At 37.0% G+C, this 144,179-nt stretch overlaps 1 protein-coding gene across 2 annotated transcripts; it reads left to right on the top strand.

The window, feature by feature from the left end:
- Positions 1–60,478: 60,478 nt before the first annotated feature.
- LOC131164440 (uncharacterized) lies at positions 60,479–136,443 on the top strand. Of its 2 annotated transcripts, none has more exons than XM_058121617.1 (12): positions 60,479–60,663; positions 68,486–68,632; positions 68,731–68,913; positions 74,177–74,259; positions 74,388–74,586; positions 104,968–105,089; positions 108,173–108,239; positions 109,192–109,242; positions 120,562–120,614; positions 120,825–121,035; positions 122,411–122,581; positions 136,219–136,443. In XM_058121617.1, exons 1-12 carry the CDS (start codon positions 60,568–60,570, stop codon positions 136,276–136,278), a joined length of 1,443 nt encoding a protein of 480 aa, XP_057977600.1. In that variant the 5' UTR covers positions 60,479–60,567; the 3' UTR covers positions 136,279–136,443. The 2 variants fall into 2 exon arrangements, with proteins under 2 accessions (XP_057977600.1, XP_057977601.1); XM_058121618.1 differs by having other exon boundaries at positions 60,521–60,663; positions 104,974–105,089.
- The last annotated feature ends 7,736 nt before the right edge of the window (positions 136,444–144,179 follow it).

The following is a 144,179-nucleotide window of genomic DNA, read 5'->3' as shown; positions in this document are numbered from 1 at the left end:
AGATAGCCATAACTTCTTAGCTCTTCTGTCACATGAGATTCTCATGCCAAGAATCTGTTTCGCTAGTCCCAAGCCTTTCATGGCAAAAGACTTGCTCAACACATGCTTTAACCTATCAATTCTATAAGCATTGTGACCAATAATGAGTATGTCATCAATATAAAGCAACAAAATAATGATTTCTTACATATCATATATAGTCACGACATCAGTGCCGACATAATTCATAACATAAAATCATGACATTTACACTGGTATAATTCATAACGTAAAATCACGGCATTTACGCCAGTATAATTCATAACGTAAGATTCACGTCATTCATGCCGGTATAATTCATAACGTGAATACGCCGGCATATTTCATAATATAATAATCATAAATTCTTGCATTATTTAACATAATCTTTAAAAATATAGTTCCCATACTGTTTTAGGATTTTCTTGAAAACTGTCATAACATACTTATCTGGGAAAAATCTTAATATTTCAACATAGCATAATTTTCATGAAAATATTGTAATCATGCCACATAAATATACATAACCTTATAAACTCATAATAAATTCTGAAATCATGTTTCCATATAAAACGTATTAAAATAATTTCCTTGTTTAACAACAGTATTCCCAAACATAATTCTATATCATACATATTTTCCTGAAAATAAATGTTGTTTAATCATAATAATTACATGGAAAATACTGCCTTTATTTATCCCCTTACCTGACTTACTGTGAAACCCACAAAATACTCCAAATCTACACCTGTGTGTTCCCCAGCTCAACACTCTAAAATTACATTTTCCCCAACCAAACTTCAGTATAATACTATCCAAAGCATTTTCCCTAGTCCAATAACACCAAATAACTTATAAAGCCTAAAATAACTAACTTACCCAGATTTTGAGATGGTGCCCAAGTTGGCCTAACCAACGAACTACTTCAGTAGATTTGAAGAGAATCTTCTCAAGAGTAGCGTGCTGGCTTCTGATCATCGAATTGGCAAATAATGGAGCCGAAATTGAAAATAGAAGGTGAGAGAGATGTAGGAGAGAGAGAGAGGGAGGGTTTCCTGAATTTTTTCTCGCAGAAAATCCGGAGTTGGTATATTTATAAAATTTAGATTCATCGACGAGACACGTCACCTCATCGACGAGCTCATGAAGAGAGTTCGTCGATGAATACTTATTCGTCGTCAACGAGTTTCAAGCCCTGAAAGTAGCCCTTTCAGTAATTTCTCATCGACGAGACACACGTCCCTATCGACGAGTCCAAGAGGCCTGCTTGTCGACGAGCACTCTGCACTCATCGACGAGACCCTGTTGAAATCCCTTTTAAAATTCATTTTCTCTCCTTTATTTTATTATTTAATTACTATAATTCTTCAGGTATCTGCAGAGAATTTTTGAACAAATACTCAATGGTCTGAAATCGTCTTCCTGTAGCCTTGTTGAACCATGACAGACTCAAACTTCTTATACCATTGTCTATGAGCTTGTTTCAGGCCATACAAGCTCTTCTTCAATCTGCAAACATAATTTTCCTTACCTTTCACCACAAAACCCTCAGGATGGTTCATATAAATTTCTTCCTCGAGATCGCCTTGGAGGAAAGCAGTCTTCACATTCATCTGCTCAACTTCCAAATCAAGACTAGCAGCCAAACCCAAAACAACACAGATTGAAGACATTTTCACTACCAGTGAGAAAATCTCCCCAAAATCAATCCCCTTCTTCTGACTGAAGCCTTTGATAACTAATCTAACTTTGTACCATGGGAATGAAGAATTATCTTCTTGTTTTAATCTATAGTCCCACCGATTTTTCAAAGCTCTCTTATCTTTAGGTAATTTTACCAGCTCAAAAGTGTGGTTGTCATGCAAAGATTTTATTTCATCTTCCATTGCACTTAACCATTGTTGCTTTTGCTCACTTTTAATGGCTTCTTTGTAAAACTCTGGTTCTCCTTCATCAGTTAGAAGAACATACTCATCTATAGGATATCTCATGAAGGGTTGTCGGTCTCTAGTAGACCTCTTGAGTGAAGTTGTAGGTGGTTCAATAGTCGAAGTACCTTCCTTATCAATAGTTTCATGATCTTCCACCACATGATCATTCTGAACATCTGCCTCTGTATCGTACTGATTGCCAATCTCAACTATATCAGGAAAATTTTCAGAAGTAATCGGATCCAAGTCAATTGAGCCATCACTATCCTGGAATTGAGAATTTTTTGTCTTACCAATGTCTTCAATGGTTTGATCCTCCATGAAGACTACATCATGGCTTCTCACAAGTTTCTTTTCCACTGGATCATAAAACATCTAGCCAAACTCATCCTGACCATACCCAATAAAAATGCACTACCTTGCCTTGACATCTAACTTGGACCTTTCATCTTTAGGCACATAAATAAAGGCTTTGTAGCCAAACACATGTAAATGGTCATAGGAAACATCCTTCCTATACAAGATTCTGTCAGGGACATCAATATGCAGCGCAATAGTAAGAGACAAGTTAATTTCATGAACAATAGTACATAATGCCTCGCTCCAAAATGATCCAAGTAGTTTTACTTCTGAAAGCAAACATCTAACTCTCTCTACTAGTGTTCTGTTCATCCTTTCTGCCAAACCATTCAATGGAGGAGTCTTAGGAGGTGTCTTCTGATGTCGGATGCCCTGTTTTCTACAGTACACATCAAATGGACCACAATACTTGCCACCATTATCAGTGGAAATATATTTATCTTCTTTTTTATTTCTCTCTCAACTAAAGCCTAAAAATCTTTAAACATATCAAGCACCTGATCTTTGGATTTCAAAGTATAAACTCAAAGCTTTCTTGAATGATCATCAATAAAATTAACAAAATAAAGTGCACCACGAAGTGTCCTTACCTTCATTGGGCCACAAACATCTGAATGAATCAACTCAAGTAACTCTGTTTTTCTTGAAGTAGGATGACTCTTAAAATGAAACCCTTTTCTGCTTCCCAACCAAATAGTGAACACATCTTTTTAGTTTTGCACCATTTAAGCCTGACGACAAATTCTTCTTGGCCAAGCAAACGAGTCTTTTCTCACTTATGTGACTGAGTCACTTGCACGATAACTCTGATGTGATGTCGCTATCAATTGCATTCACAGAATTCAAGCAAATAAAAGCATTCATAAAATATGAATTAGAAAATTTGTTACCTTGGGCAACAATTAAATTTCATTTGGTAAGTCTCCATTGTCCATTACCAAAGAAGTTGCAATATCCATCATCATCGAGTCTTCCAACAGAGATCAAGTGCAGATGAACACTAGGAGTATGCCTGACATTATTGAGTACCAATTATGTTCCATTGTTAGTCTTTAAGCAAACAGTTCCAGTTCCAGCTATCGGTACCACAACATCGTTTCCCATCTTCAAAACTCCAAAGTCACTTGAAGTATATGAACTGAAGAAATCCTTCCTTGATGTCATGTGAAAAGAAGCACCGCTGTCAACCACCCAACTAATTTCATTACAGACAACACTAATTACATCATCATAATAAGCAAGAACCAAATCATCTCCAACAGTAGCAGCAACACAATCATTATTATCCTGATCCTTCTTTTCTTGCTTGTCACTGTTACTTTTATTTTCCCTCTTCCACTTGTAACAGCACTCCTTGATATGACAATTTTTACCACAATAATGACACTCAAGATTTTTAAATATTGACTTTTGACTCTATGAGGCTAATCCCATTTTGATTATAACAAAACCAATGTTTCTCACATGTGCACTAAGTCTCTTGAACAGGTTCATCCTAAGCATGCACTGTTGGTAGGAACTCAAGGAAGTCATACGGACCATAAAGTTCAAGCTTTATATGGCTTTTGAAGAAGCAAAGAGAATGAAGACTCTTTTATTGTCGTAATAGCATTCAATTCATTTGAGTTTGTAATATAATATGGTATGTAATAACTGCATAACATGCATGATAAGTTTAATGCTCAATACCATTGAGTGACCTTAGGGTTCACCCTTCGGTCGACCGACGCCAGGTTTTTGGGACTAACTCAAAAGGCCTTAGAAAAGACCCTAGGTCCCTGCACTTATACTTAAATTAGTCCTCAAAATCACATATACTATTAAGGGAAACAATTGAATTAAAATAGGACTGAAAGGACAAAAATTGTGAGAGGTCGGGCTACCGAACTCTTGATGTTCAAAACACCTTGGGTGCTCGAGTCGATGAGAAGTTAGCGGTTTGACCTGGTTTCGGGTGACCGAACCTAAATGAACATGTCTTCCTTGAGCGACCAAACCTGTTTCAGGGTACTTTTCACCAACCCGGGTGATAGAAGTTTATAGTTCAAAATGACCTCGGGCGACCGAACTTGTGAGTTCGGTTAACCGAATGTTGGACCGAGCACCCGAACCGCGGACAGAAAGTTTTTTTTTTTGTTCAGCCAATTGACCTTGACTTTGGGCACCCGAACCTTTAAAAACTGATTTTTTGACTGGGTCTATTCGGGCACCCAAACCTCAGATCGGGCACCCGAATCTCTTGGGTTAAATTAATTTTTACTGAAAATTAAAAGGGGTAAACTAGGTTCATTTTTTTGAACTTGTTTTAAACTTTTTTAATTATCTCCATTGAGTCCCCAATGGTCAAAAATTCCACTTTGCCTATATATATCTTCTCATTTGCAAAATTAAGGAAGGATGAGCAAGATCATTAAGGAAAAAACTCTCAAATTTTCAAATCCCATTTAGCTTATACTACTTCCATACACTCTCTATTGTGTTATTCCCTTGATAGATCAAGTTCCCAAGAGTGTTATTGAATGTTTTACATTGCTAAAACTCTCCTTGTTTGTTGATTGATTACTTTCATTGAGAGTTCTTAGGTAGAGTTTTCCCCCAATTTAAACAATAAATCTTCGAGCGGGAATATCCTTATTGCTAGTGAGTCTTTGCATCTTGATTGCAAGACTCATCAAGCTTGTGGATTTTGATTTGCAAAAATATTATTTTACACAAGTTTGCATATTATCTTTGATATTGTTTTTGCCATCTTCAATCCAAAAATATATATTGTGTTTTACATTTAGAATATCCTTGAGATATTTGATTTGGACTGTGTTAAACTTCCTTTGATCATTTGTGTGTTGAATATTTTATCTTGAATCAAAGGTTGAACTCTCATATATACATATACTCACACATCTTAGAGAGTTTACATATTGGATCTCACCTGAGCAATAAATCCATATCATCCGTGAGTGCATATTTATCTAGACTGTATTGTAGTACATATATGCTTGTGTAGAAGCGCTTAAACTTGTACGCAAAATTTCATATTCATTGATTGTATTCCAGGCATGGCCTGAGGGAGTGGTAATGTAACACCCCTAACCCACCACGCAGGGCCCGGTGCGTTAAGAGACCGACACGCGTCTCTGATACCATTCACACAGCGGAAATAATAAATATCTTCAACAGAAATTACCAGAGTGCTATATTTACATACATTGATCCATAATAATTACAACCTAATCCCTCATATTATAAATCCAGAACTAACTCATATGAAACATAAACTAAATACATATCCAATCTACTATATTTTACTCACAAAACTACCCCGCCCTGGAGCTACCTAAGCTCGATCACCGGGATAACCTAAAAATATTTAACATATGTCAAGGTGAGACACCTCTCATTAAGGAAGAAATAGTTTATAACAGTGTGTGGTTGAAGTGTTTAATATGCAATACAAAAATATCTATCTAAATGCACTCACAATCCACAAGCAGCCCAAAATATCATACTCAAAGCCATATCAGGGTCAATGTCTTTATCATCCAAACTCATGCCAACAATTAAACATATTTTACGGATAATTCCCGAGAATAGGGAATTCTACCCGCCCATACAAGTAGATTCCCTCTGCTTTAGTGCTAACACCAGGGCACTCACCTTCTTCAGTAAGCCCTCAGGTTATGTATCTAGGTAAAGTCATTGAGAATAGGGAAGGTCACCCGCCCATACAAGTGGCTTCCCTCTACTCTGGTATCCATAAATAATTACCAGAGTACTCGCCTTTCTCAACAAGCCCTCGGGTGGAGTAATTTACTTCACCAAAAATACTTAATTTAAGTCACACCCAAATCAACACCAAACATATCACAAAGTCCCACAGCGGATAATCAACGTAGTTGTCAACCATACCCACGGAGGGTCCACAATCATGCAGAAAGCAACGTCCACACAGGACTAATCAAACACACAGTATCAGTGTCCACACAAGACTGGTCCACACAGGACTAATGAAACACACAATATCAGTGTCCACATAGGACTGGTCCACACAGGACAAACTAGCCAAATTGTTCATGATAAATAGGTAAACAAACTCCTTATACCACTGCCAATGTTTACCTCCTAGTATAAACGCCCATATAACGACCTTCTTATACCACTACCAACGTTATATGACGGTTATACCAGGTACGATATAACAACCTCCTCATACCACTGCCAACGTTATATCGTCATTTACATGAACCACACCACAGATCAATAACACACTTGACTAATCAACCATGTCCATGCAATTACCACAGTATACTCAACCATCCAGTATTTTCAGCCAAACAAAGTTCACAATCCAGCCAATATATTCAACCAAACAAGATTTATAGCCAAATAACATTCACAATCTCAATGAATTCATCATTCCACTATGCTCATATTCATTTAATTGTCAAAATGGTCTCAACCACACAATTTTTCCCAATTTAATACATATATAATTAAAACAGAATTTTCAATATCAGTTTGATTCAGAAAAATTATACCTGTGTATGTAGGATTTTTACCCAAAATTAGTCATTTTAACAATTACTAAAAGCTATTATAAAATATTTCCCCTTACCTAATTCTCGAAAAACCCCTTAAAATGACCAGTCTTGCACTCGCAAGGTTCCCCGTTCAACACCCTAAAATCCACATCCCCCAGAACAAAACTTCAGTATTTCTTCGCATACTACATTTCCTTCAACTAGGGTAAAGCCATATTTTACATAAAAAGCCTTACCTTAAATCTAGGATGAATCCCCAACTAGTTCCATCGACGATCCACTCTAGTAGATTTGTAGAGAACTCTTCCAGAAGCGTCGTGGTGGCTTCAGATCATTGAATTGAGATAAATCCGGCCCGAAATCAAAGAAAGAAGGTGGTAGGGCTGAATTTCTAGTGAGAGAGAGAAAACATGCAGGAATTTTCACGCAGAATGAAAGATTTCAGTATTTATACTATGGCCTTCATCGACGAGCCACATCACCTTCTCGACAAGGTCATGTAGAAGAATCGTCGATGAACTATCCCTTCATTGACGAAATTCAGAGATGCTTAAATCATCCTATCGGTATTTCCTCGTTAACGAGACATGTCACCTCGTCGACGAGCCCAATTGTAACTTCGTTGATGAACATGAAGCGTTCGTCAACCAGGCCTGCAGCCTCTTTTCCTTTAAATTTTATTTCCTCCCTCTCTCCTATTATTTAAATATTATAATTATTCGGATCACTATAGGTAATCCAGTTCGGAAGGATTGTTTGTAAAAGTTGAGGTCAGCCCTGTGCTAATTGACCTGGTTGTATAGGTGCTGCTACACTCGTTAAGTAAGCCTTATAGTGTAATCCTTGTGTGGGAATGCCAAGGTGGGGACGTAGGCAAGATTGGCCGAACCCCGATATCATATTTGGTGTCACATTTACATTTCCTGCATTATATTCTACTTTGTGTTTGATTTAATTTTCCAGCTGAATATACTGCGTATCTGATTGACACGGTATTGTATCTTATTGAGAAATACTAAAATTTTAATGCATGTACTGAATTTGGTTAATATATCATATCTGCAATTTCATACATACTTAGATTGCCCCTAGGCTTGTGTAATACTGCTGTTAATGGATTGACCTAGGGGATAAAATTTTTAAATACTAATTCATCCCCTCTCTTGGGATTGCACCAAAGCTAACATTGACCTTGACTTGCTTCTACCCCTTTCATTTTTGTATCAACTTCTCCCCCTATCTTCTGTAACAAGTACCTGGGTATTATATGTACCCATTTCTTCGTTCTGGTCTCTTCATTAAACAAGCTATCTTTAACAAACAACAGGGTTAACACACCGTTTGGGGTTGAGTTTCTACGAGATACTACAAGAGTCTCCCAACTATATGGCAAAGAACTTAATAGCAACAAAGCTTGTAGTTCATCGTCTAAAATTATCTTCATGTTGGTTAATTGGTTTACCAAATTTTGGAAATCGCTCAAATGCTTAGTAACCAATTTTCCTTCTCTAAGCTTCAAATTTACAAGCTTTCTAATTGCAAAAACTTTGTTGTGAGCAGTCTTTCTCTCATAAAGACTCTCCAACTTCTTCCTAAGTATTTAGGCATCTGTCTCTTGAGCCATATAATGAAAAACACTATTATCCACCCACTGTCTGATTTTGCCATTTGCTTTCCTATGCATTTTCTTCCAGTCAATTTCAGTTTGTTTTTCCAGCTTATCGCTACCCGACTCAATTGGATCAAATAAATCCCTACAATAAAGAATATCCTCCATCCATGGTTTCCAAATTGAATAATTCAAAGTTGTGAGCTTTCACATAGTACCTACGTTGTCTTCCATATTTTATATGAACCAAGCTCTCATACCACTTGTTAGAAAAGTAACAAGATAACTAGCACAACGAATAAATCTCTCCCAAAAATTAATTATATGACGAGCAAAAAATAACCAACCAACAATAATAATAAATCACACACCTCAATTTTTAACGTGGAAAACCCCTCAAATGAGAAGGGTAAAAAATCACGGGCCCTATGAGACCCAATAAAATTTTCACTGTAATAGAGGCAAAAATTACAACAGTACAATCACAAAAAAAAAAAAATGCTCACAAACTTAGAGCAAAAATGATTCCCCAAAGAATCGCGATAAAATAAGGATGAGCAAAAAGAAGTCACTCGAATATAATTACTATCAGTACTACAAAATCAGGTCCTCCAAAGCCCTGAAATAGAGCTCCACCGTCCAGATTGAAGGTCGATAAATCGTGATCATGCTATCCGAATTTTAGCAAAATCGGATCATAAAAGACCTTCCGATCGTTGAGCTGATAAAAACTGCACAACACACTACTGTTGTCACACACACTGCCACTCACATTCTTTTTCACTATTGCGGCACTCCAATTTTTCATTTTTTTTCCTGTAGTAGCACTCCACACTGTTGCCTCCTTTTAATTGCCCTAATGGGCTTCAAGCACATGGGCTTCGTTTTTTCTTTTTTTTTTTTTACTTATGTGGGCTGGAACCAACAAAAAGATACTTACCTCTCATTAGGCTTGTCAAAAAGACAGAGACCTCCCATGAAATTTCGCGAACCCCAACTTGCTGTCATTTGTTACGGCGACAGCACCTCCCTATGTTGTCCTCACCTTTCACCAATTAAACATCGACTATTTCTGCACCATATATTATCTCCGAAACCCCCACAATCGTTGGAGAACCAACAAAGAGTCAAAGGACTTCACAAACCTAGCAACCACAACATTGTTGTTGTTGGCCAAACTAGACAAAGCTCAAATCGGCACGCTCTATATTCTCTCTCTCTCTCCCTCTCATTCTTTCTCTTCTCTTCCTTTCTCTTTTTTAAAGATACCCCCTATTGTCAACTTATACAATGAAGAATCTTTATCAAACTAATATACAAGATTAAGTCCAAGATAAAGTACATAAACATTACAAACTTTAAAGTAACAAAACAAGACAAATTGTTCATGCTTATTCATACTATTCATACATCCTTAAAGGAGATACGAGCAAAGAAGGATTGCCTCACCTGAAAGATAGATTTGCATTGAGAATTTAAGAAAGAATCCTCTTAGAATTTGATAATGAATTCCTTGATTCTACTAATTCAAGGTTCTCCGTATCAAGGACGTTTGACTATTACATTTTGAGAAAAGCCTAATGAATACATATCATAAATAGTATGGGTCATTATAATAAAAATTAGTATAAGATGTGTGAGACACAATTGTAATAAATGTGTATTTAAGAAATATGTGGGCTATTATAATAATATATTATTTGTTATTTATTATTCAATTGTTTAAAGAGGTCTTCATTGATTCTTAAAATTTTATTTTATTTTAAATTCTTACTTAGGATTGGAGTTTTGAAGGTATGTAGAGACCCTTATTCTTTTTTTTTTTTCTATAAATAACTAGTAGTTTTTTTTTTTTGTAAAATGGTATAATATGAGTAGTTTTTGGGGTAAATTGCATGCTATTCCCTAAAATTTGACTCAGTTCACATTGATCTACTAAATTTTATTTCATGGCATTTAACTTCCTAAAGATTTTAATAGAAGTGTAATGTCATCCTTATGGCCATTTTGACATTCTAATGACTTAACTTGCCTCTTTAGTCTCTTAAGCCTTTCCTTATAACACCGATTGGCTCAAGCATACGAGGGTTTCCTCGTCGGCTCTAATAACTTTGAGAGCCCCTAACCCTCATCTATCACCTTTACCAAAAGATTGCAAACTTGATGTTGGAAACCTAGCCAAATTTTTGCACAAAGAATATGAAAATAATTTTAAAATGGTTGGATAACATTGCTTCATAGGGAATATTTTAAGTATCAACGAGAATACAAATAAAAGTCTATAAGGTACATGATAGAATCAACACAAAAACAAAATAGTTACCCTACCTTTGAGAGCATATAATTCAAAATGCATAGGCATTGATAAAATATAGTACAAAATTATATTGAATTTCTTTCATTTACCCACAAATTCAAATCTATGTTTCGAATCCATGCTTTTGAAAACAATAAATACATGTTTAGATCCTCGATCTCCAATTCTCGCTTTTGTCAAAAGAGGTGGAGAACTAAGGTATTGTTTGAGTTGTTCAAAAACTTTACCCTGCTCTTATTCCCATTCAAACCTTTATGCCTTTCGGAACAGCTTGAAGAACGGCAGACACTTATCCCCTTAACAGGAGACAAACCTGCTTAGCGAGGCAATTCTTCCCGTTAACACTTGAACTTCCTTCTTCGTCTGAGGAGCCCGAATCTACATAAAGGCTTGTATCTTATCAAGGTTTGCTTTTATTCCTTAGTGGGTTATCATAAACCCTAAAAACTTCCTTGTAGACATGTCGAATACACATTTGGTTGGATTCAGCCTCATTTTGTACCTATGTAACAATTCCACCAAAATCCTTGCCATGATCATCCAATTTTAGGCTCTTTACTAAGATGTCATCCACATAAGCTTCTATGGCATTCCCTAAGAGATTTTTGAATATTTTGTTCACCAACCTCTGGTAAGTCGCTCATGCATATTTTAATGCAAACAGTATTACTCTATAGCAATAGAGCCCTCTTTCAGTGATGAACACATTGTTAGGCTTTGTGGAGCCTAGTTGAGTTTGATCCGGATGATGACCCGACCCAACCCGAAATAATGTTGTGTGGTTTTTTAATGGGAGATTTTTCTAAGGCTTAGTCCATGGAACGAATGTAGCCCATTGTGAATCTTGTGCGCAGGATATATAGAAACCATTTTTTTGGTGATTAGGGTTTTTTTATGCATTTTTTTAGAGAGAGGAAAAATCGTACTACTGCACTTTGTATTTTTTCCTACTAATAGTGAAAACCCTACAACTCTGTGGACGTAGGCATATTACCGAACCACGTAAATACTATCTTGTGTGTGTAATAATAATAATAATAATAATAATAATAATAATAATAATAATAATAATAATAAATTATTATTATTATTATTATTTATTTGGCATGTGTTTTTCTCTATTTTGTTTCTCATAAGCTTTTTGGGAATTTCGTTGATAATTTCCCTACAATTGATATCAGAGCTTAGGGTTAGGTTTGAGTGGGAGCAATGACAAAGGAAGTAGGAAAGGCGCCCGGAATAGAAAAGTTTGATGGCATAGACTTTGGATTCTAGAGGATGCAAATCAAGGATTATCTTTATGGGAAGAAATTGCATCTATCGCTTTTAGGGGAAAAACCTACAACTATGAAGGATGAGGAATGAACTCTTCTTGATAGACAGGTACTGGGAGTTATTAGGTTAACTCTGTCTAAGTTTGTTGTACATGATGTTGTAAAGGAGAAGACCACAAGAGATCTAATGAAGGCTTTGTCTGATATGTATGAAAGTCGTCAACAAACGACAAGGTGCATCTCATGAAGTAACTGTTCAATTTGAAGATGGCGGAGAATGCATCAGTAGCACAACATCTGAACGAGTTTAACACTATCACAAATCAATTGTAGTCTATAGAAATTGATTTTGATGATGAGATCCGTGCACTGATTGTTTTGGCTTCCTTACCAAACAGTTCGAAGGCAGTGAGGATGGCAGTAAGCAATTTTACAAGAAAAGAAAAACTGAAGTACAATGACATACGAGATTTAATTCTGGCTAAGGAGATTCACAGAAAAGATGCAGGTGAAACCTTAGGATCTAGTTCTACCCTAAACCTTGAGACAAGATGTAGAGGTAATGACTTAAATTCAAATCGAGGCAAATCAAAATCCAAAAATTCTAATCGGAACAAATCTAGATTGGGCCAACAAGTGCAATGCGGGATGTAACGCCTCGGACCTGCTATGCAAGGCCCAGTGCGTTAAGAGACGGACACAAGTCTCTAATACCATTCACGCAGTGAAAATAATAAATAATCTCAAAGGAAAATACTAGAGTGTTATATTTACATACGTTGGTCCATAATAATTACAACCTAATCCTTCTTATTACAAAACCAGAATATATATATATATTAATATAAACTAAAAAAAAAAAAAACATATCTGATCTGCTATATTTAACTCACAAAACAACCCTCGCCATGGAGCTATCTAAGCTCGATCACCTGGATAACCTAAAAAGATTTAGCATATGTCTGGGTGAGACACCTCTTAGTAAGGAAGAAATAGTTTATAATAGTGTGTGGCTAAAGTATTTATAATACAATTAAAATATCCTTCTAAAATGTACACACAGTCTACAAGTAACCCAGATGTCATACCCATAATCACACAAAATCAACGTCATTATCGTCCTTTCGCATATTCACAACCATCAGTATTTTATTGTTAATCTTCGAGAATAGGGAAATCTACCCGCCCATACAAGTAGGTTCCCTCTATTCTAGTGCTAACACCAGGGTACTCACCTTTCTCAGTAAGCCCTCGGGTTATGTATTCAGGTAAAGACATTGAGAATAGGGAAGATCGCCCGCCCATACAAGTGGCTTCCCCCTACCTTAGTATCCATGTATAACTACTAGAGTACCCGCCTTCCTCAGCAAGCTCTCGGGTGGAATAATCTACTTTACCCAAAATACTTAATTTATTAACATTCGTACAAAGCCAACACAATCGCTTCACAAAATTTCCTACATACGCTCATATCACAATCAATCCACACAGGATCCAATCACACAGCATTAGTGTCCACACAGGACTAATCAACACACAACATCAGTATCCACATAGGACCAATCATCACACAGCATCCGTGTCCACACAGGACTGGTCCACACAAGACAAACTAATCAACATGTTCATGGTAAATAGGTAAACAACTTCCTCATACCACTGTCAATGTTTACCTCCCAGTATAAACGCTCATATAATGACCTCCTCATACCACTGCAACCGTTATATGACGGTTATACCAGGTATGATATAACCACCTCCTAATACCAATGCCAACCTTATATCATCATTTACATGAACCACACCACAGATCAATAACACACCTAACTAATCAACTATGTCTACGCAATTACCACAGTATACTCAACCATCCAGTATTTTCAGCCAAACAAAGTTCACAATCTAGCCAGTATATTCAACCAAACAAAATTTATAGCCAAATAACATTCACAACCTCAATGAATTTATCATTCCACTATGCTCATAATCATTTAATTGTCAAAATGGTCTCAATCACACAAATTTTCCCAATTTAATTCATATATAATTAAAATAGTATTTTCAATATCAGTTTGGTTCAAAAAAATTATACCTATATATATAGGATTTTTACCCAAAATTAGCCATTTTAACAATTACTAAAAGCTATTATAAAATATTTCCCCTTACCTTATTCTTAAAAAGTCTCTTAAAATGATTAGTCCTGCACCCGCAGGGTTCCCCGCTCAACACCCTGAAATCCACATCCCCCAGAATAAAACTTCAGTATTTCTTCGCATATAATATTTCCTACAACTAGGGTAAAGCCAAATTTTATATAAAAAGTCTTACCTTAAATCTGGGATGAATCCCCAACTAGCTCCACTGACGATCCACTCCAGTAGATTTGTAGAGAACTCTTCCAGGAGCGTCGTGGTACCTTCAGATTGTCGAACCGGAAAAAATCTGGTCCGAAACGAAGAGAGAAGGGAGAATGGCCGAATTTCTAGAGAGAGAAGGTGAGCATGCAAGAATTCTGCGCTAAAATGATAGAAAATTCCTTTTTATACCCAAGGATTCATCAACGAGACACATCGATTCGTTGACGACTCCTGTACACAGTTCGTCGACAAGACAACCAACTCGTCGACGAATTTCAGTCTATAAAAACCCCTCTCGGTTATTCCTTGTCAACGAGACACGTAACCTCGTGGACGAGCTAAGTAGAACATTCGTCGATGAAACTAATTCATTCGTCAACGAATGCTTGCTGCCACACTCTTTTTCCAACTTATTCCTCCTCCCCTTTTATCTTCTTATAATTTTAAATTATTTAAAATTTTTTGGGTTGTTACACTGGAATTATAGGAAAATGGGTCACTTTAGGAGACAATGCAAAACTCTTAAGAAGAAAAATGAAGATGAATATGCTAATGCTATAACAGAAGAGGTATAGGATGCATTACTTCTTGCAGTAGACAATCTGCTTGATGATTGAATTTTGGACTTAAGAGCTTCGTTTCATATCACTCTACACCAAGAAATCATACAAAACTATCTTGCAGGTGATTTTGGTAAGGTGTATTTTGTCACGCCCCGAACCCGGCACTTGGACCCAGGGTGTGATGTAGTAACATAACCTGTCCATGTATCAAACAAAACACAAATGATACTATAAGGAATGAGGGTCCGACCCCATGGGATTCCCGTACACACTATACCATTCACATATACGACATATATGCAGCGGAAAAGTTCATTCCATACATATATAGTACCATACCAGAGTCTACACAGATAGAGTCTAAACTCCATAATACAAAACATAACCCAAGGTGCCAGCAAATACCCAAAACGACAATCCTGTTACAGTCCAAGTACTTACACTAGTACCCTACGTAGTAAACCAACCACCACGCTCCCCACACAAGGACGCTACTTTCAGTTACTCAAAGGACCTGAAAACATGTACGTACGATAGGGGTGAGACACCTCTCAGTAAGGATGAATCAGGTTATATCGGTGTGTGGCATATGAGTGTTATCATGACATAAAGCATACACAATTCAATGTAGTTCTAGTCTTTCTTAAAAAATAGTTCTAATATAATTCTCAACACACACATGATTAAGCAAATCGATGTCGCCAAACCCTTCGGCACGAAGCCATCTCGCATTACACAGCATCCCTAGAACATGGCGTAGCCCAAGGCTCCCATGGCATCGTACTGGTACATTTGGTGGATCCACACCCTTCAGTGATCAGCCAGTAAGAGGCGATATCTCACGCCCTCAGATATAGTGTTGGACACTCTTGGCACTGGCAGGTGGTATTTCACACCCTCGGATTTAGAGCTAGACACTCTTTCACAACCTGGAATAATTTGGAACACACGTTCCTGTATTCTTATTTTAGCAAATCACAACTTGTGCATATTCATATAACAGTACATTCCACACTTATTTGGTAATCACAAAATCATGATTCGCAAATAAGGCATGACCATCTCCATAACACGATATATAACATAATATATCTATGATTTTTCAACGAAACCAGAGATGCAACCCAATGCCCCCTTTTTCCCAAAATTGTAATATTAAAACCCTGTAATTTTTACCTGTTAGATTTCCCCAAATAAGTAGCCAAAACATACATAGGATCGTGATCCACAGTTCTACCGAATCCGATTTAAAAATAATCGATATAAACAGAATCCCCTTACCTTTCCCCAAAAATCCAACTCGAACTCTACGACTCCTAAATAGTGAATCAAGTTCCCAAAACCTATAAACCATAGTACAATAATTACTCACAATCTTACTCCCTACAGTTCTACTAAAACAAAAATGAAAATCGAACCCTACCTTGATTTTTGGATCAAAACCCGAAGACCTCAAAACGAAGATTTGTTCCACAGAACACATAGAGATTTCTTCCCTGATCCTTGCAGTAACATTGGTTTGTCGATTCTAACAACGAATGACGAAAAAATCTAGAGAGAATGTGGGATGCTCGAATTCTAGAGAGAGAGAGAGAGAGAGAATTTTGATAACTTAGCTTCTAACTAACCCAAAAATATATTTATAGCACCTTTGACTCGGCCAACTTCGTTAACGAGGTGGCGTCTTCGTCAACAAGCTAGATAAGGAAATTCTTCGACGTAGTGGTGGTCTCGTCAACGAGTCTGAGATTTTAGGATTTCCTAAAATCTCTCGGCTTTTCCTGGTCGATGAACTATTGAATTTCGTCACCCAACAATTGAAGGGCCTTCATCGACAAAACTCTGGCTTTGTTGACGAAGCCTGCTCAAATTACTATTTTACTCTTTTTGTATTTATTTATTTCATATATTATGGGTCGGGTTCTTACAACCTCCTCTCCTTACAAAAATGTCATCCTCGAAATTTGTAATCTCTCTTTTACGAACTCATCCACCTAACCAAATACACATACTCGACTCTACGAAGAGTCAGCGACCACTTACAACGCAATCCTGTAACAATACATACATACCCTCACTTATGGCGGAGGAATACTATGGCTACATACATACACTGTCTCAGGAGTCACAATACACATACTCCCAAAGACTAACTACATATCACAATACAATATAATAGCCGCATCATTCACACATACTCAACTATCTCTACTTTCCAAATTACCACTTAGAACAACTGTGGATACTTTCGGTATATCTCCGCTTCCAATTCCCAAGAAGCTTCCTCAATCTCATGATTCTGCCACAATACCTCTACTGACAGTATATCCTTGGTACGAGCTTCTGAACTTTATGTTCCAGAACTTGAACAGGTACCTCCTTATATGCTAAAGTATCCCCAATTTCCAAGTTCTCGTAACTGATAACATGTGATGGATCTGATGGATCAGACACGTACCTCCTCAACATGGATACGTGAAACACATCGTGGATCCTCAAGAGCATTGGGGGTAGTGCAATCCTGTAGGCTACCAGACCCACTCGCTCAAAACCTCGAATGGTCCGATATACCTCGGTCTCAATTTGTCCTTCTTCCCGAATCTCATCATCACTTTCATCGGAGCGATTTTTAGAAATATCCTACCCCCCACCTTGAATTCAAACTCACGGCGGCGAACATCTGCGTAACATTTTTGGCAACTCTGATTCGATTTAATCCTATCTCGGATCAAACCCACCTTCTCAGACGCCTGCTGCACGAGTTCAGGTCCTAAAACCCAACATTCACCAGCCTCATCCCAATACATAGGAGACCGACACCTCCGACCATACAGGGCCTCGAACGCTGCCATCCTGATACTAGCTTGGAAGTTATTGTTATAGGCAAACTCTAATAGTGGCAGAAACTGGATCCAACCACCACCGAAATCTAACATGCATGCCCATAACATATCCTCCAATATCTGTATTATTTTCTCCGATTGTCCATCAGTCTGTGGGTGAAACACTGTACTAAAGGTAAGCTTCGTCCCTAGTGCTTCCTGCAAGCTCTTCCAGAATCGATAGGTAAGCCTTGGGTCTCGATCTAACACAATGGACACTGGTACCCTGTGCATTCTGACTATCTTATGCACGTACAAGTCTGCTAGCCTACTCAAAGGGTAGCTAAACTTCATCTGTAAAAAATGAACATATTTCGTCAACCTGTCCACAATTACCCAAATGGCATTCTACTCATAAAGCGCTGGAGGCAATCTGGTAACAAAGTCCATGGAAATATGCTCTCATTTTCATTTCGGAATAGCTAAGGGTTGTAACGGCCCTACCGGCCTCTAATGTGTAGCTTTCACCTACTGACACGTCAAAAACTACTCCACGAACCGAGAAATCTCCCTTTTTATCCCACTCCACCAGAAGGTCTCGCACAAATCCCGATACATCTTCGTGCTACCTGGATGTACCGTATACAAAGAATGATTCGCTTTCTCCAGAATCGTCCTTCTGATCTCATCATCGCTTGGAACACATAGCCTGGTTCCAAACCTCAACACACCTCCCTCAGAGACATTAAAATCCAAAGTCAACCCCTGTTGCACTTTCTCCACAGTCTTAACCAACTCCGCATCACTAGCCTGTGCGGTTTTAATACACTCAAACAAAGTTGGTTGGATCACCAAGCTAGCAATGAAAGCCTGATGATCACCAGCCACCAACTCTATGTCAAGGCTTTCCATATCCTGTCTGATATGATGCTGAGCTACAACTGCAGATGCCCCCACATGCTCTGACTTCCGACTCAATGGATCAGCTACTACGTTAGCTTTCCCCGAGTAATAACTGATGGTGCAATCGTAGTCTTTGATAAGCTCAAGCCACCTCCACTGCCTCATATTCAACTCCTTTTGTGTGAAAAAGTACCTCAAGCTTTTATGGTCAGTGAAAATCTCACACTAAACAACATACAGGGAGTGTCGCCAGATCTTCAGTACATAAACTACAACAGCCAATTCCATATCATGCGTAGGGTAATTCTTCTTGTATTCCTTAAGTTGTCAAGAATCATAAGCTATTACCTTACCCTGTTGCATAAGCACACATCCCAAACCCTTCAAAGATGTGTCTCTATAGATTACAAAACCGCCATCGCCAGAAGGAGTATTCAAGATCGAAGCAGTAACCAATCGCTGTTTCAACTCCTAGAAACACCGCTCGCAATCTTCAGTCCAATCAAACTTCACACCCTTTTGAGTTAATCATGTCAGAGGCCTAGACAACTTAGAGAATCCCTCCATGAACCAACGATAATAACCCGCCAGTCCTAGGAAACTCCGAACCTCATGCACACTCTTTGGTCCCACCCAATCGACCACAACTTCAATCTTACTAGGATCAATTGAGATACTACCCTTAGACACCACATGGCCAAAAAATGCTACCTGATTCAACTTAAACCCACATTTCTTCAGCTTGGCATACAAGTTTCTCTCTCACAGAATCTGTAGCACCAACCTCAGATGGCTTTCATGCTCTTTTGGACTCCTCAAGTATACCAGAATATCATCGATAAACACCACTACAAACTGGTCTAGGTATTCATGAAGAACCCTGTTCATCAAATCCATGAACACTGTTAGAGCATTCGTTAACCCAAAAGACATGACTAAGAACTCGTAGTGGTCATATTTAGTTCAGAAAGCAGTTTTCACAACATCCTCAGATCTAACTCTTACCTGATGATACCCTAATCGTAGGTCGATCTTCAAAAAGACCTGCATCCCCTGTAGCTAGTTAAAGAGATCATTGACACGAGGCAACAAGTAACTGTTCTTCATAGTCACCTTGTTGATCTCACGGTAATCAATGCACATACGCATTGACCTGTCCTTCTTCTTCACAAACAAAACTGGAGCTCCCCTGGGCGAAACACTGGTCAAATAAAGCCCTTGCCCAGTAATTCCTACAACTGCTCCTTCAACTCCTGAAGTTCTGCTGGAGCCATCTAGTATAGAGCTTTAGAGATCAGTGCCTTGCCAGGCAGCAACTCTATCGCAAACTCCACCTCACGATCCAGAGGTAAACCGGGTAAGTCTTCTAGAAACACATCCGAGAACTCAATAACCACTCGAATATCCTCAAGTTTCAACTCATCCCGCGGTGGTTCCTTCACGCAACTTAGGTACCCCTTACATCCGTCTAAGAGTAACCTCTTCACCTGTAATGCTGATAGAATTTGTGGCATCGAACGCACACACGATCCTACAAACTCGTACTTCTGCCCCCCAGGAGGTCTGAACACTACCACCTTTGTACGACAGTCGATCACAGCATAACTGGAGGATAACCAATCCATCCCCAGTATGATGTCAAAACCACACATATCATACACCACAAGATTCACTAGTAACAGCCTTCCTTGAATTTCCACTAGGCAGTCTCCTAACATCCTCCCACAGTACATTACACCCCTAGACGGTGTAGCTATAGATAGTCCCCTATTCATAACTTGGGTCTCAACCCCACACAACTTTACGAAGTTCACAGATACAAAAGAATGGGTTGTCCTCGAATTAAATAAAACAATAGCTCTATTTGAAAGCAATAACAAGGTACTTGTCACTACATTTTCTGCATGGTCACCATCCGCTGGAGTAAGAGAATATACCCTTGTCGGAGCTGTGTTTTCCTGAACGATTCCTTGAGGTATCTTATTTCTACCTCAATTCATACTAGATACCGGCGTGTCTCTCTTTGGTGTGCGGCAGTCATAAGCCTTGTTGCCTGATTTGTCGCAGTTGTAATAGTTAACCCAAATGATTGGCACTCACCCTCATGCCATCTGTGGCCCTACCACAACGATCACGCACTGATGCATTTGAGGACCCTGACGCTCAGTATTATGGTGGTAACCCGAGCCCTTGTTCTTCTTCTTCCATGATCCCTAATGAGAACCAGATGGAATTGGCCTCTTCTTTGGTTCTTGATCCACCTCATCCTCCTGAAAGTCGGTCTCGATCACAGTGGCCTTATCCATGAAAACCGAAAACCTATGGATCTACAGTATATCCACTAATCTGCGAATGTCTTTCCTTAGTTCCTTCTCGAACCTCCAATTCTTCTCGTACTCGTTCAAGACCAAGCACGATTCAAACGAGATAGTTATATATATCGAGCAGCTTACCCCTGCACTATCATATCTCCCTGTGTCAAAATAGAGAACTCATCTACCTTAGCATCGTGTGTGGAGACCGGGAAGTATCTCTTAAAGAACACTTCCTTGAAACGACTCCACGTTATCTCTGTAAGACCAGCTCTCTGCTTCTCTAGAAGAATCATCGCAGTCCACCATTGCCCAGCCTCCCTAGACAACTAGAAGGTAGTGTATTATCTGTGCAGTGCAGGACCTCTAGATTCATTTCGGTCTTCTCAACCTAGTCCTCCGCTATCATCGGGTCAGGTCCTGTTGAAAACGTCGAAGGATGCATATGGAATGACACGAAGAATAATGGTATTTAAATAATAAAAAGGGAGGGAAATGGAAACAAAAATAGAAGGAGGCATCCGACTTCGTCGATGAACGCAAAGCATTCGTCGACAACGTTGCACTTTGGGATGCAATGAACCAAGAAAATTTATCAGGTCCTTGTTGACGAACACAGAGGATTTTTCGATGAGGGAACAAGAGGGCCTCGTCGACAAAGACAAGTTTTTTCGACAAGAAGATATCAAGAGAGGATTTTTGATAATTTTGAATTTCTTCGACGATGGGTGAAGGTTTGTTGACGAAACTCTTTAGGGACTCATCGACGAGGTGACATGTCACGTCGACGAATCTGGCTCTATAAATAGCCTAAAACTTGGATTTGAAAGTAGCAAAATTAGAAAATCACTTCCTCTCTCTCTCTCTCTCTTCAATTTCAGCTCTGTCGTTCACCGGATTGACGACCTGAGGCCACCACGACACTCCTGGGGAAGTTCTCTCCAAATCTGCCAGAGCGGATCATTGGTGAAAGCAAGTTGAAGTTCATCCCTGAGTTGAGGTAAGGCTTTTTATGTCAAATTTGATATTTTCACAATCATAGGAAATGATACTCACGTGAAAATACTGAAGTTTGGTTCTGGGAGTTACTGTTTTTATGGAGTTGAATGGGGAACCCTACGAGTGCAGGACCAGAATTTTTAGGGGGTTTCTCTCCAGTGTCAGGTAAGGGAATAAACTAAAGCAGTTAATTTTCCATGTAAATTAGTATTACTTATTAGCAAATTAATTTTTAGGAAAGCATGTGATATATTTGAATATTATTGAGAATATGCATATTTGGTAAAATACTTCTGTTATATAGGAAATGATATTCTAGAATGAAATGAATGATTTTACTCAGTATTGTGTGGCATGAACATTATTTTATGTGACAAATATTATGCTATAGCAATTTTACGAGTAAAGCATGTTTTCAGGAATTATGAAATAATACAGTACATTCTAATTTTGAAAATATATGATAATTGATTTATTTATTCAGAATGGTTTATGAAATGATTGACGCGAGGCTGTTTTTATGAAATGTTTGGCGTGAAGTCGTATTTACAAAATGATCGACGCAAGGCCGTATTTATGAAATGAACGGCACGAGGCCGTATTTATGAAATGTTCGGTGAGAGGCCGTATTTATGAAATTATAGAAAAAGCTATCGATTCCTTTTAGTTAAACGCTATATTATCATGTTTTATATGTTATTAGAACCTGGACGTTAATTTAGTTCAGTTCCAGGAGCACTGTACCATAGCTATATAGATCAGATATCAATGTTCAAATTGGCGTTAACCACCCCACGAGGGGATGGAAGATGGATAGTTGATGTGGCTCAGTGTAGAGGTATAGACGTCCACCTGGCAGTCCGGACCAGGGTGTGGCGGCCCATCGTACTTATAGACATTTTTTACTCGGAAGTAGTCGGCCAGTCATTGTCAGGTCCCGCCTTCGAGCTGCACACCCCGTCATAAGGGGTATTACATGACATCAGCTAGCTATTCATCCTAAGTATGTTTTCAATATTATTAACTATAAGAGACATTTAATGAACAGAATGATTTATTAGAAAATATGAAAGTATATGATTATTCAGTATGTTATGATAAATGTTTACATATTTATGAAATGTATTGTATATGTATAATTGCATTAAATGTTCATGTTGCCACACAGCTGTATTTAGTTTATTTTTCCTTACTGATAAGTGTCTCACCCCCTACCTTAAATAATTTTCAGGAAACCCAGGAGGACCGGCGGATCGAGGCCGCCGTTGAGATAGTGTAGTTCTACGCTGCTAGAAGGGTAAGTTAGGAGCCATAGATTGGTGAGGTGGGTTCCTAGATATGAATATATTTTGTATTTTTTGAGATTGTATATAAACACAGATATTTGGGAATGTAGTTAACTCTGGTATATAGATTTTATGGTTGCGAAAAAGTGATTTAAATTTACTGCTGTTTAGGTTTCCGCTGTGTGTGACAGGTGTCCCCGATACCCATGGGTTCAGGTTGACTTTGTTATGAATTATGCTTTATTATATGAATATTTAAGCAGGTCGTTACAGCATAGGTGTGAACCTCTCGATGGTACACCTAGCAGCAGTAGGAGAACGTTCACTTCTCCTCACACTCCACCCGATCTCCCGCATTTCTCATATCCTATACTCTGGTATGTACGCATAGCTACACCTAACCAAGTCTGCAAGACCTAGCAACCTGGTTAGCTCCGATACCAAACTGTCATGCCCCGAACCCGGCACTAGGATCAAGGGTGTGATGTAGTACCCTAACATGTCCCTATATCATACAAAGCATAAATGATACTATAATGAAGAAGGGTCTAACCTCGTGGGGTTCTTGTACACCCTATACACATTCGCATACATGACATATACGCAGCAAAAAAGTTCATTCCATACATACATAGTACTATACTAGAGTCTATACAGATAGAGTCTAAACTCTATAATACAAAACATAACCCGGGGTGCTAGCAAATACCCCAAACGACAACCCTGTTACAGTCCAAGTACTTACACTAGTACCCTACGTAGTAAACCGACCACCATGCTCCCCACACAAGAACGCTACTTCTGGTTACTCGAAGGACCTGAAAACATGTATGTAGGATAGGGGTGAGACACCTATCAGTAAGGAAGAATCAGGTTATATCAGTGTGTGGCATATGAGTGTTATCATGATATAAAGCATACACAGTTCAATGCAGTTCTAGTATTTCTCACAAAATAGTTCCAATATAGTTCTTAACACACACATGACCAAGCAATCCGGTGTCATCACACCCTCCAGCACGAAGTCGGCCCGCATTATACGACGTCCGCGACCCATGGTGTAGCCCCAGGCTCCCATGGCATCGTACTGTTACATCTAGTGGATCCACACCCATTGGTGGTTGGCCGGTAAGAGGCGATATTTCAAACCCTCGGATATACAGCCGGACACTCTTGCCACTAGCATGTGGTATTTCACACCCTCAGATAGAGAGTTGGACACTCTTTCACAACCTAGAACAATTCGAAACACACGTTCCTATATTCTTATTTCAGCAAATCACAACTCATGCATATTTATATAACAGTACATTCCACACTTATTTCGTAATCACAAAATCATGATTTTCACAAATACAGTTTAAAAAAACTCAAGGCATGACCATCTCTATAACACAATATATTCTCGATTTTCCAACGAAACCAGATATGCAACCCAATGCCCCTTTTTTCCCAAAACTGTAATATGAAAACCCCGTAATTTTTACTTGTTAGATTTCTCCAAAATAAGTAGCCAAAACATGCACAGGATCGTGAACCACAATTCTACCAAATCCAATTTTAAAAATAATCGATATAAACAAAATCCCCTTACCTTTCCCTGAAAATCAAACCCGAACTCTACAGCTCCTAAACAGCGAACCGAGTTCCCAAAACCTATAAATTACAGTACAATAATTACACACAATCTTACTCCCTTAAGTTCTACTGAAACGAAAATGAAAACCAAACCCTACCTCGATTTTTGGGTTAAAACCCAAAGACCTCAGAACGAAGACCCATTCCACAAAACATAAAGAGATTTCTTCCCTGATCCTCACAGTAACGTTGGTTTGTTGATCCTAACAACGAACGGTGAAGAAATCTAGAGAGAAGGTGAGATGCTCCGAATTCTAGAGAGAGAGAGAGAGAGAGGATTTTGATAAGTTAGCTTCTAAGCAACCCAAAAATATATTTATAGCACCTTTGACTCGGCCAACTTCGTCGATGAGACGGCGTCTTCATCGACAAACCAGATAAGGATATTCGTTGACGTAGCAGTGGTCTCATCGACGAGCCTAAGATTTCAAGATTTCCTCAAATGTCTCGGCCTCTCCTCATCGATGAACTGCTGAATTTCATCGCCGAACAATAGAAGGGCTTTCGTCGACGAAGCTTGCTCAAATTACTGTTTTACCCTTTTCATATTTATTTATTCCATATCTTATGGGTTGGGTTCTTATATATTTGGCTGATAATACGGCCTTGGATATTGTGGGTATAGGAAACGTCCAGATGTTGTTGCCTAATGGGTATGTTTGGTTAATGGAGAAGGTTCGACATATTCCTAACCTAAGGAGGAATCTAATTTCTGTTTGACAACTTGATGAAGAAGGGCGTGCAATGTTGTTTGTTGGTGGTACTTGGAAGGTTACAAAGGGAGCCATAGTATTGGCTCATGGAAAAAAGACCAGTACTCTATATATGACCTCAAGTCCAAGAGACACAATTGCAATTAATGAAACAAGTGTTGATACAAGCTTATGGCACCATAGACTTGGTCACATGAGTGAGAAAAGGATGAAGATGCTGATGTCAAAAGGGAAACTACCTGAATTGAAGTCCATTGATTTTGACATATGTGAAAGTTGCATCTTAGGAAAGCAAAAAATGTGAGCTTCTTGAAAATTGACAGGACACCGAAGGCTAAAAAATTGGAGTTAGTACACACTAATTTACGGGGGTCTTCTCTAATTGCATCCCTTGGAGGTTTAAAGCATTACATCACTTTCATTGATGGCTAAAGTAGAAAGGTATGAGTTTATTTTATGAAAAATAAATCTAATGTATTTGATACTTTTAAGAAGTGGAAGGCTATGGTTGGCACAGAAACAAGTTTGAAAGTAAAATGTTTGAGGTCAGACAATGGAGGACAGTACATAGATGGAGGGTTCAGTGAGTACGGGCACAAGGAATCAGGATGGAGAAGACCAATCCTGTGATACCACAGCAAAATGGTGTGGCTAAGCACATGAATAGAACTCTCAATGAGCGTGCTAGGAGTATGAAGTTGCATGTTGAACTACAAAAAACTATATGGGTTGATGTTGTTAGTACTGTAGCTTACCTGATAAATCGAGGACCTTCAGTTCTAATGAAGTTCAGACTTCATAAAGAGGTTTTAAGCAATAAAGAAGTAAAGTTTTCCCATTGTAATGTTTTTGGTTGTGTTTCTTATGTTCATATTGATTTTGATGCTCATAGTAAACTTGATGCAAAGTTTAAACTGTGTTTTTACATTGGCTATGGTGATGAAAAATTTGGCTATCATTTTTTGGACGAACTAATGGGGATCGACATGCGTTACCCCTTCCTTTTGCCGATGTTCTGACATGTGGATGACCTATAGATGTCTACATTCTTCACCGACATGATGACCACCTTTCGTTTGCCAACCCCCAAATGTCCGCTATGATTACAAACCATTGAAGCAACTTATGGAGACACTTGAATATCCTATGAATACACTTAAACACTTTAGGCCCCACATAGCTTGGGCCTCCCTTTTGACTTTATTTTATTTAATTAATTGCATTATGAGTTTTTAGGTATTTAATTTATGAGAGGATTGAGTGATTAATAAGTTTTAATTGTGAACATTAAAGTGAGTCATCCCCCACGCCTGATGGGGACATTTCGGTCATTTATTGTTTAGGTCTTTACTATTGTAAGCGCTGGAAAAGGCAACAAAGTATTATTATTGAATGAAAAAGGTTCTTATTTTTTGAAACTCTTGAAGCTTTGTTCCGATCCTTGCGATTGAGTGGCGAGAGGCTACGACGACCTCCTCGGAGATCAGTCGATGTGAGACCAACAACCTATCCAACATCTATTTGTCACAATCCACCCATCACATCTACACCATCTTAGATCATCTCACACCATCCCCACATAACGAACAAAAAGCAACAACCTTTACACCAGTTCACTACGATCTTGACGGATTCCTTGGTGTGATTCATATTCGTTGACCATTGGTAAGTTATTCAGAGGATCCACACGGTAAAACTCATCCCTACCCATCCATAACTTTGTTTATCATCTTTCTTTTAGATTACATAAACCTTAGTTTTGCAAAACCCCATAAAAATCTCATTTTTAAGCCGACCCTTCGCTGTCTAATCGCCTGATAGTGTCCGTATTCCGACTTGATGAAAGAATTTTCACTATCAAACCCTTCCCATCTTCAAAAACCTTAAAAACAAAAGTTGTGTGAAATTTTATTAGCTTTCTTTTGACACCAAGATCACCTTATTTGGAGTTCTTTAGCGAATGTTATCCCCCAAATACAAAAAATGTGTTTGCAGCTGAAAATCCATTAGCTGCTCTTGGGATTGCCCAAATTTCTTAGTTTAAACATATATTTGAATGTCAACCATGGGAATATGATTGTGGTAGCTTAGAATTATCTCCTTGAATGATTGAAGAGCATGTTCATGGCATATAACTTTATTATCTTGTGAAAGAACCACCTGAAACTGAATTTGAATCCAATTATGTATCTTTTAAAATCCTTGACTGCATGATAAAGCATGATTTATTTTGTTTATGTTGGTTGATTAAATTCTAAGTTTAAAGTTTTTATCATGTGTGTGTTGTTTGAGGGTTGAATACAAGTAGGACCAGGTCACCCTACCCCGCCCTACATCATCTGAGCAAAAACAACTAGGGTGTACTATCTTGTCCTGCACCATCTTGGTATCAGAACCTAGGTTAGAGCATAAGTTTAGTCAGGATGAACCCTCAAACCTCATCCTCCTTTGGCTGAATTGACCTTCCCAAATTTATGTTGTGAGAAGCCACCTTTGTGGTTATGATTTAATGGCAACTGAAGTTAGTAACCATTACCTAGGTCGTAGGATGTGTGAAGAAAGAGAGTTTTCTATGCCCCATAGAGAAAGACCTCCCCTCCTTCCGCAAAGGTTAGTGAATCGTCAAGATTACCTTGCTAGGAGACCATTGTGTCATAAGCCCTATGTCTGACATTGGGATAATGAGGACTATGACGTTGATGACCTTCATATTAGGAGACCTTGCCATAAGGACTGTCGTGATCCTTACAATGATGAAATGAGGATAGATGCCACCACCTTTGATGGAAAAAAGGATCCTAAAGTCTTCCAAGATTGGTTGACTGGAATGGATGCCTATTTTGAGTGGTCTAAGATGAATGAATCACACCGAGTGAGGTTTGCAAAAATGAGAATAACTTGGCATGCCAAACTCCATTGGATAAATGTTGAGAGGCAAGAAGCGAGGTTAAACCATAGACCCATTGAGCATTGGGATCTAATGAAGGATAGATTAAGGGAGAAGTATGAACCCTTTTGTTATAGAGGGCACCTTATAGGTCAACTTTATAGTTTGCGTCAAGGTAGCAAAACTATTTCAGAATACATGAATCAATTCGATAAGTTGACTATAAGATGTGGTGTCCATCAGACTAATAGTTAACAAACCTCCCGATTTTTCCTAGGACTAAATACTGAACTGAGGAGAAAATTGTTCCCATATCACATTGAGTCCCTTGAACATGCTCATAGTTTAGCTTATAACTTTGAGCAAAGGACTAAAGAGTCCATGGGAAAACCGTTTGATACCTCTTCCAATGAATCATACTCTCACAAGATTCAAAGTTATGATAAGTCTCGACCAGTGCAATCAGGTCTAGTCACCTCCCGAGAGAGTAATTCCACAATCCAACAACCTATGGACAAAGGAAAAGCACCCATGAACTTGGCGCTTGATAGGGAAGATGGTGATAAAAATAATAAGGAAAAGAAAAGGAGGTGAAACCTTGAACACCATAAGTAAAAAGTTGTGTGAGCAGGAGAGTCAAGATACCAAAGTAGTGTCGATGGATGTTGCTAAGGAGACTGAAATACCCCTTCCTGAGAAAGAAACACCCTTAGAAGTATCCTCCCTACCTTCTGAGTTTGATGATGTCATTCCCGAGCCACCTAGTGAGCTACCTCCCGTGACAAGGCTTCCACATGTCACAAATCTTGTTCCTTGTTCATCTTTGCCTCATTTATCACATCATAGTGTGAACCCAATAGAAATTGAGGAGCTGAAAATACAAATGAATGAATTAAAGGAACATGATTTTGTTCACAAAAGCTTAAGAGTTGAAGTAGTGAATAGGAAGCTTGTAGATCTTATTCCACTACCACGTAAGTATCGAGTGAGTGAGCTGATGGATGCCTTTGCAAAGCACATACATGAGCTACACTCTTAAATTAGAAGGAAGATCAATCTGAAAAATGAACATAATAAATCTATTGTTGATATTCATTGCCAGTTACAAGAATTTTCAAAGGGTGATATGGTTCTGATCAGTATTCGTCCCGAACATATTTGGGTAGGAAAGGTAAGAAAGTTATATGCTAAGAAAATGGGTCCTTTCAAGAGTTTAAAGTAAATCAACTCTAATGCTTATCTGATTGATATTCCCATTGAATTTTACATTTGTAATGTGTTTAATGTTGAGAACTTAACCCCATTTCTTGCAGCATCTACTTTCATAGAGCCTTCTATTTCTAACCCTACAGGTAATCCCACTCCGTTCTCCATTCATCATGCACTCGAATCACATAAATTGCCTCTGTCGCCATCATTGCCAATATCCAAAAACCGTGATGAAATTGAGGAAATATTTGATGACAAAACCATGATCACACGAGTTAGATCCTATCAGAAATTATGGATCAAGTGGAGAGATAAATCGATTTCAGAGCGCAGCTGGATTTTGAAGGAAGATCTAATTTGTCTCAACCCGGAATGTTACTCCCAGCACTTCTTCTTTAATTCCTCGGAGAAGAATTCTTTCAGGCCCGAGACAGATGATGGGGATCGACATGCATCACCCCTTCCTTTTGCAGATGTTATAACATGTAGACGACCTCCATATGTCTACATTCTTCACCGTCATGATGACCACCTTTTGTTCGCCGACATGGTGACACGTGGACTGCCCCCGGATGTCCACAATGCTTACGAACCATTCAAGGAACTTATGGAGACACTTAAAGACCTTATGGAGACACTTTATGACCCTATGGAAACACTTGAAAAATTTTCAGAATAAAGAAGCCCGAGTGTGATTTTTGCAATTCTGAGCTAAATACCCTTGTGGGCCCCACATGGACCTATTAGGCCCCACACGGCTACTCTAGGCCCCACATAGCTTGGGTCTCCCTTTTGACTTTATTTTATTTAATTAATTGCATTATGAGTTGTTAGGTATTTAATTTATGAGAGGATTGAGTGATTAATAAGTTTTAATTGTGAACATTAAAGTGAGTCATCCCCCATGCCTTTATGGGGACGTTTCAGTCATTTATCGTTTAGCTCTTTGTTTTTCCTATATATGTTATTATTGTAGACGTTGGAAGAGGCAACCAAGTATTATTATTGAATGAAAAAGGTTCTTCTTTTTTGAAACTCTTGAAGCTTTGTTCTGATCCTTGCGATTGAGTGGCGAGAGGCTACGATGTTCTCCTCAGAGATTAGTCGGTGTGAGACCAACAACCTATCCAACATCTATATATCACAATCCACCCATCACATCTACACCATCTTAGATCATCTCACACCATCCCCACATGATGAACAACAAGCAACAACCTTTACACTGGTTCATCGCAACCTTGACAGATTCCTTGGTATGATTCATATTCGTTAATCATTGATGAGTTATTCAGAGGATCCACATGGTAAAACTCATCCCTACCCATCCATAACTTTGTTTATTATCTTTTTTTTTTTTTAGATTACATAAACCTTAGTTTTGCAAAACCCCATAATAATCTCTTTTTTAAGCCAACCCTTCGCTGCCTAATTGCCTGATAGTGTCCGTCTTCCGACTTGATGTAAGAATTTTCACTACCAAACCCTTCCCATCCTCAAAAACCTTAAAAACAAAAGTTGTGAAAAATTTACTTAGCTTTCTTTTGACACCAAAGGCTGAGAGGTCCGACTTTTACTGAGAGTGTGAAATACCACTTATGAGGTCCAGTTTTTGCCAAGGTGTGAAATACCACCATATAGGCCAGTTTATACTGAAGGGTGTGAGTTCACCAGGTTTGCATCGGACGATACTGTGGATCAGAAATGGCATGCCGGTTTGCCAGGTTACCCTGATGTTTGTGGAATAATCTGGAACTATTTGTGAAAATACTGAAATTGTGAAATGTTATGTGTTACTGTTGAAATAACACTCATGTGCCCACATACTGATATAACCTGATTCTCCTTTACTGAGAAGTGTCTCACCCCAATCATACAAATGTGTGTCAGGTCCTTCTGGTAGACGAAATTGGCGTGCTAGCGTTTCGGGAACGTGGTTTTTGGTTAGCGCTGCATAACTACTTGTGTAAGTACTAAACTGTAGTCGAAGAGTCTTTTTGGGTTATGTAAAGACCTGGGGGTTATGTTTTGTATTGAGGAACTTAGACTCTGATATGGTATGGTATGGTATGGTGGTATGGTATTATGACTGTAATAGGTTGAATTATTTTGTTGCGTATATTATGTGTATATGAATGTGTATATGAATGTGTATAGGGTATTCGCGAGCTCTACGAGGTCAAACCCTCATTTGTGTATTATCATGGATGGTTGTATGATACAAGGACATGTTAGGTTACTAAATCACACTCTGGGGCCCATATGTGGGTTCGGGGAGTGATAACTTGGTGTCAGAGTTAGCCAGGTTGTTAGGTCTTGTAGACTTTGTTAGGCATGATTATGTGAATATACCAGAGTATAGGAATGTAGGGAATGGGTAGAGTAGGTTGAGGGTTGTCTTGTAGCTAGATAGAGATTCATTGATGGTGTTCTGTGTTTTTTGTAGAATGACGATTTCAGTAAAACCACGACAAACCATTGATGGTTCCGTATCTGTGCGGTGAGGCAGACTTGGACCTGAGAGTTTAGAAGTTAACATGATTATTCTACAATGACTGTGTTAATTATGCTATGATATATGAATACTAACCTATTCTTATCCTATTTTCAAAATGGAGCCCAAGGATAGCAACTGGGATTATAGCCCGGAGGGGACTTCGAGTGATGGGTCTGCTTCTGTGCCTCGGGGTTTGACCAGGTAGGTTATACGAGAGATCGGGCGAAGTGTTAGGAGATGAGAGCATTCACTTACTACTATTGGTTGTACCATTGAGAAGTTCACCTGCATGCATCCTCCGACGTTTACCGGAAGATCCAATTCGATTGTGGCAGACAACTAGGTGTAGAAGACGGAAAAGATACTGAAGGTTCTACACTGCACCGAAGAGTAGAAGGGTCTCTATGCTACATTTCAGCTGCCAAGAGAAGCTGAGAGATGGTGGATGGCTTTGAGTCTGCTTGAGGGGCAGAGGGCCAATCCATCAAGGATGACATGGAGCAGTTTTAAGGAGGTATTCTTCGAGAGATACTTTCTGACTTCCACCCGTGATGCAAAGGCATATGAGTTCTCGAGTTTGACCCAACGGACCCTGACGGTGCAGAGATACGCAGTTAGATATATCGAGTTGTCTTGATTTGTGTCCTGTTTGATATCGAATGAGTTAAAAAAGACTCGGAGGTTCAAGAAGGGTCTGAAGAAAGATATTCGTAAACTGGTGTCAATGCTGCAAATTCGAGAGTTCCTTGTTCTGACGAAAAAAGCCGCCCTAATTGGGGCTAGTCTCCAGGAGGATGAGATGGTGTAGGAATAGAAGAAGAGGCCAGCACCTTCTAGTTCTGAAACTGGTTCTCGTCAAGGGTAGTGAAAGAAAAGGAACTACGGTACGGATAATCGTCAGGATGTAGAACCGCGGGATCCACAGGGGTATCCACCCCGCGAGCGTTGTATCAGGTGCACAGAAGGTATGATGGTGAATGCCGACCGTTCGTGGGTGACTGTTACCGCTATGGCTAATCGGGCCACATGTTCCGAGACTGTCGTACGCAGATAAATGATGTGCCTGTACCGAGTCAAAATTGGGGAAATAAACAGGTGCCCCGGGGAAACTTTCAGAGAAATACAGCTCAGGCGAGGGTGTACTCACTTACTCCAACTGATGCAGAGCATACTGGCAACGCGGTATTAGGTACCACGTTACTACTTTCAAATAAAGTTGTTGTCTTATTTGATTCAAGAGCAACTCACTCCTTTATATCTGCAAATTTTATGAAACTAAGTGGGGTTGAAACCCAAGTAATGGATGAGAGGTTGTCGGTGGCTATATCGTCTGGGAGTATGGTGATCTGTAAAAAGGTGTTAAGGAACTGCCTAGTGGTAATTAAGGGAAGGCTGCTACTGTTGAATATGGTAGTATACGATATGTTCGAATTTGACGTCATACTGGGGATGGATTGGTTATCCTCCAACTTTGCTGTGATTGACTGTCATTAGAAAGTGGTGGTGTTCAAACCTCCTGGGGAATAGGAGTATGAGTTCGTAGGATTGTGTGTGCGTTCGACACCACAAATTCTGTCGGCAAGACAGGTGAGAAGGTTATTCTTAAACGGGTGTCAAGGGTACCTAGCTTGTGTGAAGGAACCACCTCGGGATGATCTGAAGCTTTAGGATATTCGAGTGGTTAACGAATTTTTGGATGTATTCCTATAAGATTTACCGAGTTTACCACATGATTGGGAAGTGGAGTTTGCCATTGAATTGCTGCTGGGTTAGGCATAAATTTCTAAAGCTTCATACCGGATGGCTCTGACAGAATTTAAAAAATTGAAGAAGCAGTTGTAAAAACTACTAGATAAGGGCTTTATCATATTGTTTCGCCCTGGGGAGCTCCAGTATTGTTCGTGAAGAAAAAGGACGGGTCAATGAGGATGTGCATTGATTACCATGAGATTAATAAGGTAACAATGAAGAACAGATACCCATTGTCACGTATAGATTATCTGTTTGACTAGCTGCAGGGAACGCAGGTCATCTCTAAGATCAATCTACAGTCGGGTTATCATCAAGTGAAAGTTAAATCTGAGGATGTGGTAAAGACTATTTTCCGAACCAGATATGACCACTATGAGTTTCTAATTATGCCATTCGGGTTGACTGATGCTTCGACGGTATTTATGGACCTAATGAACATGGTTTTTCATGAATACCTTGACCAGTTCATAGTGGTGTTCTTGATGATATTCTGGTGTATTCTAGGAGTTCGAAAGAGCATGAAAACCATTTGAGGTTGGTACTTCAGGTACTGTGGGAAAGGAAGTTGTGTGCTAAGCTGAAGAAATGCGAGTTCTAGTTGAAACAGGTTGAATTTCTAGGCTATGTTGTGTTGAGAGGTGGTATCTCAATTGATCCAAGTAATATTGAAGCAGTGGTTGACTGGGTGAAACCAAAGAGTGTGCAAGAGGTTCGGAGTTTCCTAAGACTAGTAGTGTATTATCGTTGGTTCATAGAGGGATTCTCTAAGTTATCTAGGCCTCTGACATGGTTAACTAGGAAGGATGTAAAATTTTATTGGACCGATGAGTGCGAGTAGAGCTTCCAGGAGTTGAAATATCGACTGGTTACTGCTCTGGTGTTGACCATCCCATCTGGAGACGGTGGTTTTGTGATATATAGCGACGCATCTCTAAAGAGTTTGGGATGTGTGCTGATGCAACATGGGAAAGTGATTGCTTATGCTTCTCGGAAACTCAAGGAGTACGAGAAGAATTACCCCACACATGATCTGGAGTTGGTGGCAGTGGTGTATGCGCTGAAGATTTGGAAACACTACTTGTATGGCGAAAAGCGTGAGATCTTCACAGACCACAAAAGTCTCAAATACTTTTTCACGTAGAAGGAGTTAAACACAAGGCAGAGGAGGTAGCTTGAATTGATCAAGGACTACGATTGCACCATCAATTATCACTCGAGGAAGGCTAACGTGGTAGCTGATGCGTTGAGTCGAAAGTTAGAGCATGCGTCAGTATGTGCAGTGGTAGATCAACATCATATTAAAATGGATTTGGGAAATCTCGACGTGGAATTGGTGGATGGCAATCACCAGGCTTTCATTGCTAGCTTGGTGATCTCGCCGACATTATTTAAGAGGATTAAAGTTGTGCAGGCTAATGATGAAGAGTTAGTCAAGGTTGTAGAGAAAGTAAAGCAAGGGTTGGCTGTAGATTTTAACATCTCCAAGGGTAGTGTATTGAGGTCTGGAATCAGGCTGTGTGTTCCAAACGACGAGGAGATAAAGAGGACGATTATGGAATAGTTGCATCGTTTTTTGGAACGGTACATCCGAGTAGCACGAAGATGTATCAGGATCTGCGTGAATCCTTCTGGTGGAGCACATGAAAAAAGAGATTGCTCGGTTCGTGGAGAAATGCCTGAAGGGTCAGCAGGTAAAGGCTGAACATCAGAGGCTAGTAGGGCCATTGCAGCCATTGAGCATTTTAGAGTGGAAATGGGAACACATCTCCATGGACTTTGTCAATGGGTTGGAACTGACCTATACGTACAGGAGATAGTCAGAATGCATGGGGTACCTATGTCTATTGTTTCAAATCAAGACCCAAGATTCACTTCTCGTTTCTAGAAAAGCTTACAAGAAACACTGAGGATGAAGCTTACTTTCAGTACAACGTTCACCCCCGCACTGATCGACAGTCAGAGAGAATGATTCAGATCTTGGAAGATATGTTACAGGTTTGTGTGTTAGACTTCGGCGGTAGTTGGATTCAGTTTCTATCAATGGTGGAGTTTGACTATAACAATAGCTTCTAAGCTAGTATCAGGATGGCACCATTCGAGGCATTGTATGGTCAGAGGTGTCGAACTCCTCTATACTGGGATGAGGTTGGTGAACGGCAGATATTGGGACTTGAACTCATACAGCAGGCTTCTAAGAAGGTTAAATTGATCAGGGATAGAATTAAATCAGCTTAGAGTCGGCAGAAGAGTTATGCAAATGTTCACCGACAAGAGTTGGAATTCAAGGTGCGGGTTAAGATATTCCTGAGGATCGCTCCGATGAAAGAAGTGATGAGATTTGGGAAGAAGGGCAAGCTGAGCCCGAGGTATATCAGACCATTCGAGGTACTTGAACGAGTGGGTTCGGTAGCCTACATGATTGCACTACCCCCAGCGCTTTCAGAGATCCACGATGTGTTTCACGTATCTATATTGAGGAGGGACATTCTGGATCTATCACATGTGATTAGTTACAAATCTTTAGAGATTAGGGATGCTTTGGTGTATGAGGACACACCCGTTCAGATTTTGAACTAGAAAGTTCAAAAGTTGCGTACCAAGGAGATACTGTTGTGAAAGTGCTATGGCAGAATCACGCGGTTGAGGAAGCTCCTTGGGAACTGGAGACGGAAATATGCCGGAAATATCGATAATTGTTTTAAGGAATAGAGTTGCAGAGTCGATTAGGTAGATATGTAATGTTTCTGTTAATTAGAGTAATGATGTGTGGTTGATCTTTGGGAAAGCTTTGTGATATTGTGAGCTCCTGAGACACTGTGTATGTAACCATGGTATTCCTCTGCCATAAGTGAGGGTATGTAATAAATTTGGAGCATGGCTGCTATATGGGTGGCCACTGGCTCTTCCTAGAGTCGAGTATGCGTTTGGGTATATTGATGAGTTAGCAAGTGAGACATTACAAATTTCGTGGACAAAAGTTTTGTAAGGAGGGGAGGTTGTGAGAACCTAACCCGAGAATGTGGATTAAATAAATAAGAATAGGAGAAGGGAATTTAAAAAGGTAGAAATAGCAAGGTTCTTCGATGAGGCTCCTTCTCTCGTCGACGAAGTCCCTTATGTGGATCATCGATGAAACTCAGCGGCTCGTCGACGAAAATGTATCGACGGAATTTTGGAATTTGAGGCTCGTCAACGAGGCAACTCCGTCGCCGACGAACGCCCTTCTTCTGCTCGTTGACTGTCAAAGGTCTATAAATATATTTTGTTGCATAATGGTTAAGAAAACTCAAAAATCCATTCTCTCTAAGATCTCGGGCCATCTATTACCTGAATCAACGATATGATGTCGCTATGTGGATTAGGGGGAGAATCTCTACGATTACAGCGGATCAAATCTTCGTTTTGAGAATTTCTTAGTTTTACCCTAAGATTGAGGTAAGGGTCTAAATTTGTTTTCGATTTGGTAGATCTGTAATAGATAGGATGGTATTAAAGTATTGTTCTTTGGTTTTTAGGTTTTGGGAATCCCATGTTGCCGTTATGAACCATTTAGGTTCGTGTTTCCGAATTCATGGAAAGGTAAGGGGATTGTGTTTACATCAATTATTTTTGAAATATGAATCGGTAAAACTGTGGTTTACGATGATACATACGTTTTGGTTACTTATTTGGGAAATTCTACCAGGTTAAATCTCAAGATTTTTGGTTTTACGATTTTGGGAAAATTTGGGGTTTCGGGTATCATCTCAGTTTCTGTTACAAAACCGTTTATTTGAATAAAACTAACGTATAGAGATGATCGCACCTTTGTTTTGAATTAAATTGTATTCCAAATTAGTTGTCATTTATGATTTTTGATTTACCCAAATGAGTGTGGCTTAAGATGGTTTATTGAAATGATTTGTGTTGTGATTGTTTAATACGAATCATAGGAACTAGAGTTCCAAACTGTTTTCAGGTATTGAGAAATGAGGCAAGCCGGATTAACACCGAGCTTGTACTATGTCAAGTTAATACTGAAGGCCGAGAGGTCCAACTTTTGCCGAGAGTGTGAAATGCCACTTATAAGGTTCGACTTTTGTCGGCATGCCGGTTGCCAGGTTACACTGATGTTTGTGGAATATTCTAGAACTTTTTTGTGAAAATACTAGAATTGTGAAATGTTATGTGTTACTTTTGAAATAACACTCATGTGCCCACACACTGATATAACCTGATTCTCCGTTACTGAGAAGTGTCTCACCCCAATCATACAAATGTGTTTCAGGTCCTTCTGGTAGCTGAAACTAGCGTGCTAGTGTTTCGGGAGCGTGGTTTTTGGTTAGTGCTACATAAGTACTTGTGTAAGTACTAAACTGTAGGTGGGGAGTCTTTTTGGGTTATGTAGAGACCCGGGGGTTATGTTTTGTATTGAGGAACTTAGACTCTGGTATGGTATGGTGGTATGGTATTATGAATGTAATAGGTTGAATTATTCCGCTGCGTATATTATGTGTATATGAATGCGTATAGGGTATCCGCGAGCTCTACGGGGTCGGACCCTCATTTATGTAGTATCATGCATCGTTGTATGGTACAGGGACAGGTTAGGTTACTAAATCACACCCTAGGGCCCATTTCCGGGTTCGAGGTGTGACAAAAGTGTTATGATGAAGTCTTGCAAGATGAAAATTCTAACAAATTGGAGTTAGCCATGAAGGATGAGATGGATTCCTTGTTGGGGAATTAGATACGGGAACTAACTGAATTGGCATTAGGGAAGAATACTTTGCACAACAAGTGGGTATACTAAATAAAGAATGAGCATGATGGTAGCAAGCGCTATAAGGCCATATTAGTTGTCAAAGGGTTCTAGCAAAAGAAGGGCATTGACTACTCATAAATATTTTCTCCAATTGTGAAATTGTCAACAATTAGACTTGTACTGGGAATGGTGGCTTCAAAAACCTACATCTTGAGCAGTTAGATGTGAAGATGACATTCCTTCATGGTGACTTGGAGGAAGACATTTACATGATTTAGCCAGAAGGGTTCTTTGTTCAAGGACAAAAGAATCTAGTCTGCAAACAGAGAAAAAGCTTGTACGGCCTAAAACAAGTTCCAAGACATTGGTACAAGAAATTTGATAGTTTTATGCATAGAATTGGGTTCAAGAGATGTGAAGCTAATCACTATTGCTATGTTAAGTTATTTGGCAATTCTTAAATCATTATACTATTTTATGCAGATGATATGCTCATTGCAGGGTCTAGCATTGAGGAGATTAATAATCTAAAGAAGCAATTGTCAAAACAGTTTGTAATGAAAGATTTGGGAGCTGCAAAGCAAATCCTTGGTATGAGAATCATTAAAGACAATGCTAATGGTGCTTTAAACTTTCACAGTCAGAGTATGTGAAGAAAATTCTCAGCAGGTTAAACATGAATGAAGCTAAACCAATGAGCACACCCTTGGGTAGTCATTTCAAACTAAGCAAAGAATAGTCACTGAAGATAGAAGAAGAAATGGACCATATGAGCAAGGTACCCTATGCCTCAGCTATTGGTAGCTTGATGTATGATATGGTGTGTACAAGGTCAGACATTGCACATGCAGTGGGAGTTATGAGCAGATTTATGAGTAGGCCAGAAAAACAGCATTGAAAGGCAGTCAAGTGGATTCTGAGATATTTGAGGGGTTCATCAGATATATGTATTTGCTTCACAGGTACAAGTTTGAAATTGTAGGGTTGTGTAGACACTAATTTTGTTGGTGATATTGATAGTAGAAAGAGTACTACTAGGTTTGTATTTACTCTGGGTGGTACAACTATATCTTGGGCTTTAAATATAAAAAAGATTGTTACTTTGTCTACTACAGAAGCTGAGTATGCTACAGCAACTAAAACTGGAAAGGAGATGATTTGGGTACATGACTTCTTAGATGAATAGGGTAAGAAGCAGGAGATGGGAATTCTACACAGTGATAGTTAGAGTGCAATTTTTCTTGCTAAAAGTTCGCGTTGTTTATGGTGTGACTCTTATATTTGGAGTTTCATAAACAAGGGAAGGAAGAAGAACATGGAGGGGCTGCACAGCAAGCACTCGTCGATGAGTTCCCTGAGCTCGTCAATAAGTAAATACCGAGAGTCAGAATTTCTCAGAATTGAAGACTCATCGACGAGAGTATGGACACGTCGACGAGTGGCCTTCTTCATATCGTCGATGAATCCTTGTACTCGTCGACCAGTGTGGCCTAGGCTGCAGAAAGAAATTCAAAATTTGAATTTGGACGTTGTGGTAGTTGGGTATTTGGAGGGAAACCTCTGAGAAACTTCTATTTATGTATTTCTAAATGTATTTTGTATATAGAAAACTTGGTAAGACTAGTGTATTGTTGTTCTTCACATTATAGTGAATATTGAGTGTCATTTGCTTTATTCCTATATGATGAATTATTGTTTCTCATCCATATTGGTTGTGTGTTGTTGAGGCTTGGTGATTTGTTGCAAGTTTACATCTTCTGCTGAGTGTGTGTATCCTATACTCAATTAAAATCACAACAAATTGGTATCAGAGCAATTGCTATTATGGCATCGGGATCATCTTCTGCAAGATTTGATGTTGTTAAATTTGATGGAATCAGAAACTTTGGTTTGTGGCAGAGGAGAGTAAAGGATATTCTTGTGCAATAGGGAATGACTAAGGCTCTACTTAGCATTTAATTGGTTGGAATGGACGAGGCAACATGGAGAGAATTGGAAGCAAAGGTCGTTTCTAAAATATGCTTGTGTTTGGACAATGAAGTTCTCTATCATATGATGGAGGAGGATTCTCCTACGGCTGTCTGGCGAAAGCTTGAAAGTCGATATATGTCTAAATCTTTGTCGAACAAACTTTTTCTCAAGCAAAGATTGTATTGGCTTAAGATGGTTGAGGGTTCGGATTTGAACCAACATATCAACATTTTTAATCAAATTGTGAGTGATTTGACACATGTTGATTAACATTCGAGGAGAAAGATGAAGCATTGATGCTATTAAATTCCCTTCCTACGTCTCAAACTCATGAAAATTTGGTTACAACTCTTACATAGGGAAAAGATAATCTAAATTTGGAAGAAGTGACAAGTGCATTGCTTGGTTTTCATCAAAGAATGGTGATTAGCAATGAAATTTCATATGGTGAAGGACTTGTTGTAAAAGGTAATCAAGAACATGGGAGACGTAAGTCCCAAGCTAAATCTTGGTTGCAATCTGGGAAGAATAAGAAGGACGTGAAATGCTTTAAGTGCGGTGAAATCAGGCACATAAGGTCAGAATGTCGAGAGTGGAAGAAAGGGAATTCTGAAAATCATCAAGGTTCGTCAAAATCTGCATGTGTAGTGGAAGGAGATTCAGAATGCAGTGATGGAGATATGCTGTTTATTACATTGGGTTCGGAGTGCCTCACATAAGACTCTTGGATTCTAGATACCGGATGCTCTTATCATATGACAACAAATAGAAAATGGTTTAACACCTACACGTCAATCAATACTAGTTATGTTTTTATGGGAAATAATATTTCATGCAAAATACTTGGTATTGGAGATGTAAAAATAAAAATATAAGATGGTATTGTAAGAACTATATATGATGTAAGGCATGTAGAGGGTCTAGGAAAGAGTGTTATTTCATTGGATATTTTAGACTGTAATGAGTATAGTTACGAGTATGAAAAAGGAGAAATGAAGGTGTGTGAAGGCGATTCGATAGTGATGAAAAGGGAAAAGATAAAGGGAAATATCTATGTACTACATGGTGTTACAGTTGTAGGTGGAGATGCAGTTGTTGAATCTGAATCAGTTACTTCGTGGTATATATAGTTGAAGCATCTAGGTGACTACATATATTTAGATGTTTGGAAACTGATAATAATAGCATCAAAGGAGAGACATGTATTTTGTGAGTTTATCACAAAGGGTCTTGGTGCACTTCATGCAGTGACTGAGGTGGAAAACCAAATCGGGAGAGAAATATTTATGTTAAACATAGGGGACTGAGTATGCTAGTTTTGTTCAATAAGTTTTGTGAGCAGGGCAAGTTATATGCAGAGCTTGTAGGGTACTTTGTAGTGACCCGAATAATTATAATATTTAAATAATAGGAGAGAGGGGGGAAATAAAATTTTAAAGGAAAAGAGGCAACAGGCCTCGTCGACGAGGTGACGTGTCTCATCGACGAGGAAATACCAAGAGGATGATTTGAGCATCTTTGAATTTCGTCGACGAAGGGATAGTTCGTCGACGAGTCTTCTACATGACCTCATTGACGAGATGACGTGGCTCGTCGACGAAGGCCACAATATAAATACTGAAATCTTTCATTTCTGCACAAAAATTCCTACATGTTCTCTCTCTCTCTCACTAGAAATTTGGCCCTACTGCCTTCTTTCTTCGATTTCAGGTCGGATTTAACTCGATTCGATGATCAGAAGCCACCACGACGCTTTTGAGAGAGTTCTCTTCAAACTTGCTAGAGCTGATCGTCGGTGGGGCTGAGTTGGGAAACCATCCCAAATCCAGGGTAAGGCTTTCTACTTAGTTTTTGGCTTCTTGGCAGTTGTAGAAAATGTAGTATGCGAAGAAATACTGAAGTTTTGTTTTGGGGGATGTGGATTTCAGGGTGTTGAGCGAGGAACCCTACGAGTGCAGGACTGATCATTTTAAGAGGCTTTTTGGGAATTAGGTAAGGAGAAATATTTTATAATAGCTTTTCAATAATTTCAAATAGCAAATTTTTGGGTAAAAATTCCTACATATACAGGTATAGTTTTCTGTAACATGCTGGTATTGGAAATATTGTTTTAATTATAGTAGTATTAAATTGGGAAAAATCGTGTGGTTGAAACCATTTTGACAATTAAATGATTATGAACTCTATGGAATGATGAATTATTGAGATTGTGAATATTGTTTGGTTGTAATTCTTGTATGGTTGAACATACTGGATTTGGTTGTGAGCTATGTTTGGATGAAAATACTAAATGGTTGTGTATATTGTGGTAATGGTGTGGTCGTGGATGATTGGTTATTGATCTGTGGTGTGGTTCATGTAAATGACGATTTAACGTTAGCAGTGGTATGAGGAGGTCGTTATATCGTACCTGCTATAACCGTTATATAACGTTGGCAGTGCTATGAGGAGGTCGTTATATGGACGTTTATACTGGGAGGTAAACATTGGCAGTGGTATGAGGAGGTTGTTTACCTATTTACCACGAACGGGATGTTTGTTTGTCACCTGTGTGTTTGATTAGTCCTGTGTGGACCAGTCCTGTGTGGACATATATGAGATGTGGTTTGTTAGTCCTGTGTGGACGTCGCTTTCTGCTTGATTGTTGACCCTTCGTGGGTATGGTTGACAACTACGTTGATTATCCTATGTGGGACTTTGTGATATGTTTGGTATTGATATGGGTGTGATTTTAGGGTAAAGTAAATTACTCCACCCGAGAGCATGCTGAGAAAGGTGAGTACTCTAGTAATTATTTATGGATACCAGAGTAGAGGGAAGCCACTTGTATGGGCGGGTAACCTTCCCTATTCTCGGTGACTTTACCTAGATACATAACCTGAGGGCTTATTGAGGAAGGTGAGTGTCCTGGTGTTAACACTAGAGCAGAGGGAATCTACTTGTATGGGAGGGTAGAATTCCCTATTCTCGGGAATTATCAGTAAAATATGTTTAATTGTTGGCATGAGTTTGGATGATAAAGACGTTGACTACGATATGACTTTGCGTATGATATTTTGGGCTGCTTATGGATTGTGAGTGCATTCAGATAAATATTTTTATATTGCATATTAAACACTTCAGCCACACACTGTTATAAACTATTTCTTCCTTACTGAGAGGTGTCTCACCCCATCAATTGTTAAATCTTTTCAGGTTATCCAGTAGATCAAACTTAGATAGCTCTAGGGCAGGGTAGTTTTGTGAGTGAGACTTAACTGGTTATGTTTTACTTTTTATGTATTATTAAATCTCTGTCAGGTTTTGTATTAAAGAGAACGTGGATGTGTGAAATGAGTTTGATGATGTATAATTATAGAACTCTGGTATATTATGTTCGAGATTGCTTTATTATTTTCCACTGCGCGAATGGTATTAGAGACGCATGTCGATTTTTTAACGCACCGAACCCCACGTGGCGGGTCTGGGGCGTTACATACTTCTCGGTTAAGTCAGTGAGTATGACACGTTTCTCGAGTAATCGATAGCCAGAGGTATCGCTAGATGGGAAAGTTGCAAGTGAATTGTGGGCATGTTTTTGCGGTAGACTACTCGGTTGTGAGTGGATGTCCACTGGTGCACTATTTTAGTGATGGAGGATCTAGGCTTGGTGTTTTGTCTGGACTACAGTATTCCTCCACCATAAGTGAGGGTAATTAATAAATTGGGGTGTTTCTCTTTAAAAATGAAAAGTGATGAATAGCAAATTTCGAGGACGAAATTTTTATAAGGCGGGGAGAATGTAATAAACCCAAAAATGGTTATACAAGATTAGTGGGGTGATTCCAAAAAATAATAATAATAATAAATTAATTAATTAATTAAATTTATTAAAATAATAATAATTAAAATTTATTTTTATTTTTATTAATAAATATATTATTACTAATATTAATTAAATATTATTATTATTATAATTATTATTTACCTGAAGCTTCAAAAGAAGTTTCAGGATTTGGTTACAGAGAGGAAGCTGAAGCCCCCCCTGAATTATTTCTCTCTCTTTTCATTCTCTCTCCCTCTCTCCTAATTTTCCTGACGGATGCTCGTCCGATCAGAAATCAAGAAATACTGCTGGACTCCATTTTTTGTTGCCGTCATTTCTACCGGAGCAGATTGGTTATAGGAGCGGCGTAAGCATATCTCCTGGGATAAGTTAAATTTTCACTTTTACCTCAATTTCTTGTAAATTTTAAACCGAATTGATGAACGAATACCACCACGAGAATCTAGGGATAATTCTTTACAAGTCTAGCGGAGTGGATTTCTTGTGGGGTCGTCGTAGGCATAACCCCAAATTTGGGATAAGGAAGTTATTAGGGAGCTAATTGTTATTTAATTAGTGTTGATTTAGAAATGCTATAACATTGGACATTCTGAGGTTAAAGTAGGGTGTTTGGAATTTGGGGTCCTGTTGAGCGTCGCGGGTGCAATTTCGGGACTCGCAAGCATAGTTTAGAAAACCAAGTGAGGGTGTTTAATATTAGTTTAAATGTTAATTTGGGGTATATGGAGCATAGAGAAGGTTATATGGGTATTATTTTGAAAAATAAGTTAATTAATTTGGAAAAAACGCGAATTGCAGGATTTGAGTTTTGGGCACTAAAGGCGTAGGATTTGGGTTTTAACGAGACTCTCGGTAAGTCAGGTAAGGGGAATAAATTATAACAGTGTTTTTAGAGCTACTGTTTGAATTGATATGTGAAAATGAGCATATGGTATTTTGTCTGAAAATTATTATGATATAAATATCAGATAAATTGTATGGCATTTAAGTAATATTAAATTGTGAAATTTTGGAATATGAAATATGACTATAGAAATATTGTCTATAATAAATGGGGAAATATAAGAATATGATTTGTATTATTGAAAAGTGTGGAAATTCATGAAATGAGTAATATATATTATTATGAGAATGAAATGTGCATATTGAGACAGGGAATTATGAAATTATGAATATTGGAAATGTGAAAATTGTATCAAGCATTATGCAAGGTAATTATTGAAATGTGAAAATAGGAAATATAAATATTGTAATGTAAATGCTGCAATATGAATAGTTAGAACATGAATATTGAAATGAGTATACTGAAATGTAAATATGGCATTATGAGTATTGAGTTGAGAATGAGAAAACGAGAATATTGCAACATGAATACTACAATATAGAAATTGAAATGTGATTGATGAATTGTCAATACCGCATAATGATTGCGGGTATGTGGTAACGATAACCCTGATGGATGGTTATGGAAACCCTAATGATGGGTTGTGATATTGAGCACGGTACTGTTGCTAGTGGTGTAGTGCAACCACATGGACTCTTGGAGCGTGTGGCGTGACAGTCGCCTGAGCTATTTAGTAGAGTTGTTGTGCCCCTTAAGTTCGGATCAGAGTTAAAGGTTGGTTAGTCATACTACAGACACGAGATATGTGATATGATATTTTGATCTAACCAGGTCGGCCAACCGCAGTTAGATCCAGCCTTCGGGCCGCACAACCTTGACCATGGGGGAAGTATGGCATGGAAAAAAAGATCCTCAACGTAGCCATGAGTTACAGACGTGATGTTGGTACTAGATACCAAGGATACTCATGAGCCGAATAGTGAAATGGAAACAGAAAGTGAAAGAATGATAAAAATGAGCTAAAATGATAAATGAAAGAAATAGTGGAAATTAAGAAATAAAGAATGATAAAATTGAGAAATGGATTCGTGTGAGTTAATGACATAGATAATTGAGGTGAAGTGAAACTCTCCGCCTGAGGGCTTACTAAGTAAGGTGAGTGCTCTGATAGGTATTAGATGTGACCATACCTGGCTGCATAATGTGTTAGGGCAAAAGGAAGCTACCTATATGGGCGGGGTAGTCTTCCCTATTCTTAGGAACTTCGCGGGTAAATATGTGTTGGAAATGATTGAATTTGAGAAATGGTTTTAAAGCTTCTAAAAGCTTGTGTTGTATATCCATATGATTATGAAAATATGTTTATCAATGTATTTTTCTCAGATGAAATGTCGATTTGAAAAGTAAAGTGTGTTATAACTGAACTCATGTGGCCACACACTGTAAATAATTTATTCCTTCTTACTAAGATGTGTCTCACCCAAATTATCTAAATTTTTCAGGGAACAGAGATAGGCCAGGTGATATAGCTCTGAGACCATAGGGAGTCAAAACCCTGACACACAAGGTGAGTTCTTGGACTAGGGGGGTGTAATTCCCCTAAAGTTGAGTTGTTTTTGAGTATGGGATGGTAATGTATATATACATATATATATATATATATATATGTATGTTGATACTCTGGGTGTTGTATTCTTGTTGTTAAGTATATACAATCTTCTGCTGTTAGGTTGTATAAATGAAATGATTTTTTACCCGATACCTAATGCGAGTCGGGTCTTATGAATGGTAACAAGGTGGTTGACGTGGCCGATTGGTGAATATTGTTGGTGATGAGTGAATATTTATTATTATTTATAAAAAAAATTGTATAAAAATTGAGGCATCACAGTACTTCTTTTTTTGTTCACTAAGAAAGGAGGGTGTAAGTTGGGTGATCCTGTTGCAAATAAAGGGGTGATCGAGGACATGACTTTTTGTTGATAAAGTCATGGGGCAGCGTACTCATGTAAAGGAAAAGAAACAGAAATGCTAGAAAACTGCAGCAGCAGCAATTATGTTATTCAGGTGGAGTTAGGGACTCAGGGCAGAAATGCAGGGAGTTCTAACTCAGGTTAACAATATCACGGATTAAATGAGCTTATGATGCAGGTGGAGCAATAGACTCAGGGCAGAGATGACATTAGTCATATTGTAGGGAGTTTCAGTTCGGGAGATCTACAGAATCACAGTAAGCTCATGTGCACTATCAGACCACCACTCAGGTGTGTGAGGTGGTGAGGCTTCCAATATGGAAGAGGGTGATAAGATGCAGTGGAGAGATATGTTGTGTTGTGACATGTTATTGGCTGGAAATGCTTTAACTGAGGCTTTAATCAGTTGGGAAATTTGTTGAAAGTTTTTGACATGAATGTGTTGGGTACGATCAAGATGGGTTTTGGTTTGTTGATTCACATGGACAAAGCTGCAGGGAGATTGGTATTATCTAAGGGCGGCTTTGTGGACGAAACCATAGGGAGACTTTGTTTGACGTCTCAAGGGGGGTTCTTTGGAGAATCATTGTGTCTACTACTCGGTACCTAAGGACGGGCTGTGATGTCCAGGATATGTCAAAGGTCCTCCATGATTGTGTAAATGGGGTGTTTTAACAAGCAACATAGTGGGCCATCAGTTGTGAGATTTGTTGAAGACTATGCACGGGGCTTTGGTGATATAAGGCTTGCAGCAGCGTTTGTTTACTGTTGTTGGAAGGCTTTGTTGGAAGCCTAGGGTGAAGTTTTTGGGTGATGAATCTATAATTGCATCGGGGTTGATGGTAGAAGCTGAAGCTGCCATCGGTAAGTTCAAGCGGTATTGCTTGGACTTAGTATTTGTCTCCAAGTGTTAGAAGGGAAACATAACTCAACCGGTTGATTCAAGTTCAAGGTGGAGCAGTTCATATGTTTTTTAGTATTCTCCTAAGGGGGCGTATAATCGCCAAGGTGGAGATTGTTGGTTATGGTGTGGCTTTTATACTTGGAATTTCATAAACAAGAGAAGGAAGAAGAACATGGAGGGGCTGCATAGTAGGCACTCGTTGACGAGTGCCCTGAGCTCATCAACGAGTAAATACCAAGAGTTAGAATTTCTCAAAATTGAAGACTAGTCAACGAGAGTATGGAAACGTCGATGAGTAGTCTTCTTCGTATCGTCGACGAATCCTTATACTCGTCGATGAGTGTCACCTGGGCCGCGAAAAGAAATTCAAAATTTGAATTTGGATGTTATGGTAGTTGGGAAGGGAAACCTCCGAGAAACTTCTATTTATGTATTTCTGAATGTATTTTGTATATAGAAAACTTGGTAATACTAGTGTATTGTTGTTTTTCACATTATAGTGAATATTGAGTGCCATTTGCTTTATTCTTATGTGATAAATTATTATTTCTCATCCATACTGATTGTGTGTTGTTGAGGCTTGGTAATTTGTCGCAAGTTTACATCTTCCACTGAATGTGTATGTATCCTATACTCAATTAAAATCACAACAGTTCGAATTTTCATTCAAAGTCGAAGCATATATAGGCAAAATACCACTTTATCCATTACCTTGTTGAATATAAGCTAGTAATTGAAATTTAGAATAGCTACCAAGAGGTGGGGTCAATTGGAATATTTAGATTAAACTTATTTTATAATTCTTACTTGTTTTAATTCAACACTATAAAAGTAAATTAATCAATTTACAGTCTAACCAAATCACACCACAAACTTAATACAAAATACAATCCAATCAAAGTTCAACCAATCATTTAAGAATAATATTTTCCTTTGATGGAAGTCCTGCAGCTGTTTTGCAAAACCTATTTTTTGATGAATTTTTATTGCTTTATCTCTTAACCAATATTTTCGCAAATTAACCAACATACTCCCTTGTGGTTTTCCGCAAACGGTTAATTAAACACGTACTTTCTTAAATCAAAAGATTTTCTTGAATATGATGTATAAGCCTTGCAACCTGCACTTGATATACACAATAAATAATACGAAAAGTAAAGAGAGTGAGGAGAAGAAGAACACCGAGATTTACGAGGTTCGGCTTATCCCCAGCCTACGTCCTCGCCTTTGGTCAATTCCACCAAAGGATTCCGCTAAGTATGCTCTTTACTGGGCAGAGCGGGCCTTTACAAAAATTCCCTCCTTTTAGGTAGAGAAACCTCTCTAAGTGAACAATCCTCACTCAGTACAACGATCCAAACAAGCCTGGAACCGTCAACAAAATAACAAGATTGCTATAATGATCTGTGTACAAAAGAAACCTTCAAAACAAAGTAGAGTTGTACAAGTTAGAGCGCAATCAATACTTCAATCAAATAAACAATAAAGAAACTATGAAGCTCAAGTGTTTAGAGATCACCAAGAGTTTGTTTTGAATAATAAAATTCAGCGTATGAATCGTGGCTTTGATATTTCAGCAGAGTTTTAGAACTTTTCTCCCAAATGGAGTGTGAGCAATAGAGTGCTTTAAGAGATTAAATGCTTTAATTTCAAGAGAACCGAGTAATTACTTGGATAATAATTATTAAGTTTAAAGGAGTATTTGTAGGCATTCTTGGCTTAGTTTCCTTGTTCCCCAAGTGTCTTTGAGTAGTTTTCAAGTTTTTACAACGTTCATATTTTGAAAAACCAAATTTTGAAATTTTCCCATTGGGGTTTAAAAAATAAAACCAGTGGTGTCAGTCGGCTAGACAGGTGACTGGGTAGTTCAAAAATCACAGGATTAGTCGGCTGGACAGGCGACTGACACCATTCTGTCTCCCAAAAATTATTTCAAGAAATTGTCAGTCGGCTGGCAAAACACAGTATATTTTGGGTTAGTCGGCTGACTAGCGGTCGACTGAGTGATTTTGCCTTGGTTAAGTCAGCCGGCTAGACAAACAAAAAATTGGTTTTTCTTTTTGGTTTTTCAATTTCAATTTTACACTCATGATGTGATTTTTCATAACCAGAGATTAAAAATAAGTTTCTTAAGTCTTAAAGAGCCTCATATTCTCTAAAATTGTTATCTGATACGAAGTACTTACAACAAGCTTTTGTTAAGCACAATACTTCAAGACTTTGATAATCCTTTTGACTTCAAGTCCCCTTTTCATCTTTAAGCTTTTAAGTACTAAGGCTTCAAGTCTTTTTCTTTACTACTTGAAAAATTTGTCGAAGCTTTCTCTTGATATTCATAGCTTGTTCTCTTGATATAACTTTAATGCATAGCTTGTTCTCTTGATGATGTTTTAACTCATAGCTTCTTTCTCTTGTGTTGAGATATGTATTCCTAAAACAAGATCACTCAACATACAAGTTACACCAGCTTCACTTGTTATCATCAAAAGAAGATTGAAAAACCTAATTTGGCCAACAGTAATACTTAAGAAGATCTGTGAATCTAAGAACCTGGCAGACATGTTGACTAAGGGTGTCACTATTGAGAAGTTGAAACTGTGTGCAGCTTTAGTTGGCCTTCTAACTTGAGGACAGGAAGATGAGTTGCAGGGATGAGGGATTGTTCTTTTGGAGGATTACGATTGATGTTGGTGATTGAACTAGTCTCCAAGTGGGAGATTCGTTAGGCTTTGTGAAGCCTAGTTGAGTTTGATTCGAATGATGACCCGACCCGAAATAATGTTGCGTGGTTTTTTAATGAGAGATTTCTTTTAGGCATAGTCCATGGAGCAAATATAGCCCATTATGAATCCTATGCGCAAGATATATAGAAACCGTTGTTTTGGTGATTAGGGTTTTTTGACGCAATTTTTGGAAGAGAGGAAAAATTGTATTACTGCACTCTGTATTTTATCCGAATAATAGTGAAATCCCTGCAACTCAGTGGACGTAGGCAAATTGTCGAACCACGTAAATACTGTCTTGTGCGTATGATTATTATTATATTTTTTTCTCTAGCATGTGTTTTTCTCTACTTTGTTTCTCACAAGCTTTTTGGGAATTTCGTTGATAATTTCCTTACATGCAGTTTTCTCTTCATCATGTGGATGCATGCAAATTTAGTTGTAATCTGAGTACGCATCCATAAAACTCAATAGTTCATGTTCAGATGTGGAGTCCACCAACTGGTTAATTTTTGGAAGAGGAAAACTGTATTTAAGGCATGCCTTGTTTAAATTTGTAAAATCGATGCAGGTTTGACACTTCCCATTTGACTTATTTACTATGACTACATTGCTAAGCCACTCTCAATAATTGATCTTCATAATGAAATTAGCTTTCAAAAGCGTGTTTATTTCCTCATCAATTACCTTAACTTGTTCTAGAGCGAAACTTCTTTTATTTTGTTTCATAGGACGATGATTTGGATCTATATATGCTCAATGACTGCAAGGTTGATTACTGGCATATCATCAGCAGACCATGCAAAAATATCTGCACATTTGTTCAATAATCTTACCAGTTCCTCATTCAGTGACTCCGGTAATTGGCTTCCAATCTGAACACACCTCTTCAGGTTGCCTTTTATTGGAATGTTGATCAGATCATCGTCTAGCGCACTGATCTGGGGGTACTCACCTCTTACCTCAAAATCTTCTATTGTTAAGGTCTTTTGACCATCTATCTTCCCTTTCAAAGCCATCACATAATAGTTTCGTACCGCTGTCTTATCTCCTTTTACTACTCCAACCCCATTTGGGGTAAGTGTGATGACCCAAAAATATATATACAATTAAAGCACAATAATAATAAAATAATAAAAATGGTCTTTAAGTTAATATCAATACAAAAGTGTTTTTCCGTAGGATCCTTGATTCCATGTTTGATGCCTAAGAAAGACCTTGTCTTAGCAAGTGCTCAGAGACCATTGCGGCTCAGTTGCTCCTTGGAGGTTAGCTTGGTCAAAATGAAATTCATAGGATAAACAGGGTAGACAATGTTTATATACATAAATAAGTACATAAAATAATATTTTGACTGACACAATTTGTAAAAATATATGATAAAATAATACTAATATAAGCATCCTATGCGGGGCCCACAAGACTGTGTGGGGCCCACATGAGTCCGAAGTCGTTTGGAGGTTTACACGAGTCTCAAAGCTGTGTAGGGCTTGTAAAATCGTATAAGAATTATTGGAGTTACGTAGGATCCATTTAGGTCTCGAAGTTGTGTGGGGTCCACATGAGTTTTCAAAATTCAAATTTAATTCTTGTTCAAAAATAAATTATAAAATAAATAAATACTAAAAATAGTTTAAAAGTAATAACAATAAAAATAATAATGATCATAATGATTAAAAAATAATAAAATAATAAAATAATTAAATAATTAATTAACTAATTGATTAATTAATTAGGTAAGTAATTAATTAAAAATTTATTTAATTGGAATGGTGGCAAGTACTCCCACATGGCCTCCATCCCCATCCCATACTCAGCCCATCCCTTGCCCGTTCTTTAATTTTAAAAAATTATAATTTCACCAATTATAATACCCCACACTTTTATAAATTTCATTTCTTCCCCAAAATTTTCCTATAAATAGGAAGCTCTCAACCTTCATTTTTCACAACAATTTTTCCAATGAAGAGAATGATTAGTGAGTGAAAGAATATGTGGTGGAAAGAGAGTTTTTGAGTAAGTTCTCACTCACCCACTCTTTCCGATCTCATTTCTTAGAAATAGTTATTGTATTCGTAGCACAAGGTAATAAAAGAAGGTAAGTAAATTTGATTATGTTAGTTTCTTTTTTATTTAAAATTCATACCCGAATTTATTTTGAAAGTAAATTTCAATTATATACTTAGTTCCATAAATTCATGAATTTATTTTTACGTATATTTAATTATATCAGTTATATCTCTAATATACTTGCATTTATTTTGGGTTAAGAAATGTTCTAATCCCCTCAGGTAAATTTTCAGCATTTCTTTTAATTAAAAAAAATTATATATATTTTTTACACAAAAATTGTGTGGCATGAGTTTATTTTTACGTTACATTATTGATGAAAATATGAGTAAAGATGAAATTTTCACGAGATTATTTTAAATTGCATAAACTATAATAAGATGGTTTTAAAACCCCTTATGACAAAGTAAGTTCAAAGTTACAAATGCTCAGTACCGTAGCTTAAAGTTTAAACGGATCAGAGTGCACCCACACTGTTTACAGAGTAATTATTTATGTTAGCGGATTTATCCTGAGTGCACATCTGGTTCCGGACGAGAACTTAATGAGGAAAATCTCACTTAATGTTTACGTACGTTGATTTAGTTTGGTCGGTCAGCCAGCTAAGTCCAGTCTTCGGATCGCACAACCCAGTCATTGGGGTAAACATGACTTACGGCAAACAGACCTAAGGGTGGTTTTTACAATATATGTTTATACATATTTAATTACGTCTACAAAGTTATGAATGAGTTGAAGGAAAAGTATAAGTTTATATGAAAAATGACTGTTCTTGTGCTTAAATGACGATTTAAAGAAAACGTATAAGGAAAAGTATATGTATGTATATAGTTCAATATTTTTATAGTTTTAAAGTTAAAAGTTTAATTTAACGGTCACAGTATATGATTGTTAAATTTTACTGTTATAGTTGATGATAAAAGTTTTATGCAGAAATTTTTAGATTTATATTTATTTTAGAAGAAATTTTGAAGTTATAGTATTAAATATTATTTTACGAAATTTTTAAAAGCTCATTTTGATCACATACTAATAATAATCTTATTTACTTACTGAGCATCGTCTCACTCCAATCATATTTTTATTTCAGATAACTCTGAATGGCATATTGGAAATCAGGCTTAGCAAGCATGCGGGAAGGGATAAAAAAATAAAAATTGATTAGAAATATTAATATGATGTCAGATATTTATGCTTGTGTAATTTTCTTTTTTGAAAATAAATGATTGTAATATAGTTAATTAGCATTTTGTTTTAATAATAATTGAATTTATTTACTTTCGCTGTAAATCAATGGTAAAAAGTAAATATTCCATACCCTTTGGGGTTGGGGTATTACATTTGGTATCAGAACAATATGTTATAGGTTCTGTAGACTTTAAGAAATAATTTTACCAGAGCATAAGATATAGGTTCTGCATACTCTAATATATAGATTTTACCATAACTTAGGCATAAAACATGATTTGGGTAGTTTATAATATTTATTTTAGTTTGTTATATTATTATACGACAATAATAAATTTATGATTTTAAAATAACACTTGATCATTGTTTAAGAATGGATTCTAAAGATAGTAGTATTGGAGTAAATGAGATTAACGTGAAGGCTCCCAAGGACAGGTAATAATCATAAATTCTCTAAGAAAAATGGTTGTATTATTGAATACACGTTAATTAATTTAAATATGTTATTTATGTTTGTAAAAACACGTACCCATATTGATGATTTATAATTAATTGTCAGATACATTAATAATTTAAAATTTATATATATATATATATACAATAATAATAATATCTGAGATTTATTTATTTTCATTGTTATTATTTTCACTAAATATATAAAAAATAACACATTAGACCCTACTGAATTTAGAAGTACTACACATACAAATATATATCAACAAACGGTCTATTATGAAATCTGAATTTATTCAAAATTTAATGTATAAGTTAGATATGAATATGTATTTTTTTACATTACATATTCAGTTATCAACAGAACATTCAAGCTTAATTTAGGAACATATATTTTGACAAAATCTTTAATTTTAATTTTGTATTAGTTTATAAGGAATTAAATATAATTTAAATTTTACTTATTCAATATATATATATATATATATATATACATATATATAATCCCTTAGCATGTGCAAGTTAAATATGTATATCTATTTTTTTTTCCCATTGTATATTCAATTTCCATCAAATATCCAAGTTTTATTTAGGAGTACAAATTTTGATGAAATATTTAGTTTTGTATAAATTTGTAAAAGTTAATACAACTTAAATTTTTCTATTTAAAAAAAAAAACTTTATATAGTAAAAATTCCATTAATGAAATATAAAAATTAACTAATTTCCTTCAAATAACTAATCAATGTCAAATCATCAATCGGCTAAACATGTCCAACATATAATTGATCTAATAATAATAATGATAATAATAATAATAATAATAATAATGGAATATATATAAGGGGTGCTCTTGTAGTTTAAAAAAAAAGAAAAGTCTCATGGGTGGAAATCATTGGCTATAGCTCACTTACTTACCCCCGAAGCAAGGCCGGGGCATGAGACCACTTGGGCATCGTGGGAACTCAAACTCGCAATTACATGGATGCACGGCCGGTTCCTTATCACTAGGCCACCCACCCAAGTGGTGACCTAAGGATGAAATTAATTATAGTTAAAACATTAATAAAGATGTAGAAACATAAAAAGAACCTTGAGTCCTCAAATTTTGCAATACGTGTCGTTCGCTCGATTTCTGCAACACATATCGCTCTTCCTCGATTTTTGAAAAATGTGTCACTCGAGGCACGCATCGCTCTCTCTCGATTTTTGCAACACACATCGTTCTCCCTCGATTTTTGTAAAACGTATCGCTCGATATCCGTGACACGCGTCGCTCTCTCTCGATTCTCGCGACACACATTGTTCTCCTTCAATTTGTGCAAAATGCGTTGCTCGATATCCGTGACACGCATCGCTCTCCCTCGATTCTCACAGCACACGTCGCTCTCTCTCGATTCCCATAACACGCGGCCATTCCCTTATAAAAAGGGTCTGTCCTTCTCGAACTCTAAGCATCACAACTTTCTATCATCTTGAACAATTACATTTCGGTTTGCAGTTATTAGCTCTTCCCAAGTTGTCTCTTAGTTGTCTCATTACTCGAAAATGTTGCCAAATCACCCAACTCCCCAAGTAGCCGAGAGTAGCACTAGATCGCCGATCCAAAGATGGAAACCCAGTAAAACACAATTAGAGATTTTAGAGGAGGCCTTCCACAATAGTCAAGGGGAACTCCCTTCTGTGGAGCGGACTATCTTGCTTGCAGCACAATTCCGACGGTATGGTCCAATTGAGCGGAGAAATATACGCTTTTGGTTTGAGAACCATAGGCATAGGAGGGGATCAGTTGGAGAAACCACTATCTCAACTACTGCCCCATCAATTCTCCATCTTACCTCCTACGCTACTATCGGTCCGAGCAGTGCCCCTGCCATTATTCCAACCCTCATCCCTATCGAGAATATTCCGTCTATGAAACTTACAACTAATATCACACCAATGAGTCATACCCCTTACAATGGCAATATCGCAGTCACCACACTAAGGGTTTTGGATAATGCTAACCTAGTCCACCATTGCAAGGAGATCCAATGTGCGTTGAGAATCATATACATGCCACCAATTACTCGTCATGATCATCCCCACCAAATGCCACAAAGGGAAGAGGGTAGCTCTTCCTCCCTCGCTGAACAAATGAGCATTCTCTCCCTTTTTTCGACCCAAGCCGGCGACATTACAAGAGGTCGACTCTATTAAGAAAGAACCCAGGCGGTTAGCAGTGACACCGCTAGCACTTCAATAGATGTTGACGTTGATCTAAGGCTCTAAAAGCCAGATTTTATTTAATTTTTATACATATATTTTAATTTATAGGACATGTATAATATAAATATATATATATAATTATCCTTTTCCACATCTTCTGAATTTCTTTTCCATTTCAACCCCTATTAGATCGACGATTCACACTTCAATTCCCAAAATAAAATACTTCGCCAAATTGACCCTCGATCTATTATAAGACTTAGTTAAATCGTTAATCAATTTACTCTTTCAAATAGTGCAACCAATTATATAGTACTCATTTTAAATTAGCAAATTTCGAGAACAAAATTTTTATAAGGAGGAGAGAATGTGATGACCAAAAAATATATATATACGATTAAAACACAATAATAATAAAATAATAAAAATGGTCATTAAGTTCATATCAATACAGAAGTATTTTTCTATAGGATCATTTATTCCATATTTGATGCCTAAGAAAGACCTTGTCGTAGCAAGTGCTTAGAAACCATTGCGGCTCAGTTGCTCCCTGGAGGTTGGTTTGGTCAAAATGAAATTTTATAGGATAAACAGTGTAGACACTGTTTATATACGTAAATAAGTACATAAAATAATGTTTTGACTAACATAATTTGTAGAAATATATGATAAAATAATAATAATATAAGTATCCTATGCGGGGCCCACAAGACTGTGTCGGGCCCACATGAGTCCCGAAGTCGTGTGGAGGTTTACACGAGTCTCGAAACTGTGTAGGGCTCATAAAATCATATAAGGATTATTGGAGTTACGTAGGATCCATTTGGGTCTCGAAGTTGTGTGGGGTCCACATGAGTTTTCAAAATTCAAATTTAATTCTTTTTCAAAAATAAATAATAAAATAAATAAATACTAAAAATAGTTTAAAAGTAATAACAATGATAATAATAATAATGATCATAATGATTAAGAAAAATAATAAAATAATTAATTAATTAATTAGGTAAGTAATTAATTAAAAATTTATTTAATGAGAATGGTAGCAAGCACTCGCACATGACCTCCATCCCCATCCCATACTCAACTCATACCTTACCCATTCTTTAATTTTAAAAAATTATAATTTCACCAATCTCCCCACACTTTTATAAATTCCATTTCTTCCCAAAAATTTTACTATAAATAGGAAGCTCTCAACCTTCATTTTTCACAACAATTTTTCCAAGGAAGAGAAGGATTAGTGAGTGAAAGAATTTGTGGTGGAGAGATAATTTTTGAGTAAGTTCTCACTCACCCACTTTTTCCGATCTCATTTCTTAGAGATAGTTATTGTGTTTGTAACACAAGGTAAAAGAAGAAAGTAAGTAAATTTGATTATGTTAATTTCTTTTTTATTTAAAATTCATACCCGAGTTTATTTTATAAGTAAATTTCAATTATGTTACTTAGTTCCATAAAATTTTCATAAGTTTATTTTTACATATATTTAATTATACCAGTTTTATCTTTAATATACTTGCATTTATTTTGGGTCAAAAAATGTTCTAATCCCCTCGGATAAATTTTCAGCATTTCTTTCAATTTTTTAAAAAATTATATATATTTTTAACACAAAAATTGTGTGGCATGAGTTTATTTCTACGTTGCATTATTCATGAAAATATGAGTAAAAATGAGATTTTCACAATATTATTTTAAATTGCATAAATTATAATAAGATGGTGTTAAAACCTCTTATGACAAAGCAAGTTCAAAGTTACAGATGCTCGGTACCGCAACTTAAAGTTTAAATGGATCAGAATGCACCCACACTATTTACAGAGTGGTTATTTATGTTAGTAGATTTCTCCTAAGTGCACACCTGATTCTGGATGAGAATTTAATAAGGAAAATCTCACTTAATGTTTACGTACGTTGATTTAGTTTGGTCGGCTAGTCAGCTAAATCTAGTTTTTGGACCGCACAGCCCAGTCATGAGAGTAAACATGACTTACGGCAAACATGCATAAGGGTGGTTTTTACAATATATGTTTATACATATTTAATTACATGTACAGAGCTATTAATGAGTTGAAGGAAAAATATAAGTTTATATGAAAATGGTTGTTCTTGTGCCTAAATGACGATTTAAAAAAAACGTATGAGAAAAAGTATATGTATGTATATAATTAAATATTTTTATAGTTTTAAAGTTAAAAGTTTAATTTAACTGTCACAGCATATGGTTATTAAATTTTACTGTTATAGTTGATAGTAAAAGTTTTATGTAGAAATTTTTAGATTTACATTTCTTTTAGAATAAATTTTGAAGTTATAGAATTAAATATTATTTTATAAAATTTTCATTTTGGCCACACACTAATAATAATCTTATTTACTTACTGAGCGTCATCTCACTCCAATCATATTTTTATTTCAAATAACTCTGAAGGGCATGTCGAAAATCAGACTTAACAAGCATGCGGGTGGGGATAGAAAAATAAATATTGATTAGAAATATTAGTATGATGCCAGATATTTATGTTTGTGTAATTTTATTCTTTTAAAATAAATGATTGTAATATGGATAATTAGCGTTTTAGTTTAATAATAATTTAGTTTATTTACTTCCGCTGTAAATCAATGGTAAAAAGTAAATATTTCAGACCTTTTGGGGTTGGGGTATTATAGTAAGAGACTTGACCTTTAGGTGATAAGTGGAGGTCACAGTTGGAGCTACATTGAGTGTTGGACGACCAAATATTATGTCGTAGAGGGCGATGAACCACAAGAAAGTCTATCATAAAGATAACATGCCGTGGAGGTGTCCCCATAGCCAACGAGAGTGTAATTATACCCAAATGATGGACTACGGCTCCCCCGACCTTTTAAGGGGGTAGATATAAAATGGAAAATCATATTCCACTTATTTAACAAGCGGGTAGATTATAAGTCGGTTAAAATGGGTCGGATTTGGTTTTAATTAAGAGATTTGTATCCATTTTTTCAGGTCTACTTATAGAGTTCATTTGGATCAATAATTTTATTTGGAAAAAGGAAATAAAATAAAAATAAGAAGAAAATTTATTTTTCATTGCATTTTTTCCCTTTATGATAAATATTATCAAAAAATAAAAAATAATTCCAATCCGATAAAAAATGATGAAAATTCAAATGTTAATGATGTATGAATTTAAATTTTTATTTATAGTTTTGGTATACTTTTATCTTCGTTGTTGCTTTTCTTAATAAACCAAACATAAAAAATTAAATTTTTTAATATTTTTTTCTTTCATTTTCTTAACATTTTTTAGTTTGACTCATAATTTATTTGATACAGAATAACTTAATGGAATTTGTCTTTATTTTTATGATATAATTTGACATTCTATTTTATTCTCATTTCATGTCTTCATTGCTTATCAAACATTTGTTAAAATTTTAAACTGTTTTTTTGTTTACTTATTTATCAATACATTTTCAAATAAATATTTTTTAGGAAAATATTTTTTAATTTCCAAATGATCCCAACCGCGGTAAAAGAAAGAGAGCAAAATACATTTGGCGGTAAGATCTCCACGTGGCAGTCCCCCCCCCCCCCCCCCGCCCCCCTCTCTCTTGCACACAATCCATCACCCAGGCATTTGAGTTGTTCCACCTCAGTTCGGCATTAGCGGGCTGCACAGCGTCCTGGCCATGGCGGTGGTAGCGAGCTACTGCTGCTACTGCCCGACCCATCTCCCTTATAAGATTAAGCGCCCTCCTCTTTTAAGCCATTCCTCGTCCTTCATCGTAAGCTTCTCTCTCTCTTTCTCTGGTTAGATTTTGAACTGTATGATTTGTATATGCTTGATGATTTCTTCAGAGCGCCGAGAGCCGAGGTCTGAGCATGAGTGTATCAATTATTGATTTTGACAATCTTGAAATTAATTATTTTTTTTGGTAAACTACACAAATATTCCCCAAATTATGTGCCCATCATACTCGTCTCAAAACTTTAATTTATCTCACCACCCGTCCCAAACTTCCAAAATGTCTTCAATCTCATCACAAAGTTAGTTTTAGTTGGGGATTTTAGCTGGAAATCCAAACTATTGCACCCGTGCTCTCCAAACCATTTACTGGGTTTCGCACTCTTCCTCGAATTCTGATATTGTATGGTTTGGGGAGGGTATGGAACTTAGTCAAATAGTTTGTAGACTAATAATGCACAATCATCAATTGAGACTAACAGTGGGATTAAAATTGAAACTATTTTGGAAGTTTGGAACTGACGGTGAGACAAATTGAAGTTTGGTGTTTGGTTTATGACATCTTTCAAAATTCTGGGGAATGTGATGTTCATGGCATCTTATTCTTATGTTAATTTGCGCTTGGGAATTTGATGTGGCAGGAATATTCACATTTCTGAGATTGAAAAGATTTTCATGGAAGCATGGGTATCCTATTCCCATTCTCTCTATGTGTATGTTTTAGGGAATCCTATTCCCATGGGAATCATATTTTTTGGACCAAATTTCCCTTACTATATTGGCAAGTTGGACAAAAATGCTCCTGTAGTACAATGTTTGCAATAAATTAGACATAGCATTGGTAGAAGATAAGATAAGAGAGGGGTGACTTAGATGGTTTTGACATTTGAAATATAGGCAAAGTAGTGCATCAATGAGGAGGAGCAAGCTAGTCATTGTAAATGGTACTAGAAGAGGAAGGGGTCGACCTAGAATAACTTATAGTAAGTTTGTGAGGACGGATTTTAATAGCTCTTAAGTTAGTCGAATAAAATGCACTCGATCATGTGAATTGGCGTAAATAGATTCATATGGCCAACCTCACATAGTGGACTTAAGGTTTGTTATTGTTGTTGTTGTTGTATTATTATATTTTAAAAAAGAAATTATTAATAAACAATAAAAGTTAATATTTAGGCACTATTGCTCTCAATTATTTCTTAATTGAGTATTTAAGTATTAATATTTTTAAAATTTATGGTTTTTTAAATTTAGGATATGAATTTAATTAAGTATGCTTAAGTAGGTTTTTGTGTTGGAAAGATAATTATTCTTCATATATTGGTAACATTGTAACACAAACATCAAGGGTTTAATGGTCATTTCTTCAAATGCCTATTAGGATTCCCATGTTAAATGAAACATTAACATGGGAATCTTGTGTACATTTCGGGGAATTTTACAATACGAATAAAATAAAAATATGTCTATGTGGCAAGCATTGCATTCCCACTTATTGGGAATGTCATTCGATCATAATATATTTTATGCTGTGAATCAAACGCTCACTTTATTGGTCATAAATTTAGTGCACTAACTTTACAATTACAATTGAAATTTCTTTTTGTTTTTTATCTATCTTTTTTTGCAGGAAGTGTACATGATCTAATTTATTAATTTGCCCCATCCTTCAATTTGGCCTATAGTAAAGGACAAACACAAGGATTCTTAGTAAAAAAATAGGAATTTTTAAGAGAAATAGACTTGTGCAAAAGTCCATATCTCTCTTTATACTTGTACAATGTACTTGCATGCCATAGAAAGAGAACATGATTCTGCCCTGTCCATTTTATTGAGAGATCAATTCTACATAGGATTGTTTTACTCTTATCATCTCTGACTTCCTCCTACCCAAACAAAAGATCTCCCAATGTCATTTGTAGACTCCTCGTTGTTTTGTTGTGGAGGTCTTGGAGGCTCACTCTCATCTTGTATCCATTTTTCTACCATCAATTGGTCTAGTAAGAGACCCTTATATCTCCAATTCATATTTTTCTAACAATTCTTTGTTATCGCATCCCCAAATTTTGAGACCTCCATATGACCTATTGTGGCCCTTATAGCAGCCAATAAGGAAGACATTGCTTGTTGGTCTAGGATAGAGCTCTATATCCCTTGAATACCTGGTTGATCTCTTGTGCCATCATCATCCATAGGCTCCTTTGAACTATCATTGTCATTGAACATCTTGAATCCCCTTGAATGCTGATTCTCTCCTTCATTGAAACCGTGCTCTCCTTGCATTTCTAGTACAAAACTTTGCCTAATTTGTTCTTTATTTGCCTAGTGTCGCTTCTTTATTGGCTTCCAGAATTTTCTTGCAAAATCTTCCCTTGCTTATGCCAATTTCATATGTTTTTATAAGTATTTTTTGTAACTCCCAGACCATTTTCCATTATCACCAACCCATCTTTACCGTTCAACTCGGCTTCACTTATATTACTATTGTTTTAAAAGGTGAAGGCATAAGTGAGGCGTTTTACCCTTGATGAGGTGAGGTGTGCTACTAGGGCTGCAAATGAGTCGAGTTGCTCGTGTGCTACTTAGTGCTCGACTCGATAATGGCTCGCTCGAACTCATTTATTAACATCGAGCCGCTCGTGTGCTACTCAGTGCTTGACTCGATAATGGCTCGCTCGAACTTGTTTATTAACATAAATGAGCCAAGCTCAAGCTCAAATTTTGAACTCGTTAACTAAACGAGGCGAGCTTGAGCTGGTTCATAGTCAACTTGTTGAGCTCGCTAGCTGGCTTGTTTAACAGCTTGCGAGCTGGCTCATTTACTAGTTCATTAGTAACCCGTGAACTAACTTGATATTGAACTCATGAACTAGCTTGATATTAGGCTCGTGAAAAAACTAAATATTAATCATATTAAATATTTGACTTTAAATTTTTTACTTTAAAAATATATATTTTCAAATTATATTTATTAATTATCAATTAATTCAATTAATTAGTGGCTTGGTTCGCTTATTAGTTTGAAACGAGTTTCAGTCGAGCTGAGTTTGAGCTCGAGTTGGAGCTTGAACTCGAGCCCGACTCATTTATATGAAATGAGTTTTAGTTGAGTTGAGCTCGAGTGCTACGTTCTTGTATTTGTGACACATGCCAAAGGGCTTGTTGGGCAGCATGTAAAGGATATGGTGTTTCTTTCGGATGGGTTAGTGAACTTTGGTTAACATGGATTCAATTATGGAGATTACATAGGATGCATTCTGAATGTGGGGTGTTGTTCATGTTTTTTAGAGGGTGTCCGAACTCAAAATCAATATGGGTAAGAGTGGTTTAGCGGATATGAATAATGTGCTAGTCAAGCATTTTAGGGAGTGGGCTAAAGAAGTGGACGTGGTATTTTGGATTGGTCTTTGACTTACTTAGGTGTCCCTTTGGGGGGTAACCCTGGAGTCGTAGTTTTTTGGAACCTGGTAGTGGAAAGGGTGATGAAGAGATTAGATGGTTGGAAGGGAGCCCTCTTCACTCTTGTGGGTAGAATTACTTTGATTCAAGCTTGATATGCTAGCATCCCATTATATTTCTTGTTTGTTTTTAAGATTCTGGTGGGGATTGCTTGCAAGCATTAAAGAATTATGAGAGAGTTTTTGTGGTCCGGTGAGGGGAGTTATAGGGACCATTTGGTGAGTTGGAATGAGGTTTGTAGACCTAAAAAGGATGGGGGTTTGGGTCTTGGCAAGTTGGTGTCTAAAAACACCGCTCTTCTAGCTAAATAGCTATGGCGCTTCCCACTAGAAGAATCACTCTTCTGGTATAAAGTAATAAGAAGTAAGTTTGGGATGGATGAGAATGGGTGGAATACCAATGCTAATTTAAGATGCTCTTTGGGGAGTTTGTGGAGGTCCATTTCTCAGATCTATCCTTCTTTCACCCCTCACACTACTCGAGGTGGGGAGTGGTTCTCTTATTCATTTTTGGAAATACCCTTGGCTGGGAAATGCACCATTTTCCAATTCTTTCCCTCGTCTCTTTCATCTAAGTTTTGAGCAAAATAAAGCCATTTTTCCATTTTTGTTGGTGGCTTGAGCGGTCCTTTGGTTTCCTAGAATCTTCATTTTAGAAAATCTTTGAACAATAAGGAGATGGTTGAATTGTCATCTTTGTTATCTTTATTGAGTGGGAGTAACCTTTCTTCACGGAGGGATGTTCATTCTTAATCTTTGGACTAGTCTGGAGTGTATTCTTGCAAATATTTTTATGAATTTTTGATTTGTTCCAACTCTTCTTTCCCACTATACCCTACTATTTGGAAGGCTAAGGTCCCCCCTAAAAAAAGGCTTTCACTCGGTTGGTTGTGCTTAATAAGATAAATACTAATAATTTGTTGCAAATTAGGAGACCTACGAAGGCTCTCTCTCTCGATGTATGTGTGCTCTGTTACAAGAACTCTGAGTCAGCTTCTCACCTTCTTTTGCAATGTGAATTTTCTTGGATTATATGGAATATGGTTTTTGGTGTTATGGGAAAAAGCTGGGTTTGCCCTCCCTTGGTGGACGACTTTTTAGATTTATCCTTATTAGGCTTTGGTTGAAGAAAGGATAGGGCAACTTTATGGAAGTGTGGGTTTTTCTCAGTATTATGGGATTTATGAATGGAACAAAATACTTGGATATTTATTGGGAAAAAATTAAACCAGGTGCTGGTTTGGGAAAAAATTAAGTACTTGGTCTCTCTAATTGTGTGTCGATTCTGGACTTTTTAAGGAGGCAAGCTTTCAAGAGTTTCAAAGAGATTAAAGGAACACTTTGACTTGATAATCTCTTTTTTTTCTTGGGTATTTTTTTTATGTTTTTAGTTTAGTCTTGGAGTATCTCAGTTTGTCTTGGGGGATATCTCATTCTTCCTCTTGTAAATTCTTTTCTATTAATGGCATCTTCTTTTGTTATTAAAAAAACACACTTGCTTAATATAAATGAAATTTGCAAATCAATTGAATATTATTTATTATACAAATAAATATATTTAGACACAAATGACTAAATAAATGTTGTTGCAAGTTTAATTTTTCATATAATTTCACATGCCCTTTTAATAATATTTTGTTTTAAGAAAAAAATAAGATAAATGGAGAGAAAAATTTCACTTTGTGTCTAAATCTCACATTTGAATTCCAAGGAAAATTTCAACAAGTTTTGCTGAAATTTTGAGATTTCAATAAATTTCGAGTGATCCATTGAAATTTCGATGGAAATTATGCAAGACAAAAATCGATCGTCATTTTGTTTTTGAGGGTTATAGAAACCGAAAATTTTTACAATTTCGTAGAAATTTAAGACCATGATTTTAACCCCCCAGCCCCCTCCACAGTCCTCATAGCTTATTGAGAATACTTTATGAAAAGGGGAAAATAAAAATGAGAGTAAAAAGTAAACAAAATTTTAAAAATATTTTTTCTCGTAACAATTTGGTAGCAGTTTTGTAATGCCCGTAGCAGCGGTTACATAGTGGTAGCGATTAGTAACAGCTGTTATGGGTGTGATTTTTCTTCCCACCAATTTAGCGGTGTGTAATGGTATCAGGGACCCAAAACTGTTACGTAACAGTTGCGGCCAGTATTTAAAACGACGGTTTAAGTGTGCAAAACAATTTTTTATTTTTTATTTTTTATTTCTAGGTTTCACAATAGTTACAAAAATCAACTTGTTTAGTTGTTTTTCCAAATTTCCAAAAATTATATTAGATAGTATTTGGGATCATGAATTTTAGTTTTTGAATTTAGATTAGCATGGATTTGGATGAAAATAATTAATCCACACAAATTAAAGTCTAATACGCAAAGTAAGAATTAGAAATCTAGAAAAATAATAAATAGATGTTTTAAAACTTTTCTATATAACTTGGAACTAGAAAACAATATTACCATTTTTTGTATTTATTTGAAAAAATTAGAATGAAAAATACAACTCTTTCCGCAAGCAAATAGTGCCAAAACTTTTTATTATTGTTCATTTATTTCGTAGAAATGTTGTAAAAATGAAAAATTAACTTAATTTTTTTTGTAATTCTTTGAAAAACTAAGATGGAAACTGAATTGTTTTCCATAATTAAATGGGCCCTAAGCTTTCTCACCCATCGATTCACCATCTTCCTATATAAGAACAAGTTCAGTTGCTCGTACATATCAACTTTCGTTAATTATTAAACTGCAGAGTAGGCTTTGTGATAACTTTTTCTGTTGTGATGAGAGATCTACTCTTTTTCACTAACAATGACGGCATCTTGTTTAATACAATACTAGATTCTCCCATCATCCATTGATTCAGAAAATTTGAGGGGAGTTGCCTTTAGAGAATTATTCAATACCATGTGACAAGCCCATGCAGTGCACAATCCATCATGAAAGGATACCTTAACCCCTTGTCTCGGATGACAAAATAGCAATTTTGCTTTCTTTTTGTTTACCCTTCCTGAAGAAGCTAAGCTTCAAATTTTACATTCCAGTATAAGTTCATGAACATCAGCAGTTCTTGTTAGGTTTCTCTTTTTTAGTGCTACTAGCAGAAGTTCTACTTGTCAATTATTTGTAAGGGAAGGCTGTTGAGTTGCTTATCTGAGGAAAAGTATGTCTTGTTGGTTTTTCATTTTATTGGCATTAGATGATTCTGATATTTTGCTCTTGTAACTTGTAAGTATTTGAGGGAGACTGTCCTTGACTTACACAGAAGGCACATGATTGAAGCCTTGGAGGGGTGTTGAAATCACACAGATGTGTCATGGATGGACCATAGAAGAACCATGGATTTGGTCATGGAGGTGTCATATACGAACCTTGGGGGCCATATATTGGCATAGTAGCAATTTTGTACCTATATCTTGATGGCTTTCTTGCCAATAAGTGGAGTATGACTTCTTGAACACCTTGATGTTTCTTCCTGCCAGATTGAGGATGGCACAAAAAGTTTTCTTAACTAGCTTCCTACTATCTCCAGTACCACAGTGGTCTTGAAGCGATCACCCTAAGGAGTGCTTGTAGGGCGGGCTCTTGGCATCCATGAGTGGTGCTTGGAGCTTCTATGAGGGATTGAGAATTCCATGGATGACACAGTGGAATATTATTGCTTGTGCCACTTTCACTTTAGCGGTTGAGACAGCCATCCACTATGCCCCTTAAATTACCAGAGTTTGGTATCTTGTACAAATTGGGATATTGAGGAACTGCCAGATCTTTATATGTCTATATCATGTGGTGTGCCACTCTATGAGGTCTTCAGCTTATGGAAGTTTAGTTGCTTATATGTGTGCCTGAAAATTGTGCTGTGGCCTGTGGGGGCAAAAGCCACCCTTAGTGCTTGAGGAAAACAAGCACAGCACCTTTATCTTTTGGCATATGTTTCCTTCAGGACCATTGGAACAAGAGTTGCCCCTTTAAGTTTGGGCCACTCAATTGATCCATGAATACTGTCATACATTCGGATGGGTATGATGGGATATGTTTGGGTGGAGTGTTGTTGCCTTATGGGTGTACATTCATTGTGATATTTGGGCAGACCAAGTAATTCTTATGTGGAAATTTGCCGGGCTGTGATGCCATGGGACTATGAGAGATATAAATTGGTTACAAGAAATAAATCAAAGTAATTTATCAAACTAGCATTGCCTTTTTGAAATGTTCTATTTGATGTTGTAAATTAATTTTAGTAGCTGATTTTGGACTACTGCCCTAAACTGCTTCGTAACATTATGGCCCAGCAAAAAATGCTGCAATATTTGTTATATTAATGTTAGAAATTGTTGAATCTCAACCAAGCTGATTGCTGCCATATGTGACACTTGATAACTGCGCTGTGAATATTGTCCTCGTGTTGTAGGAAAGATCACTGTCTGGGAAATGGACTAGAAATTCCGGCCGTGCATCTAGAATCAGTGCACTACTGTGGGGACCTAAGAAGACTATGGAGCCACAAAGGCTGGATTTCGCCCTGGGGGATTTCACTTTGACAGGGTCAGAAACAGAGGTGTTCTCTTTATTAGTTCCTAGGATCTTTTTGACACTTCCATTATTTTGTCATATGCTTGATTATCACAGCTAATTTGATCATATTTCTGCATTCAGGGTGTTTCAGAAAACATGTTGAAACCTAAAAACATATCAGTTTCAGTGGTTTCTTCAATCTCAGAAGTTACGATGAATGACTGGGATGCTTGCAATCTAGATGCTACAGGTCCTAAAAAATTTAATCCTGTTCTTACACATGGCTTCCTTTCCAGTTTGGAGGAATCAGGTTGTGCTGTGAAGGTTAGCTATGATTGCTTCTTTCTCTTCCCTGCTGCAAATCTAGCGTCATTCACTAATTTTGTAATATGTTCGTCAAGCACAAGGAAATTGCAAGAAATGAAAAGAAAGCCAGCATAACCATAAGATTTTTGTTTTTTCCCTAGGGGACGGAGCGGTGGGGAGCTATACACATACTTCTTGTTTCTCTAATGAAAATATCTGGCCTTCACCCACTGTTGAATGGCAAAAGCTTGGCTTGGCCTGACTAATACTTAATGGAAAGCATGAAGCTTAGCTTATGCTTCATGTCAAAGTCCAAAATTTGTTCTTGAAACAAGCATGTATCTTTGCAATAAAAATTGGGCTGACTGTGTATGATGCCCTAGATTCATGCCCATCTACAACTTCCCACTCTTGTTAGTTTGTTTTGTTTTGATTTGTTTTGCTTTTTTTTTTCTTATTGTTTTTTATTCTTATGTTAAGGTTTGTTTGAATAGTCAACCCGGTCCTGCCACATGGGAGCAACTAGCTCAACAAATCTCCACCACTCATGGCCATCATGCTCATGTGGTGCTGCCATCAAGACTGTAACTTATGCCTCGATTGCAAGTCACCTCTTCTTTGTGGGTTTTGTTGTAACAAGTTCATTATTGGCAGTCTTTTTGGCATAACTGAGAAATCTTATTGTTTTGGATATAAAAAGAAGATGAAAGGAATGAAGAATGTGTGGAAAAGGAGAATAAGAGATCCTTCTAATCACGACAGACAAAACAAAAATAAAAAAAAGAGAGGAAACACATCAATCAAGCCACCAAAGATAACCAATCCCATTGAACGTCAGAGAAGCTCATTCCCTTCAACCACCCCAAAGCTAACACTCCAAAGCTAGGCTAAATAATGGATCTTATCCCAAAGCAAGGAAATATTCATCAGCTCAGCTTCTTCCCAAAAAAAATACCCAAATTGGGCTACTAGTGTAAACCCCACGACACTGCAAATAATGCACATCTCCATAATATTGCAGCATCCTTCTTCCTACCAAAGACAAATAGAGATGCAACCCCCCACCCCCCCCCCCCCCCCCAAAAAAAAAAACTTTCTTCCAATACACCGAAAAGCTTGTTCCATGCTCTCCAAGCAAAATCATAGTGCAAAAACAAATGAGAAGCTGTTTCTGAACAGCTAAGGCATAATGAACACACATAAGGAGAAAGAGCCTTTTGAAGGTCTCTTTGCAATTTTTTATTGGTATTAACCCTATTATGCACAACCAACCAAGTAAAAGCCTTAACTTTTGTGTGAACTTTAGCCTTTCAGATCTTTTTAATGGAAGTAAAAAAATCACAAAAAGATTGCGGGAATAAATCCTAGAAGAATTGAAAGCCCAATATTGACTATCTACACCACAAGAAACATGACAATTATCCAACACCAACAACAAAGATTATAACTTGTCTGCCTCCCTATCATTAAGAGGACTGTGAAAGTGGAAATCCCAAGAAGACAAAGGACCATTTGGAACCAAAAAAAAGAAGAAATAATGGCATCACACCCCAAACTCACGATAAAGAAGAGGAAACTAAGTGGACAACGCAACATTGCCCATCTAGATATCTCCCAAAGATGAAAATGAGAACCCTCCTAGGAATGAAAAGGGAATAAATATGAGGGAGAGACCTCCATGGACCCTCTAATGAACATCTTAATCCCAAATTTCTATCTCACTACTCCCCCTGCTGTCCAAACTTACTTCTAATGACTCTATGACGAAGAGGGGAATCCTCTAAGGGGAACTGCCAAAGCCTTTAGCCAAGGACATAGTGTTTTCAGATGCTGTTGATAGCGTATTCTTCCTTGGCGTGCCAACGATAAGAGCTGCATGGCAACCCCAAACAAGAAAACCTAAAAAGATGAAAAAATATTAACCGAAAGAATACAACCAATTGTAAAGCGGAGTTGCCACCTTATTTTTTTAAGAAGAGATGACAAAGAAAAATCCTAAGAGATTTACAAATCAAGGAAATGGGCTCAGGAGTACACTTGTGCTTAGAGAAGGTGGTTGACAAACCATTTTAAGGGAAATCAATCAACCAACACCCTCATGGACACCATGTGCACCTTAAACAAAAAGAGAAGAAGATTGAAAGCATCCCCTTTTCATTTCTCCGATGAAAGATCACTGTCAAAGAGTTCAAGCTATAGGGTTGGAAACCCTATATGCTCTTGTTGGAAAATGGGTGACCTTAGGAGACCCTAAATTCGAAATTTAAAAGATGGAAAGATGAGATTGGATTTGGTTGAAATTAATGGATTTGAAGATAACCAAATTTGAAAACCGACATGTTTTGGAAAGAATAATGGAATGATTTGATTTGCAACTCTTTAAAGAGGGAATGATTTTGAAAACCAACTTTATAAGATTTGAAATCCATTGAAAAGGCAAGAGTTTTAAAATGAGAATCTTTGAAAAAGAAAGGTTTTGAAAAGGCAACTAGGGTTTCATCATTGGCCAAGAAAAGAATGAATTTGAAATCATTTTTTGAGGACATTTTCAAAAAATTAGGGTTTTGAAGACACGAAAGGAACTTCGTGTTTGCCTCATGCTTTAATCTTGTTGGTGTAAGCCGCTACTTCCATTCGTCCATACATGCTTAAGGAAGAGCACTTTCACCGTGCTTAGGAAGGGAAGAGAGAAAACACCATACGGTGGGATTCTTTCGCCCATCCCATCATAATTTGAGATGAAATCACAAAGGATAACTTAGAGACACCCTAGCTTCTAAGGTGAAACCAAAAGAACACTTGAATCTCCAAATTATACAAGCAAAATGAGTATAACATGCGACAAAGTCAAAATGCGAGGGAAGTAATTACACGTGCATGAAATCTTGGCTAAGCACAGATAAAAATGAGGTTTTCTTTTGGAATTTCAAGCAAATTCTAATATTTTTGCCTTTTGTTGGCTTTTTGTATTTGTTTTATATTTTTAGCAATTTATTTGTAAATAAAAATTAAGTAAATTAAATAAAAGAAGAAACTTTATCTAGTTTCAAATAATAATAATAATAATAATAATAATGCTATGTAGGTTTATAGTAATAATTGTAAAAATAATAACTAGTAGATAGTAATAATAATAAATGAATAAATAATTAAATAATTTCCAAAAAAATGAATAAATGTATATATATATATATTACCAATTTTTAATGATGGGAAAAGACACTAACCTCCCCTAAGGTTTGGCAAAAAGACTAGGACCTTCCCAGGTTTTAAAAATTTTATGGACCTCCCCTAAAGTTTCAAAAGTGATGCAAACCTCCATTGACATTTGATTTTTGGGACACTTAAACCCCTTAGAAGGCTTGTTTTTTGCAAATATAGGGGGAGATTTGTGTTTTTTTGATAAACCTCAAGGGAGATTAGTGTCTTTTTGCCAAACCTCAAGGTGAGGTTAGTGTCTTTTGCCCTTTAATGATTTTTATATGATTTTATTTTATTTAAAAATCAATTTAAGCAATAAATAAATAAAACAGAAAAAAAATAATAAAATAAAAATAGGAGACTGGTTTAAAAGAACCAGCCGATCGGTTCAAGTTGAAATTAAAAAAATCACTTGGGGGTGGCACATGCACCACCCCCTCTCCTTCAACCTCCATCTCACGCACAGGAACCCTATGCTGCCGCCACATGTAGCCACAAGGCTCACAACTGCTACTCCGTCCAGCGCTGCTGTCCCTCTCCGGCCATCGTGGTCTGTCATCCTCGTCATCAGTGATGGTTATACTGCTGGAATACTTGCCAAAAAATAAACAGAACAAAGGCACAATAAACTCCCCACAGCTGTAGGTTCAGCAACCATGGTCACCCTTTCTCCATATGGACGTTGCTATTGCAAACAACTGATGTCTCTGTTTCTGGACGACGCCATCTCTGCCACTTGCTGGCGCTGCCAGTGCTTCTGCAACTTCCTTCTTATTTTTCTTCCTGCCATTTGCTGAACTTCCTCAACCTACTGCTGGAGCTGCTTTTGTTGAGAATTTGTCGTCAAACGCTGTAGTTGCCAGAGTTACTTTGCCAGCTGTTTGCAGCTTCTCTCTCTCTCTCACTTTTTTTTCTCTTACTCTTGATTTCCTTATTCTCTCTCTAAGTTCTGCGAACCAGAAAAGAAACTTTTCCAAAACACCATGAAACAAAGCATTAGACATAAATATCAAGGAAAACCTAATCTTTGCACAAGATACTTGAGGCCAAGAATGTATAGCAAGATACACAAAACAAGAAGTACGCCCAATTTCAAAGACTTTAAGATTGAAAACACCTTTGCTTAGAAAGATTCACTTCAGAAATGGATATGAAGAAAAAAATACTTACCAAGCAATGGATGCCTCCCAACCTCTTCCTCTCTCTCATGCATATGTATTCTCTCTTCTTCTCTCTTTATGGCCGTCGAGAGACTCACACTCTCCTTGTGTACTCAACGTAATTCCCTTTTCTCTTCAACGTCGCCCCCCTTGAAGCCTCCCCCTTTGTTTCTTATTTATAATAGATGGCGAGGGCTTGGTTAGCCGACCCCACCAAGTGGGACTTAAGGTTTGGTTTTGTTGCTGTTGTTGTCAGCTAGGGCTTGGTTAAAATCTTACTATTTCCAAAAGTGCCCTTGTGGCCAAGGAAGATCACCTTCTTGTCCTTTAGGGTGCATGAAGACCCAAATACTCTATTCTAAACAAAGACAAACCAAGGAATCAAGGATAAGAGCCCAATAAACAATATTAGTGCCATAAAAAACACCACCCAATTATGCAACTAAAATTAAAATTCCAAGACCCCAAACCCCTTCAATTTAGATGTACACACCACATCCCAATTAGGAGGGCGGGCCTTGGATCAATGGTAAGGTTGCTCCTTTGTGACTGGTTGGTCATGGGTTCGAGAGGAAACAGCTTCTCTGCGTAAAAGTAGGGGTAAGGCTGCATAGACTGTGACAACCCTCCCCTTACCCTTGCAAAGCAGGGAGCCTTGTGGCCCAGGGAACACAACATCCCAATTGACCAAATGATCCCTCTTCCCCCGACCCCAGACCAAAGAAAATCTCTAATTACTTTGTCCATCTTACTAGCGATACCCACATGAATCCTAGAAGTAGACAGATAATATAAAGGCAAGCATGAACAGAGTAATGTGACCCTTTAAGGATAATAACTGATAATAGTTAGCCATGTGATTTACCTAAATTAGTCTAAAACTGGTTTTTTGTCTTGCCATGTGGCTGAGCATATGTCAGGAAACTGGATGGATGCCTCAGCACATCATTGCTCGTGATGAATGTCAGAATATTTTAGGTGTTGTTCCACTCTATCTTAAAAGGTGTAGCACCTCCTATACTTCCAAAAATAATAACAATCCTCTTATTTAGTCTGTTCTAGATGTTTTTCATGAGTTTATCCTAATCACTTTGTTTGTTAGCTTATCATTTTTTTTTTGTTGATCTGCAGCCATTCTTATGGAGAATATGTTTTTGATCATTCGTGGGCTGATGCTTTCTACAATTATGGTTTAAAATACTATCCAAAATTACAATGTTGTGTACCTTTTACTCCAGTTACTGGTCCGAGGATTCTAGTCCGCAACAACTCGTACAAAGTTCAGGTCTTTGACATCTTAGTGTCTGCACTGAAAGATTTGGCAGCAAAGGTATTGTATGGACCAAATTTTTATACTTCATTATATAAAATTCTCATGATTGGATATCAAGCCATGTACAAATTTCTAAATATGTTTTTCAACTCATGTCACATGTGAAAGTGCGAAGACACATATTAGAAGATTTGCCTTCTGATTGAATTACTTTGTTCATATTTCTTGATCAATAAAAAAGAGAGAATTTATTGAAGGGAGCTGAGGGGGTACTACCATTTACAACAGAAAGAAGAACAAGAATCACTGAAAATGTAGTCTCCAAAAAAACCAAAAAATAGTAGAGGTATCTAGCTTATAGAAGGCACTGAACCAGTTATTTAGAGTGGTCGGCCATCCATCCTTCAGCGTGGTGAGTGATGAGGCTGACCCTTCAAAAACTCTTCTGTTCCTTTCTTTCCACATGGTCCAAAAGATGGTAAAAGGAATCATAGACATAGCTGTCCTCTTCTCTTTGCTTGAAAGAGTTCCCTTTGAGGCTCAAACCTCCTTCTTAGCCATCCTGGTAGTAATCCACTGGTGCCTGATCATAGCTAAACCTAGATTCTGTAAATCCCTACCCCATAGACCGTGAAAAAGGAGGATATGTTTGACAGATTCAGCACCATTCTTGCACAACAAATGCCTATTAACAAAAGTTAGGACCTTTTTCTGAAGGTTTCAAATACTTAATATAAGAACTTTTGTCAAAGCAGCTTCACATGGAGAGGGCGGCTTGCAGCTTCCCACGTGAAGAAGGCAACTTTGGTGGACGCTGGAGTCCTCCAGATGCCTTTCCAAGGGAAAGTGAGACTGATTTAAGCACTTGTCCTCAACTTCTTATGGTGGGAACTGACTGAAACATTGCTGTTTGTGGTGAGGGTCCACCTAGATCCTCATATTGCTGCTAGAGGGGGCATGTGCTGTAAATTTTGCCCAGAAAATCAGAGTAGTTATCAAGTTCCCAGTAATAAGCATTCCCCACGAGTGATGGATATCCTATAGAGCTCCATTATAAAGAAGATGGAAAAGCAAACGGATTTGTGCATCTTTATTCTGCCCCAAGCTGAAAAGTTTATGGAATTGGGTGTGAAATGAGATGTTTTACACGAAATATCACATCTGGAGAAGATGCTATCTCCATTACCCAATATGAAGCTGATTGAAGAGAAGAAATTATCCCAACTTTTCCCAATCCACTTCCAAACCCCAACTTTGTGAGGTTCATGAGCTCCCTTTTTATATTAGCCCCTTTTGCATGTGTTCCACGTGGTAAGCATTGGTTGGCACTTGTCTCTCTACTACCTTAGCTATGGGGGTCAGCGCTTCTAGTAGATTTAGGCCATGAGGCAAGTATTGGCTCGCTGCACCTCCATACGTTTGGTAGAGGCTTTAGGTGTAGGCCATGTGGTGTGTATTGGGTATGCCTCCTCTGTCTTTGTTACAAAGGATTAGCTTAGCGCCTTTGCAATTTCGTAGGTGTAAGTCGCGTGGCCGATACTAGCTCATTTTTCCTGCACTATCATTGGCATGGAGGATTAGTAGCGTCTTTGGTAGGCATATGCCATGTGGCGGGTGTTGGCTTGTTGTGCCTCAACTACCTTTGGTACAAAGGATTAGCACCTTTGATTAATGCAAATAGGGGTGGGCATGGTTTAGTTAATTGAACCATATCTCCGACCCGTTAACTAAACTGAAGTTTCAATTCAGTAGAAAATATGAACTAAAACCGAATCGTTTAAAATGACTAACTGAAATCTAGTTGGTTTTAGATCAATATCCAATTGTTAACTGAATCATACCTATAAGTATAATTTAAAATTTTAATGTTACTGTAATAATATTTTTTCCTTTTTAATAATAATGAACATGTAAATTTAAAATATTCAAAATCAAAATTTAACCATGAATCTTAGTGCAATACAACTTTTTTTTTTAAAATTTAAATTATTAAAATATTATATAATATTGAATATAATATGTATTTTTTTAAATATGTATTTTTAGTATATCATTTTGGTTTATTGTGGTTATTGAATGGGCCAAACTGAAACCAAACTGATAATTGAAAAAAAATGAAAATTTTGAACCGCAACTGACCAAAAATATGATTAACAGATTTTTCGTCCGATCTAGTTTAGTTTCGCGGTTTGGTTCAATTTTTCAATTTTTCTTGCCCACCCCTAAATGCAAATCACTTGGCAATATTCTCAACCACATGCTCGGCATATGACCTGTCAAAGTATTGTGTGAATGGCCGAATGGTTTGGCCTTGAGTTCTGTATGTTATATATAGACTTTACAAGAATGCTATACATGGAAAGTAAATAAGTTCTAGCATGATTCTAGCCCAATACATGTAAACTAAATGTATGCTAATTGTACAAAATAATGAATGTAGAAACAAGGAAATAATTGTGGGCTGAAATAAGGAAAGAAATCTTTTGCTGTTTCGTTGACAACCCCCCTCAAATTGATGTGGGTTGATCAACAAGCATCAATTTGCTACTTAGGAAGCAATGTCGATGACAAGTGAGAGCCTTGGTGAAGATATCAACAATTTGTAATTCAGTGGAAATATGTGGAAGAGTGATAACACGAGCTTCAAATGCTTCACGGATAGAGTGACATTCGACTTCAAAATGCTTTGTGCGCTCATGATAGATAGGATTGGGCGTGATTTGGATAGCACTTGTATTATTGGCATGTAGAGGTGTAGGATCGGTTTCAGAAAAATCTAGCTCAGCAAGCAAACCTCGAAGCCAAATAATTTTAGAACAAGCAAGAGGATGGCCCAGTATTCAGATTCCGTCGATGACTTAGAAACTCTGTCTTGCTTCTTACTCTTCCAAGAGATCAATGCATCTCCTAAGAACACACACCAACCAGTGATGGAGCGACGTGTATCCGCACAACTAGCCCAATTAGCATCGCTATAAGCAGCAAGGCGAGTAGAATTGCATGCAAGGAATAATAATCCATGGGTAGAAGTGCCGTGAACATAGCGTATGATCCTACGGACAGCAGCCAAATGAAGATGACGAGGGGTCTGAAGAAACTGGCTGACTTGCTATACAACAAAAGAAATGTCCGGTCTAGTAATGGTGAGATAGACAAGACTACCCACCAACTTTCGGTATAAACTGGGAACAACTAGTAAGTCACCCTCCTCTTTGCGAAGTTTGAAATTTAATTCCATGGGAGTATCAACAGAAGTACCCTCTTGAAGGCCAGCTGTAGCCACCAAGTCACTAGCATACTTATGTTGATTGAGTGAAATACCAGAGGGACTATGATTCATCTCAAGACCAAGAAAATATGTGAGAGACCCAAGATCTTTCATATGAAAAGACTCTGAGAGATGAGTCTTGAGTTGAACAAGTAAAGCAGAATCGGAACTAGTAATCACAATATCATCAACATAAACCAAAAGAAAAACAATAGCCATGTCTGATTTTTGAAGAAACAATGAAGTGTCATACTTGCTCTGCTTGAATAAAAAATGTAATAAAGTGGTGTGGAATTTATCAAACCAAGCCCTCAAAGCTTGTTTGAGACCATAAAGAGAGTGGCAAAGCTTACACACATGTGAAGTCGGAGAGGGAAACAAGCTCGGGGGTGGCTTCATATAAATACATTCTTTAAGATCCCCGTGAAGAAAAACATTCTTGACATCCATTTGATGTAGTGGCCAATCGCTGGAAGCAGCAATAGCCAGAATCGTACGAACAATAGTTGACTTAGACACAGTAGCAAAGGTCTCTTCATAATTGACGCCATATTCTTGATTATTCCCAAGTGCAACAAGGTGAGTTTTGTAACGATCCAGACTTCCATCAGATCAGACCTTGACTGAGTAAACCCATTTACAACCCAGAGGAACAATGGTGGGAGGACAAGGCTTAATGTCCCAAGTGTGATTGGCCTCTAGAGCGGCAATTTCTTCCTGCATAGCTTGCTGGCAACAATCATGCTTGGCAGCGTGTGAGTAGGATATGGGAATATCTAAATTGGACAATGCAGCAATAAAAGCTGAAATAGAATTACCAGAACTGGAAGAGGGAAACCCATACCTAGTCGAGGGTACAGACACTCGAGAAGAGCGACGTACCAAAGGTTCTGGAGGTGCTGCAACTAACTGAATCTAGAGCGTGGTAGGATCATATATCGGATGAGCCACCAGAAGAGACTATGGGCGGGAGCGTCGCTTATACAAAATACTTGGTTTAAAACGAGAATTGACTTGATGAGGATCCAAGAACTGCTCCTCAAAGGAGGGGAGAATTACAGTAGAAGAGGAGGGTACAAAAGACACAGGAAAGAAATGTTGATTTTCAAAGAAAATAACATTCCTAGAAATGTGTGTACGATGTAATGTAGGATCATAGTAAACAAATCCCTTTTGACACACATTATATCCCAAGATTGCACATCGAACATATTAAGCAGATAATTTATGTCGTTCATGAGGAGGTAAATGAACAAAACATACACAACCAAAGGTACATAGGTTATTGTAAGTTGTAACTAGGTTGAATAAGCGGAAATAGGAAGACTCCATGAGTAGGACTTGAGAAGGTAAGCAATTAATCAAGTAAGTAGCAGTTTTCAGAGCCTCAATCCAGAACAAGGATGGAACAGAGGATTCCAGCATGAGAGTACGTACCACATCTAGGAGATGACGATTTTTGCGTTCGACTACCCCATTCTGTTGGGGAGTAGCCGGACATGAACGTTGGTGAATAATACCTTTAGAAGCCAAAAATGCCTGAAACTCAGTAGACAAATATTCACTACCAGAATTTGTGCTTAATGTCTTAATAGAAGCAGAAAATTGATTGTCAACATATGCTAAAAACTAATTGAAAGTATGAAAAACCTCAGATTTAGAGTGAAGAAAGTAGACCCAAGTAAATTTGCTATGATCATCAATGAAAGACACATAGTATTTAAATTTTTCATGTGAACTAACCGGGGAAGGTGCCCAAACATCACTATGGATAAGATCAAAGCACTGAAAAGCTCTACTAGCATGCAAAGGGAAGGGAAGAGTCTTGCTTTTACCAAGTTTGCAAGAAGCACACTTGAGATAAAGAAGAATGTTTTTATTTACCAAGTAGACCAGAGTTCAATACATGAGATAAGATCTGAGTATTGGGATGGCCTAAACGATGATGCCACACCTGAAACATTATTACAAGCAAAAGACTTAATAGAAGAAACTAGAGAAAGTGCTGGAACAGGCAAAAGTAGTGGAAACAAGCTCCCCACTTTAGGCCCCTTCGCGATCTGCTCCCTCGTTACCTGGTCCTGCACAACACAACCATCACCAAAAAAATTAACAGCACAATTGTTATCAACTAATTGACCAACAAAAATAAGATTCGTGGAAAGCTGAGGAGCAAGAAACACTTTAGTGTACTTAGAAGAGGCATCTTTGACAGCAACTATTGGGAAAGAACTGCCATTGCCAGTCTGAATAGCAGATTGACCAACGTAGGGCCGAACATAACATAAAGTAGTGGGATTATTTGTCATGTGATTAGAGGTACCCGAGTCCACATGCCAGAGTTTAGTAGAATTGTTACCTTGGAGCCCCATTGCCGATAATGCCGAAATTAGCATCAGTTACGCCATTTCGGGTGTGCAGTAATTCGCTGTAGAAGGTGCAGGAACAGAGGAGTCACTTGAAGACGAGTCAGGTGCCGCAAAAGTCACTGTGGGGGGTACAATAACATAAGTCTATAATGCATGGGCCTGACGATTCTGCGGGTGGATACAACAGTCTTTGATAATGTAACCCTTCTTGCAATAAGAGTAGTATTTCTTGGAACAATTAGCAGCGATATGCCCAAATTCTTTGCAGCAAAAACACTGCAAGGTGCTAGAATGTGCAGGCGGCCCTCGTCGTTGAGCAACATATGCCATAGGGACGGACCCTGAACTACCATGAGATTGTGCCAGAGTAACTTGAGAACTAAGCCGTTGTTCTTCATGAAGTAACTCACCAAAGCAAACATCAAAAGAAGGAACAGGAGAGCGATTCAGCAGAGAAGAGAGAACAGATTCATACTTGGGGCGGAGTTTCATAAGAAACTGATCACGACGACTAGTCTCGTGAAGATGTTGAATAATGGGAAGAGAGGCAACAGGACCATCCGCGGTAACCAGATCAGAATATTCGTTCCAAAGAGTCAGAAACGCCGAATAATAGTCTTGGATGGAACGATTGTCATGTTGAAACGTGGCAATCGCATGCTCTAACTGAAAACGACGTGCACCGTTATCTTGATGATATACTGTTTTTAAATAAGTCCACATGGATTGAGTGGTGTGATAAGGTTGCCAATTGGGGACAATATGTGGCTCAACCGAGCCAAGAAGCCAAGACATAATCTGAGCATCAAGCATAGCCCATGAAGGACAAGCTGCTGAATCCTTGGCATCAAGCACAACCTATGAAGGACAAGTTGTTGAATCCTTGGATTTATTAGGATTGGGTGCACAATCCATGCCATCAATATGACTCCAAAGATCTTTTACCTTTAGGAAAAGTTCAAATTGAAAAGTCCACGTAGAATAATTGTTGCCTGTAAACTTGGCACACACAGGTGCGGACTCCATGCTAAATAAAGGAGAAAATCAAGAAGCCCAAAAATAAATCAACGCAGGTACAAAGAAAACCAAGATCAACCTGCTGTGCTGAGAATCACAATGATTGAGAAGCACCAGAAACAGCAACAGAAAGAACCAAGATCAACCTTCCTGCACTAAAAAATAAATTTTGAACCAAGAAACCTGTTGTGCTGAGAATCACAAGGACAGAGGAGCACCAGAAGCAACAATAGAAAGCTGTTCCGATCGACCTGCCTGAATTAAAATAAATTGCAACCCATGAAACCTGCTGTGCCAAGAATCACAAGGACAGAGAAGAACCAGAATAGCAACAGAAAACTATTCTAACAGCCACTTAGCCACAAAAGTACCGAAAGGTAGAGAATCAAACAATTCCATAAGAGAATAAAACCACAACAACCATGGAAACGAGAGACACCTCCGAAACCGAGAAGACAAAAAAACAAAATTCAAATGGGAAAAAAATTAGCAGTCGGCAAGCTGTATTGTGTGAATGGCTGAATGGTTTGGCCTTGAGTTCTGTATATTATATATAGACTTTAGAAGAATGCTATACATGGAAAGTAAATAAGTTCTAGCATGATTCCAACCCTATATATGTAAACTATAATCTGTCAAGCCCTATACTTGTAAACTAAATATATGCTAACTGTACAAAATAATGAATGGAGAAATAAGGAAATAATTGTCAGCTGAAATAAGGAAAGAAATCTTTTGCTGTTTGCTGTTCCCTTGACATGACCAACCATATCTCCATGGTGCCTTATTAGGTTGTGCTGGTAGCACGTGGCTTATGTGACTTGCTCTTTCTTGGTGAGGAGGTTTCCTTAGATATGTGGTGGTCATGGTTAGCAGGTTGCTAACCTTACTTGCTCAACCTTGGAGAGGAGGTACCCTTGGTCATGTGGTTAGCACTTAGCTGACCTAACTGCTCTAGAGAGGTGCTCCTGTCACATGCTTAGCATGTTGCTTACTAGACCTCCCTGGGATCTCGATTCATACAGTCATGTGGTGGACATGTGGCTAACTTGGTCTGTTCACCTTTGAGATACATGCCTCCTACTCCCTCACTTGGAGGTGCACTAGGGTGGGTGATAATTGATTTGGCTCTTAGTTATTGGTGTGATTTGACATTACTCATGTGCCATTCCAACTTCTAAGGTGCTCGTGCATGCCCTTCTATTTTTTGCTTTGCTTCCCAAGGCAATGCACCCTTCCCTAGGCATCTATAGGTGCACCTTTTTGATGATTTTTGAATGGCCATATGTTGTTTATGCATTGGTTCGTACCTATCACCATGTTTCCCCCACAAAGGGAATTTATGGCTGGAATGGCCCTCTAGGGTGTAAAAGTCCCTATATACATATCTCTTACCCTCCTCCTTTTTAGAATTTTTGCATTTTGTTGCTTTTCTTTCCTACTTTGTCAAATCGAATGGCTAGCTTTGTTAAAAAGATAATAAAAGAGATTTTAGGTGACAAAAGCAGTAAAGACAAAATAAATTTGGTATAAAACATGACAAAAGCGTAGAAATATAGAAAACTTTGAAAAGTATGAAGAGACAAGATGACGCAAAAAAGGTTATTACTGAAGCTAAACATAAAGCTTTAGATAATTTTTGTGCTTAATTAGATACAAAAGAAGGGGAAAGAGACATATATAAGCTAGCTATAGCTAGAGAAAGATAGTGCAAAGATTTAGGGAATGTAAAATGTATAAAGGATGAGAATGAAAATGTCTTGATAGAAGAAGTCATAAAAGAGAGGTGGCGAAAATACTTTAATATGTTGTTTAATGAAAACCAAATTGAAAGCTTAAACTTAGCAGTGACAAATGAGGAAAAGACTAAAAATATGTTATTTATTCGCAAAATTAGTGTCATTAAAGTTAAGATGGCTTTGAAAAAGATAAAAAGTGGGAAATCTATAGGACCAGATAACATCCTAATTGAAGGTTGGAAATGTCTAGGAGATAAAGGAGGTATATAGTTAACTAATCTATTCAACAGTATTATAAAAACTAAGGAAAATGCAAGAGGAATGGAGGAAAAACACGTTAATAAATTTGCAAAAACAAAGGTGATATTCAAAATTGCAAAAACTATCACGGAATTAAACTTATGAATCATACGATGGAATTGTGGAAAAAGGTAATTGAACAAAAAATAATAACAGTTTTTTTTTTGTTTTTTGATAGCAAAAGAAGACATTTCATTGATAAGATAAGAATTTACAAAAAAGAGAAAAAGGCTTCTCTCATAAAAAGTTCTAGAAAAATCTAGAAAAATAAGCTAAAAAGACAAAAACTGGGAAAAAAACATGATAATCAGAGCAAAAGGTTCCTGCATCTCGATCAACCTCTGAATAACTAACTCCTTTAAAGCAACTGAAATCAACAGACCATAAAGAAGCTAGATAATGAACCTTCTCTCAAACTAGCTGCCAATTCAATTTTCTCCATGAAACAATCTGTGCATTGCACTCCAATTTTAATCCTCACAACACTGCAAAAATACTGCATTTCCATAGTGCAACCCTCTCCTTCCTTCTCTGGAAACCCTTAAAAGAAATAGACAACAATTCCTCCACCGAAGTCGGCCAGTCCCAAGATTCTCCCATCACACCAAATAAATTATTCCAAATTCTCCATGCATAGTTACTGTGTAAAAATACATGAGGTGTTGTTTTAGAATTCAAGTAGCATAGCACGCACACATCTAGAGATAAGGCCTTCAAAGGTCTCTTGATTTGCAACAAGTTATTGGTGTTGATTTTATTAATCAATGTTAGATTACCACTTTACCTAAAAGCTTATGTTGTTAGGTCGTAGGCCAACAATGCATATCTTTAACACTCCTCTGCATGTGCAGCCCAACAACATGTGGAAAGATAAACACACGATAAATAGCACCCATGGTAGGGAACACAATAATTTTTTTTAAATACCACATAGTAAATGCGGGCAATAAGACTAGAACCCAGGAGCTCCTGGTAACCAGCTCTGATACCATGTTAGATTGTCTTTTTTCCCAAAAGCTTAAGCTGTTAGGTTATGGGCCAACAATGCATGTCAAGCTTTAACAATCACAATCAGCCATATGGATGCCTTAATTTTTGGGTTAGATTTTTCCTTCCAAATAGATGAATATAGGGGAAAATAGGAATTAGAACGGTTCAAAAACTCAAAAAAATATTACAAGAATACACCCATGACCATGAATGATCCAAAACCCAAGACAAGAAAGATGACAATTGTTCAATAACGACAGCAAGGATGGAAGTTCCAACAATTCTCTATTGTTAAGAGATATTCTAATATGAAAGTTCCATGCAACTAGAGGGCTACCCGAGTCAACCACAACGAATGAAATCATATTATCTTGTACTGAGCTCAAATGAAAGAGATGAGGAAAAGATGTGGCTATATTATCATTCCCCTACCACGAATTTTTCTAAAATCAAATCCGAGAACCCATCCTCACCACAAATTTAATGTGAGGTGTAAATAGAGATAAATTTGAGAAATAGATCTCCATGGGCTCTCTAATGAACATTGTAAACTAATATTGGTACCCCACCCACTCTCACCCACCCCATTCTTGCTTCTAATCATGCTATAGAGGGAGTTATCTTCTAAGGAAAAACACTATAACCACTTAGCTAAAAGTTTTGGGGAAAAGGAGGGACTTGTATGTGGTGTTATTCACTTTGAGAAAGCATGAGAAAGCATACGATTGAGTATCTAGGGAAGTTCCGTGGTGGGTTTTAGAAAAGAATGGGGTATACAACGAATATACTAATGTCATTTAGGATATGTATGATAAAGCAACAACTAGTGTTAGGACTGCAGGAGGAGAGTCTAGAGAATTTCCAATAACAATAGGTGTACATCAATGTTCTACTTTGAGCCCCTATCTGTTTGCTTTAGTTATTATTGAACTTACTAGGAATATCCAAAATGAGATTCCATGGTCTATGCTGTTCGCAGATGATATTGTTTTAATTCATAAAAGTAAGAGTGGGGTAGAATCTAATTTAAAACTTTGGATAACAACTTTAGAGTCTAGAGGCTTTAGGATAAGTAGAAATAAGTTAGAATGTATGAAATGTAATTTCACCCATGTAAGGAGGGATATTGAAGACACGATTAACTTTGATAATCAAGAAATCAACAACACTAATAAATTTTGATATCTTGGATCTATTATACAATTGGAGAGAGAAATTAAAGAGGATGTAGTACATAGAGTTATAGCAGGTTGGGTAAAATGGACGAGCAGGTCGGGTGTGCTGTGCAATTGTAGAATCCCATTAAAATTAAAAAAACGTTATATACAACAATTATACAATGAACAATGCTTTATGGATTAGAATGTTGGGCAACTAAGAGAAGACACAGTCAATAAGTGGTCAAAATGTGCATGTTAAAGTGGATGAGTGGTATAATATTAAAGGATAAATTAAGTAATGAACATATTCGCAATAAGTTAGGCATTGCATAGGCAAAAGATAAGATTGGGGGGGGGGGGTGTTGATGGTTTGGGTATTTGAAACTATTAGAGGTTATATGTGTCTTTTAGTATTATTATTATAATTGAGTGTTTAAGTATGTTAATTACTGAGAGTTAGTAAAGGTATTATTGTCATTAGAATGTATTTAAATTGTGTTATAAATAGAGGGAGAGACCTATCTCCAAGTTAGGTAATTCATTTTAATCAAATCTTAACATAGTATTAGAGCATGATCCTATCTAAACCCTATTTCCCTCAGCTGTCGTCGGAAAACACCATTCCTGCAGCTGTTCTTCCCAAAATCCCAAATCCACCTCCATCCCATACTAAATCACAAAACTGCTCATACATCCATAATCAAACCCCCCCGACGACCTACCCCACAAAACCCCATCGCCGGAGGGCACTACATGTGTCCCCACGCTCCGGCTGAATGCAGGCAAGGCCGACCCCACGCGCCAGCGCACGAGTGAAGTTCCGGCCACTTTTTTTTTCCCTTGTACCATGCTCTAACTCCTTCTTTAGACTATATTATCAAGCTGTTAGACCAGTTTTTTGCTCTAAAATTCAACATTTTCGACCATGCACTTGCGGTATTCATTAATTTTTGTTTAGGATCTGTGAAGGTTTCCTTGTGAGTTTTTGGGAGCTGTGGCAGGCTGTGGCAGTGCTATTCATTGTTCTTGTTTTTGGTGTGGTTGCTGATCATTGTATCTATTAGTGAGTTGTTCACCTTGTCTGTTGTTGCGCGGTGCTTCACATAGTTTGTGATTGCCCCAATTAGTTTTGATTGTTCTTGTTTTTGGTGTTATGGCTGATTTGTGAGTTTTGGGATGGAATCTATGAATCTCAAATTTTTTTTTCCTACATCGCAGCTGCAAATAACTACTCAAGATTTGGAAGGAAAGAACTATGTTCAACTAAAGTTGTTTGGATTTATTTAGCAGGAGTAGGGAAATATGAGCACTTGCTCCAATTTGATTTTTCTGATGAGAAGAGAAAAGATGTCTGGGTTTAGGAAGATGCCTTGATTGTTTCCCTTTTAAGGAATTTGATGGAGCCATAGAATGCATGGTTGTGTATGCATCTAGACACGTGTAAGGAGATTTGGGATTATGTCAAACTTCTATACTCCAGTAACATTACACGTTTGTGTGATTCATCCCAAGAGTACTTTCAGTTGCATCAAGGAGATAGGAGCATTGTAAATTATTGATCATGAGGAGCTTAACGTCGTGCAACCTGTAACTGCCGATGTTTGTGTGATGCAAAAGTAAAGGGAGCAGATGATGGTTCTTCATGTTCTAGCAGGCTTGAGACCTGAGTTTGAGGTAGGTTGGCCCCATATACTTAGTAGTGTCGAACTGCCATCATTTGCTGATGTTTATTCTTGTCTCCTTCGTGCTTCTTTCAGCACACATTCTCCGGCTCTTGCATTTGGCTATGAGAGGAAGACCTTTGCTACACAGAGTGATTCTAGTTCTCTACCAAATAATTGCAAAAGTTATCATGGTGGTTCAATTAGTCGTCGTGGTAGAGATGGAAGAGGGGGAGGCACTCCTCGCAAGTGCACTAATTGTGGATGGAATAATCATACTATCGAGTAGTGTTGGGATCTTCACGGTAGACCTTCATGTGTTGCAAATGCAGCCACCATTGACTTCACACCTTTAGGGGCAGCCAATGCAGCCGCCACCATTGACTCCTCACCTTTGGGGTTGAGTGGGGGGCAACATACTCTCTCTATGTCAGAGGAAGAGTATTCCAACAAGGTCTTAAATTTTGATTTTGACTCAAGTTTCGAAGCTCCAAAAGTACAGAAATTTCCATTGATTTCGATGTCAATTTCGATTTCAATTTGAAAAAATGACGGAAATCAGTAGTAAAACATGGAATTTTTGTGAAACTTTAGAAATGGTTAACAAACATAATAATGTAAGTTTTAGGACTAATATATTACAAGTTAAATACATCTATGTTGTGTATGAGGTGGAAAAGTTGTAATATAGTTTGTAGTACGTGTATCAAGCATATTTGTAAGATAATGTGCAACAAACATATTTAGCTAATACAAATGAAATTCATAAATCATTTAAATATTATTTTTTATACAAATAATGATAATTTAGACATAAATGGTTAAATAGAATGTTACTGTAAGTTTATTTTTTCATATAATTTCAAAAGCATTTGTAGTAATATTTTGTTCAATAAAAAAAATAAAATTAATTAAGAGAGAAATTGCACTTCACTTATAAATCTCTTATTTGAATTTCAAGGAAATTTCATTGTATAGTTAAAATTTCGACAAGTTTCGCTGAAATTTCGAGATTTCGATAAATTTTGGGATCATTCGTTGATTTCGATGGAAATTATGCAAGACGGAAATCGACTGCCATTTCGATTTTGAGGGTGGCGGAAACTGGAAATTTCGACCATTTCGTGGAAATTTAAGACCATGATTCGAAGTTCTAGCAATATCAAACGTCACAACTAGTGGTGAGCATAATTCGGTTAAAATCAAATTAACTGAGTAAATTTGGTCGGTTTGGTTTGGTAAAAAATTATTTAGTTCGATTAGGTTTTCATTTTCTTTGAATTTTGGTTTTCGATTTTTGGTTTGGTTTTTGGGTTCGGTTAATTGAATTGACTGAAAGTATAAATTAATAATAAATAATTATATCTATTTATATTAAAAAATTATATATATATTATATTAAAATATTATATATATTATATATGTACTAAATTTGTATTTATTTATTATATATTATATATATATTAAATTATATATATAATATATTATTTATATTTTATATATATTAAAATATTAAATCGGTTAAAATCAGTTAACCGATTTAACCAAAATTCAGTTCAGTCGGTTTTGAGATCGGTTAAATATGGAATTTTGGTTGGTTCGGTTAATGAGATTTTTTAATTGAAATTTTTCTGTTAATTTGGTTAATTAGCTGAATTAATTGAATTGATCGAATGCTCACACCTAGTCACAACAAGATTCTCTTCCCATTGCATCTCTTGCCCAAACAGGTAATCACACAGTATGCTTGTTATCCAGTACTTCTTGTCGTAGTCCTTGGGTCATAGACTCCATTGCGACTGATCATACCACAGGTATACCTAGCTTCTTCTCCACTCTTCAATATCCTACAAATTTACCTTGTGTTACTTTTGTATATGGATCCACTACTGTAGTCAAGGGGATTGGGATTGTAAATCCCAATTCTTCTATTTCTTTTCTTTCAGTTTTATATATTTCTAAATTTCCTCTCAATCTAATGTCCGTTAGCAAAATTACTAAATCCATGAATTGTTTAGTAACATTCTTTCCTAATTCTGTGGTTATTCAGGATTTGAAGACAAGGAAGATGATTGATGGAGGCCGTGAAGCTGGTGGGCTCTATCACTTTGAGCTACTATCTCCTTCTACTGCTTGCATGGCTGCTGCTACACCTTTCCAAATTCATTGTCATGGGTCATCCTTCATTTGTAATATTAAAACGTCTTGTTCCTAGTTTGAGTTTTATGTCTAGTCTCGATTGTGAGTCTTGTCAGTGTCGAAAGCACCATCGTGCTTCTTTCGCTTCCCAAGTCAATAAACGGGCTGCAGGCTCTTTTATGCTAGTTCATTTAGATGCTTGAGGTCCTAGTAGGGTCATGTGCAAGTTGGGTTTTCGGTACTTTGTAACCTTTGTGGATGATTATTCAATAATGGCTTGGTTATATTTAATAAAAGATTGTTCTAAGTTATTTCATGTATTTTGTGCCTTTTGTTCTAAAATAAAGATTCAATTTGGTTTGTCAGTTCAAATACTTCAAAGTGACAACGTTAAAGAGTTTTTCAGTACACAATTCACTACTTATATGACTTAGTTTAGTATGCTCATCAATCATTTTGTGCCCACACTCCTAAAAAAATGGGGTTGCAAAGCGACAAAATAGACTTCTTCTTGAAATCACTCGCACTTTAGTTTATCAAATGTATGTACCTAAAGTGTTTTGGAGTGATTTTGTACTTGCTGCTTGTTATTTGATCAACATAATGGAATCCGCTGTTCCTAGTGGTAAAATTCCCTACTCCATTCTCTTTTGTAATTCACCTTTATTTTCTATTCCTCCTCGTATATTTAGGTGTGTGTCCTTTATCCATCAACTAACTCCCGAGGTGAACAGTTGGATCCTTGTGGTATAAAATGTGTCTTTTTGGGCTAACTCATATACTTAAAAGGGATATCGTTGTTATAGTCTCGTGCTGCAATGCTTTTTGTTTTTGTCAATGTTACCTTCTTTGAGTCTACAACTTACTACACCCAGCCATTGAGCACTTATGAGCTCAATGAGTCTCTTCCTTTGCCTAATCTTACAGATTCTACGTTGCTGCCCTTGCCCAACCAACCATCTGATTCTCCGTGTAGTCCAAGTCCTTCTCATTGTCTTGATCATCCTAATTTGCAGGTGTATTTATGACGGCGGCTCCAACAAAGAGAGTCCCATCTAGCTTCTACTGCCACACCTTTGGTTTTCTCGTCTAATGATCATACTTCCCATGATGTTGATCCTCCTATTGCTGTTCAGAAAGCTAAACGCACATGTACTCAACATGCCATTTCCATCTATATTTCTTCTGGCTCCTTATGACCCTCCTATTATTGTTTTGTCATTGCTCTATCATCTACTAACCTTCCTAAATTTGTTTAAGAAGCCTTAGCCCATTCAGGGCGAAGAGATGCTATGGTTGAAGAGATGAATGCTTTACATGACAATGGTACTTGGGACTTGGTACCTCCTCCTCTTGACAAGTCTGTGGTTGGTTGTCGCTGGGTTTACACTGTGAAAGTCAACCCTGATGGTTCTGTGGCTCGTTTAAAGGCCCATCTTGTTGCTAAGGGATACACTTAGGTGTATGGTTTGGATTATTCTTATACTTTTTCTCCGATTGCCAAATTTACGTACGCTTGTTCATCTCCTTGGCTACTACTTGCCATTGGACTTTACCTCCAACCCGGTCTTTCATGAGCGGACATGCAACTTTCAGATTTGTTTACTAAAGCGTTAGGGAGTGCTCGTGTTACATTTATTTGTAACAAGCTAGAAGCTTGTGACATTTATGCTCCTGCTTGAGGGGTAGTATTGAAGGCTATATATGTCTTTTAGTATTATTGTTATTGAGTGTGTTAGTATGTTAATTAGTGAGAGTTAGGATATTATTGTCGTTAGAATGTATTTAATTTGTATTATAAATAGAGGGAGAGACCCATCTTCGAGTTAGGCCATTCATTTTAATCAATTCTTAATAGAAACGTAGGCCAAGTAGCGCACTATGTGGAGGAGCGAGCTAGTCGTTGTGAATGGTACTAGAAGAAAAAGAGGTATACCTAAAATAACTTGGAATGAAATAGTGAGGAAGGATTTAATAACTCTTAAGTTAGCGGAAAAAATGCTCTTAATCCCTTGCTTTGGTTGAAAAGGATTCATATAGACGACCCCAAATAGTGGGACTTAAGGCTTATTATTGTAGTTGTTGTTGCTTTTCTCTCCTTTGGAACTTCCCTTAAAGAGTCCCTTGTGACCATCTGCATCGCTTTGATTGTCTTTTATTAACATTCAATACAACTTTATACTACCTAATCTTCCTCGAGGGTTGTTTTGGACGTCCGTTTTGCCTTGTTTTGTTTTTGTGAGGTCTTGGCTCCCCCTTTTATTTTGGGCATTTGGCTCCATGATTTCTAGTTTTACCCTTGATTTTGTGTTTTTCTATTTTTAGCCTGGGACCCTTTTCTCCCTAAATCTTTCTACTTCCTTTGAGGTTCTCTTTTCCTTTTTGCCCTTTTTTCATGAGTAGGGGGTGAGATTGCTTATGATGTCTAGTAGTTGGACCTTTGGGCCATGCGACCTAACTAGAGTTCAGCATCACAAGCATCGTTTTAAATTTTTGCAAAATTATTGAAATTTCTGCCGAAATTTCCAATTTGCACCACCCTTGAGGTTGAAATGGCATTCAATTCCGATCTAGCAAAATTGTTGTCAAAATTCCTTGAATCATTTGAAATTTATTGAAATCACGAAATTTAGAAAAATTTTAATTATAAAATAAAAATTCCTTGAACTTAAAATTGTGATTTGAAACTCAAATAGAAATTCCTTGAACTAATTTCTTTTATTTTTATTTTTATTGAAACTAAGGATTCTTGCAAGAAGGATATGAATGATAGCTTTCATGCTTTCAAAATTGTATGGAAAAATAAAGTTATATATTAGCCACAACATTTTATTTGGTCAATTATATTTAAATTATTATTATTTGTATAATAAATAATATTTAACTAATTTATGGATTTCAATTGAATATGTTCAAGAAGATGACTATATTACACTTGTTGCACCTTGTGCACCACATTCATGTCATTGATGTATTTTATTTATAATATTTGAGTTCTAAAACTTGCATTATTATGTTTATTGACAATTTCTAGAGTTTGATAAAAAGAATTCTATGCTCTACTAGCAATTCCCATCATTTTTTAAAATCAAAATTGACTTCGATATTGAAATTTCTATAGAATTTTTTGTTATATTTTTGTAGCCTTGAAAGTTTAGTCAAAATCAAAATTCAAGACCTTGGTCACAAGCCAGACTTGTTCAAGGTATTTTCTTGCCTTGTGCATCAAGTAGGTAACCATGTGTAAATGCTCGTTTAGTTTTTATCCTTTGAGTAGGATAATACTTTGGTGAAAAAGACAAGTATGACTCCTTGGTCAAAGTGATGTTTTCCTGTGGTATAGTAGGAATTGCCTATAAAGCTTGGTAGATTGGTGTTCATCAATTTGTAAAACTCACTAGCTATTGTAAGGGTGTTTGGTCTACTTGCTTCCCTTGCTAAACACATGTTGCCTATGTTGGTGATAAATAAAATTGTTCTATGGTTTACTATGTGGCTTGTGCTTACTTTCATGTTAGCTTACTGCTAACTACAACTTAGTTTTTGTTATCCTTAGGAACTTGATGCAGTGAAATCGCTTTTGGCTGACTTGTTAAGCTTGCGTGTTGCAACTAGTGTGGCATGACCCTTCGGTATATTTGGTATCAGAGCTACCCTGGAATTACTGCCATGTGGGTGGATTTTGCAGAGGTGTAGGTCCACATGGAGGTGTGGGTTGCTCTGATTACTATGCAGCATGGTTTTAAATAAAGGCCGCGACTGTTACGTAACGCCGTTACATAAAGGTTTTTTGGGTTACCGATACCGTTACACACTGCGAAATTGGTGGGAAGAAAAATCACGACTGTAGCGGCCGTTACGGACCGCGACCGTTACGTAAAGGCTGCTACGACTGTTACGTAACCGCTACAGGACTGTTACACCAAAAAAATATTTTATTTTTTACTTTTTCTTCTCACTTTTTCTCTCTCTTTCATATATCATTCTCAATATACCAAGTGACAAGAGGGGGAAAAGATTATAATGAGGATGACAATGATACAAAATTTACTATTTCTTTAAATACTCACAATAGATGCATTAATTAACAATTTCAAAATACTAACTTGTTAGAAAATTTTTTTTTTTTAAATAATATTAGTAATGTGATATTTATGTTCTTTATTTTTCAACTTCAACCTTCTTTCTTTTCTAGCTATTTTATATTTATATTATTCGTATGTCTTATGTGACTAATAGATTAATGGAGTGCATAATGTATTTTATTTTATTAATTCATTAAACACACATAAAAATTTATCACAGATAAGAACAATGAGAAGTATAAATACGTGCACACACGTAATTTTCTATTAATGATGGTTTAAAACAAATGTAAACTTGTTGCCCTTACCAAATAACTTAGTTACTCGAACTAAAGGGTCCAAAATACACTAAAACCCTTTCTAAGAATAGCTAAAAGCTTAAAACATGCAAGTACGCTAATATGTACAAGGTTGTGCGTGCTTCAAAAAAATTCACGACCGTTACACCCGCTTCCCGTTATGTAACATCCGCTACTCCTGCTTCCCGTTACACCCGTTACCGTTACGTTACGCTACCCGCTACCGTGATTTAAAACCATGCTATGCAGATCGGATAGGAAAGCATGTCATGATCCTACTTCAGGCACTCAGGATATCTTAGCTATGTACGGATGGTTTTGGATTCAACCTTGGGAGGTGGCTTTTATTGGAAAAATTGTGAGGCCCAATGGGACAAGGCTGACAATACCTCATCAGATGAGCCAAGACTGCTACACTCCTGTGCTTCGTGGAGCTGTATAGGGGATGTGCTGAGGTATCTTATTCTAGGTCTCAACCTCCTCCTCTTAGGGGCAGCTGGTGTCACGTATATCTTTGGTGCATGACCGGCTGTGACTCCATCCAAATATCTAAAGGCGGCACAAGGCCTATGAAAGAAATAATTTTGCAAAAGCCACCGAGTACAAATATTATGCTAGGAAAGTTTCATTTGTTCAAAAAACAAAAAACATTTATGTATTCCATAACCAACCAGAACAGCATTTACATTTACCCACTTCATATACAACAAATATTCTACTTATCAATTCAGTCCTATTATAACATGAACTCTCATACTTTCATTTCATCCAACCCCCTCCTGGCTCTAATAAATTTAATAAAATTTCAATATCTATTAACCTAAAGAGTACACACTAATTCCCTCTTAATCAACATGCAATATACTAAGTACATACTTATTCAAAACAAAAGAAAATGCAAACAATCATGCAATTTATAAAATTAATTTATATTTATCATGGATTAATGGGTATGATTATCAATGCTGCGGACGTTGTTTTACTGAATCACTTGAGAAGTTGAGTTCCACCTACCACATCCTGGGTAATGTCGTGCTTCATCTTTCTAGGTCTAGGGGCGGAGCTCATCCATGCCGACCTGGGGAGATCTCCCACTATGAGGATTTCTTTAAATAAAGTCCTCATCATTCCCTGGATCCTTTCTTGGTTGAGGTCCTTCACTACTATGGGATAGCTGTAGGTTAGCTCATCCTCAATTTTTTCCTGAGCTTGATTCGAGGGGGATACAAGGTGGAACATGGAAGACCTTGACTCATGTGATTAGGCTTTCTTCCTCGTCCCTTACTAGTTTTGTGGTCTGTTTCATTTTTTCCACCTGACCTACCATTCCCTTGTTATTAGTATTGCCGTTGATGAGACTGCCGTGATGTAATTAGAAGGTCTAGCCACGTGTCAGGGCCGTTTTATAGGAAAGCTTAGAGGCCTTCGAGGATGATCATGTTTATGTTCTCAAATTGACTGTTGCATTGGGGATGGCCTATTGGGGATTATCACATCTGATTCCCTAGCCCCGAAAGCTTTGAAACCCTCCTCAAACTGCTGTCCATTATTTATCATGATGACTTGGTACCCTGCCAAACTCCAAAAGAAAGAGGTGGTGACCTTTTTTGTTGATGTTTTCCAAGGCCCATTTGATGAAGTAATCAGCACCACATTTGGAATTTCCTTTTTCGTACTGCCTTGGGAAGCTGATTCAGGAGGTCCAACCCCCATTGTGCAAATAACCAAGGGATGGCGAGTGGGGTTAGCTTGGGGTAGGCCTTTCAAGGTATCTACCCAATGCTGGCGTCTATTGCATTTCTTGATGAGCCTATGGGCATATTTCTGCATTGTAGGCCAATAAAGCTTTTTCGGTTAAAGCCTTGCCGCCTAATGACCTCTATAATTCTTTTATAGACTTCTCAAAAGATGTAGCTATCCTCGGAGGGTCGTAGGCACATGAGGTAGGCAGGGTGAAGGACCTCTTGTATAGCTTGTCATTCAAGATTTCATATTGCACTTCTTTCTTCCTTATCTTAAACGCCTTCTTTTTCTTATTAGATACTTTTCCCTCTTTATAGAATTTGAGGATGGGATCAATCTAGCTCGGTTTTACTTTGACACATCTAAGTTTTCTCATAGACGGGGCAGGTTATATGTTCTAAAGCACTAAGTCCTTCGATAGTTTGTTCAGTCGAGAGAGGGAGTTGGTTCCCTTGTTGTTGCCCTGATGTGCTTGCCTAAGCTCAAACTCATTGAATTGTTCTGCTAGCTCCTTGACTTCCTCCGAGCAATTTTCTATCCTTTCTTCCTTGGCTTTTGTACTCTCCTGATATGTGCGATTACCAAGTGTGATTTGTATGCCTTTAGCCTTTTGTCTCTCATCTAGGTTGCTACCTTGAGGCCAGCGATCAAGGCCTCACAGTCTACCTTGTTATTTGCTGCTTCAAAGTTGAACTTAAAGCATATCTCGCTTCTATTCCATTTGGGGAGGTCAAGATCATGCCTGCCCCACTCCTTACAGCATTTGAAGACCCATCAACGGATCAACACCTGAGTTTTATCACAGGCTTGGGGTTGTAATGAATTTCAAATTTTCTCAACTCAATTGACCACTTCAGGAGCCTCCTCGACACCTTAGGCTTTTGTAATAATTGCCTTATAGGCTAGTTGGTGGGAACAATGACCTTGTGTGCCTATAAGTAGGGGTGCAACTTCCTGGACGCAGTTGCTCAATGGGCTTCTAGTGACCTGAATCTTCCCTATCAATACTGAGCTGATGGCTACTTTTGATGCAGCTAGGTACTACCCCTGGCACAGACTTTGTTGACAGGGGTTGGGAGCCTAGATACTTCTTGAGATCTCGGAATGCTTTTTCCTTTTCTTCTTCCCACCCGATTTAGGGTGGCTATTCTCCTTTAAGCCTTTGCACTTCCTTCTTGTTCATGGGCCTATCTATGTTGAGCAGTGGTTGGATATTCTCTAGGTTTGCTTCAATCCCCCTGCTGACCATGAAGCCCAATAACTTTCCTGAGTATGCGCTGAAGGTGTATTTGGTAGGATTGAGCTTCATTTGATTACATAAGGTTCTACCATTTTACCTCTTGCTTCTTGAACATCATGTCTACCAAATTTTGATATGTTGCTCCCGTATTCTTCAGCCGAAGGGTATAAACTCAATAACAATAGAGCCCCCTCTTGATTGTAAACACCATCCTCCCCTCATCTTCTATGTGCTTAATCCTGAGAAGGCATCCATGAAGCTGAGTAGCTTGTGCCTTAAGGTTGAGGAGTCCACGAGCTGATTGAATCTTGGTATGGGGAAGCTGTCTTTAGGGCAGGCTCGGTTTAGATTGCTGAAATCAATAGAAGTTTCCTACACATTAGATTTTTTGACCAGGACGGCATTGGCCAACCTGTTCAGGTGCTTGACACAATCCCTGCTGAGAGCAATTGGGTACCGTGTGTATGTTGGTGTCGACTTGGTATCGTGGAAGAAGAACAAATTGTGGTGGCTCAGTCAAGTGGTTGAGTAGGAGTCTAGGCCAAAGGTGCGTACTACATGTGGACTGATTTTGTTGAAGAAGATGTTGGAAGAACTTGGTTTTTCAAATTTTCAGTTGATGTGCGATAATCAAGCCACTATTCATATTGCCTCCTATGCTGTCTTCAGTGAGAGGATGAAACACATTGAAGTTGATTGTTATTTGTTTGGCAGAAACTTGTGCAAAAGCTCATTGCAACCACTAATGTGAAGTCCAAGTACCAAGTTTGCTTGCCTAAAGCTTTTGGTGGGTTGGGGGGGAGGGGGGTTGCTTGAGCTAAATCCATTTCTAACAAGCTATCAGAATATAGTATATATTTTCCAGCTTGAGGGGGAGTTTTAATGGTTGTTCTGTATTATTAATGTGTGTCAGTACTTTTTGTCTGGGTTCTTCCAGATTTTGCTTAGGAGATGTCTTGTTCTCCTGGCTGTACATTCTTAATCTATTAATAAAATTCTTCTTTTGCTACAAAAAAAATAATGTGCGTCAGTAAGCAGGATTTTGTAGGGATATGATGGTCATTGTGATGTACTTGATATATACTATAAATTGAGAGAGATATGATGGTCATTGCAGCTAGCCTATCACTTTGATTACGTTTGTCCAATTTACTAAACACTGCTAACTGGTCAGAGTGGTGTTTCTTGTGACGCTGTTGTGTTCAGAAAATGTCTTCTTTTTGGAATTTATCTCTGTAAGACCTACAGAGGGATTAGCTTTTGTGATTGTTTTTATTTTTTTTTCCTACCTGTTTTCCCCTTGCAATGGGAGGATACATTGTTTTTTTTTTTTTCCTATTTTTTTTTTCTTTGTTTCTTTCTCTAATACAATTATTTTCTGTGAAAAAAAAGAAAAGAAATTCTGAGCCTATTGAGATGAAAAATTGTCAATTTGCATCCCCTGCCATATTCTGGAAACCCTCCACATATTTTCTTGAACTTCTTGCCTTCAACCCTTAAGAAACAAAGATATAATATTCTTTCTCATTAGCTTTTAAGCCTGCCTTGAAAAATTTACTGACCTGAGTTGGCCTAATTGTGACAGCAGAGCTGAATTGACCATAATTTTTTCTCTGGGAAAATGCATTGCCACCAAGGCAACCAACGAGTTCTTACTACGTTGTTCTAAAACAAAACCACAAAAGCTCTGGCCCTTGTCTTTTCTAGGCTAAAGATTGATCATGGAGAATCTTCTTTGTCACAGCCTTTGTTCAACAGATCGAAAGGAGAAACACATCGTCATTAGAGAGAGCTTTTCCTTATTGATGTCTAATACTGAAAAAGATTGGTCTATTAAATGGAAAGGAAATATTTTATGCCTATTACATTGATCTTAGCATTTGTAAGATTATTGCTGAGGTCTAGGTCAAGTGAGGTTTTGGATGTTTTTGTCAAAACTTGATTTACATTGTTGGCCCACGACATAACAACTTAAGCTTTTAGAAAAGGTGGTATCTAACATGGTATCACAGCTAGTTACTAGGAGGTCCTGGGTTCTAGTCTTGTTGCTTGCATTTATTGTGTATTGTTTAAAAAATTATTGTATTCCGTATCATTGGTGTTAGTTATCATGTATTTATCTCTCCTCGTGCTGTTGGGTTGCATGTGCAGGCTAGTGTTAAAGGTTGATGTTAAGATTTGATTAGAATGAATGACCTAACTTGAAGATAGGTATCTCCTTCAATTTATAATACAAATTAAATACATTCTAATGACAATAATACCCTTACCAACTCTCACTAATACACATACGAACACACTCAATATTAATAATACTAAAAGACATAAATAACCTCTAACACTCCCCCTCAAGCTAGAGCATAAATGTTATACGCTCCTAGCTTGTTACTAATGGATTTAACACAAGCACCTACCAACGCTTTGGTAAACAAATTAGCAAGCTGCATGTCTGACTTCACATAAGTGGTTGTAATGAGTTTTTGCACAAGTTTCTCCTGAAAAAAGTTGCAATCAACTTCAATATACTTCGTTCGCTCGTGAAAGATCAGGTTGGAAACAATATGAAGAGTATCTTGATTGTCACACATCAACTTCATAGGCTAAGAATGTGATAAAACCAATTCTTCCAACATGTTCTTCAACCAGGCAAGTTCACAAGGCGTGTGAGCCATAGCTCTATATTTTGATTCAGCACTTGACCTTGCCACCACAGTTTGTTTCTACTTTTCTAAGAAACTAAATTACCACCTACCAAGATACAGTACCTGGTGGTGGATCTTAGATCGGAGGGCGATCCAACCCAATCTACATCTATACATCCATGGATATAAGTGTGACCTTGCACCATAGTTTGTTTCTTACTTTTCTAAGAAACTAAATTACCACCAACCAAGATACACCCGATGGTGGATCTTAGATTGGAAGGTGATCCAACCCAATCTACATCTATACATCCATGGATATAAGTGTGACTTTGATCATGATATAAAAGACCTCTCTTAGGTTCACCTTTGAGATATCTCAAGATGCGAATTACTGCGTCCCAATGACTTGTCCTTGGAGAATCTAGAAATTGACTCACAACACTTGTTGCAAAAGATAAATCCAGCCGAATGACTGTGAATATTCAACTTTCCAACAAGTCTTAGGTATTGTCCAGGATTAGGTAGCAAATCATCCATATTCGACATTAACTTGCTGTTAGGATCCATGGGTGTATCAATCAGTTTAGATCCGAATAAGCCAATTTCATCCAATAAATGAAGAACATACTTCCTCCGCGACAAAACAGTTTCGATACAAGATCTAGATACTTCTATACCCAAGATGTTTTTCAAGGGTCCCAAATCTTTGGTCTGAAACTTAGTCTGTAAAAAAAGTGTGAGACTATTAATACCTTTATCATCATCACCTGCAATAGCAATATCATCTACATGCACAAAAAGAATGATCCTACTCGATGAAGTATGACGATAAGAGACAAAATGATCCACAACACATCGTCGAAGACAAAACTCAAGTACTATAGCACTGAAATGACCAAACGATGCTTTGGGAGACTTTTTTGAACAATATAAAGTCTTCTTGAGCTGACACATTGACCCCCCCCCCCCCCCCCCCCCCCCAAAAAAAAAAAAAACAAACCGAGGTGGTTGCTCCATATAAAACTCCTCCTTAAGGTCACCATGCAAGAAGACATTTTTAACATCTAACTGATGCAGAGGCTAGTGATAAGTAGTAGCTAAGGAGATGAATAGAAGTATTGATGTAAGTTTGGAAACCGGAGGAAAAGTATTAGAATAATCTAGACCATACACCTAAGTGTATCATTTAACAACAAGACGGGCCTTTAAACGAGCCACAGAACCATCAGGGTTGACTTTCACAGTGTAAACCCAGTAACAACCAATCACAGACTTGTCAGGAGGAAGAGGTAACAAGTCCCAAGTACCATGGTCATGTAAGGTGTTCATCTTTTCAACCATAGCATCTTGCATCCTTCCACCCAGAATGGGCTAATGTTTTCGAAAGAGATTTAGGAAGGGTAGTAGATGATAGAGCAGCGACAAAACATTAATGGGAGGGTGAAAAGGGGTCGCAACAAACATAATTGGAAATGGCTTGTTGAGTACATGTCTGTTTACCTTTCCGAACAACAATAGGAGGATCAACATCATGGGAAGTATGATCATTAGACGAGGAAACCAAAGGCATGGTAGTAGAAGCTAGAGGAGACTCTCTTCCTTGGAGCCACCATCGGGAGTACACCTGCAAATTAGGATGATCAAGATGATAAGGACTCAAACTACATAGACTCAGATGGTTGGTTGGGCAAGACAGCAACGTAGAATCTGGAAGATTAGGTAGAGGAAGAGAAGCGACGCAACACATGACTATAACAATGATATCCCTTTTGAGTATACGAGTAGCCCAGAAGGACACATTTTATAGCACGAGGATCCAACTTATCTACCCTAAGAGTTAGTTGATGAATAATGGACATACACTCAAATATATGAGGAGGAAGAGAAAATAAAGGTGAATTAGGAAAGAGAATGGAGTTGAGAATTTTACCACTAGGAATAGAGGATGGTATTCTATTGATCAGATTAGAAGAAGTAAGTACAACATCACTCCAAAACACTTTAGGTACATGCATTTGATAAATTAAGGTGCAAGTGATTTCAAGAAGATGTCTAATTTTCTGCTCTGCAGCCCCATTTTGTTGAAGAGCGTGGGCACAAGATAATTGATGAACAATACCAAATAGAGTCATATAAGTAGTGAATTGTGCACTGAAAAACTCTTTAGTGTTATCACTTTGAAGCATTCGAACTGGCGAACCAAATTGAGTCTATATTTTAGAGCAAAAGGCACAAAATACATGAAATAACTCAAGACGATCTTTTATTAAATATAACCAAGTCATTCTTGAATAATCATCCACAAAGATTACAAAAGTACTGAAAACCCAACTTGGACACAACCCTACTAGGACCCTAGACATCTAAATGAACTAACATAATGGGGCTTGCAGCCTGTTTATTGACTCGGGAAGTGAAAGAAGTTCCTTCCCTATTGACACGACTCACAATCGAGACTAGACACAGAACTCAAACTAGGAACAAGACAGTTTAACTTTTTCAATGAAGGATGATCTAGGAGACCATGAATTTGGAAAGGTGTGGCAGCAGCAGTGCAGGCGGTAGAAGGAGATAGCGGCCTGAAGTGATAAGTCCACTAGCTTCACGCCGTTCGCCAATCGTCGTCAAATCCTGAATAATCACAAAATCAGGGAAGTATATCACTGAACAATTCATGGATTTAATTATTTTGCTAATGGACATAAGATTGAAATGAAATTTGGAAATATATAAAACCAAAGGTAGAGAAATAAAAGAAGTGGGATTTACAGTCCCAATTCCCTTGGCTGCAGTAGTGGATCCATCAGCAAGAGTGACGCAATTTAAATTTGTAGGATATTGAAGAGTGGAGAAAAAGCTAGGTATACCTTTCATATGATTAGAGGCAGCAGAGTCTATGACCCAAGGACGAGGACAAGGAGTACTGGATGACAGACATACTGTGTGATTATCTATTTGGCCAAAGGATGCAATGGGAAGTGAAGCTTGTTGTGACGCTTGATACTGTTGGAACTTGGAACACTCTTTCTCTTACATGGATACAGTACGTTGTCCCCCACTTGGTGCCAAAGGTGAGGAGTTGGTGGTGGTTTCATTGGAAATACGTGAAGGTCTGCCGTGAAGATCCCAACACTGTTCAATAGTATGATTACTCCGTCCACAATGATTCAATGACTGCACTTGTGGGGAGTACATTTACCTCGTTTGTCTCTGCCACGACAACCACTCAAACCACCGCCATTTTTGTAGTTGTTTGGTATTGAACTAGAATTACCCAGTGTACAAAGATTGTCCTCTTAGAGCTAGATGCAAGAGTAGGAGAATGCGTGGTAAAGGAAACATGAAGGACATGAGAATAAACATCGGCAAATGATGGAAGTTCTGCAAAACTGAGTATTTTGGACCGAATTGCCTCACTCAAGTCTCAAGCTTGCTAGAACATGAAGAACTGTCATCTGCTCCCTCTACTTTTGCATCTTATGTAAGTCAGTATTTATAGGTTGCATGACGTTAAGCTCCTCATGAATATGCTTCATCTCTCCAAAATAATTTGCAACTCTTATCTCCTTGTTGTAATTGAAAGTACTCCTAGGATAAATCATACATACGTGTAATGTTATTGGAGTATAGAAGTTTGACATAATACCAAATCTCCTTGCACGTATCTAGATGCATACGCATCTGTGCAATTTGTGGCTCCATCGAATTCTATAAAAGGGAAACCATTCAGGGCATTTTCTTGAACTCACATGTCTTTTATCTTCTCATCAGAAGGATTAGATTGGAGCAAGTAGTTAGATTTCCCTAATCTTGCTAAATAAATACGACATTCCTTAGACCATTGAACATAATTCTTTCCATCCAACTTTTGAGTTGTTATTTGTGGCAGCGATGTAGGAAACAAATTTTTGGGATTCGTAGATTCCATCCCAACACTCACAAATCAGCAACCACACCAAAGAAGAAGAAGAAGAAGAAGAAGAAGAAGAGGGACAATCACAAACTATGTGAAGCACCAACACAACCACGGACGAGGTGAACAAGAAGAAGAAGAAGAAGAAGAAGAGGGACAATCACAAACTATGTGAAGCACCAACACAACCACGGACGAGGTGAACAACTCACCGACGGATATAGCACTGCCGCAGCCTCACAACGGAACATATGAATGCTGCCACGGCTCCGAAAAACTCACAAGGAAGTCCTCATAAACCTTGAACAAAAATTAACGGAATGCAGCGAGTGCATAGTCGAAAAAGGTTGAATTTTTGGGCAAAAAACTGGCCTAACAGCTTGATAATATAGTCTAGAGAAGGAATCAGAGCATGGCAGAGGAAAAAAAGGAAAAAGTGGCCGGAACTTCACTCACGCGCCAGCGCGTGGGGTCAGCCCTGCCTGCATTTAGCCGGCACGTGAGGGGGGTCCTCCGGCAATGGGGTTTTGTGGCGTGGGTCGTTGAGGGGGGTGGTGGGGTTTGTTTATGGGTGTATGTTTGGTTTTGTGAAATAATAGGGTGGAGGTGGATCTGGGAAGGACAGCTGGGGGAATGGTGTTTTCTGGCGATGGCCGAGGGGAATAGGGTTTAGGTTGGATTACACTTTGACACCATATTAAGATTTGATTAGAATGAATGATCTAACTTGAAGATAGGTCTCTCCCTCTATTTATAATACAAATTAAATACATTCTAATGACAATAATACCTCTACTAACTCACTAATTAGCATAATAATACACTCAATAATAATGACACTAAAAGAGATAAATAACGCCTTATAGTTGATTTAAATTGTTGGCCTACAACCTATTTAAGCTTTTTGGTATAGTGATTATCTAAAAGTTTCTACTTGAAGGCATATGTTGGCTGTATGTAGATTCTAGATTTTGTTGGTTATTGAGATTGTTGGTGATGCTAGGAGGAGGAATTGGAAATGCGTCATTTTTAAGTTAGATTTTGAGAAAGCCAGTGATAGAATGAAATAGAATATTTTGGATAGAAAGCATTTTGGGGTGAAGCGGAGAGGGTGGATTAGTGATTGCTTATTTATTTATTTATTTTCGTGAGTACTAATGGAGAACCTAAGGCTTGGTTCTCGGCTTCTAGTCTTTTTTTATTTTTTATTTTGGCAGTGGATGTTGTAATTAGGATGATTGGTAGGGCATAGACATGAATTTTAGTATGTTCACTGGTGGTGGATGTTGTAATTACGATGATTGGTAGGCCATAGACACGAATTTTAGTATGTTCACTACCAGTGGGAGCGGATGATGTTATTCCTACTTGCAATAGGTTGATGACCATTTTATTTCTTGTAAGATGATAGGCTCTCTACTTGTAATACCATTGCCCTTTTTATTGATTTTTTAGAGCTTTTTGGGTTCGAGGATTAATATGGGCAACAGTGGTTTGGGTTCCATTAATTTGAGTTTAGGCATCATTTTGTTTTTGTTCCTTAATGCATTTTGGGGTTTTGGAGTGGCCTACGACTTAGATATTCCCTTAGGTGGTAATCCTTATTTCGCCCATTGTCGGATCCTGAAGTAGTGAAGGTTTATTAGCAGTTAGCACTTAGGGAGCTGGAAGGGAACTTTTTTTTTCTTTAGGTGGTTGAATTACATTTGTCTGTATTTAAGATTTGTGTTGGGATGATTGCCAAGTTGGAGCATGTACATTCTTTTATTCCTTTTGCTTGTATAGTTGCAAGTTGGTGTCTTCTATTGAGTTGCAATATCCTAAGTTCCCCATTAGTGAATGGTGATTATAACTTTATTACTTTTGACAGTTCCAGGTTTCATCTTTACATGTTACCTTCCCAGCTGAAAATGAGTCCCAGAGAATGAAAGAGAATGGGTTTTTGCAGAGAATTGGAATGCAGTACCACTGGAAAAATCGTAATTACAAGAAGTAAGTGATGTGTAACTGCTTTCATTGGTCATTCTTTTATTTCTATGGTAAACAGTTGGTGTTACATGGCCATCATTATGGTTTCTTTAGTTCGTAGGGCTGTAGCTTAAAAGAACAAGAGAACCTAAATAGACTGCAAGGAAAACAAGGATTGATGGAGTGTTATTCTGTGGGGAAAAGATCTGATCTGGAAAAAAAGCTGGTCCATATAAACTAAAGTGTTGTGGTTTCAGTGGAAATAAAAATCACAACACAGTGAAGTGTTATAATATTATAGTGCTACACTTTACAGGCAGGCTGAAGGGTTTTGTTTGGAAAATGTAAGGGATTGTTTTGGAAAACTGTTTTTCATTTTTCATTTTCACTTTCCCCAAAAAAAGAAAAAGAAAACAGCAATTATGTTTCCCAATCATTTGACATTTATAAAAGAAATTAGAAAACATCTTTGTCCTGGAACAAAGAATGAAGTGACAATTTTGTACTTATTTGGACAACTTGAAGTGGAAAACAAAAATAAATTTCCACTACTAGACTTGCTGTAAAGCTTTATGAGAGTGATGGCATACACAAGTAAGCTTATCGAGGCTTCTGCTGAGACAAATAGAAAAAGTGGGCAGGTGAAATCCCTTTCCCCTTCAGCAAAGCTTAAAAGAAGGCAATCAGCTTCCTTTGCCATATGGTACTTGGGTAAACTGGTTCCCAAGGACCACTAAAAGTTGTGCCGCTACAAGGTTAAAATCAGAATTTAACTTTGTTGGTTTTTAAGAAGTTGGTTTTTTGATAAAATAACAGAAAAGCCCTGTAAACTGAATTCCTCATCTTTATTTATTGTAGATGAGCTCAAAAGCTATCCATGGCCAGTTTACTCAAAAATTACATCATGGACCTTATTGGCACAAACATAAAAATTTCTTTTTGAGCTGTTGATACTTGATAATGCACATGTTGCACTTTCTGGGGTATTTTTGAAACATCATTTTCAAATCTTTTATATTAAGGTGCCACAAATCTGTCAATTCAAGGAAGCTGCAGCAGTATCTTGATTTTGAACTTTCATCATTGTCTCTAAGCGCGCATCTCAAAATATTAGTCAATAGAATGCATCTATAGTAGTTCTTAGAAAAGAAATTTTATTGAAGGCTGAGATAATATACAAAGCAGAAGACCAGGAGTCCGTGCATAAAAAAAAAATACTGAAAACGCAACATAATCAATGTAACCAGTATAGCTGGTCATGCTGAATATGTGACGATGGAACTCCTTTAAAAGCACCCTCCTTTCACACCCATGGAGTGGCATAGAAGATTCATCTCTCCCAAAGCACGCACACTGGGAGATTATAGTATCAGAGCCATAGTTGCCTGGAGGTCTTGAGTTCTAGTCTTGTTGCTTGCTTTTAATGTAAATTTGTTAAAAATTTATTGTGTTCCTAATATGGGTTTCATTGTTTGATAATTTTCCAAGTGCAATTGGGCTGCACATGCAGGGATGCATTAAGGCTTGATATGCATTTTTTGCTGACAACGTTAGCTTAAGTTTTTGCATTGGTAATTTAACATGGTATTAGAGAAATGGTTGCCATGAGGTCTTGGGTTCTAGTTTTGTTGCCTGCGTTTAATGTAAGTTTGTTAAAAAAAAATATTATGTTCCCACTATGGGTGTAATTCATCGTTTGTTTCACTGCCCACCTGCAATCAGGCTGCATGTACGGGGGAGTGTTAAGGCTTGGTATAAATTGTTTGGTCCACAACCTAACAGCTTATGTTACCAGTTTTCTGTTTTTGTTGTCTCATTGTTTGTTTCTCTGCCCACCTGCAATCAGGCTGCATGTATGAGGGAGTGTTAGGGCTTGGTATAAATTGTTTGGTCCACAACCTAACAGCTTATGTTACAATTTTCTGTTTCTGTTGTCGATGTTTAGCTATTTGCGAAAAAAATGGAAACCAGATTTTATGATTTTCAGTTGTTTTGGCAACTTGTTGCCAGAAATTTTAATATTTAGAAATAGTTCTTTTGGGATCAAATTATTCATTTTATGCACTTTTAAATTAAAATAAATGCTGCCACGGCTCCAAAAAACTCACAAGTAAGCCTTCACAGACCCTGATCAGGAATTGACAGAACTGCGAGTGTATGGTTGAAAAATGTTGAATTTTTGAGCAAAAAACTGGCCTAACAGCTTGATAATATAGTGTAAAGAAGGAATCAGAGCATTGCTGAAGAAAAAGAAAAAGGAAAAAAAAAGGCCAGAACTTCACTCACGCGCCAGCGTGTGGGGGCGTGTGGAGTGCCCTTCGGTGATGGGGTTTTGTGCGGTGGTCGTCGGGGGGGGGGGGGTGTCTGATTATGGGTATATAGTTGGTTTTGTGATTTTGTATGGGACGGAGGTGGATTAGGGAAGAACAGCCCCGGGAATGGTGTTTTCCGGCAAAGGTTGAGGGAAATAGGGTTTAGATAGGATCATGCTCTGATACCATGTTAAGATTTGATTAAAATGAATTACTTTAACTTGAAGATGGTTCTCTCCCTCTATTTGTAATACAATTTAACTACATTCTAATGACAATAATACCCTTACTACCTCTCACTAATTAACATACTAACACACTCAATAATAATAATACTAAAATAAATATGTAACCTCTAGCAGTGGCCGAGGAGGTTGCATTTGTAACAAGAGAACTTAGCTGATTCCCATTCAATTCCTACTGTATACAATCCATAACATTCTTAAACCTAATTGAATTCCAATACCAGATCAGAATCAAATTATTTCTTCACAGAGAAGAATGACTTCCTTTTTATTTTTCAAGGAGTCAACGTTGTGAGAAAATATACATAGTTTACATGAAAGGCTTAGATACTTTCAAAACTTGGAGTAGATTCTTTGTCACTGTTATCCCCATTGTTTAGCTTTCTTTCTGTTTTAGATCATCTTGAGTAATGTGATCAGAATAGTTGTATTAACGAGCCATGTGATTTTAAGTGTCATTGTTTTTATTCCTGTTTCTTGTTGCTTTATTATATATTTTATGAATTAAGGCTCAAAGAATTTTCTTTTTCATTTCCTTCTCATGCCTCAGTTTTGATGAGTTTCTGATGGACATGAAGCAAAGTAAAAGGAAAAATATTCGTCAAGAGCGCAAAAAGGTTTGCATTTCTAAGATATTGTTTATTTGGCAAATTTTTTCATTAAAATGAATTTGAAACGATGAGTTTTGTAAGAACTATTCTCCAAGCCAAAGGATGGCAGTATTTTTTGTCCATATTGATCTAAAAAATAATTTTATTCCCTTGGTTTAACCACCACATGTAACTTGTACCTTGTCTAAGATCATCTATAAGGTTTGAACATAGATCGTAGTCTTGTATATTGTAAATATTAGGGGATGGACGGAACTTAGGAAGCAACTTAAAATATAGGGGTATCTCATTTTAGGATTGCATTTGAAAATTTTGAGTTACAAGGGGCATAGGATGGAAATCAATATGTTTAAACTCATGAACTTCTAGATTCTACCGTCTTTGAAATGGGCTGTTACACAAAGCTTAGACCCTTAGGTTAACTGTTTAATTCCATAATAAATCAGTGGACTAGGTCTAAATTTTCACCTTTATGATGTAACTGGGAATAAGCCCCATTAAAAATGTGTAATGAAAGGTTTTTCATGTAAATGAGTTTTGATGGCTGCTGCTTATGTAAAGCATGAACTAACTTGTTTAATGTGCTAATGCTAATGGTTCCCACAACTTTGAAAACTTCTTCTTCCTAATAATTTAATGGGGGAACTCATGAGAATTGTGTAATTTTTTTTCTCAAAAATCAACAATACACAAAATAATAGAAGTCTATGGCTGCCTAAATAATGAATAAAAGAATTTATATTTTTAGCATTTTTTTTATTCTGTCTATGCTTTTGCATATTCACACGTGCGTAGATGTAGATAGAAGTTGAACTCTAGTTATTTGAATTAGGCAGCTGATTATCATTCACTGTGAAAATGTATCTTTTTTGTGATAAATAAGGGCATTGAAAATGAGTTAGCCTGTCATTTTGGCTATCTAAATTTATTCTCACCTGAATACACTTTCCTCATGCAGATTGATGCTCAAAATTTGACCATGAAACGGCTTCGCGGGTATGAAATAAAGGTACCTAGTTATGTGCTATTAAGTGAGTAGAGCTAATTTTGGAATTATCTTGTAATAATTTGTTCTCATCAAAGTTACAGTTTTTTTTGGTTTATGTTATTTATTTTATTTTCATAAGGGTTGTTGACACACACAGGTCTGGAAATCTGATGCTCAACGAGTGGCAAGATAATATATATGTGTGGGATTAAAGTTTACTTGTCCTTTCTAACTTTCATTTTACGTAGATGTGATTTGGTTTCTTAATTATCATTTATGAAACCCTAAGTCAAAACTAGGCAACATAACTAGTAGGATTTTGTTTGCTAAGCTAGGTTAGATTTGAGAGTACAACTAAATATGGGGAAGGTACCATCACCTCCATTCGTAAATGTTACCATGAAGAATGCATGGTCAATAATAGAATTTCGCCATTTTTTTATCTTACCTTTCCTTTTATTATTAACTCTTCTCAAAATCATTCCCCCCTCCACCCGAGGGTAAAGTAGTTTGGTCAAGCAATGAGGATTATATCACCTCTGAAAGCTAGAGAAATTGAAAAATTAGGATTTAAACTTTGGTACACTAGAAGAGATAAACATAAAAATGGGATGGGAATTATTGTAGAAAAAGACCTAAAAGATAATGTAATAGATGTTAAAAGAATAGGGGATAGGATCATTAAAATCAGGATAGCTCTAGATCTGGAGATGGTAAATGTCATTAGTGGGTACACTTCCCACATAGGCTTAGCAAAAAATCTTAAAAGACAATTTTGGAAAGATATGGATAGTATTTTACAAGGGATACTAACGTCTGAAAAGACATTCATAGGAGTTGATTTAAATGGACTGATTGGAAAGGATAATATAGGCTGTAAGAGGATACATGGAGGCCATGGATATGGAGATAAAAATGAGGCCAGTAATACAATCTTAGATTTTGTCATGTCTTACAATTTAATTTTATTGAATGCTTGCTTTATAAAAAGGGAAGAATACTTAATAACTTTCAAGAGTGAGCTTAATAAAAGCCAAATAGATTTCTTTTTAACTAGGAAGGGGGATTGTCTATCTTATAAGGATTGTAAAGTTATCCCTGGTGAAAACATAGAGTCCTCGTATTAGATATACATATTAAAAAATGGAAGAGAAAGAGTAACATAAATTAACACGAGAGGACTAGGTGGTGGAGCTTGAAGGGAGATAATGTAGTAAAACTCAAAGATAAAATGATCAAAGAATGTGATTGGCCTATCGGGGGTAAGGTAGATGCAAATATTGTTTGGCATAAAATGGCTAACTCTATTGTAAGCATAGCAAAAGAGATTTAAAGTGAATCCAAAGGTAGATACTTAGGTAGTAGAGAAAGTTGGTGGTCGGATCAAGAAGTCCAAAAAGCTGTTAAGACAAGAAGAAATTGATATAAAATATGGAAAAATTGTAGAAATATATAAAATCTTGAAAAATATAAAGAGGCAAGAAAAAAAATGCAAAAAAGACTGTTAGTGAAACTAAATATAGAGTTTATGATACTTTATATTCTAGACTAGTTACAAAAAAAGGAGAGAAAGACATTTATAAACATGTTAAGAGCTAGAGAAAGAACATGCAAAGATTTATATGATATAAAATGTATAAAGGATGAGAATAATAATGTTTTGACTAGAGAAAAAGACATAAAAGAGAAGTGGCTAAGATACTTTGATAAGTTGTTTAATGAAAACAAAAATAAAAGATTGAACTTGGAAGTGACTAATAAGGAGAAGACTAAAAATAGGAGACTTATTCGCAAAATTAGAGTCCTTGAAGTTAAGATGGTGTTAAAAAAATGAAAATGAGAAATCTATAGGAGCAGATAAAATACCTATTGAAGTTTGAAAATGTTTAGGGGATAAAGGAAATATTTGGTTAACCATTCTATTCAACATTATTAGAAAAACCAAGAAAATGCTAGAGGAATGGAGGGAAAGTACGTTAATACCTTTATACAAAAACAAAGGTGATATTCAAGACTGTGATAACTATTGTGGAATTAAAATTATGAGTTATAAAATTATGGGAAAGGGTAGTTGGACAAAGAATAAGAGTAGAAACGAGGATTTCAGAAAATTAGTTTGGTTTTATGCCTAGGAGATCAACAACAGAAGCTATTTATGTTTTAAGAAGTTTAATGGAAAAGTTTAGGGAAAAGTAGAGGGACTTGCTTATGGTTTTTATTGACCTTGAGAAAGCATATTATAGAGTACCTAGCGAAGTTTTTTGGTGAGTCTTAGGAAAGGAGGGGGTATGCAGTAGATATATTGAGGTCATTAAGGATATGTACGATGGATTAGCGACTAGTGTTAGGACTATAGTATGGGAATCTAGAGATTTTCCAATCACAATAGGTGTACATCAAGGTTCTAGTTTAAGTCCTTGTCTTTTTACTTTAGTGATTGATGAACTTACCAGGAATATCCAAAATGAGATCCCTTGGTGTATTTTGTTTGCAGATGATATTATGTTGATTGATGATAGAAGTAGCAGAGTGGAATCTAAGTTAGAACTTTGGAGAACTGCATTAGAGTCTAAATGTTTTAGATAAGTAGGTATAAGACAGAATATATGAAATGTAATTTTAGTAATGTATGGAGTAGTAGTGGAGAGAAGATTAAACTTGATAATCAAGAAATTAATAGCACTAATAGATTTAAATATCTTGGATCTATTATGGGAGTGGAAGGGGAAATTGAAGAAGATGTAGTACATAAAATTAAAATAGGTTAGATAAAATGGAGTGCATCAGGTGTGTCATGTGATCGTAGAATACCCTTAAACTTAAAAGAAAAGTCCTATAAGACAACTATAAGGTCGTCTATGCTTTATGATTCAGAATGTTGGGCAACTAAGAAACAACATGTATAAAAAGTAAAAATTGGTGAAATGAGAATGTTAAGGTGGATGAGTGGTATAATATTAAAAGATAAAATAAGAAATGAGTATATACACAATAATTTAGGCATAGCCCCAGTTAGAGATAAGTTGAGGGAAGGACGACTTAGATAGTTTGGGCATTTGAAACACAGGCCTAGTAGAGCACTTGTGCGGAGAAGTGAGTTAATTATTATTTTTATTATGAAAAAGGGGTAGGGGTAGGCCTAAAATAACTAAGAATGAGGTAGTGAGGAAGGATTTAATAACCTTTAATCTAATAGAGGATAACACTCTCAATTGGGTGAATTGGTGGAAAAGGATTCATGTTGCCAACCCAATCTAGTGAGACGTAAGGCTTCTTGTTGTTGTTGTATTAATAAAAAGATAATATTCAACAGGCAAGTGCAACAATAAAGCAAGTAAATCAAAAATCAAATGTCCACATTTCAACCTTCCTATTTCACAACTGGAAACTTCAAAGTAATACATTCTGTATGAAAAGAAACAATTATTAATTTTTTTTCGGTTTTTATCAATTTTTAATTTTAAGCAAGCAAAAACAACTAAACCAGACATGCATAGTTACCAAAATGCAAAGTAAACACTAAAAATTAACTATTTTTTTTTTTGGAATTTTCAGATTTTTTTGAGATATTTAGTAACACATGCAAGTCAAATAAAAATAATACTTATAATTAAGATAAACTATAACTACAGAAAACTCTATTTTTGGTGTAACAATTGTGATTAATGATGAAGAAAGAATAATAACAGACATAAAAATGAAAATATTATAGCTCTTTAAAGAAAACTTTTTTGCACCTCTTTTGGGATCTTCAACCAAAAAAAAAAAAAACCTAAAATCAATAGTAGCAGTAGTTACAACAACTCTTTTTTGGAGGCCCTATAATTTTTTTTTTTTCAGTTTTTTTAATGAAAAAGAAAAGCATAAATAGAGATTCCCATACCAAAAAAAAAAATTGTGCAAGAGAATAACTTAAATAAAAGAAAAAACAGAAAGGGGGTTTACTTGTGCCCCTATTGGGAGAGGGGGGGGGGGGGGTGGTGTGGTTCAGATCCTCCCTGTCATCCTCTTTGCAGCCACCAGTGCAGGAGCCCTAGGGTTTTGAAAGACCTAGCCCTAGTGTCACTATTCTGCCCCTCATCATTGTCGGATCTCTGTGCTGCTGGAGCTGCTGAGCCTCATTCAGCTGCCCCCACTCCTGAGTCTCTCTCTCTTTCTCCCCCCCTTCCCCCCACCTTTTTCTCTCACACAATAAGAACATGAATATGATGGGAAAGATCTAGGAATGGCGGTGTTGTGGACTGCCTGTGATGCTGGTGCAGGAATAAAATGGAAATGATCATGATAATGGTGATACGAACAAGAAAAAATAATGATATGGATGCTAACGAGGAAGAATGTATGAAATAATGATGGAGATAGCTTGCCTTTTTTGAGTCTTCTCTCACGGCCAACCCCTTGAACCTCTCTTCTTTCCTTTTCTTCTTGAGACACTCTTGTGTATTATTATTATTTTTTAACGTGTTCTACTGAATATCAATGTCTCCACTCTCCTCCCAACGCCCCCTTTGAAATAGGGCATATTTCCAAATAATCCTCAAGATTTCCCTATTCCTCAAAAGTTACAAGTTACAACCTATAATTTTCTCAATTTGTTCTCCTGGTTGCTCACCGCAAAATAAATCTTCCAAAAATCTTTTTTTCTATCCTTAAATTGGTAGTTGACCTCACATTGGGGACGAACCTGGTTATAGCTCCGGGGATGAACCTAGACATGACCTTCCTGGTTCCTAAACTATCAAAAGAGGAACTAGGCCTACGTAGGTGGGGCCAGTTCCTCTGGATAGGGCAATTGGAGTCAAAATATGTGCTCACAGGGGTGAAGCCCCAATTTTTGTGTTATGTATGATGCACTCGTCTCCATCATGGTCTGTAATAATAGATAATTTATAAACCACTGTCTGTCATTTGAGTGACAGTATCAACAGTTAAAATGGAGCGGAATAGCACCAGCTGCCTCTCTTCTTTTTCTCTCTCACCTAGCCTTCTTTCCTTCTATTTTCTGTTATTTTATGGTTGTTTGCCAAGAACCATGCATTCAACTTGGTACATAGCTTCATGTCAAGATAAAAAATAAGGTGTTTAATGTAATAAACTGCCAGGCAGTTGGTGCTGATGTCAGCATTGGCAGATACTGATGTCAGCACCTCTGTTTGTCAGGGCATCAGAGATCACAATTTTGAAGTGCCTTTTTCTGGTTAGGGTTCTGATTTTTCCTGGTTAGGTTTCTGGTTTTTCCTTGATCTGTTGTAGGTATTTATTTAAAATTCTTTGTGATGGTCATCATGGGTGAGATTTGGTATAAGGCAGCTGCTGGTCCATTTGGTTGAGTTTTGAAGTTGTTTTTCTCTATGCAATCGGGAGAATAGCAGCTTGGAACTATAAGTGCTGTTGCAAAGTTCTAGAGTGAGATAGCTTCTTGTGGAAATAATTCTCATTAATCGTAACATTGGTACAGGTCTGTATAAATAGATGTACAGCAGAGTAATAGAAGGAAAGAACCAAAGATGCTAACTTCTAAGGAAACTAAATATTCTAGGATATTCACACATTTGTGGCCAAGATTCTTTTAGAAAAATAGGAAAGTTGACTAAAAAGATTTTAAACTTTCCAACACTCCCCCTCAAGCTGGCTTGAAGATATCTTTCATGGCCAGCTTGCTAATGAAGTTTTCAAACCGTTTCTTCAGCAGTCTCTTTGTCAGTATGTCTGCTATTTGCTCAGTTGTCGAGATATATGGCAGACAGATTACTCCATCTATTTTCTCCTTGATAAAATGCTTGTCTACCTCTACATGTTTAGTTCTATCATGAAGAATTGGATTGTGAGCAATAGCTATTGCAGCTTTATTGTCACAATACAGTTTCATTGGTAGTGAATTAGTAATTTTTAATTCTTCCAGCAACCTTTTGATCCATAGTGCCTCACAAATTCCATGAGCAACAGCCCTAAATTCTGCCTCTGCACTACTCCTTGCCACCACATTTTGTTTCTTGCTGCGCCATGTTACTAGGTTTCCTCCAACAAAGGTGCAATAGCTAGAAGTTGATCTTCTATCAATGATACTTCCAGCCCAATCTGCATCGGTGTATACTTCAACCTGTAAATTCCCATGTCCTCCAAATAATAAACCTTTACCTGGAGTCCCTTTTAGGTACCTTAGAATCCTGTACACAACATCAAAATGCTCGGGTCTTGGTGAGTGCATAAATTGACTTACCACATTTATTGCAAAGGCTATGTCAGGACGTGTATGAGAGAGATAAAGGAGTTTCCCTACCAATCTTTGCTATTGCTCTCTGTTGATCACTTCTTTAGCCTTAGCTAGTTGGAGTTTTATGTTTGGCTCTATAGGTGTTTTCGCTGTTTTGCACCTTAGTAGACCTATTTCTCCAAGTAAATCAAGCACATGCTTGCGTTGGGAAACAAAAATTCCTTTCTTTGACCTTGCGAATTCCATACCAAGAAAATACTTCAAGTTGCCTAAGTCTTTGATCTCAAATTCCTGAGCAAGGATCTTCTTTAACCTCTCTAGATCATTGCTATCATTACCTGTCAGAATTATATCATCTACATAGACAATAAGGATATCCATTTTACCTTCACTTGTGTGTCTATAGAACATAGTATGATTGGCTTGACCTTGGCTGTAGCCATGACTCTTTACTACCTTCCCAAAGCGTTCAAACCAAGCTCTAGGAGATTGTTTGAGTCCATACAATGATTTTTTCAATTTGCACACCTTGCCTTTGCCACCTTTCCCTTCAAATCCTGGCGGTAGATCCTTAAAGACTTCCTCCTCTAAGTCTCCATTTAAGAAGGCATACTTCACATTTAGTTGATATAAGGGCCAGTTAGATTGAGCTGCTAGAGAGAGCAACATACGGATTGAGTTCATCTTGGCTACAAGAGCAAATGTTTCTTGGTAGTCAATTCCATATGTTTGAGTGAACCCCTTTGCCACAAGTCTTGCTTTGTACCTTTCTATACTCCCATCAGCCTTGAATTTTACTGTAAATACCCATTTACATCCAACAATCTTCTTCCCCTCCGGTAGGTTACCAATTTCCCAAGTGTCGTTAGCAATTAGTGCATCCATCTCTTCTTGAACAACCAATCTCCACTTCGGGTGATCTAATGCTTCCTGAATGGTTCTTGGAATAAACAGATGAGAAACATTTGAAGTAAAGGCCTTATGAGAATTAGAGAGTCTATGATAGGATAGATGGTTGGAAATAGGATGTGTGGTACAAGTTCTAACTCCTTTCCTAAGGGCAATGGGCAGGTTAACATCAAAAGAATTATCAAAACAAGGATCTGGAGAAGAAAAAGTACTTGGAGTATGTGAAGGAGGACCAACTTGTGTAGGTGATGATGATTGGCCTTGCTCTGGATTTGAAGAAAGAGCTCTATTATTTTGATGATTTCTTCTTCTAGTATAAACACGAAGCTCATATGAGGGAATATTTGATAGTATTTCTCCCCTGTTTGTGAATTAGGTATGCCTTGTATAGGTAGATTAGGATTTCCATTATTTTCGCCAGTTAAAGTATCAGTTTCCTGACCCTTTAAAGAGTGGATGTCAATGTCAAGGAAAACTTTTGGAATAGGCTTAGAGGTTTGCCACAACCCATCATCAGTTTCCTTTTTCTCTCCCTGAAGATAGTTATGGCCAAAAAAAGGTTGTTTTTCAATAAAAACAACATCCATACTGATATGAATTTTTCTGGTCAGAGGGTTAAAACATTTTTATCCCTTTTTATTAGGAGCATATCCAAGGAAAACACATTTTTTTGACCTAGGATCAAGCTTGGATCGAAGATTGGTAGGTATATGAACAAAAATAGTGCATCCAAACACTTTTAGTGGCAGGTCTGATGTTATCCAACGTGTAGGAAACAATTTTTTTAGGTAATCTAAGGGAGTGATGTATTTTAGCACTCGAGTAGGCATCCTATTAATTAGATAACATGCAGTTAAAATAGCATCACCCCATAGATATTTAGGAACTTGCATTGAAAACATTAGGGCCCGTGCAACCTCTAACAAATGGCGATTTTTTCTCTTAGCAATGCCATTTTGTTCCTAAACACTTGTTAAAATATTCAGTACCTAATTTTCGTTTGGAACTACGTTTCAACCATATTATAAAAATCCTGAAAAATATTTTCAACCTCAGATTTGTCACTCAATAAGTACACCCTACACAAACTTGTGTGATCATCAATAAACATAACAAACCATTTCTTATCAGAAGTAGTAGTGATTTTTGAGGGACCCCAAACATCACTATGAATTAAATAAAAAGGTTTGGAAGAATGATAAGCTTTTGATTGATAGGTGCTTCGGTGACTTTTGGATGTGGCAAACATCACAGTGAAGAGAATTGCAATCCAGTTTTTTAAATAAGCTAGGAAACAAATGTCTTAAATAGAGAAAACTAGGATTTCCTAGTCTAAGATGTCAAAACATTATTTGTTCACGTACAGAAACAGAACTAGTACTACTACTCAAACCTTGAGCTTGTTTATTGTTGAATAAAGTCTCATCGAAGTAGTAGAGTCCATCAATCATTCTAGCACTGCCAATCATCCTCCCCGAGAGTTGGTCCTGGAATTCACAATGGAAATCAAAGAAAATGACACAACAATTAGAATCCCGTGAGAGTTTACTAACAGACAGCAGGTTACAAACAAGTTTAGGGACGTGAAGGACATATTTGAGTTATATTTTTTCAAAGATTTGGACAGAACCTATTCCAGGAATGGATGAAAAACTTCCATCTGCAATTCTAATCTTTTTATTACCAGAACAAGGAGAGTAAGATTGAAACAATTGTGAGGTATTGGTCATGTGATCAAATGCACTAGAATCAATTATCCATGGTGCAAGATTTAAGCAACAAGGGTAGACACTAGAGTTATCACCTGTTTGAGCCAATGAACCAGTAGGAGACTATAGGCAGAAGTAGATTTCAGTAGTTGAAGAAGATGATCCACCTGCTCAGCACTTAGGAAATTAGCTTCATTGTCTTTAGGGATCTGCATGATTGCTTCCAGAGAGTCATGATTTGTTGTTCTTCCAGTTTGCTGGCTTTCCATGGAGTTTCCAGAAATTTTCTCGAGTGTGGCGTGGCTTATTGCAATAGTCACACCATACTCGAGGCTTATCTTCCAACCTCCTTTGATTAGAGTAAGGTTGCTTGTGCAGAAATATTGGCAGTAGCCAAATCTGTGTTACCAGCAACATGAGGAGCAGGATTATTGGCAACAAGTAGAGCAGAATTTTCCACGGTCTCATCCTCCTTTTTCTTCATCATCACACTCCTTCGACAATCTTCTCGTCGTACTTCAGAAAATACTTCCCCGAGTGGGGGTAGAGGCTGTCTCCCTAGGATTCTTCCCCTGACTTCATCAAACTCATCATTTGAAGTTTCAGCCATGGCTACAGCAATAGAAGAGATTAGGGTAGAGTTGAACAAGGAAGAAAACCCTATAGAGATTAGGGTCAGATTGGAGCCGCCAAGGGAAACTAGGGTTTACACAAGACCAAGAGCCGGACCTAGCTTTGATACCATCTAGAATGAGATAGCTTCTTGTGGAAATAATTCTCATTAATCGTAACATAGGTATAGGTCTGTATAAATAGATGTACAGCAGAAGAATAGAAGGAAAGAACCAAAGATGCTAACTTCTAAGGAAACTAAATATTCTAAGATATTCACACATTTACAGCCGAGATTCTTTTAGAAAAATAGGAAAGTTGACTAAACAGATTTGAAACTTTCCAACAAAAGTATATTAATGTTAACAAATTATTTGAACTATGCAGTGCAATGAATAAAAAGGTGATAAGCCGTCATTATATTGGCTTGATATCGTGAGAGGAGAGGAGTTTGATTATATTCAGAATTTCAAAATCTCTACGTAGTCCTATTTCCCTGGCAGATGCCAGCAACTACAAAAATGAATATTGAGCAAAACTGAAGCATGAGGTACATGGCTTGAATGTTGTGTAAGACCAGGCTTGGTCTTTTAAGTACTTGGGAAGGAGTCTTTTCCACTCTTTGTTCAGGTATATGGTTGTATTCTGGTAGAAAAGTTTTGGCTCTTCTCTTGCTTCATTTTTTTATGGTGTGGGGTGTTGGTTGGGACTTGGGAGGGGTGTGGGGATGGGGGGTTGTTTGGAGAACAGACTGTCACTTGCATGCCATGTAGCAACTGGACAATGATATTGATAGGAGGAGATTGGTGTCTGTAATGGTGCTGCTGCACAGCCTACTGATCTACTAAGTGAACTGAAATAATAGTGGTGTTCGTAAGTATTGTTTGGCATGCATTAGTTTGGCTAGACAACAGCAGCCACCCCACCCCCAAGTTCAAAGAAGGAGGAAATAAAGAAAGCTAAAAAAGAGTTTGATGGCTGTGCAGTTGGTATTATGATTTCTTCACATCTCTCCATTTTGGGTACATCGCTGTATGTGGATATATCACCATTACAAGAAGACCTCAGAAGTCTAAATTTGTCAAGTCAGTGATCTTGTTTTGCTTTCTCCTGCTCATATTTGTTTGTTTTTATAATGTTATAGAATGTTATCCTCCATCTCCTTTATGCTTTTTGTACTATCCTATTGTTTTATCAGAACTTAATCCTATTTCAATGAAATCAAGTTTTCATGAAACCAATAATCTGTTTTGCCTTTTGTATTTTTCTGCTGTTTTATTAGACACTTTTCAATCTAATGCAATACTCCTGGCAGTCTCTCTGAATTTTAGATGAGATCAAGTTTTTGGAAAACCAGTCATAGAGCCTTCAGTTCTGAAACTTTGATGATCAGCCCAATAATCTCAATTATCACTCAAAGAATAGTTCACTTGATATGAATGTTTCTAGATAAGTAGTAAATAAAATAGTCATCTCCATTATTTATAAAATCATAATAAGAGAGTATTCTTGGTTTGATTACCTTAATGCTCAAATAGATATTCACAGAGACATGCCGCTCTAGAAACTTGTACATTATAGTGAGTGAAATTCCAAAATAAATAAGGGATGACTTCTGTGAAAACTACCTATTATGCTTTTATTTTTTATTTTAGTTACTTATTTCTTTCCAAAATTACCTAATATGGCGAAATCGTAAAAATCATCAAAATCTCTACTGTAGGGCTAATTGTACCACTGCTTCAGGTTTTGTTTGCTGATCTGTTCCTCCTGACTCAACTTAGCATAGTGCTAACCTTTTAAGTACCACATTGTTTTTCACATGGTTCTCTTAGTATGTGACAAAAAAGAAATATTTGGAGTTCTTACCTTTATCTTTCTATTATTTGTTGGCAGGCTAAGCACTGGGATATCTTCTACAAGTTCTATAGGAATACCACTGACAATAAGTTCAGTTCATGTTTTCATTATTTTTTTACCCCTACTGTTGTTGCTTTCTGATGAAATTTTTTATATATTACACTGATTGTGATCAATCTGCTTTATATTACTTATTTTCAGATAAGCTTATTATTGTTGTTGTTATTGTTATTATTATTATTATTATTAAGATGAGTGGAATTTCCAATTCTAAAAATTTGTGTTTCATGCATCTGTAGGTGGGGGAGCCCCTATCTAACTAGGGATTTCTTTCACAACTTTGGATCTAAGATGGGAGATCAAATATTACTTGTGGTTGCTGAAGAAGGGGATGAACTTGTTGCAGGTGCTCTTAATCTTATTGGAGGAGATACTTTGTTTGGACGTTTATGGGGTTGTCTTCCACAAGCTTACTACCCAAGTTTGCATTTTGAAGCGTGTTATTACCAGGTTTGAATCTGACTTGTTGATTTCCCCTGGACAGTTGGACAAGTTACTTCAAAATGGAATAGCTTGCAAATTACAATCTTATTTTGGGAACAAAGATTATGTCAGAAAGCATGGATTTTCAAGACTTGGTTTGGATTTCATAGATTTGGATGAAATTCTGTACAATTTTGTATTGCATAGTCCACACAAACCCAAATCCATGATGTGAATTCCAAGCCCCCAAACACGGGGTAAAGGAATAAATAAATGTTGTATGACAAATTTTCACATTAAATATTATGATGATACATATGAGAATGGACTCGCTTAACAAAAAAAAATCCTCTAAATGAACAATCACTGTAACAAATATTGTTCACAGTTGGAGTTTTAGTGCTCTTACACATATTCGTTGTTGGAGTGAAATTGGAAGGGTCTTCTCTTTGATTCAAACCGTGGACAGATGTATTCAAATAAAGATTATCATTGTTTGAATTATTCTTTGAGTACTCAGATCAATGAATATTTTGTAATTTTGGTGTTTGGGCCTGGGCTGGCTCTGTCAGACTGCAGATTTTGGTATGAAAAATTGAATCCACGATCCTTTCTTGAAATGAAATAAGCTTTCAGTTTATTATTTGCAGTATCATTATTATTTTGCAATTAATTGTAGATTTTTGGGAGGTTTGATAAAAAGTTGACTCTTTAGTTAACCTATAGGGAGGGAGTAGAGCTGGCTGTGAGGATCCCCTTTTTTTTTTCTTTTTTTCTTTTTGTAGAGGAACTCTAGCTGTGTGTTTTGGAGCTTGGACTTTGGATCTTGGATTTGTATTTGTTTTGAGCTTTGTCCAAATCCACACAAAGCCCAATCCAAGGCTTTGAATCTATGCTCCCAAACTTAACATGAGAGTTCAAGGGTTGTGGTTCCATCGCTAGCTGAAGGTTTTTTTTTTGAAGATTTGGGAAGTTGAGTTTGAGGAGTCATCCTGAAGCAGCTTCCAGTCCTTTTGCTTTGCTGTTTGTTTGGCAGACAGAGTTGAAAGTAGCAGTATCTGAGTTTTTCTTTGTCTTCCTAGTTAAAATTCGTGTCTTTGGTCCTTCGTGTTGTTTCCAGTAACAGCTTTGTAAAAATGGTGTCCTATGCTGCTGTCTTTAGTATCTGCAGCTTTTTATTTTGACCTACTTGTAATTTGATTGGTGGGGTTGCATCAAGCACCCACTTTGGTGATAATTTTCTCACAACAGTCACAAGAATTATTTGAGTTCAGGGTAAGATAAACATAGAAAGTTTAATTTATTTACTAATTGCACTATCAATTGTACAAAAAAATTAAGAACATTATTAGTTGGACTGAATAGATGATCATTGGCCCAAGGATATTTTTTCATATCACAGGCCATAGAAGCAGCCATTGAACTTAATCTTGACACAGTGGAGGCAGGAGCTCAGGGAGAGCATAAAATTCAAAGGGGTTATTTACCTGTGACGACTTACAGTTGCCACTATATCCTCGATGAAAGCTTTAGGAAAGCGATAGAGGAATTTCTGGTTCGAGAAATGGCTCAGGTATCTATCTACATATACATTACTGAAATCTGGAATTATATTTTATCCATCAGCATAGAAACTGCATTATTTGGGTGAAGGGGGATTTTACTATGGTATACATGGGCCATATGTTATTAAAATTGTAATCTCAGATGTCTTTTCAAATTAGTAGCATTGAGTTTTGATTATATTGTCTCTGTTGTTTGGGAAATTTTGCAATCGTAACTGTTTGACAATTTCTAGATATGTGAGGGTCTAATGTCTAATTTTGTTCCCTATAAGACCATCTACATGAAACCTTAAATTTGAGGTAATAATTAGTGACAGGAGAAGAAAAATTGCCTAAGATAACACAATTTGTCCACTAATTGCTCTCTATAAGAAAAGGGGCATATTTATATCTTGAAATATATTTCAAGAAGTTTTGATTTATCAAAGTATATGCTCTGGGGGTTAGACAGTATAAACCTATTATAGTTATTCTCCATGTCAACTAACCAATCAGAAATGTTAAGGGCAACAAGGAGACCTTGGTTTCAACAATTGTTGAGATTTGCTAGCTGGCTGTGAACCATATTTGTCAAAATGGCTCCTTGTTTTCTTTTTTAATTTCAACTGGAGAGCAATATAAAGAGAACATATGTGTATGGATCTATGTAAATTCACGCACATTTTTGGTAAGATTCATTCAATCAGTTTGTGTGGGAGTCCAAGCACTTACTAATTTCATGTAGCTTCACATAGGGGTCCTCAGGCTGACTTTGCAATCTTGAATGGTACACCCAATGGTCCTTTCTTGCTAAAAACTCTGATTTTCTAGTGAATAAAATCTCACAGATTTTCTTGCTAAAATCTTCCGGTTCTCGCAGAAAATCTCAAAGTATTGCACCAGAAACGCAATTTTGGTGCTAACAGAACAAATTCTCTTCTAATATCTGTATTCTTTTCCAGCAATCCAATTTCTTGAGGTCATGGTCAAACTATCACTAGCTATTGGTCAATCTATTGCAATTGATTCAGAAAATCATCTCAAGCCAATTTTTTTTATCATTGTTCAATTGCTCGAAGGCTCAGACAAAATCGTAAGGTTCTGGTTAAAATATCTTGAAGCTGGTCAAATCCTTGTGGTTTTGGTCAATTTATTGCAAGATCCAACCAATGCATAGCAGATGGTGGGAAATATGCTGTGGAGTGCGCATATTAAACAAGCCCACATTCACTGTTGATTAGTGGGGTGCAGGCATCTCCAATGAGAACTCTCCTGGAATGAGCTTTGGTTAACCGACGATTGGAGGGCAGTGACCATGTTGGCGATGGTGGTGGTGTGATGAGAAAATACTGGAAAAGAGATCTTGAAGGGGGCAGCAAGAGTTAATTCTTTTGCTGGTGCTCGAGTACACGTTGCCCATTGGACAGTAACAAATTTCTGAGTTTGAGCTGGTTGGCAACTTCTATTTTTGGAATTGATGGAAGTGTTTGTGGTGAAGGCCTGGAAGTTTGAGAAGAAAACCAGGGAAGCAATTGGAATTTTTATTTCCCTGCTGATGAACTGTGCTGCAAGCTGGTTATCACTACCATATCTGGAAATCCTATGTTCTGGCTTCGATTGAAAAACTGCTGGTATGCAACAAAGATCATGGTAGCAGGAGACTGGGAGTGGAATTGAACGTCACTCTGCTTTGTGCCTCTGATGCCTGTGGTACTCAGTTACTGTGACTGGTTTGAATTTTGCTCAGATATCAAATTGATGTTAGATGAGAGATAAGAGTGGGAAGATTGGTTTCAATTCACAGCTGCAATCTAATCATACAATACTTAAATAAAGTACTTATACACCTCACATTAAAAGCAAAACAAATAATTAAAAACAAGCCTTAAAAACTAAAAAATAATCAAAATAACATAAATTAGCTAGAACTTCTAAATTAAAAAAATTCTAAACCTGAATAGAAATACTAATTTCTAAGTCTATAGCCACAGCGTAAGCCCCTAAGGCGCTCCAAAGGGAAGAACTCCAACCCATAGCTCCATTGCTGAGGCAACAACCTGTCATATTTCTCAAAGTCTGGGATTTTTAACTTCACCAGGATGAGCACATTAGGAGTTCGATATAAGCCCTCCACATCCAAATCAACAAAGCTCTCATTCCGTGCATGGATCTGAGTTTCCTTTCTAGAATCTCAATTTTGTTTACTACCAGATTTTCCTCTTCGATCACAAGAGTCTTCTTCACCTTCTGTTTAGGGGTTCCTCATTAAGACCGGGTTGATGCACAAAAGTTTTAAGTTGAGGTAACACTGCTTCTGGTGGGACGGCAAAAGAGTTATGGAGATGTTTACCCTCTTATGGTTAGGTTGTCCAAAAGATGAAGCAGAGTTTGGATCATAAGCAGTCATAAGCCGGGACTAGGATAGTTATTGGCTCCATCACTTCCTGTGCCTTTGCCTTGTTCATCAAAATTAGGCTAATATTCCTTTAGCATCAACTCTTTTCTCCAAGGCATTGGTGGTATCATCATGTTTGTCTAAGTGCTCTACCATCTGAGAAAGAAGTAGTGTGTGTGACTGTGTTTGGATGGGACTTCTCACAGTATGTTTTTGATTCTACTCAATTTGGAAAAATGATTTTCTATATTTTTTGGAAAATAATAAAATGAATTAAAGAAAAAGAAACATTAACAATGCATGCTATGAATCATGAATGGATGATGCAAGCTCTCATTGAGAGGTTCCAAGTCCTTGATGACAAGTGGTATGTTGGAGGTTTTTTACCTTTGATAAACTGATATTTGGTTGGACTTGATGCAAACTCAAAAATCCCCCAAGCACAAACTATGCTACCATGAATGGTTGTTCTATGATTTTGAAGGGAACCCTCTTAAGGTTTCTTCTATAATTAAGCATGAAGACTAGTGCAGATGTTGCTAAAGGTGACTAGCTTATTACATGTATGCAAATGCAAGGTGACATGAGATTATATAAATCTATGGATGATATGCAATGATCCTAATGAAGAAACTACTAATGATGCAAAATATACAAAAAAAAAAAAAAAAAACTTTGGAAAGATTTAGATGACTAAAAGCTAAACGGGGAAAGCCCCCTTGTGATGTTATAAAGAGAAGATCTCTAAATTAGGGAAGCTATCCTAGGATGATGGTCTCTTATGGTCAACTATGGGCATGGTTCAATTCTAAATCCTAAAGATAAAGGTTCCTAAATTGCCTCTATTGTCGCCCACCCTTGAGCTAGTTGGGCCCCTAATCCTCACCCATTACAGGCTAGAACAAAGAGGGTTCAATTTGAGTGGGGTGTTTCATGTGCCCATTAAAATACTATTGCCTCACTAGAGGTATCACTACTTTGTCCCATAACTAATCCTACATAGGTAAGCCTGGGTAGAAGGCTTGCATAATCAATTCAACAACATTCTTGTCAAACATAGTAAAAGGGCAATTAATTTGATTGATAGTTATACATGGTTATTTTACCTTAACTGTGATACCCCGTGGAAGAAAGACTTGAAAAGATTAGATGTTACTACCCATATCAATAAGGTGCACCTTTCTTTTCGGGAGCCTTCTCATAAGAACTCCACGGTTAAGCGTGTTTAGTTTGGAGTAATCTTGGGATGAGTGATCTTTTGGGAAGTTTTCTCAAGAAGTGTGTAAGTGAGGACAAAACACACTGAAAAATACATGTGTTGGTCTGTGGGGCTTGTCATTAGTCCGATAAGGCTGCCCCCTCTATTGTCTGGTCCAGGTGGAGGAGGAGAGACGTAGTGCTCCCTGGCAGACTCAGGTTGGGGTTTACAAAAATGGTATTAGAGCAATTATCCAGTTGGAAATGTGATAAGATTTACATCGTCTGAGTTTGGAAATGTGGGTTCGCAACGAGGACGTTGCGTTCTGTAAGTCGGGGAGGATGTGATATCCTGTGGAAGAAAGGTTTAAAAGGATTAGATGTTACTACCCATATCAACAAGGTGCACCTTTCTTTTCGGGAGCCTTCTCATAAGAACTCCATAGTTAAGCGTGCTTGATTTGAAGTAATCTTTGGAGTTTTCTTAGGAAGTGTGTGAGTTAGGACAAAAAATACTAAAAAGGACACGTGTTGGTCTGTAGGGCCAGTCATTAGTCCGATAAGGCCGCCCCCCCTGTTGTCTGGTCCAAGTGGAGGAGGAGAGACGCAATGCTCCCTGACAGACCTAAGTTGGGGCATTACATTAACTCTCTAATGTCCCTAGAGGAGTTGCCAAGCTATCAACATGTGTAGATTGGGATCCGATGCTTTGACGGGAATCATGACCCTAAAAATAATTTTATGGGTCTTTAATTGTGTTTATGTTCTACAAAGTTGCCACTAATCTTTTACTTACTCTAGGTGTGGTTAGGTCACCTAACTACTACCAATTGATTGGTCTCTAAGTAAACCTAGGTCCAAGGAACCCACTAGTTGTGGTCCGCATAATTAGAGTCAAGTTCGGAAGTACGATTATGCAAGGGAAGGTACTAGCACATCATACACACCCGTCACATGAACGGTACCTCCTAAGCCATTTTCAATCACCAAGAAACTGATTTTCCTTCAAATTAAGATTATTACTCATCCTTTAAATATCAGGTTACCTTGCATTCCTCATGATAGTCTGATATGGATCTGAAGGATTTCTTCACCTCAAGAAACCCTTAAAGGGTGCTAGTGCATCCCTATAGGGCATCAATCTTCAAATTAATTATTTTAGTGTGTTTGAGGTTGATTTTACAATGTTTGCACAAATATAGGTTTGTAGAATTAATATCATAGCCAAACAAATCATAGCATAGCCCTAGGTAAATAAGACAAGAATATACTTCATTAAGCAAACACAAGAAAGGTAACTAAGGGGCCATTTAATATCATTGTAAAAAATTAGAGAAATAAAAACCAAAAATCAGAAATAGAAACTAAAAATTAGAAACCAGTAACCTATTTGGTTAAAGTATTTTGTAATTGGCTTTATTATTATTTTTATATTTATATATATATTTATTTTAATTATATTTAAATTTATATGATCATTTAATTTTTATTTTAATTTAAAAGTGTATAAAAAGAATAATTTAGTCCAAAAAATCTATTTCTGTGTATTAAAATTTCTGGCAACAGGTTGCCAAAACAATTGAAAATCATAACATTTGGTTTTCAGTTTTTTGGCAAATAGTTGAAAACTGGCAACAGAAATAGAAAACTGACAACATAAACAAATGCATTTTTATAATCTATTTTTTCACTATGGAGAAACAGAAACAGAAAATAGAAACAATAGCAAACAGGCCCTAAGTCCACAGTAACCGAAGGAGAAACCATGACCAAGAAACTCAATTACAATACTTCCCTAAGGTAAAGAAATTTGGGATCGTATGTGTTATACTTGGGAAGAATTTCCAAATAGATTCAAGAAGTCACGTTCCTAAATACTAAGATTTTAAATATACTCAAATGGAAAGAACAAGTGAAATAAAAGAAATCGAAGTTCATATACAAGGAAACACCTAGATTGACTCAATGTTTTCCATTTTTATGTTCCTTTGGAAAATTTGAAGCCTGATTTTTGAGAAATCATGCCAAGTGAGAACCAAAGTATCCCCTAGGAATCGTAGCAATTGTTTAAGAAATTTTAAGCATTTTTCCTGTAATTTTCTACAGTTTGATGGAATTTTAATGATTTTCTTAATGGTGAAAAATGAAAACAAAAAGATAAAAGGAACTGTTTTTTACTCTTTGGTTTTCTTATTTTGTTTTTTGTGGGGTTTCCTAAACTTTGTAAGAAGATATCTCTTCTCCTAATTGTACGTTCTTATTTTATCAAATGAATTTCTTTTGGTATAAAAAATTGACTAAGTAAAATCCTAAATAATAAAGAAATAAGTTAGAACTTTTACCCTATGTTTGGTTCAGGGAGTGTTTGTTTTCTAGGAATAAATTAATTATAATAGGTTAGTTACAATTAGTTATACAATAAATTGTGTTGATATCATAAAGCAAATAAGAATGTGAAACATTTTGTGTCCATAAAAGGAACAAATAAGGAATAACTATTCCCAAATTTCATTATAGAAATGTTTTTTCATTTCTGATTACATGTTGAATGAAATAATAACGAGCATATAAGGAATAGCTATTACTTGCCTCAAATTTTCACTATTTTTCATCTTATTCAAATGAATAGCTATGCCGCGAACCAAACAAGCCATTAGTCTTTTCATTTTTTTATTTTTTTATTTTTAGAGGGGGCATGATAAGAATAAGAAAAGAAGAACAAGAAGTTTGAAAATTTTATTAATAACTTGCCTAAAAATAAATTTTATTTTCCTGATTTTTATAGATATTTTTGGGATATTTTTAGAGTTTTTAACAAATTTAATATTAATAATAATAAATTTATGATAAAAATACTCCCTAAAACTCTCCAAAATAAATATTAGATTTTTTAATGATTTTTTTTTGGAATTTTAATGGATTTATATTAATTTTTTTTTTATCAATTTTCATCAATTTAAACTAAAAAAAATTTAAAGAATAAAATAAAAGGGACACTGGATGTGTGTGAGATGCACACACACTGGGGGTCTTCTTCCTCACTCAGAAACCCTAGGGTTTCTCCTTGTGTCTTCTTGCAGCAGGTCATCACCGAAATCCTGGCTTATCTCTACTAGCCTTGGCCACCTGCACCACCTCTGACCGGTGTCGCCCGATCATCATATGCTGAAGAATCTTGCCATCACCAGCGCTCACATGGAACCTCTCATTTAGTTCCTGTGCGTTGCCCCTGTGCATGGCTTCTACGGTGCTTCAGCCTTTGGCTGCCAAAAGGCACCTATTCTCCTCTGTTGCCACCATCTAGCAGGTCCACTGCCAGCCTTGTCCAGGGGAAAACCCAAGGGACAACACCATTGTCTCTCTCTCTCTCTCTCTCCCTCTACTTTTTGAAATTACAGTGAGAGGAAGAAAAAGAAGAAATATAATGATGATAATGATGATGGTGGTGGTGGTGGGTTTATGATAACGACGACAATGATGGTGGTGTTAGGGTTAGGCTGATTCTTATGGGCTTCTAAGGGAGAGTTGCAGGGCTGGTTGTTGTTGAGGGTTACATATGGCAGTAATGGTTACTCAATAGTCATTGTGATGATAATAAAGATCATAAAACCTAATCAATATTAAAATAAAAGTGAGAAGAAATTATCATTCAAGTTCAAACATAGAAACAAGAAGGCACCATTAAGACAAGAACAAACAAAGAATTCATGCCAGCATGTATAACCATAAGGAACAAAGATTGTACCTTGGTTTTTCTCCTCCGAAGTTGCCTATGAATACTCAGGGAGATCAAGAAGACCAAGAACACCAAGAAACTCCTAAGCCTTCTCCTCCCTCACTATGCCAAACACTAGCACTAGGGTTCCTTTTCTCCCCTCTCTTTGAACATATGTTCTCACTAGATTGAACATGTAATCCGCCCTTTCTTCCTTCTTCCAAGGATTAGGGTCTAGGCCATAAAGCTTTGGTTTTCCTAAGATGCCCTTAACATTGAATTTTTTTCACTAATTTGCCAAAAGAATGAAACTAGACTTAGCCCTTGTCCACATTCAACATAAATTAGCTAAATTAACCCAATTTGGGCCTTAGAGACTCACAAAAGCATGCCAATTCCCTTGATATTAGAAATTGAGGTCCAGAGTTAGCCCGAACAAAATTGTATGTCAACTGTTATGCTTTCATTGACCTTCCTGTTATAGGTGGTTCCTTCACATGGTCAAACTTGAGAGAGACTCCCTTGCACTCAAGGACTGACAGATTCCTCATTTTCTTTAATTGCCAGGAGCACTACCCAAAGACTACCCATTCTTTACTCCCTTAGGCCTCAACCCATTTTGGATCATTTTCCCATCTTGCTTAACAAGGGAGGAATCAGCATGGGAGCCAACTCCCTTTCGTTTTGAGAATATGTGGCTCAAACATGAAGGGTTTGATGATCTGATAAAAAATTGGTGGCTTGAGTTGTTAGTGGAAGGGAGGCCAGCTTTGTGGTTCCTCAAACTTAAAATGTTGAAAGAGAATAAGTGGTGGAACAAGAGTATTTTTGGCAACACCTCTTTTAAGGAAGAAAGCGGTTCTTAGTGACATTAAAGAGGTAGATGATCAAGAGCTTAGAGAATGCCTTAGCCTAGAGAATAGATTTAAAAGGCTTGCTCTCAAAAAGGATCTCGCTGAAGTCATCACTTTGGAGTAAATTGCTTGGAGGCTAAAATCTAGGTCCCTGTGGTTGAAGCCCTGGGGGGTGGGGGGGGAGAGAGACAGGAATACTGGCTTTTTGCACTGAGCTGCTATGTGCATTGTAGATTCAATATGCTAACAAGAATTGAAGTGGAAGGAGAGATTTTAGTGGTGGATGGGGAGATCTAAAGGGGAATCTGCAACTTCTACATGAACATGTATTTTGAGTGAAGAGTCCTGGAAAGCAAAAGTTGATTGCATTACTTTTAGAGATCTTCCATATAACAGTGGCTCGAGAAATGCTTTGAAGAAGGGGATATTCTTCAATCCTTGGAGTTGTAACGTCAACAAAGCTCCTGGCCCTGATGGCTTCAACATGGCATTCTTCCAAAGGTACTGGGACATCCTCAATCAGGACATTGTCAATGTTTTTGAGGACTTTAACAAATCTGGTAGATTTGTGACCAGCATCAATTCAACCTGCATCTCCTTGGTCCATAAAAAAGAACCTCAACAGAAAAGACTTGTGCCCTATTCTGGCAGCCTTTATGAACTCCTCTCCAACTTGCGTCTAGGCTCAAACTAGAAATTTCAGAAGTCATAGGGAAACACCAGCATGCTTTCGTTGAAGGCAGAAGAACTTGGATGCCTCCTTTATTGCAACCAATGTGGTGGATGACTACATTAAGGGTAGCAAAAGAGTAGTAGTGTGCAAGCTGGATATGGAAAAGGCATTTGACCATTTGAACTGGAATTTTCTGCTGTATATCCTCAGGAGAATAGGATTTGGGGAAATCTGGTGCAACTGGATTAGGCATTGTATCTCCACTCCCTCATTCTTGGTGTTTTTCAGTGGCTTCGGTACAATTTTTTTTAGGCCCTCAAGAGGTCTGAGATAAGGAAACCCCCTCTCCCCCCCATCTGTTTATCATGGTGATGGAAGTTTTGAGCCTTATGTTCTTAGATGCTGACAAAGGGGGATTGCTCAAAGGACTATAGGAACAATGAAATTATGGTAGTTTCTCATCTTCTTTTCGCAGATGACACTAACATATTTTGCAAAGATGATGCTGAGCAAATTCTCAATCTTAGATGCATCCTCCTTGGATTTGAAACAGTCAGGCCTAAAGACCTTCCTGGGAAATATCAAAATCATTCTAATTGGGGCTTGTGATCATGGGTCTTTTCTTGCTGGTCTCTTAGGCTGCAAGCTTGGAGCCGTTCCTGCCTTTCCTATCACTTAAAGAATCAACACCGAGTTTCAATTTGAAAAGACTTTCTTTATTTCCAGAACAAGGAAGAATTGATTCAGAAGGTCAAAAAAAAAAAAAAAAATTCTATTCGATGCAATTCTAACCGATTCCAATAACCAAAAAACAATTAGAAAAAAAATCTATTGGAGTAAAAAAAATCCTTGGTCTCCCATTGGGAGCCAAGTTCGAAGACGTTGGAGTTTGGATTCTATATTCGGCAGTTTCGGAAGGAAGCTGGCTGGTTGGAAACGGAATTGTCTGTCCAAAGGGGGCATATTCATGCTCATTAAGAGCCCCCTCTCCAATCTCCCTGTCTATTTCTTGTGTCCTTTTCCCATTCCCAGTGTCACAGTCAAGAGATTGGAAAACATCCAAAGAAGATTCCTTTGGGGGATACAGGCAAGGACTTTCAATATCATATTGTTAGATGAGGTTAGTTAAACAATCCATGCAAAGGGAGATTTTAGCCTTAGATCCCTTCTCATCTTCAATAAAGGCTCTTTTGGGGAAGTGGCTTTGGAGATTCATTATTGAAAAGCAGCATTTATGGAGAGAAGCCATTGCCGATAAATATGGACTTGATTACAATGACTGGATTTCAAAAGAGGTGAATGAACCCCATGACATGATATGTCAGGAGCGTATTGAGCAATTTCTTACCTCTGATTTTATTTCAGATGGGGAATGAGGAGGATCTGTATTTTTGGCATGATATCTGTTGTGGTAAATCCTATCTCAGTACCAAATACCCCTCTATCTTTAGGCTAGCCTTCAACAAAGACTCATTTCAGTTCAGTACGAAATACTCCTCTAGCTTCAGGCTACCCTGGAACAAAGATGCCTGTAGCCAACACCTGGAGCTCTCTTGTTAGGGGATGATCTGGAATATTCGAATTCTTTTGACTGGGAGATGGATATTTTGACAGAATTCTTCTGCTGCCTTTATAGATTTCAGTGCCAGGACACCTCCAATAAGGGTCCTTGAACATAGATGGTAATTTCAGTCACTTCTTACTACAATCAGCTCACTGATAGATTGCAGCATTAATTTTCCTTGGCTTCTCATTTGGAAAACAGCAGCCCCTCAAAGGTTGCTTTTTTCACATGGGAGGCAACTGTTAGCAAGATCCTTACTCTTGATAACCTTCAGAAAAAGAGCTTACTGCTTGTGAATAGGTTTTTTCTATGTTTGAGCAAGCTGTATTGGTTGAGCACATCCATCTGCATTGTTCTTGGACCAGAAACCTCTGGGGCTTGGCCATTTCCATGGTCAGATGTGAGTCACAGTAGCTACGGTGGAAAGCGAGCTATAGACTTGGGCTGGGATCTAAGGAAATAAGATCAGAAGGAAATCCCTTTCCCTCATCCCCCTTGTTTTCTGGATGCTCTGGAGGGAAAGGAGCAGAAGTTTTTTGTTTTTTTTTTTTTTTTTGGGGGGGGGTGTGTTAGATAATTTCCCCTCTGCAGATTGTTCAAAGATCGTTTGTTAGCTACAAATTCTAATTGGCACAGTAAAATGATTGGGAGCGACGTCTATGTAATTCTTGATTTTCTTGACACCTTTTAGTGACAGTTGTATTACTTTCTTTTTCTGTGTCATAATTGGGTGGCATCCCTTTGATTCCTTTTTCCTTCATTATCAAATTGTCCCTTTGCTGATCACCAGAAAAAAAAGGTACTATTATATTTTTGCTTTATGCTATCTGTATTATCTTTTTGCCTGCCTGCTAATTGCTTAATTGTTACCATAGTTGAGGAATATGACCTCTGATCTTTAGACCAAATAACTTAGTTCTATTATTGTTACATGGATTTGAGTATTCATATTTAGAAATTTGTGGGATCCTCAAGAGTTGATCTATTCAATCTCTCCTTGGCAATCCTGGGGTAATGAGGAGTCTTCTAACATGACATGGTGCTGCCAGCATTTTTGATGACAAAAGAAGTTGAAATCTTTAAAGAAGAGAGAATGTACAGAAAGAGAATAAGAAATCCTCCTAAACAGAACAGTAAATTCAGAAGGAAAAACTCAATGAAACCAACAAATATTGCCAATCCCTTTGTATGTCACTATTTCAGAGTAGCCCACTCCTTTGAAGCACCACAAACCAACACACCACAGTGAAGCTAATAATGAATCTTATTCCATAACAAAGAAATGTTCAGCTTCTTCCCAGGATAAAAAATAGGTGCATTATCTTCTGACTAGAAACCCCTCAACACCGCAAAAAACGCACGTTTGCATAATGCTACAGCATCCTTCTTCATACCGAAGACAAAAACACCAACATATTTTCCATCGTGTTTTAGCAAATCCAACTTTCTTCCAAAAAACCTAAAAGCTTGTTCCACATTTTCCGAGAAAAATCAGAGTGCAAAAACAAATAAGAAGCTGTCTCAGAACTGTTTTTTTTTTTTTTTCTTTTTTCTTTTTTGAATGACCTGGGACTCTACCTAAGCATGCCCTTTGGACCTAATCAGGTGTCACCAAACTGAGGGGATGAAAACATTGTTGTTCGCCCATTGATGCATCCCTACTAGTTCACCTGGAAAACCACAAGTGGGGAACCTAAGACTTTGGGATCACCAAGGCCCAACTTTACCCTTATCACTCGAGCAAACCCGGATAGACTGTTTCTGAACTGTTAAAAGCATAAGAGGCACACATCTGGAGAAAGTGCTTCTGAAGGTCTCCTGCTCCACAACATATTATTGGTGTCAAAACTCTATTAAGAATAACTAACCATGGATACTTAAAAATCATCTATAGACTTTTATGCACCATAGATAACTTATTCTAGTGAATTAGGAACTCTTCATCTCTTTGTTGTCACAAAGAATCTGACCTCCAATGCAAGTTTTTTTCTTTTAAATCGAAAAATGTATGAAGAATATATTAACTCAAGAGGGAACTTAAAAATCATCCGTAGACTTTTATGCACCATAGATAACTTATTCTAGTGAATTAGGAACCTTTCATCTCTTTGTTGTCACAAAGAATCTGACCTCCAATGCAAGTCTTTTTCTTTTAAATCGAAAAATGTATGAAGAATATATTAACTCAAGAGGGAAAACCAGAAAACATTACGAGGTGATTAAAACAAATAGAAAACTAGCAGACTATGAAGGAAATAGTTATCTACTAGAACTACTGAGGTTTTGAACACCATTGCATCTACCCTTAATATCCAAGAGAATGGTATGAACTAAAGGGCCCACAGTTGTAGGTTAATTCTCAAAAATCAAAGCATTTTCTTGCTCTCCAAACATGCTTAATTGAAGCATTCCAAATCAGCTTTAGGTGAGTAGCATAGTGAGTATTGCCCAGAGAACCTGCAGGCTCTCCAATAGAAGTTGAAAAATATTAGTCTCTGTATTTTCTGGTTATTTACTGCCTAGTATTTATCCAAGAGTTGGCCTGCACAATCTGGACAATTATTTCCATGTTTCTGTCATGCTTGGCATGGGCATCTCTTTCATATTGAGAACAGAAGTAAAGTAGTTTGCAGGCATATAAGGCACAACATTATGTTAGTTTTGAAAGGCAAGTAGCATGCTACGACTTTGTACTCTTGAATTTTTTTTACTTTTTTAGTTATTTTTTATATTACAATGTCCCGAGTCTTCTTCGTCTTTCTGTGAAAAATAAAGTAGCTGAATAAAATAATCAAATTTCGTTGAAGAATGGAAAGAAGGGGGTTTCACTGTTTCTGGGGTCAGGGAAGGGTGTAAAGTAAACCTCTGTTTTTTAACACTTTTCTGTTTGGATTTGGTTTCTGTTGTATCATATTACGTTCTATTATCTAGTTGATGTTGCCTCAATTGTTTAAATGACCCCAAGTTGAACTGTAGGTGTTTCCTAATTGATTTCATACTTCTGTTTTGCATTTTTTCCTCCTTCCTTCCCTTTGGGAAGGGGGTTGGGCAGTAAATTGTAGGCCACACTTCTCAAAAATCCCTTTCTTATTTAGTCTTGTGCAATTTAATCTCATTCTTTTAATTAATTTTTTCTTTGCAGCACTTCATAATTTTGTTTCTCTCTTTTACCCTCTTTTGGGTATGTTTTAAGTTGTGACATTCAAAAATCTAATTCTTATTTTGTGCAATTTAATCTCATTCTTTTTATTAATTTTTTTCTTCACAGGTTAAGCTTGTTATGAAACTATTACAGGATTCTGGTCCATTTAAGGATGGTATACGGTAGAACACTCAGGGTATGATGCCCCAATTAGTTGCCAAAAGAAACAGCACGATCTGTATTCATTATATAAACTGTAAATAAGTATCCTATGCTATGTAATAAAATTCAGGATTTTTGGGGTACAATATAAGTAATATCTTTTGCAAGTAATACTAAACTGTTGATTTTTATGTTGGACTTTTAACGTGTTAAAGAGTATAGGCATGGATGTTAAATTGGATGCTTTAGCTAAATTTTGATTTAGATATTGGTTTCTTACATATTATAGTCAATACTTAATGTGGAAACTAGTTGTTGGATTTACGGTAAAAATAACCACAACTGATTTTGTAGGATTTGGTTGCGGTGATGATGCATGTAAACATGTTATTAGTACCCACTTGCTTTCATCTTTCGTGTTTAGTTGAGCTTGTGGCTTATTTCTTCGAATATGCCCTTGAATTTATTCGAGACGTGAGCAAAACTCAGATTAGAGAAGAATACGGTCCTTGGGTTTCTTTTATTGGAATTATTTATTTTTGTTTCAGAGGCACGCTCTACCACTGACCCGTCATGCAGACCTCTCACTGAGGCCCGCTACGCCAAAAGCGAGAGAAACTTCATCCCTCTCTTGCCTTTTTACGAGTCCCCATGTCGTCAAATCTGATATTGGAAAAACAAAAATGCTTATGGTTGTGGCCTCCGTGATTGAAAATGCTTTGATGCCTTTTATTTAAAGGCCTTATTTGGAACTTGAAAATTTTAAGAAAAAGAAAATTTGAAGGAATTTATTTTTTCATATTTGGTTATCAAGGAAAGTAAAAAAGAACAAAAAATATGCTAAATTGATGAATACAAATATGATCTTATAAATTATTTACATTTGATTTTTTTAATTTTCAGTTGTTTTAAAATAAATTTTTTATGTTTAGTAGTATTTAATATAGAAGGAAAGATAGTGAAAATTGAGTTTTCTTCTTATTTTTTTTTCTTTTTTTTTAACTAAAATTTATGATCAAATGGGCTGATGCTGTATAGCATCAAAGATGTATAGCAATGGGAGAAGGATGGAAAGGGGAAGAGAGAACTAAGGTGATGCAAAAGAGAAAGCACTATGCTTTCAATTCAAATTCATCAAGAACCACATGCATGCTTTCAACTATTGATGAGAAAGCATTCAACATTTGACTTGTACATACTCCTAAAACTAGAAAAAATTACAACTATCTTTAGTAATGTCTACTCACTTTAAAATAAACAAACTCGTGTTATTTACATGTTAATATGTACTCTTTTATAGTTTATTTTCATCGAAGTCCCTTTTACAACCAAAATTTCTAATTTCATATACATATTATATCAAAGTATACACAATAATGTTTACTTAATTAATACACAATATGCCTAGCATAAATTCACTTAAGGGAATGCATTCCCGTGCACTTAAATGCACCACAACGTGAAGAGTGTGATTATCATAGTAGAGGTAGAGTTTTATGTTTTTCAAAAAGATGGTGTCGAGGACCATTGAACAAAAGTAGAGTTTATTGCGATTATTCAAACTTACAAGTGTTGTGGATTAAGAGAGTCCTATGAGGGCTCAATTCTAAAGAGAGGAACATATTAGAGTGTGGAGTTCTACTCATCTAAGTAAATTTATAATGCTTCATTCTTGATTGAAACACATTGATGTGAAAAATGCCATTAGATTAGAGATGCATTGGACTTTAATCTATTAGAAAATGCAAATATTCATATTGATGACAATAATTTTGACATGATGACAAAGTCCCATCAAAGGAGAAACTGAAAACTTGTTATAAGATTACTAGTATGTGTAAATGCTCCACAAAATTAGGAGGGGGAGACTTGTGTCTCTCTTGTATGGAGGATGGTTGGCATGTATGTGGAGTGGTTTACTTGGATATCTTGGTCCATTCCTAAGTGGAAAAAAGAAAAAATAATTTATTCTTGGCATTAAGTACTAGGTTGTCATGCAGTTGAATTTTTAAATATTGGTTAGTTATGACTTGCTTTGGAAGATGGATAATCATGTTCGAGGAAGAAAAATAATTTATTGGAAGCAATTGATGACAAAAGATTTTGGTTCATGCACGCCTTGGGGCAGCCAAGAAGAGATTAAGAGGATGGTATTGAAAATCAAAATGTAACCATTGCGATAGCCCTCACATAATGATATTAGGTGTGAGTGAGCCCATTGCAGGGCGATTTAGCGAATGTGCAAAAATTTAGAGCATAACTATAATGGCTCTTACATTATCATATTAGGCGTGAACGAGTCTATTATAGGGTGATTTAATGGAGGTGTGAAAATTTATTGTGTATCGGTCCACATACAATGTAACATTGATGTCCATTATGGTGCCCTTACAATTTCATAATGTCCATTACAAGATTTAGGCCAACTCAACTCATTTTTTCACATTCTTTCAAATTCTTTTTATTTTTTTTAAAGACTCTTAAACGAGGTTTCTATGATGTCTAAGCTAATCTTGTGCATCATAAAACTGATTTTGAAGCTTTTATTGAAGATTTGGAGGATTTTGGCCTCCAAATCAAGATTTGTTTGTCAATGGTAAAACACAGCCTTCTCTTGTTTTTGTTTTTTCCTTTTTCTTTTTTGCTTTCTTCTTTATTTGGATTAGATATGATCACCTAGATATCTTATCTCTAAAATTTCAAATGCAGCAAAGGGCATTATGATTGTGAGATCAAAATATGGTACAAAACCCTAAGTCACATAAGGGAAATGCGTTTAAATGATTTTTTTTTTTTCCAGAAGAAAAATAACTCTTTGAAGCTTGTATAGCATGGGTCTACCAAAGAAGAATGGTAAAAATATTTCATGCATTATGACTTTTTTTTTTGTTTCTTTTTTCTTTTATTACTAGGGATTTTATTTTGTGAGTTCATATGAACCTGTATGGCATGGAAAGTGTTGTGATTTTTCAAAATTTTCTTTTCTTTGCTATACTATTTTTATTTTAATTTTTTTTTATTTCCCATTTATAAATTAATGAAGTATTTGTTTCAAAAAATAAATATAAATGTTAGTCAATTATAAATTGACAATATAATTATTTTTAGATTTTAGAGTTTAGATTTAGAATCTAGATTCTAGATTGCAAATTACAATAAAGTTGGTTATGTACATCTGATTTATAGTTATTCATTACATTCAACTAAACCCAAATTCATAATGGAATATTTTAATTGTTGTCAATTTTATATTTTCCAATTTTCTATTTTTCAATTTATTTATCTGAAAAGAATTATTTTATTCATTTATGTACTTACTAGTCAGTTATTTACAAAGTTACTGCATAGTACTAGTCCACCACTATTTAGTAGTTACTAATTAGTACTAATTACTATTTAGTATCTACCAACTTACTGGTTGCTATTAGTAGTACTAATTTCTTTTTTGTTCAAGTTATATTCTCTGAAGTCTTAAAGTCGAAGATGACTCATAGGAATGGGAAGGGTCAAGGTGAAGGGGGCAATACTGGGCCTAGTGAGGATATTCTGTGTAATATGCTGAAATTATTGTAGGAAATAGGCACCATGTGAAGTGCAAATTTTGTGGTAAATAAGGGGATATGGCAAGATTGACACATCATTTTGCCCCTGAACAGAGGAGGGTGTCTAAGTAAACCAAATGTTTCTTATGAAGTTAGAACATACATGATACAAGTGCCTGTGTGTGGGCAAGAGAAAGAGAGAAGCAGAAGAGAAGGGAAGAAGTGGAAGATAAATTGCATGTGGAATCTAGAAAAGAAGAGGGTTTATTGAATTGGGAGATCATGAAGATTATGGGATTATAATCGCAAAGAAGGAGGGTCTAAGGGAATTTAAGGAATAGGAAGAAAGGCAAAGGTTTAGAGCTAGAAGTGGGCATAGTTATGATGAAAGACGCAAAAGTGGCAATTAAGGTATGAGTAAGAAGAAATGGTGGGAATTGTGGGGCACTTCTTCTTAACATGAAGATTCTAGAAGCAGTTAGCAATGGATTGACCTCAATTCTCCTAAAGTTAGGTTAAGAACTACAAAGCATGAACTTCATAGAAGAAAAAGTTCTAAACAACTGAATCAATCAAAAACTTATGAAGGTGTTAAAAGAAAAAGTTTGGTAGTGCAATATTTTTTGCTTTTTTTATGTATAATACATTACTGCCTATGTTGTTGATGCTTCTTAGTTGCCAAGCATGTTAAACATTCCCATAGATATTGGGAAAGGAGTCAAGCCACCTACTCCTTATGAATTTGCAATTATTTATTTGAGTGAGGATTACAAGAAGTCAAGATGATGGGTTAAGTGCTTTGAGGGCATGTGGAAGGAAAGATGAGCGACCATCATGTGTGATGGTTGGTCAAGCCCTACAAGAAAGAATATAGTAAATTCTCTTATTATAGTAATTAAGGCAATGTATTCCACAAGTCAATTGTTACATTAGATGTTCAATATAGGTATGCCAAATATTACTTTACTCTTAAGGTTATCATTATAAAGGAAATTGGTGTGAGCATAGTTGTCCGAGCTATCACCGATAATGAAGCAACAAATGAAAGGCGAGGGGTAAACTTCTAATGAAAAACATGAAGCATTCTCACTAGATAGCATGTGCAACCCCATTGCCTTGATCTCATTTCACATGATATTGGCAAAACCAAAGTGTATAAGAGGGTCATTGTTCACAAAAACAAATTGCTTGTTTTATTACAGTCATCTTTGGGTGGTTTATTGTAAGAAGTTCGCAAATAACCAAGAATTGTCACATGCTAGTGTTACAATATTTGGTATTAATTTTATTGCATTGGAGAGGGTAGTTAAGAAAAAACAGGCATTGTAGAAAACATTTCAATAAGATGGTCGGAAAAATTCTAGGTGCGGGAAAGTAAAGAAGGGTTTTGCTTATGATGTTAAGAAGATTACTTTGGGCAAAGACTTTTGGACACAGGAAGTGATATTACAAAGGTACATGAACCGTTGTTAAAGTATTGTGACTAGTTAACTGGGATAAGAACCCAACTATGACATTTATTTACGAGGCATTGGATAGAGAAAAGTTGGTGATTTAAATAGATTATCATTATTACAATGATTACTGGAAGATCAGACAATAGATGGAATTTTGAACTGCACATGCACTCGCATTCAACTGGTAGTTAATAACATACAAGTTATAATCGCAATTTATAACTCGTTCCAAATTATTAAAATTAAAGTTTTTGTGTTCCACTTCTATATAATGACTTAATGAGTTTGTGTAAATACTTGTACCAACAAATTCAATATAGTGGAAATCTTTCAAAGCATTGTGAGAAAATGGGTGGAGTTGAATTAGTGAGTACGAGGTTTGGACAATCAAATTAGGGCAAACAATCATGTAAGAACATGGATTGGATTGCTTATATAACCACCTTAACTTGAATAATTTATTTTAACAAATAATTAAGGTGATGGATAGAGACAGATTTTAAGATTCATTTGGGACCCCATTAGCACAAAGAGTTGTTAAAAAAAAAAAAACAAATCATGATAAGTGAACTTCTACAGTTCCATCTGCTAAGAACTTAAGGTAATGACTTTTTGTAATGCCATATAAATCATTAGCAACTAATAAGTGAATGATTTTGATATTGCAGTTGAATATTGGATATATTATGGTAGTTGTGCATCATTGCCATTTAAGTATAAGTGAAACAACTTTAATTTCAAATTTCAAGTGCAATTGGAGTACTTTTAGCCTTACTAACACAAAGACAAAGGAATAGGTATGTAGGATTGCACAAGTTATTTTGTTGTCATTGCAATATGAATTTGAAGATAAAGCATGAAGTTGCACAAGAAGTAGAGGTTGGCTTTAATTCCATCAACTTGGATTATGTCTCTGAAGAGAATGATCCATTATCTCCAATGCTAGAAGAAAGGGAGGCACAACTATTTGATGGATAGTATAATCCAAATTAGTTGGAGGTCTATGATGATGATAACAATGCTACTCTTTGTGGTGCTCAAACTCAGCAACAACATCATCCTCAAGTTGCACAAATTAAAGAGATTTCTAGTCTATTTACGGCTCAAAGTGATGGTGATGGTGGTAGTTTGTCTTCTTCTAGTGGCAATGATGATAGTCCTAAAAGTGGTGATAATGTTGGTGGTGGCGGTAGTGGTTTTGGCAAAGGTAAGCAACTTGAGCTGTCAAGCTTTTGAAGGAGATTGTGGATTACAATCCTACCATATGACATTGATATTGGTGATTTGCCCCCACCTCTAAGTGTTCTTTATATTTCACAATCTAGGCATGGCCATGGAGGTAATGGAAGCAGAAGTGATAAGGTAAGTGGTAAAGGTCAAGTAAGAAGAAGTAGACATGAACATAGGCATGAGGCTTGGTGATAAGCAAAATATTGTAGATTGTGGCATTGAGGAGTCATCTTCTCGTAGCACCAATAGTGAGAGGAGTCACAAGAGCCATTATCCATATGGGTTGCACCAACATTATCCATATCTACAATATTATCCTCCACAACCCCCACACCCCACACTATTATCCAAACTATTATCCAATTCTAAGTTGTCCTTGTCCTACAACCCTCCATACTCATACCTTTTATCCACCACCATCCCAATTTCCTTGGAGGATATGAGTTGAACCAACAATCAATTCTTCCCATGTCTTCTTGTTAATCACCACCACAATATCAAGGAGCGAACTAAAGATCCTTTTAATGACTACTTATTTGAAGGAGTTGGAAGGGACCCTAATAGTAGCTCCCATACTTATGGATGGTGATAGAGATGCAAGTTATGAGGATCCTACACACCATTCTATACAACGGTGATTTGGAAGGACTTTAAAGTGTTCTTTTTTTTTTTTTTTTGGGAGGGGGGGGGGGGGAACTGGTTGAAATTTGAGAGTTGGGGCTAGAGTGACTAGTATGACATGCGAGTAGGTAGCAATATACAAATGTATAGAAATGTGTGTGTAGGGATTTGATAGCATGAAGTGATGAATGCATATGGGTGGGTTAATGCATGCATGACATGGTCTTGTGTGTACACACATGGATATGTTCCAATACACATATGACTAAACATATGTAAAATGTGTATGCATGCTTGAGTTTGAATGTAAGTGAAATTCCAAAGTATAAATGCATGGGGGTTTAAAATGAATATATGCCATGATAGTGTGATACCCCGTGCAAGAAAGGTTTAAAAAAGATTAGATGTTACTACCCATATCAACAAGGTGCACCCTTCTTTTTGGGAGTCTTCCCAAAAGAACTCCACAGTTAAGCGTGCTTGGCTTGGAGTAATCTTGGGATGAATGACCTTCTGGGAAGTTTTCTCAGGAAGTGTGTGAGTGAGGAAAAAATACACTAAAAATGACACGTGTTGGTCTATGGGGCTAGTCATTAGTCCGATAAGGTCCGCCCCCTGTTGTCTGGTCCAGGTGGAGGAGGAAAGATGCAGTGCTCCCCGGCAGACCCAGGTTAGGGCGTTACAAAATGGTCCCACAGACCAACACGTGTCCTTTTCAGTGTGTTTTGTCCTTACTCACACACTTCTTGAGAAAACTTCTCAAAAGGTCACCCATCCCAAGATTACTCCAAGCCAAGCACGCTTAACCGTGGAGTTCTTTTAGGAAGGCTCTCGAAAAGAAAGGTGCACTTTATTGATATGGGTAATAACATCTAATCCTTTTTAAGTCTTTCTTGCACGAGGTATCACATATAGTGTGTGACCTAAAATGAGTTAGTAGGTGTGCATGCATGGCAGTATGATTGTGCGAATTTGAATGCATGATGCATGTATGGACTCGTATATGGACATGCATGGATGATGTATATGAGGATATATGTGTGTATGTGTAATGGCACGAGTAAGGCAGTGTGGT

Source organism: Malania oleifera, chromosome 9 (genome assembly GCF_029873635.1).
Source record: "Malania oleifera isolate guangnan ecotype guangnan chromosome 9, ASM2987363v1, whole genome shotgun sequence".
NCBI lineage: Eukaryota > Viridiplantae > Streptophyta > Magnoliopsida > Santalales > Ximeniaceae > Malania > Malania oleifera.
This window is presented reverse-complemented; position numbering and strand designations above follow the sequence as displayed.

What these genes read in the sequence shown, in the direction of transcription:
- LOC131164440 (XM_058121617.1), top strand. Translation starts at nt 60,568, where the DNA reads ATGGCGGTGGTAGCGAGCTACTGCTGCTACTGCCCGACCCATCTCCCT. An exon ending in TGACAGGGTCAGAAACAGAG is followed by an intron (nt 68,633 to 68,730) that starts GTGTTCTCTTTA and finishes TTCTGCATTCAG; the next exon opens with GGTGTTTCAGAAAACATGTT. An exon ending in TTCGCGGGTATGAAATAAAG is followed by an intron (nt 109,243 to 120,561) that starts GTACCTAGTTAT and finishes ATTTGTTGGCAG; the next exon opens with GCTAAGCACTGGGATATCTT.